The sequence below is a fragment of the Diadema setosum genome, chromosome 19, assembly GCF_964275005.1.
Source record: "Diadema setosum chromosome 19, eeDiaSeto1, whole genome shotgun sequence".
Classification (NCBI taxonomy): Eukaryota; Metazoa; Echinodermata; class Echinoidea; order Diadematoida; family Diadematidae; genus Diadema; species Diadema setosum.
The window spans coordinates 31,581,197-31,704,380 of record NC_092703.1 but is presented as its reverse complement, the minus strand read 5'-3'; the positions used below and the strand labels follow the sequence as shown (position 1 = coordinate 31,704,380).

Genomic DNA, 123,184 nt, shown 5'->3' with positions numbered 1-123,184 from the left:
TATACAAAATATGAACAATATTCTATTAAAATCGTTTCTAAAATAACTCGTTTACAGTTATGGTTTATTGAGAGAATTAGTGATATCACCTATGATCATCACCTATGATCATGGCTTTTTCGCAAATCTTTTTAAGGTAGGATGTTTCGTGATACAACTGAACTATTAATAATATGCTTCAAATGCGATAACTCAAACATTTTTGTTTTGTTTTTTTGTTTAATCACTGCTCCCAATGGTAAACAGTGGTTTAAGATGCTGGCACAGGACAAAATTATCGAGGGATCTCTAGTTGAGAGGTAAAAAAAAAAGAAAAAAAAAGAAGGAAAGTTAGTTCCTACCATTCATTCTTGGAATGCTGGCGTCGCACAATTATACGAAAAAAAAAAAAAAAACGAAACGAAAAACCTTCTGTTTCTCTATGAGCTGCTCACTATTAAATGTGCATTACCAACATTTAATTCTCGACCTCTAACATATTTCATATCAATGCAAGGTGTTAATCTAATGAAACTTAATCTCATAAGTCTCTTTCTTACTTTTGTGGATGGAAATGCCCTCTGCAATGTCAAAGAAATTGTTTGCTGAGCAAGAGTCGAGATCTAAAAAATAAACAGTTACCCGTTTCTGCCGTGTTGGACAAGTAGCCCTCTGTAATTCTTGCTATTAGGAACACCCCCCCCCCCAAAAAAAAGTATTTTTTCTTTGTTGTGTTTTCATGCACATTTTGTTGGCCTAAGTGTTTATTTTTTTAAATCTGTAATTGCTGGTACATATTGTACATTTAAGAATCTACTCTTTAATTGAATCATCCATGTTTACATCAAATACCTAAAGTGAGAAATACTTCTGAATAATCAACTTCAGTATTTTGTTCTTCTTTTCCCACATGTTAATAATAGCACTGTTTATCTATATATAACAATACAGATATTCCTGATAAGTGTTAAAGGGATAGTCAGACCAAGAGAAATAAGCCAAACATAACTTTCATAAACTGTTTTTCCCAAACTCAACAATTTTATTTCCTTGCAATCCCTTAAGCACGTGTATGTGTAAGTACGGTGGTAACATACATGACGTTGCATAAAACACACTGGCAAGATTTACCACATCAGTATGAACAGGTGAACATCAACAAAAGACATAACTAAGAATAATTAGAATGATAAAAATACATACAACAGTATAACATACATTTTACAACAAATATCAGAAGATTTCCTTCTGATGACATTGGATTGTCGTGACGGATGCTTGCACTGTGTTCCTTTCATAGAAAAAAAAGACAGAAAAATAATCAACAGAAATATATTACTAACTGTACAAGACAACAAACCGTAATCATTTGCAGACATATTTCAAAACTAAGCAATCATACACTAGGGTAAAAAAGCTCACTTACTTTTCTCCTTTATATACTGCCAGTGTTCAAGCAGTCCTTTCTAAATATATAGATATATTTATATATTTTCATTTATATTCATATATTATATACCAAAATAACAATTGTACAAACACATTCATATTTATAACAAAGAATCCAAGATGTACCAATTCCCTTTAGTTTTGGTTTTGCAAATATTACACATGATATTATGCATGAGTCTGTCCTCTTAAGATAATACTACTGGAAACTGTGACAAAAATAACTGAAAATGTAAAAAAAAGGTGGTAAAATTGTTTTGTCTTCTTACTAAAAAAAAAAGAAGCTAGGCACACAAATGCAAGAAAGTATGCAAAGCCATTGGAAGCAAAGCATTTATCTATTTCATAATTCCCCATCACCATTTCAAAGTCTGTTCAGTTAAAAGAGAAGGGTAAAATACTAACAAGAATTTGTATCTACTTGATTAAAAAAAACAACACAGTCTTTGCAGTACCAAATTCCATGATGAGGATTTAGGCAACTAATTGTAGTATATACTGTAATGGTAATCTGATAACCATGTTAGGATGTGAGTGTGTCTATATCAGAATCATGGCGAGATAGTTTTGGAGTAGTGCAATACATTTATTGAATTAAGATAATGAATATATGGCTTTGAAATTGTTAATAATAATATGGCTTTAAGTCAACACCACCACCTGAAGGTCAATGAAGCTGCTTTAAAAAAAAAATGTGTGCAATTATAAAGAACAGTCTTACTTCTCAGCACCATAAATGTGTGTGTGTGTGTGGGGGGGGGGGGGGGATGGGTCATGTTCACTGTTTTAATGAATATTGTTATTTGTAAGAAATTATCTATTTTTTGGAGGGGGGCGGGGCAACTTTTGCATCACATACTGTAGTTTCATAGCAGAGGATTATCACCTGAAGAATACATACATTTAAATAAATTATTTCTTCAAAAAGGAGAGAAAAATGATGCAGCAGCTGACAAGTTGAGACTCCTTCTTTGATTTTCTATGGTGATGCAGTCATCGCCATGACAACAGGCATTTAATCCAAACAGAGGCTTAGTGCATACACTTGTCTCTAATCTTAATATGCGATGATACTTGGCTGCTCATAAGTGATGTACAGTGTATTATGCCCCCTCATCCCTTAAGAAGTAAACATGTCAAAAAGAAAACATTTGTTATGATGACAGGCTAGAAAGTATTCTTATCTTCAAACATTTCTTTTCTTATTTTCCTGAGCTTACATTTTCGTCACAATTCAAAGGCAACTGATATTTCCTTCAGCAGACCACGACACCATATTACCAAAACAACTTTGTTTTGATAGCGAATCTACAAAACAGCAAGAAAATGCAAATCTATAGGAATGGGGGAGTGAGGTTGTGTGAAGTTTGCCTTTGTTAGAAAATCATGCCGTACAAGAGGGAAATGATGACTGGAGTGTTTTTTCCACATTTGTGCAAAAAGGAAGTAAAAATAGAATTCATGGATACTAATGGAACTGGAATGTCTACATTTAGTCATCAAAAAAGCAAATAGAGACACATTAAGTCATGACTCATGCGTTTTGTCATGAACCAAACTGAAAAAGGATCCAAATTACAAGAGAAACTCAACTCATACACCGATCAACCAAAGTGCTGTCCAATCAATGCAATACTGCCTTTTTTGCCCCAAAATCCAACTGGACCTCGAGGACACTCTCAGACCAATGGGGAGGGATGATCATTTGTCTTCTCATTAAACTATGATGGTAAATTCTTGCACGATTTTCCCAGAGGGTATCACAGTAACATGCAGATGAAAAATTACTACGAGTTGTACAAGTTCATTCACTTTTGGGTCGTTTAAAGAATATTGTGCATACTACTTGACCTCTGTCATTCCATGCAATGTCTGTTTGTCAGTCTGACTGTTGGTTGGCCTCCATCTCTCTCTCGTTGTTTATATTCAGAGCTTGATATTAATGATGGCCCAGAGGCCCAGGGCCACTGAAAAATTGAGTTATGGCCACAAAATTTCCAAACAGGTTATCTTTAAGTGGCTCAATTGGGCAGCTACAATTCAAATTGAATTCTTGTATTTCCCCTTATTTTTGGGCCACTACATTTCATATTCAAAGATTTTAGCGGCCCTATTATTAATGGGCCAACACAGGAAAAGTTAATGTTGGGACCTGATATATATATATATATATATGAAGAGTTTGATCACAAAACGGTTTAAGTGTCATTTTCAAACTTTTTAAAGTAAGTCCACCATCAAGTGGAGCAGAATAAAACCTTTCCAGTGATAACTCACTTGTTTCATAACAAGGAATATTCTTGTAGTTATGATAAAAAAATCCCATATTTTTCTTATAATTATCTTTGTTTTTTATTACCTTTAATAAAAAATATCGCAAGTTCACAAGAATGGAATTATCTCGTTTTGCAATCGAACTCTGCAATATTATCGTATTAACACCCTCATCTGATTTTGCCTAATACGTCAACAAGAAGAAGAGAAGACTTTTGTAAAAGTCTATACACCTGTCATATTCTCACTACTGATTAACGCACTCCCACATCTCCACCAGACTGCAATAAATCTATATAATTGGATGGATGGAATTATGGGTCGAGGAAGATGGAAACGCAGTCAGAACAACCTCCCGTGATTGGTTCCTTATCATGCTACATTCTGACAAAAATAATGGATTATTTTCATCATAAAAACCTTTCACCTCACATCTTCAATATAAATCTGGAAATATAGCAATGACAAAGAGAAACACAGAGATGGATAATGAAGGAAATAAAAAGTGTTACATGTTTAGAAGGCTGCATTGGCTTTACACGTCTTCAGAGGTATACAACAAAAGTATTTGCAAAATAAAAGCTTTACCAATGAAGTCTGTCTTTCAGATGACGAGGGGGAATACCACATGTTTTTAATGAAGAGCACACCACACATACAAAAGGAAAAGGGGCATTTCTTACTTGTATAATCGAGAAGAAAACACATAACAGATACTGAAAATGAATCTGACTGGTATATTATGTCACTGCGCCTGAGAGATATTTCAGTATCTGTTCATCCATTTGAAGGGTTCTTTAATGTGTTAAGTAGTCTTGAAGTTTTACTGCAGCAACACTAAACCCATTGCATCATGCACTATCCCCAAATAACACTTAATAACCCTTTCAGTGCCAAAACTTTGGACAGTGTGTACAATGCTATGGGGTTTTCTGTGCCAATTGGCACTCAAAGCAAATCAAAAGGGTTAAATCTGGTATACCAAGAATAAATCAATGCTGCAATAGTCAACTGGACAAGACTCCTTGAGTATTTCATGCAAACAATCTTCTTTTTGAAGAGCACTATGTGAAACTTATTTCTGTCAACTTCACTCTAAATACAGGATCTGGATCAGTGGAAAACTGTATGCTACTTCAACAATCTATTTAGTCACATGATGGGTTCTGATTACATATTCATTACAATGTTTTCGGTTGACCTTTAACTCTACCATCTGAAGTTCTGACATAATGTCCACATTTTGTTTAATATGAGGAAGCACCAAGTGTAATGCATGACTGTATCTGATACATGTTAATTGCAGCACTGTTTGCATAGTATGCAATGAATTTCCCTCACCAAGACAAAATTCTGGCCACCCTTTCATCTGCAATGGAGGGACTCCTATTCAACATGTCTGCACAAAGAGCACGGCACACACCATACAAATACAGGGTAGTTTAAAACTCACAGGTGGGGATAAAATGTTTCAAGCTGTGCCGGCAAAATAGTTTTATGATATGACACACATAGGATAGATTTCTTCCACATCACATTACCTTACATCCTCCACAAGACATGTTTTATTCTTCACATTTTGAGAAACCAATCTGAAATCTGGAACATGCAACAAGTAAGTTCATCCTGCTCATCATTGGTTGTATCCTAGAGGCTAACAAAGCACCCCGTTTCTGCTATTATGTGCAACTATTTTGAAACTCATGCTTTTGATGAGAACTTTTGACAAAGACGCGACAACACACGCGGAGACTCTTCAACAAAAACTCGGATAACCACCAAAGCAGGGGACTTAACAACAAGACATCCACACTCTTGTGATTTAAGTAGAGAACAGGAGAAGGAAACAAAAAAACACGATCACATTTCCCCAGTGTAAAGATCGTCATCGTAAGTGTCATCATCACAATCATCATAATCATCATCATCATTCATCCTTGTCGCCATGACGACCGACTGACTGGCGAATCACTGGCAGAACAAGGTGTCGTAGTTTTCTATCATGATCTCCACACTCTTCCTCTGGAAGTGTAACATGTAGAGGTCATCGATGGCTGGCTGGTTGGACGGAGGTCGCATGAGCGTCGGGCCAAAAACAATGCCCATGTTCTCTACGTTCATCTTGTTGTCTTCGTGCAACTCCACCACTCTGCAAAATAACAAAAAATATATGACACGGGAGCTATGAGAAGATTTTCATTCTCTTCGAGAAGTGAAAACAAATAATACTGGCTAAAAACATTTACAGCAAATCTAGCTACTCTTCTACGTAAAATGGCATTGTCATTAATTGTGCCGTCTGCCTACAAAAGCTATTCACCCCCTCCAAAGACCTATGCAGAAAGTTGAGTGTTACATCTCATCATTAACAATAGACTCAGATATCCTACGCCATATGAAGAAGTATCACATTGATCCTTACTACGACTTCTTCCCCGATTGCTGCAAACATCTGGAATAAGCTAATTGTCGATGAGCAGAGATTACCTAATTCCTTTATCTTGATCTTTATGTGTGCATAAGCAAGCACAGATGCTTATTTCCATTCTTCCCAACCCATTGCAAGGACGAGGCCAGTGCTTACGATTGGTACATTTAGTCTGCTGCCCTCTATAAACATAATATGTGTCATCCTTACCACCCCCCCCCCCCAATCACGACTCCTCCCCTGTTTGCACAGAAGTGGAACTACATGTACATGGAAAGCATGAGTTTGCTTATAACAGGCAATTTTATCCCCAATGCACACGAGTAAAATCTGTCATTTCGTTTAGTCCCGTGTGACAAATCTCCGGCATTTGTACCATTCATACTGTACACAAGATTGTCGACAAATATTGAGCTTTGTGTTGAAATTGCTTTTGATTTATACTACAAACATTTTCCAAAGACATTTGCCCAAGTATACTCGGAACTCATCCTCGACTGGTAAATGACTGAAACAATATGCTGCCCTCTGGCGCCATTTTCTTTGCATGTGCATGCTCTACACACAACTGTAAATGCAGAAATTTTTGTGGTACATTAATATCTCGCTACTTCTGGCCAGCGCGAATTGTAAAATCCACAGAATATCCTCCTAATTTTCTCTGCACATTCTGAATGGGTTGACAATTACGCATCACGAATTCAAGAACCAGCGAATATGTTTTTGAGCCCGCTCAGCGCAAAAAAATAATCACGCGATAAATATCGACGTTTGCAGAATTCCGCTGGTGTGGTGAAACTGAAGAGAACATACCTCGTGAAGTGAGCAAGGAGAAGCTTTAGCGTGTGGTAGTGAGCGGGGAATGACGTGTACAGCTCTTCTAAGGCGACACAGATGGCCTCAAGCTTTCCAGTCGGACTCTGGATTTCTGTACGGCAAAAAGAGAAGTTTCAAAAAAAACATGAAAGAGATATAAAGTTAATGAGGATCCTCACTCTCTCGTTTAAACCCTACTGATATTTTTTTTTTCTCAATATTTTCTATTTGCTAGTCATTTGTCTATAAATGATATGGAAATGGAGAGTCATTGTTATGCTGTAACAAATTCTCATACAGCATAGAAGATGTATTGTCGGCAAAGCAGCTAATAATCGTCAGTGAGTTTGTTTCCATTTGAATCAATTTTAAGCACAATTCAGACTTTATGCTAAACCTACTGGAAGTCATGCTAATGACATACATCAAAAGATTCCTTCATTGCTATTGTGCATTTTAACGTGGATCCTCACCAATATCACATGCCCCCACACTACATCCACATCATTATTATTCATGGAGTATGCTTCTGTTTATTCACAGATATCAATGGATTTGAAAATCAGGGATTAAATGTGTTGACTGCTTGTCTGAAAGGTCAGATTTTAATTTGCCTCAAGGAGAATAAGAGGAGTTAATGTTATATCTGAAGCAATGAGTCAATGGGTTAAACTTAAAGGGATGGTACAGGATTGGTGGAGATAAGAATTGGGCTTTTAACTTTTTGCGAGATACCAAGAAAACACTTATGAAATAGTACAGAGCATACCATTTTAAGAGGAATTCAAAGTTTATTTGATGAAAATCGGGTTTGGAATGACTGAAACATCCAAAAACAAAGTAAAACAAAGCAATCGTAATAAAATGTGGGTCCCACGCTTTATTAGAATCGCTCTGTTTTGGATATCTGAGCCATTTCAAAACCAATTTTCACCAAATAAATGTTGAATTCCTCATGGAATTACATGCTCTTTCATATTTCATGAGAGGTTTCTCATTATCTCATCAAAAAATGTTAGAAATGTTAGGTCTCAACCAAAACTATACGATCCCTGTAACTAGCAATAAGACCGATTTTTTTTTTCTCTCTCTCTTATCTCAATGATTTTCCAACCTTCACCTTCTCCTCTTCTTCCTCTTCTCTGGTTCATCTTTCTCCTCCCACCGACTTTTGAACCCTCTACCTGATTCTCACTCTATTCTTTTTTACAAATCTCCCTTGTCTCCCATTCTCCTGTCTCCACTAGTACATCTTCAACTTCCAGCTCACCGCTGCCCCTCCACTGTCACCATTTGCCTTACACTCTCCCCATGTCATCACTTCCCTCCTCCACTCTTCTCTTACTAGGGTATTCTTTCGCCAAACAACAGTCCTTTCACAGACTAAATACACATGGAGTTACTGCATACTGTAAAACGAGGAATGTTCGCGTGCATTTTAATTTTGCGAATTTCGCGATTGGCGACATTCGCGAAATTAAAATGCACGCGAAAGTTCTTGCCTGCACTATATGCATTGTATGTCACGAAAATTTCGTGCTGCGAGAAAGGCCGTCGGCTCCAATTCACGAAATTTTCATGCCGCGAATATATCGTGTTTTACAGTACCTCTCATTCTTAAAGGGATGATAAAGTTTCAGTGGAGATGAGGCTTCAGGTTTCTAGTGGGTTTTTATGTTTACTTTTAGAGATAATGAGAAACCTCTTATGAAATATAGATGAGCATATAATTCTAAGAGGAATTCAAAGTTTATTTGATGAAAATTGGTTTTGAAATGGCTGAGATATTCAAAATTAAGCAATCCTAATAAATGGCAGAACCCATTTTTTATCAGGATCGCTTTGCTTTACTTTGTTTTTGGATATCCCAGCCATTTCAAAACTGATTTTCATCAAATAAACTTTGAATTCCTTTTAGAATTGTATGCTCTTAAACATTTCATAAAAGTAGTTTCCAATTATCTCACAAAAAGTTAAAAGCTGAACCTTCACCTCATCAATACTATACCATCCCATACCAGTCCACATTTGAGAGTATCACCCACTGCACTTACTTATCGCTGCCATGAATGATGTGTACATCTTGAAGGGTACAAGGGGAATGGGCAGCTCTCTGAGGTACAGCTTCAGCGCCCCCGTGATCGCGTTGACGTCCGGGAATTCCCTCATTCCGATCCGCGCCACGATCCCATCTGGTGTGTTGGAAAATGGTTTAAATTTATTACTCACAATGTATGGTATGCTCCATGGAGAATCCAACATTCAAGAAATTCAGCAACATTATCAGGATTTACCAAGAAATGCTCTACATTAGAGAATATAGGTTAACAGTATTGCTACTGTGATTGGTTATAGTCTTGATTTGGGTAATGATGACGATTGCTTTTCCTTTCCTTCCAACTCTCATTATTATTATGATCTTGATGGTTAGGATAATGATAACAGTCATATTCATTTTTGTTACTACTAACGCTATAACTGAAACATCATCTCCAACAGCATTTTCATTATTCATCATTATCATTATCATCATCATGAATAGAACAATGTAGTTGCTCTATCAATATGGTTTATGCCCAAGAATGCACAAAAGTGATCAAGACAAAAAAAAGAAAGAAAAAGGAGTAGATAAAGATATGAAGGGATACTATAGATATGCTCTCTCTCCTATGCTACAGTTCATGGAAAGCAGAAAGTTCTCTACATTATAACCTTCGACCTTTCAATCTGGGAATGTGAACAGGGTTTAGAAAATCACATGCAGAGGCATGATCACATGACCCTGGAATGTCTTCAATAGGCACAGGAATATACAGACATACAGATGATGATTCATTCAAGCGTATGGCACACTGTGCCTGGTTGATACCATTTTTGCTGACTATTGCTGGTCACCTGGGGCGAACCACAAGGGGTCGTTATCATTCGCCTGTTTTCTTGTGTGGGTGGGTATGAGGGGACCACTTCACCGGGTTGGCACCCTGCTCTTTGCGATGAATAAATGAAGTGCGATCTTTTACGTGCGCGTGTCATGGCTAACACACACACGGGACCTCCATTTAATGTCCTATCCGAGGGACAGAGTGTTTTGCCTCTTACTAGAGGGGACGGAGTGCTTACACACAACATTGCTCAGTGAGACTCGGGACTCGAACCCAGTGCTCTTGGATGCGAAGGTAGACTCGCTACCGACTGAGCCATATCCCCGCCCTTGCCTCCAAAGTAGCTGGATTACAGGTGCACGCCACAACGCCCGGCCTCAGATGATGATGGCCGAACAAGGAAGATGATGCTCACCTTTGTCGAATCGCTGCTTGATGAGCTCAACATCATCCTGCATTCCTGGTATCCGGTACAGACCTTCTGCACGCAACCCTAGAACGAGGGGGAAAAAGATTGCATAAATAGGAAGGGATCATCAAAGTTTGAAGCACATTGGATTAAACTGAAATCTAATCCTGCCTTTTTGTGTGCCAATTAGCAGACAGATTTGAGAGAGGGTTATAGGCCTTGGATTGGGGGGGGGGGCATGAACAGACAAACTTCATTTCGATACTTTTGTGTCATGTTCCCCTTAACAAATTTTGAACGACTCATTACAAAGTAACTACCTTGGGCAACTACTCTGTATTTCTGTTCACAATCTTTATAGTTTGCACCATTTCTGCTCAATGAAGAAATTCCTTTTTTCCCCCACACATCTCAATGATACCCACCACACAAGTTGTTTTCATTCTAGGTCTCTTGATGTATCAATATGCCAGTGGAACATCGCTGGAGGAAGACATTGATAAGACACTATGGAATAGTCGAGCACTCCCTGCAACCCATAAAATGTCAACAACTCTATCTTAATGTGATTTTTTCACTTTTAGTTTTGTTCTTGTTAAATCTTTCTGAGAGTGAAAAGAGATTATATTGTAATGATGAGCTTCAAATCTATCCTGGTATGATTACAATCATCATTCCATGTGAAGCTCTGTGTGCCTGTCTCCTTGGCAAATCCTTCTGTGACCATTTTTTCTTCTTCTTCTTAAGGGATACTGATCAACACCCCAAGGTTGGGACCAACAACACAGGGGATGCACAGATGTTGACTGCACAGAGAGAAAAGTTAGAAGTCAATTGCTTTGCTCTTTTATGCTGTGGAGAGCTGCTGATTTTGAAAGTATCTTTGTTTTTAATGTTTGTGACTGCCGATGGCACTGTGTATCACTCTGTGATGGTCATTGGTTTGAAGGAGTTCTTGTAACAGTTAGTTTGGGTACCTCTGCTTTCGATCTCCTCCAGACATCGTTCGACCACCAGTGAGGTGTTGGCACTGTGAGCGATGGCCAGGGTGGTGAGGTCAACGCCGTAAACTCGCTTGATCAGCCGCATGTCCGGCGTGCAGTCCCTGGGGACACGCTTTGAGCACTGCTTGTGTGTACTCAGACCGCAGTCTGTATGCAAAGGTGGTGGAAAGTCACAAAGGTTTATCCTCACTTGATTATGATAATGGAAAGGCTGCCGATATTTGCACATTGAAATTCAGAGGATTCTATACAAGTTCCTGGCAGATGCTTGTGTGTACACATATGCTATGTACCTCAATAGTGGAAAATAATCTCAAACCAAGGAGGCGTTAAGGACATTAAGAGAAATAATTCTATTTTTTTTTATTTATTTTTTTTTTTATATTAAAGTTTTCAGGAACCCTCATGCTGAACATAGGAAACTTGGCAAATCTGTTTACAGTGAGCATTGGCTAAGTAAGATAGCAGGCTCCATCAGTTGACAATCACAAGGGATTGACTGGGTAATAATAACTTTAGTCCCACACATACATAATGGAGGATCTTGTTCCTAACATTAACCTAGCCGGGGCAATTAATGACAGTAAATCATATAGAACTAGAAATGTCGCTATGGCGACTGGTATGCCTCCGCCATAATGCATGATTCTCCTAATAGGTCTATAGTACATGTGGACAATGTGTGATTACATTTTCACAAAATTGGCAAAATATTAAAATGACATGTTTGTCACAAATGTATCGAATGTTCACCTTCCTTGACCTATGTTTAATTGGATGAATAGGAGAGCATGTATTTAGGGATTTAAGAACTTTGACTTGACTTTGACCCTTTCATAAGTTTACACACTTATGTAATTTTCAAGGTATGGAGAAAAAGTGCAATTTCTGTATTGAACATTAAATTGTTATCATTTTCATCTGGCCTTTGATTCATAAGAGAATCACTGTCAGGCAGAACATACACAAATATGTACTGTTTCAAGACAACTTGAGAAACTTCCCAGATATGGAGAAAGAAGTAAGTTCAGCACTTTTACTTGATCTTTGACCTTTTGACCTTTGACCTTCTTAGCAAAAATAAAAAAATCCCAGAGAATCTCTAGTGGGTTATACATGCATACATCAAATTAAAAAAAAAAATAATCCTGCTGGCATTGCATAAATATAAGGAAAATAGTAAAATTTTGAAGTATTGCCCTTGACCTTTGACCCCTGACCTTTGACCCCATGAACCCCAAATTCAATAGATAACCACTGCCAGTCAGTACATGCATATATACTTTGTTCCATAAAAATACCTTGAACAATTTCCAAGATACAGAGAAAAAAGTGAAATTTTAACATTTTAATTGACCATTTGACTTTTGACCTTTTGACCTCATGACCCCAAACTTTCACCAGAGAATCTTAATCGGGTAATACATGCATACACTAAGTTTCAAGAAAATATCTTCAGGCATTGCATAGATATGAGGGAAATAGTGAAATTTTAAGCATTTGACCTTGACCTTTTGACCTTTGACCTTGAGCATGTGCACCCAAAAGTTGATAGGCACAACTTCATCCCCTAATACACATACAATGTACATGCAAAGTTTCATTAGGATACCTCAAAAGGTTTTGATAGTTACCCTGTCCACAAAATTCATTACGGACGGATGGAAGGACGGACGGAAGGACGGACGGAAGGACGGACGGAAGGACGGACGGAAGGACGGACGGACGGACAACCCAAAAACATAATGCCTCCGGCACCACTTCGTGGCGGAGGCATAAACATTGGTACTTAAAGTGAGCTGCTGCAGTGCGGTGCATATGGGAATGTACAGGTGACTGTGCATTCTTGTCAACCAAATTAATATCAGCCATTCTTGCACCGTTTATATGTAAAGTACCACTTTCTGCCTGACTGAGTTCAGAGGTCATTGCAGACCAATGCTAACTGTGAGCTGGCCTATTTAATAGTCAGTGCTGAAACAGACAAATATGATCTACTGTAAAAGTGGATATTTTCGCACGACATTTTTTTTTGCGCTCAACTGCGTAAGAAGAGTTTCACAGGCTTTTAATTGTGCGGAATCAAGACATCAACTAATAATAAGTAATGGAACATACATTGTATGACAAGCAAAAATATTCGCACGCTTTTATTTTCGCGCTATTTTCTGGTTGAGTAAAATGCATGAAAATTTCAACAATGTGATATTTTCCACTTTTACAGTACTCCTTTTGATCTATTTTGTACTAACCTGTGCACTTTACACCCTGACTTTTCAGTCCCCAGAGGAAGTTACCGCAGAACATACACCAGTTGAGGCCAACAAACGTGTGAATCTGTCAAAAACAAATGAAAATGCAGAGTTATTATTTATCCAATGTTGGCACTCAAATTCCAATCACAGTTGGAACTGCCATGACAAGATTGCCAAAGTGTTACAAGCCTGAGCTCATAACTACACATGACAGGAGTGTGACCTTTTTTTTTTGAGTAGCAAAACCTGTACATTTTAAAACATAATACCATCCCTCAACTATAATTGTAATTGAAATATCAGATCAAAAGGACCTCTGATGACATACTGGGTAGTTCCCAACAGACTGCGATACACATATTGTTTTGATTATCAAAAATAGCACAAACCGATCATTTTCTCACTTGACATAACTTCCAGGCCACAATGCTGCACTGAAAGATTTAAAAGTACTTTTTATCAGATTGGTTCAGGAAAATCTCAATCAGAAATTTCTGTATCCTGGGGCACTTGAGGCTAAATTGAAATGTGAATTCTCTCTTTCTTTATCAGAGCAAGCCAAAGAGGTGGAGCCAGATGAAACATGGACACAATAATCTTGGCTTTGTATAGATCATGACCTCGAAGTGACATGCGGGTAATGACAGATGACATAGTTCTGAAAGGCAAAACGGAAACTCCCCTACTCCCAGCTGATTTTTAACGAGACACACACTTTTAATTTCACCATTTTTGGCATGTTCATGACACATTTACATCACATCTTCCACAATTGATCTATTTTCTCCCCCCCCAAAAAAACAAAAAACAAAACAAAACAATATATATGATTCACTCTATACATATTCCTTTTTCCCAGCATTGGATGCCGACGGCTCTGTGCTATGAATCTGAATCATACGGTGAAGTTTCTTTATATTCTCAAGTCATCACAAATTGATGTTAAATATTTGTTCACTGATCTTGCGAGATAAGGACAGGAAATGTTTGTTGACAATGAAGGAACAAAGAGCCGACTACTTATAAATTTGAATGAGTCTGTCTATATAGCTTCAATATCAATTTCCTGCACATTAATTGATACTCCATCAGCAAAGACTGACATGTAAAATCGAGATATACCCAGATGAAATTTACGGAGAGCAAGGTGCAGACGTTTGAGCTTTGCAGTGAGAATGTCAAGAGCCCTGTGCATAAGGTATGGAATCCTCCAATTATAACTGACAATCAAAAGTGTTGGGTTATTTGATGAGGAACTTCTTGTCTTAATATCATAAAAATTTCATCTCCACATATACTTCGCACAAATATCTCTGTCACACCGTGCTACATACATATTTCTTTTGAATCCAAGTTAAAGTTTCATAAGTCTTGGCTACTCTACTTCTCTGACCCATTGAATACTAGTCCCGAGTTTACTCGGACAGGTGTCCATGAGAAATGTGTGTTATAGCAAAATCAGTCCATCCTCAACGGGTTAACAATATAATCCTTGTGGTGACAAAACTTCTCAGGACATTTTCCCATGCAGTGTGCAACATTCAGCCTCTCGTTTATTAGATAAGATACCCTTGGTAATCCTCACATCCTTAACAGACAGTGCAGATGGTTCCCATTTTAAAAGCTATGATTTAAACAGCTGAAATACAATCCGGGACTACATAGAGCATGAGCTGCTCTGATTTTGGTCGGTTGGCTGCTTTCGAGAGGGATGTATTCACCTTGAATGAATGGTCCTTCTCCACCGGAACATGACAGTGGGATCCATGTAGTGGAAGTCTGTCATTCCTTGCATCAAACTGGATAAAATCGAGTAAAAAAAGGAAACATGTAAAAATTAACTGCTACATCTTTAATGACACCACCACAACAATCAAAACTTTTAAACCCGGGAATTATCATCAAAGTTTGCGTGAAATCATTTAACAAGAATATCGAACACATAAAAGATAACTTGCAGGATGCTGGCAAAGATACCTGTTTCATGACAGCATGGCCCATATCAAACCTTAACATTATCTAATTGTTTCCAGAAATTATCAAACTGAAAATGAACTATAAAACAAAGAAGATTCTTGTAGAAGTAATGAATGATAGTAAAACTGTAGTCAATTTGAAATAATAGATATGAGTTTTCTTTAATTTCTGTCCTCTGCACAAATGAAATTTGTACGGTCGCAACTGCTGATCTACATTTTAAAACAATATGTCGGATAAAAGGAACCAGCAGGAATCAAACCTGTCATCTACTCCTTTCCCGGCAGTGATGCTACCACCAGGCTATCCCTGGTTGCCGGCAGTGATTCAATAAACTTGGAACAAATACCCCAGCTCTGAAATTCCGACATGGTTATGCTACGTAGATGACAGGTCCAATTCCTGCTGGCTCCTTTTTTCCGACATGTTCATTAAAATGTAGCTCAGAGCAGTCTTCCAAATTTCATTTGTGCAGAGGGCAGAGAAATTGAGGAAAACGCATACCTCATATCTTTGTCTCTCTGCTTTAAAATCCTTTGCTTTCATTTAATATGCCTTGTCCTCCTTGAACTAGTCAAAATCTAGCGAGTGTGCTTGTTTTGCAGCAGATGAAAAAGGTAAAATATGCCAAAAGTACACAGAATTTTGAGACAGAAAACAACAGATTTTGATAGCAGAAACCCTCATCTTTTGATTAAAGTAATTTTGAAACTCAGCATGACACTAATAAACATGAATTTAGGGCACAAATGCAGACACTTTTGTACATTTTGGGAACCTGGTATATCAGGTTCCTGTCTACCAGCTGATACTATGGGAACCTGGGGGTGTTTCATAAATCTGTTCTTAAAGTTATGAACGTCTTAAGAACGACTGGTGATCAGTTCTTGTGCTGAATTATTGAAATTCTGATAAGTATAGCACATCAGAAATGACTACCAGTCATTCTAAAGTCATTTGTAACTTTAAGAACAGCTTTATGAAACACCCCCTGGTATAACAGGTTTCTGTCTGTGAGTTGACGCTCCGGGAACCTGATATATAAGGTTCCAGTAAGGAATGGGTTAAGAGTGGAACATGCAGGAATGTGTCCATCATCTCCCTACCACTGTGAAATGAGATGGAATCTCTGGGGGTGAAGTGGAAGGCATGCTGGACAGGCTCCCGTTGCTTGAGCCTTTGGTCCGGAGGAAATCACCCTTGAAGGTGGCCTGCTTGGAGTATTTGTCGTAGATCGGCTCGTCAAATTCGATCCTGCCGATGTAGTCCGCCGCTTTGGTCTCCACGTACATCGTGATCAGCCCGTCGGCGACGAGGTCGTGAACTGTGTCAAAGCGCTTGTCGGCAACGTAGTGCTGGCCATCAAAGTACAGTCGGAAGTTTTTCGTAGCACCAAGCAACCTGTAGGATGCAAATAGACAAAGAAGGTATTATATGTACTGTAAGTACATGTATCTCCTCGTTCATGGGTGCAAAGCCTTCTCTAAAAGGAATTCAACTTTGAATCAAAATGATAACATGCTCCTACTTTCCACAAATCTCGTTATACTTTTCACAAAGTAGTTATTTTGCACAGAATGGGGGGACGTTAAAGTGAAATTTTCTTACTTCAGCTTGAAATGATGCTAAGCCTGAAATCAATACCATATTAGTAAATTAACTGTAGCAACACAATCACTGCACAAATTGTCATCATTCTGGCGTATGACAATGGCCGTTTAAATGAGAGAAATCAAATGGACAAATAAGAATCTCGCCAACATTTTCTCCCTCTGCACACAGAGACACCACAGAGACACAAATTAGTATTTGCTGTTTTGATTTGATATTGATGTAAACTGATGGATATTGACAAAACTATCAGAACAGAGGTCTAGCCCGCGATGTAAGGTTTGAACTCTTGATCACATAACATGTCCTCTTGTCAGTTAAAATGTTCCATGACTATCTAAATCCATTTTCTCTTCATTTTTTTCTTTCTTCTTTTTTTTTCTTCAAAAGACCGAGGATTTGCTTGTCATGGAAAGAGGCGAGGTGGAGTCGAGGCAACCTCATCCTGGACTCATCCCCTTCTTCCCGAGGCAAAGACTGCCAGACAAGTCCCGCCTTATGCCAACGTTTCCTACCCTAATACCGAGAGGTTGATCCTCCCTCCACCAAATCCTTGTCATTGCCATGGAAACAAGACCCTGCTGCCAAAGAAACCACAGTTCTTGATGCAAGCCAGATTGATGCACGCTTTCCTGTCCTCTTTTCTGTATTTTCAAATTTTCTACGCTGCTGACAGTCTTTGGTAGTGTGATACATTCATGTTATGGTTTCTATCTTTACTTTTGAAAGATATCTTCCTGTACTATATATCTTTCCTTCTATGCTTTTATAATGTCTTTTTCACAATATAATTTCTTATGCAATTGTGTCTTTTGGCTGTGAGACATGAGCACCTTCATAAAATATGATTTATCTCCCATCGTGTTCATCATCTTCTTGCCCATAAGCTAACAAATTCTATTCAACATTTTGTCTTTGATTTCCGTTTGATGCAAACGTTACTTTCTTCAAATTCAGTTTCTTTTGAATTCATTGTACTGATACAAGCAAATAATTTCAGTATTTTAAGAATCCATATAAACCCATGTTCATATAATCCATACTGCTACTTTTAAAAAAAATTGTCACATTCTGCAAGTTTTGTAAATTATATCTAATTTCATCTGTTTTCCAACCATAAAAATGATTGAGTTTACCTTTACAACTATTGATCATTCAAAAACAAAACAAAATACTTGTTTTTCATTTTTCAAAGGGACACATTCACAACCCAAAGTATACTGTAGCTACAACCCACACAAGGCTAAAACAAATTAATACCCTAGATCTTTTTTCTTCACACTAATTTAGGATTGAGTCCTTCTGACAGACAAGCGCAAGAGAGCGCAAGAAGTCGACAACGTGTTTTTTTGCAGCGTCATTTCGGTGACTGCAGACCGCAAAGGTGTTGACAGGCTCTGATTTCTCCCAAGGGTGGGATACTCCGTTTACACACAAAGCAAACTGTATACTTTTCACTGGCAAACCAGTCATGGCAACAGGTGATATTTTTGTCTCCCCACCAGGTTTACAGCCCTGACTACTATTTCCAACGAGACAAACTGACAACGGAGAATCAAACTGCGGGAGAAATAAGATTACTTTAATAGCTCGGGCCTCAAATAATATAATCTCTTTTTATTTGATCATTGTCCTATTAAATATGGAAGCTTTGAAGGCTAGAGGGCCAGGTTATGTTGCAATCTTCCAAAAAAAAAAAAGGAAAAAATTGTTGCAATCAATGGCTTTAAGAGGTGAGAGGAAGGACCAATTTGAAAAACGCCAACTTTGCTGGAAGTTTTGATTATTTTTGTCTGCCCGCTCTGAGACGGGAGTGTCATTATTAGCAGGAACCTTTCTGTGCCATGTCACTTGATTTATGATCTGTTGTTACAACGTCTTGAAATTTGGGCACGTGCAGGGGGAAGGATGGGACCCAGGTACCCTTCAGTCTCTCTGCCTCCCCCTCCCCCCTTTCTATGTGACATCAAAATTATGATGTGTTTAATACCACATGCAACTTTAAACCTCTAGCTTATGACACAGACTTCATATGGCAAGTCCCAATTTGGTACGGGAAGACATTCATGATGAAAAGTTTTGTTATAAATCAGATTTAACTCTCTGTAAAGCTTTCCTTTCTCTCTCAATTGACTATAAATTTTTTTAAAGATACGTTGAATTTTTAACTACACTTAAAAAAAGACAGCACCAACATGGCATCTCTTTCTTTTGCTAGTGTCAGTGTCAGTGTCAGGTGTCATTGTCATTGTCAGTGTCAGTGTCATGTGTCGGTTGTTATTACAATTACTATTACCTCTTTTCATAAATAGGCACTCACCAAAAATTACAAGCGATGAGATAACTCTATCACTGCATCCTTAAATTCCGAGGCAATGTTTTGATAAATAATACTTAACTGCCATTAAAAAACAAAAACAAAAAAGCAAAAAACAAAACAAAACAAAACAAAATTGCAGCATAAAAGTGTTCACAACTTACACTCATAAAACTTATAACCATGACTGTCTGCTGGTATATCTCTGATTTGCAAAGTTGCTGCAAAGATGGGATTGGCTACAGGTATGCAGAATCAGTGCATTCTCTCTAAGTCATATCGAATACGGGTTATCTAAGATGACCAAAGGGAATGTGCCACCGGCCAGTGCCTTTGGACTGGATGCTGAAAATGATCCCCAGCGGCCATCAGTTTTGTGGAGGAAGAGATGAAATCCCACATGACCATCAATTACGAAAAATGAAAAAGATCCAATTCACAGACGAGGGCATCAGTTGTGCAAAGGAAAAGATGAAATCAGCATCAAAGCAGAGTCCAGAGTTTGCTGGAGGCTACGAGTCATTTCCCTAATTTCTCCCTCTTGAGATGAGTAATGGTTTCACAAGATTTTAACCCAAAATGAGGCAGCACTTATTTAGATTTTAACTCGATAACTCTAAAAGATATCTGCATCTAAATCTATCTGCTTGGCACTTTACTCGGAAGTAGAGCAGTGGTCTGTGCTATTGGTGGGAGCACTGTGGCACAGTGGATAGCAGTCTGGACTCTTGAATGTGAGATTCAGGGTTCAAATGTGTGTATTTGGACAAGACATTAATGCTGCATCACTCTTAAATGTCCTATTTACCTTTGGGAGCAGTGATTAAAAAAATGTTCAAGATATCACATTTGATGCATATGTGTAGGTCTGTTGTACTACAAAACATCCTACCATATAAAATTTTTGCAATAAAGCCTAAAATATAAGGTGCTATCAGTGTTTTTTTCAATATACCGTAACTGTAGATGGTTTAGTCTGGAAGCTTTTTTATTGTAACTATTGTTCACATTTTGTATATTCAACAATACTTAATAGCATCGATTTTATTGATTCAAATTTTTACAGTAGTTGTTTCTATCCCTAACTCTTATTTTAGAACTATTTTAAAGCACTAATGCTAGGTTTTTGTTTCACCTGCAAATGGTATATTATGCCTTTAACCCAGGTGAATAAACTGATGTCTGGTAATGTTTGGGTATATGAAGAATGACAGGGCCCTCAATGGCCAACTGTACTTACACTGAAGAGGTTACCCTGGATGAAGAACATCTATATTCATAATAAAGATTTTGCTTAAACTTGACCACCAATACAGATGAAAGAAAAGAGTGAAAAATTATAAAATTGCAATGAAATACCAAGGAGCTATTACACACATAGCTCCTTGGAAATACTAAAAAATGTAAAGAACTATCTCTCATAACTGCTCTAAACAGCTTCAAAAAAAAAAAAAAAAAAGACTTTATCAAGCACTGGAAATGTTTTCCTCTCAAAAGGGATATATCATCTACTGACAGCCAGGAAGACTTATCACAATTTTTTTTTTCTTTTTTTTTTCGGGGGGGGGGGGGGGGGGGAGTATTGAGCTATTGGTATCACTGTGTAAAGCTCAATCTCCTCTACATTATATTATGATGTCAATTTTAAATCATTTTCATTTTCAGTAAAAGGTTGAAAACAAAAACCACAAGGGTGCTTTTTTATCCATTATTTGGAATAATGCTTACAAGTTCACTAACTTTTGATTAAATAAACTTTTTATTTCATAAAAATTCTTTGTTTTGTTTTTAGTTACACTCAAAGCTTAGAATGCGATAGCGCCCTTCTGGTTCACAGCTAATGATATTCCCAATGTTCATGATAATTTGTGTTCGGAACATTCGTAAATATTTGGTATTTCAGCCTTGTTAAGAGACTACACTACATCTTCTGTGGCACACATGACAGCAATGTGTACCTGAGATGATAACGCTCCCCGGGAACGGCAATCGCGATCGCGGGCAAGCGCCGCATCCATTTGATTAGGAAGCACTCAATTATCAGCGCACTTCGCAAAACGAAAGCCTCAGCACATCGGCCAGATTACGATCGCTGACTTTCATGTTGCGTTCTGTGCCTCCTCCCGTTATTGGCAGGTAAGGAGCTGAGGTGGAGTGAGAATTAACAGATGACACCTTTTAGCCTCCAAAACAGACTGATTAACCCTGGAGTTTGCACAGAGAGATCTAGTGTTTGAGGTCATACCATGGAGGGGGGAAAATCTTCCACAAATAGAAGGTCTAAAGGAATTCAAGTTGATTTCATATTCCAGACTAGATTTCACGATGAGGATTATAACATATTTAGTGCCTGATCCATCTCAAGAAAATGACAAATAGCCCAATATAAAGAACAGGATTTTTTTTTTTTTTTTTTTTTTGGACAGAGAGAGAGAGAGAGAGAATGACTCTCACACACTATCATAACCATAGACAGAACATAGCTAAACTGGTGATTACTGAATCTTTTTTTCAAATTTGTTTTTCTCCATAACTTATCAATACACTGATAGAATAAGATTAATCAGCTGTAACACAAAGCGAGGTAAAATGGAAAGGATTCACGTTTCAGCTGCAAGATCTGCTTGCTTTCGTCTGGCAAAGATGATCAATACATTCTTGATACTTTTACACACACACACACACACACAAAGAAACAAAATGCCAACATAATAAAAGCAAACATTAAAAAAAGTTTGCAGAGAGATATCTATCACACCAAGACACTTTACCCCATCAAAGAAATATACAAAGTTGGTACATCACCAGGACTTCATCTATGCGTATTTACTGGACTAACACTCATCCGTACATTCAAGAATACAAAAGATGTGGAAGAAGACAGCTATCGATTGATCAGAATGATTTGCAGATTGTTGCATGATGGGATACGCAGAGTGCGAGTGACGACAACAGGATACATCTCTCGACAGAAAGGGCTCGGGAAATGGGGGAGAACTTAACCCATTCATTCAACACTTGCTCGATGACAAGGTGTAAACTGTGACTTCCAAATTGACTGGATTACACAGCAGCATACAGATTAGCTGGTACAGATTTTTATATCCCCCATCCCCCCATACAAGACAGTACCATGAAGCTCCTTCCGTCCCATTTTATTCTTTTATTGCCTTTTTTTTTTGGTCTCAATAGCTCCATCAACTTAAACTGATTATCCACCAACTGCTCTTTATTGCTGCTTAATGGTACTTTCCTGTACTTAAATGAGATATTCAGAGTATCAAATTGCGGCAATTCTATGAAAAAGTGCTTTGTCAATTTACACACTCATCATTTGTACATCATCTCTATTGCTGATTCCCATTCTTGAAGCAGGATTAGCATTTTTTTTAAAATAAATCCATTACTGATTATTGATCACAAATCCTGGTCTTACTAATCCCAAGATGCAAAAATATGTGCCATTTACAGACACTATTACAATCTGGTTTACAAAGATACCACTTCCTTTAATCTATGAGTATGTGGGACAAAGTATTTCTGGTTTGTGACCAAAATTGTAATGTAATATTTTAATTGTGATACTGTAATAATGGTGAAATTGTAATACAATACTTTAATGAATGTGTCTCATCTACATTTTTCCTACTCATATTATTATGTGACGTTTCCTTTTAAAGGGACTGTACAGTTCTGGTTGAGGTGGGGATTCATGTTTTGAACATTCCTAAGTGAGATAATGAGAAACCTCTTATGAAATATGAAAGAGCATGTAATTTTAAGAAGGATTCAATGTTTATTTGATGAAAATTGGTTTTCAAATGGCCGAGATATCCAAAAAAGTGATAATAATATAAGGTGACAGGCCACGCCTTTTATGAGGATCTCTTTGTTTCACGTTGTTTTTGGATATCTCAGCCATTTCAAAACCGATTTTTATCAAATAAACTTTTGATACCCCTTAGAATTGCATGCTCTTTGACATCTCATAGAGTGGTTTCTGAATACCTCGCAAAACGTTAAAAGCTAAATCCTCACCTCAACCAGAACTGTACACACCCTTTCAAAAAACGGAAAAAAGAACTGGGTTTGTGAGTCTTTTCATGTAATTTCTCGGGCCCTCTGTTGAATGTTCTTTAATTTCTGGTAATTTGACACTCTCAGGGGGGAATGAGATTCACTGATCTGAGGTTAACTCACAGGAAACTTCTTGTACACAATGTCAATAGCATTTCGAGCGGGTGGACCTGAAAGGGTTAAACAGAATCTCTGCAGTGTTCATCACAGAATGACACTAATCTCATGCTGAACGCAAATCCCGAGGCTCCTTGTATAACATCGAGACTGTCTATTCGGCAATAGCTTGGCTCTAGTCCCAGTGTTTATCGCACAAAATCAATGCCAATCTCATCAACTGGTGTCACACGAGCTTGAAGAAAATCAAACACTTCCTGTATTTACGAGTGAGAAGAGCGCAAACAGCGTGTGCCGTCTGTTGGATGCAGAAGCCTGTGACATTAATGAGATTTCGCAAAATTCTGATGCCTGCAAATCATGCTTTATGTCACACTTATATGAAAAGCAATTTTTCTAGCAGCCGGACAGCCCCACATCATTTCCTGTTGACTATGCCAACCTTGACTGGCATATCTTCAGTTAAGCATTCAAATTCAAAAGCATGATATAATACTTTTTGATAAACAGTCCCAATAGAAAATATAAGCGACATCACACAATACATTTATTAAATGATATACTTTAGTGAGGTTCACTGATAAGTACCAAAGGTAAACAGGTTACTAGCCAAGGAAAGGGAAAAGATACTGAGTTGTACAATTCTTTCTTGCTACTCAATCTGATGCCAAATCATTTGTGAAGCAATGGTACAACACCCCTCCCTCCCCCCTCCCCCCCCCCAAAAAAAAAAATAACTTAAAGCACAATTCTCTTCAAAGTAGTTTTTTTACTTGCAAGATTTTTTACTCTGATAATACTAGAGCAAGGGGGGAACTCTGAACTCAACTACGAATGCATTTGCGTGTCTGCATTTCTAGGACTTCATTATAATTGTCTTCAGATGGTAATGGGGATGTGATGCCACTTACTAAAAGATCAGAGTGTTCAAAATTTGGTTAGTATTTGCAATATTTTGTCTATGAAGGAATCACAGAATTAGTCTTCCCTATCAAACATGCTTTCATTTTTTTTTTGTAAACTATTGTGAACAGACTTCTGTTTAAGTGAGTGAAAATTTGGAATTTACAGAAATTCCAATCGTGACATCCTCAGAATGGGATTTGAAAAATCTTCCAGATACATTAGTGCATCAAAACAGTAAAAATCATGAGATTATATCTTAATCAGTATCCTTGAAAACAGCATGCCTTTAGAGCAGACAAACAATCAATCATGCTACTGAACAAGCCATTTCATGCAAGGAATTTCTCATTAATCCTATTCCTAAGTTAAACTTGATGAATTAATGCTCAAGAGCTCTAAAGATTGTAAGCCAGATTAATCAGGACGGCTTGTTACAGCTTGCAGATTTCTTTCTTTTCCGAGATCAAATGATTGGAGTGACCTCACAGCCTCTGAAGAGGCACCCTTGCTATTCACAAAGCGGATCTCCGCAAACTGCACTCCTGACCATTCCACAGCTGCTCTATTGCATTAGCACGATTCCTCACTATTGCCCACTCCCCCTTTCCCCTTTAAATTAAAACTTTAAAGAATCGATGCTAAAAGTGTTGCTCAGCGACCACAGATAGATGGGCACCCACTCATCCATCCCTCTCTTTTCGGCCAACACCACTTACCACGAGGGACAGGTTTTTCTCCGAGATAATTCTGCGGAATTCGGTATCACGAGCGATGCATCGATTCCTGTCGAAGGCTGTTGTAAGCAACCGGGGATTAATCGGCGCAGCTGCCGCGGAGCCATCAACGATTGAGCCATGCGTGTTGGGATTAATAACGGCATGACTTGTAAGACGATAGAGCCAACTGCTTGCTTATCAACATCGATAACGGCAAATTACGTATCTCTCATGATGATATAAGGCAAACACGGGATTACACCATAATACTCAATTTCATTTATATCTTCAGCAAAGGATCTTCTAATCCAGACTATGCTACAGTGCATTTAACCCCCCTGCACTCATCAGACTTTAAGTCCATTGAAAGTGTGTGTATTAATCATGAGATACTGCAGTCATGGAGTCCTAAGGGTTAACTCAACTGCCATACAAGTACAAGAGCATCAGGTGGTTAGTGTTCAGTGTGTCAAACTAGTAGGAATCCTCCATGTTAATCCTAAATCTTTGAAGTGTTTATGCTAAGGAAAGGTTAGTTATCCGCTTATCAAATCAATATTTTGTGTTATAAATAGAAGTCTTATATCACACCTATGCTTAATAAAAGCTCAGTTGGGGGAAAAGCTGGGGTTTTTCTTCAAATTCTTCACTCTCAACAACATATGGCAAAACATAGTGTTTGCAGACTCGAAAGCTGTATCATGAAACTTGCCATACACATGTGCACATTTCATCATCACTCTTTCTTTTTACAGGCGTGATAAGTAAATTAATGTTTCCTTAACATCTTATCCTTAAATGGCTTGTATTAATGTGTTCATCAACATGAAGTCACATCAAATCTCCATGTCAAAGTTGTCACTGACACGCACATTACTCGGCTCCCGCACTTGAGTTCCTAATGATGAGGCTACTGTAAATGTTTCTGTGGCAGCTGCTGAGGGGAGGGGATTGAGTGTGGGCGTAACAAATTGACCCTCGTCATGAGTAATTGGGATGATCCTTGGCCGCCAGGCGGGGGTGAGATCGGTCAAGCAGTTAAGCAGGGTTATTAATGCGAGGAGGAAGCCAGATAACAACAATCCTTCGCACTACGATCCGAGCTATCGCTGTTTACCATCGCAGCAGATTTGAGAATACTGTTGTTGATAGCCAGCAAACATGCGGCTACTTTTATACTGGAAACATCTTGGGACATCCAACCAAACGATGGAAAATCACTCCTATGAAATCACTGTTTGTTTATACTGGATGACTTTCCCCAATTCACTCCAAAACTCCACCATGGCTTGACTGTACTGGAAGAGTATGTACTGTTACAGCACTGGTGCCTAAAAATGTCTAGGTTGAAAGTACTCAATCTCTTTCAAGTACAGTCAAACCTGTCTTAGAGACTACCTGTCTATAGTGGCCACCTGTCATATACGACCACCAAAAACAATTCCCTCTGAGAGAAAAAGCATGTTACAAAACCTGTCTATCATGATGGCCACTTTATTTCTCCCTTGGGTGGTGGCTGTAGACAGGTTTGACTGTATACAGTGAACAATGAACGTGATATACTGATATGAAGACTCCATCTGAGTTGATTCACTGATTAAAGCAAGATCAAACTCGCTAAACATACTTCCCTTTCTCCTTCTCTTCTCATTCCAGGGATATTGTGGCTTGTTAAAAAATCGGAAATCAAGATTTTCAGGTGATTTTGATGCACGGAAAAAGCAAAATGTGTATAGACTTGAGAAAAACAAATCTGAAATCCAATTTAAATCTACAGAATACCATGCCTGTCATTCCCTCGAATGAACCATGAGGAGGGAAGCCTTCTGACCTTTGACCTACGCCACATGAACGGGGCAGACTCATGTCGCGGCCCTCCCGCCGTGCACGATGCCTGAACTTTTGGGTTCAAGTTCCTGGCAGATGCATTAGCCTTGTCCAGCAATCATGTCCCCAAGTAATGACATTTATCATCTCATTAGGGTAACAAGGGAGGTGCTGTGAGGATCCACGCAAATCAAATAGTCTTCTCGCCACAGTCACAAACATTCTGCCTCAGCAAAGGTCGTAAGTTTCTTTGTTTGTTCATGGTACAGAAAAGGCAGATATCTGGTGGCTTGCTGGAAATAATTCCTTTTCCATTTGTAGGAAAATCCACCCAATGCTCTCAAAGTATTGAGCATTTTCATTTAAAATAAAAGTACAATCTATTCTTTATTCTTCATTTTCTTTAATGCCACAAAGAGTTTTAAGCCAGATGAAATTTATCAAAAGTAAAACAGGATGTGCTATTATCACCTCTTGGTATTAATAAGGAAAATTTACATGTACAAATCTATGTAGCTTGGTAGTCCTGTAATGAGCAAGTAATCCGTCATTTTGCAACCTTTTCACATTTCAATCAAATCACTTTTCCCCATCCTTAGTCTATATGTGACTGTTAGAATGATTATGATGAAAAGAACATTTGTGACTGAGAGCTAGACTATGTACACACTATCACAACAGGTATTTTAGCATGGGGTCTACTGCCAGACAGTTACAACATGAGAAGCATTGTACAACTGTGATTTCAAAGGTCAATTGGAACCAATGTCAACCGAGCTGGATATTAATTCAGAAACCATTGTCTGGAAAAAATGTCATAAAAAACGACAAACAACTGTTTTCTCTACTTGTAAATTTGATGATGTATGTGGAATGGTGATGCACAATACTATGGGGGAAAAAAAAAACAGCTAAGAAATCTCAGATGTCACTCAGAAGATGTCCCATGAACCTTACAGAGAGTCAAAGAAATCCTACAACTAAATTTCAGACTGCCACACTTTGAAAGTAAGACACAATTCAGTGCTAACATTATGAATTACGAAATATCTAATCTTCGGATGGTGATGATGATGATGATGGTAACTTAGCAATGCCGATGATGACAGTACTGATGATAATGGGAAGACAGAGAAGAAAAATAAAAGAACACACTGTCAGTGTCTTTACAGGTATACTTCCAGACATCTGTGCCAACAGGCCGGTCCTGTACTTTATTCAGCTTTTATGCATACTTTGTTCACAAAAGTTGCCTTAACAACCACAGAGCTTGCTGGAACTTTGCCCTACCTAGCAACAACTGAGTGAACTCCCGCTTATGGAACTCAGTGGGAGCATGAACCTAATAAACATGGACTGTTCACTGCAGTCTTTCTTTGCTGTAATGATCATCACCGACACCTGATTATGTGCATCTTATTGAGTACATTCAGGTGTCTGGACAATAACGATTGTGTAATCATGTGTCATCACTAACAAAAGGATCGTTTCCCTCATTTCAGTCTTGTTTCGCTGATGTGCCTTTTTTTCAGACGGAAATGTCTTTGAATAAATACAGGTGATGAGGAGCAGCAAACCTGAGATCATGACAAATTTTGTGTCAAAAGATGGGTAATTGTTGATTCGCACATTTTCGCACATGCATAAGGCCTTGCCTAATGGCAAGATATACCTGTTCTTTACCATTACCGTCTCTTTTTGCCCTGGAATAAGCTGGAGAAAAGTGAAATATTGAGATCACAAATGACAATCATTCTGTCAAAATGTTAGCTTTCTTTGAAAAACTGCCTCCTTCTCCCAAGCAAAATTGTTTGAGGTATGATTTCCTAACATACACCACAACTGCACATTCATTTTACTTGATTTTTGTGAGTTATTTTCTTCTGCGCATATAGTTTTAGATTTCTCGAATCTCCGTCTTGTTCTTCTCCCGGCTTGCTGGCGGCGACGATCATGGGATCAAAGCAGTGAAACATGATAAAAATGTCTTTGTGGCACTTTTGAGATGTACGGGTGCATAAATTAATTAACGATTGAATGTCCATGTGTATTAGGTCCATGGTAGGAGGGAACAGGTGAATGAAATGCTTCCTTATTAGGCTGCAGGAAAAGAAACATCCACAACTTGTAATTTATTACAGAAAAGGTCTATTGGTGAAGAGAGCACTCCAGCTGACACTCGCATCAGCAAATAAAGCAGAGAAAGAATCCATCAGTATCTGCTGGAAGAGTGGTATATCAAAAGTTTTGCATTTGTAGATATGAAGTGCCTTATTGGTGGATCAGATTCTAGATTGCATGCAGGTAACCACTTCTGTACTTGCACTTTGAAGGGAACTTCAAGATAAACTCTCCCCTCGCACTCATACGTATAAGGATATCTTTTATTAGACACCTGTCACCGTTGAGACGACATAATTTCTTATGAAATAGTTTTCAGCTGCAGCTGAGCCACAAACAAGGTGGGAAGCAGCGTTCAGCTGCCAGTGCTCATCTTCCCCCGATTCCTCAAACGGTGCGACGCAACGCTCACAAGACGCGGACAACCGCCGCACATCGGTCTTCAATTTACGACGGCTGTGCATCTGGAGCAGCGACAGATGTCGGACACATTGCAGCCAGCAGAAGATAATGCACACTCACACCCACGGTTCCTATTAGACCACCTAGCGTACAAATTGACGTTGGTCCCCCGTGTATTAACGTTCCACCAATTTGTGAATGAAGTCACACTTCGTTAAGGCAAAAGAGGATGAAGAGATTATTGGTGATTACGACGATCGCTGCATTTACAACAGATAGCGGTGCTCATCACAATGTTTTTGTCCACAATGAATCTGGCACCCCACCAAGATATACTGGACAATGTTGCCAGTTTTGAGAAAAGAAAGGAATAGAATTTGAAAGGTACTAAAAAGTCCTGTTAGATGTTCTTTGAAAAGAAAACAGTCACTGGCTATTAGCCAGCGACTGCTTAAAGTATGCTCGCAATCATATCAAAAGCACCATCTGTACAATGGAGCCCAAAGTGAGAACTTCTTTTTAGTACAAAAGTATATAGGTTCTTGATGCCATGTTGTAAGGGTAATGCTTACCAAACAAAGTATACACCATTTTATCTTGATGCAAACCAAAGATGTCACACATTCAAAAAAAAAAAAAATCAAAGGAAATCTAAGAGATACTCTTCTTCTCTCACAGCTGGATTTGTTTCGTTTTTTTTTTTCCAGTGATTCATATCCACTTTTTCATAACAGTACCCCTTTTTCTGTAATTCAACACATCACCAAATGATGAATTTGAAGAGATTGCATGAAAACTGTGAGGTTTTGCAAAGTGTGGTTCACCAGCTGTAAGTGATGGGAAAGGATTGTTGATATAGGTCTTCCTGAGTGAGCTTTAAAAGGGGAACAAACACCGATGAAAGAGAAAGAGAGAGGACATGACGAGGGCCGGAAGACAGGACATGGGAGGGGCAAGGGTGTTTGCCGTTACCTCAGCCCGAGGGTGTAGCTTCCGCGAGCCCGCTGACTCTCCCTGACCAAGTAGCTGCCTTCCCCTCCATTGGTGAGCAGGCGGTCGGCTTCCTCGCGCGAGATCGCCCCGTGGAACCTGTTGGGGAAGAAGAGGGAATCATCGCCAAGGTTACAGAGGACAGCAAAGCATCGCTGGTCTCTTTCATGGATTTGGAGATTAGGGGCGAGGAAGTAATAGATTTTGGAATGTGGTCAGCTACTAATTAGCCAGTAAATCGTAGGATTTAGCTCAGATGTATGGAATAACAGGCTCATTGCAAAGAAATCAAAAACCTGCGGCGGCTTATTAGCGACAGGATTCCAACCTGTTCCACCTTAGTTCACAGATTAATTGCAGGAATAGGACAAAGTGGTAAAAGAGGAAGAAACCAATATAGTACAGACTTTTACAGTAGGTTACAAGTACATTATATGGCTCAATGATATCATTTGAATGTGGGATTTGGTTTCTTTTATGAGATTCACACAAACACAGTGATTTTTTCTAAGTATTGGACGAAGATGTGTAAGAACTTTGGTCAGTAAAAATGGCAACTGGCCATGCAAGTATCAATATAAAATAACAATAATAATCACATAAAATGTTGCTCTTAGCAATGCAGAGGATGTTGTCTACTTTGTATTGCTATTCTTTCTTTATGATTTCATAAAGCATATTCTTAACTCATTCTTTGTTTTCCAATATAATCTTGCTTGAAATGTCAAACATTTTAACTTGTACACTAACAGCAAAGTAATACTAAAAATAATCAAATCAGGTGAAATAAAGATGCTTTCAGTTAACATCACTAAATGACAACAAGATTGATCACAGAGAGAATATAAGTGGAATAATGTCTGAAGAATGAAAGTGAGACATAACTAAGGTAAAGTTTCAATTACTCATTCTTCTCTCATTGTCTTCAGCAAACAAACAACAATTCTTTGATTTTTGATGGCATGCGCCACCTTAAAGACCCAGTAGCCTGTGGAGAGAATGATGATCCAATTGAATTGATTTTCATTTGCTGCCCACCGGGTACATTCGAAAAATGCAAATAGCGTAGGCCTGCTAGAATAGAATCACCCCTCAGCGAAAACGTGCCTCAAAGCGTACGCTCATCATCGCTAAATGTTCAACTCCATGCAAGATTCTTCGGCTGTAAATGCACTTACAGAGAGATCAGCCATAAAGTTGTACACAATTCATTACGGGGATACTCACATTTGTCCGAGTAAGGCCAGCCTTCCCACACCATGGTATCCCTACACTACCTCGGGGGTGTTTCATAAAGCTGTTCTTCAAGTTATGAACGACTTAGAGCGACTGGTGATCAGTTCTTGTGCTGAATTATTGAAATTCTGATAAGTATAGCACATCAGAACTGATCACCAGTCGTTCTAAAGCCGTTTGTAACTTTAAGAACAGCTTTACGAAACACCCCCAGGTCTTTAATGGCATATTTCCTTTCTGCTATATTCTCTTTAACCTCCATCCATTCTTCAAGCACTATGGGGTAATGACATTGAGGTAGTGTGGTCTCTGGTACAATGGCAATTACATCCTTGTTTGCTCACCTAATAACCTGTAATCTCCAAAACCACAGCCAATTAGTGGGGGAAAGGTGACCATTTGCTATAATCAGTTTATATTAATGCTTGCCCAATCTAGCATGTAATATCTTTCACCTGGTATGAACTCACTCTTTGTCGTGTTGGGACCCTCATTTGTACTCTAATACTATATGTCATTTAAAGGGATCGTACAGTTTTGGTTGAGGCCTAATTTCAGGTTTCTAACATTTTTTTTTGGTGAAATAATGAGAAACCTCTTATGAAATATGAAAGAGCATGTAATTCTACAAGGAATTTAACGTTTATTTGATGAAAATTGGTTTTGAAATGGCTGAGATATCCAAAAAAGAGCGACTCTAATAAAGTGTGGGACCCACACTTTATTACGATCGCTTTGTTTTACTTTGTTATTGGATGTTTCAGTCATTCCAAACCCCGATTTAAATAAACTTTGAATTCCTCTTAAAATGGCATGCTCTGTATTATATCATAAGTGTCTTCTTGGTATCTCGCAAAAAGTTAAAAGCCCAATTCTCATCTCCACCAATACTGTACCATCCCTTTAAGGCTGTGCTTCTCAAGAAGTGGGCCATAAAGCTCTTGCAGAAGGGCCATGATGTTGGCCCAAAATGAAATAAAAATGATTTGTAATTGTATTCCATCTAACTGGGCCTCAAAAAACTTTGTAGGAGCCAAAGTGGGCCTCAGGTTAAAAAAAAAAATGCTTGAGAAGCACGGATTTAAGGCACACTAGGCCCATGATTAATTTCTTTCAAAATTAATGCAGTTTCAGACACTGACCCTACAGCTGAGAGATTTATCAAATATTGAACTAACCAAAGCTACAAAGTATTTCTTGCGTACGTAGAATTGGTTTTTGTCGTCACTCATCTCAATCATGAATGATTTTTGATAATTTAGTTTCACAGAATTGAAATCATTTTGATTTTAGCTGTCTACCACTTACATCCAATACTCTATTGAACTATATAATTTGTAAAATTTCAGAACAAAGAAACAGAGTATTCAAAGCAAACAAACAAACAAACAAAAAACAAGGCCTTTCGAATCATGTTTCTTGGGTTGTTACATTTGTCACCTCTATTGCGAGTTGAGAGGGAGGCCTTGTCACTGAGCAGCTCCACTGCGCAATTCGACTTGAGGAATGGAGATGTGTAGTTGGCAGTGGTTGGCGTGGGCAGGTCTGAGTTATAAATGCATTTCAAAACAACTTTGCATACATCATCTCCACAGAAATGCGTCTCTGGCTGAAATGCATTTGAGATTGCACTTTTTTCGGCATTTCAGAAAGGCGTTTTTAACCCCATAATCAAAACAACTTTGCGTTTATCATCTGCCCAAATCTCCCTAAAAGTTATGCCAGAAGTGAGTTGATTAACGCACGCTTAGTACAATGTATGATTAAACCCCAGAATGCCATCATATTGCCCCATGGCGAGATAATAATTTCACATAGAATCAATGATGTATGCATGAGAATACTGTTATTGTTGAAGATTCAACAATTCGCGGGTGGTGATGTTGTCTTGGAGAGCGGAAGCTCCGGGGTAAGGGGGGCAGAAGGGTGTGATTCCTCAACAAGTTTGGTGGAAATTACCCCCTTCTGGTCACTAAGTGGCTCTTGTCGAGCGGATATTGGAGGAGGAGATAGACCACTGACTGTTGGGCGGCAGTTTATGACTTCTCATAAAATACCAAATTATATTCCATCCATTACTTGAAGCTTGTGTGAGATATAGAGAGAGAAAGAGAGGGAGACTCGCACACACACATACACACACACACACACACACACACACACACACACACACACACGCATAAAACTGCATGTATGCCACTTAATTATCACAAATGTTTGTCTATGTTCAGTGTCTTTAGTGCTGGGTATAATACACTTAGCAAACAGACAAAACATTTCCTCTGGTACCAACTGCACCCTAACTGCTACTGTAAAACGAGGAATGTTTGCGTACATTTTAATTTCGAGATTTTCGCGAGCGCCACGATTCGCGAAATTAAAATGCACACGAAAGTTCTTGTCTACACAATATGCATAGAACGCCAGTGGCAATTTGCGAAAATTTCATGCCACAAAAAAAGGCCGCCGGCTCCAATTCGCGAAAATTTCATGCCGCGAATATATCATGTTTTACAGTAATTTAGAATGAACACCTTGTGTTGTTTGTTTGTTTGTTTGTTTGTCTGTTTGTCTGGGTTTTTTTTTTTTTTTGGGGGGGGGGGAGGAAGAATTTCTTGAAGTACGAAGTATTATCCATCATGCACATGCTCTCAAAATCACATAGATTGAAGATGGCGAACTTATGTTAAGATATTAATTCACATACCAGATCTTCACACAATTTGACAGAATAAAAATCATGATATAACAGTGATCCCTTTTTCCACCATTAGTACATTCCTGCTTTTAATAGATAAAATCCTTAAAAATGTCATTAACCCGTTGATGACGAGTCCCGAGTATACTCGGGCTGGTGTCTCTGGGAAATGTGTGTTGTAGCAAAATCAGTCAGTCCTCAACGGGTTAATACTTTTAGTGCAGTGGCATATCTTGAAAGAACAATGTGATGGTCACAGTGTTCACCAAATCTCCACATTTCCTAAACATATATCACTGCAAACTTTATAAATAAATACTTACTCTTTTCCATAGTGAGGTGGGCCATAGACAGGAAGAGTTATACATGGAATCAGCTTCGGCTTGGGAGCTTCCAGTTGAAGATGATATACTGTCAAAGGGTAAAACAGAGAGAAGAAAAATGGAAGAAATAAAATACTGTTACCATTCATAAGTGAACATTAGATAAGTGCATTTGTACCAGTGAAACATGTCTCATAATGTTGGGTCTGTTTCTTTTTCTGCCACGTCAAAGGGACACATGAACATAATGGTGGTATGTAGGCTGTTATTGCAAGCCTAACCAATTTCTGCGATTGGAAAGTAAATGGTTATGAAATGGCTATTTAGTCCATTGAGGACGAACTAATTTTGCCCCCCCCCCCCAAAAAAAAAAAAAAAAAAAACAACCCAAAAACATGCATTTCCTATAGACACCTGCCCCAGTATAATCATGACCAGTCTTCAATGGATTACAGTTAAAATGCATACACAAAACTGGTCACTGATCATGTGTATAGATACTTCATGTCCCAAGATACATTTCATTGAACACATACCATAGTACTTTTTAACATATTGATGCATAGACTAGGTACTGCAGAACCTGGAATGGGTGGGGCTCAAGCAAAATAATCTGGAATGAACTGAGGTAATATGTGTCGGAGTAGCAGAAGTTATTACTATACTTTTTCCACTAAAAATAAAAAGTTTCTAAAATGTTTGACAAAACAGATTATTCAAAAAATTCTACAATTACTGCTTTGAACTTGTGCCTTTTTTTCAAAATGTATTGTAAATGGGAAATGCACATTTAGGGAATTTTATTGCATCCATCAATTTTTGCTCACACAGTATAAAAGAAATACCTAAAAATATAAATTTCTATTTCGCAGAAAAAAAGAAAGAGTTTCTTGTCCTAATTTTGATAAAAAAAGAGTATTTCTTGTCCTAATTTTGAGTGATGAGAAAAAAAACCCACAGCTTTTTGTATTATAATTGCACAAGCAAATAACTGTACATTATAAAACAACATTTCCTCTACGAGGTCTTCCTGAGGTAAAACTTGAAATTAAAAATAAAATAAAAAATCTTTTGACAAATACCAGTGATATTATTTGTATTACCAAACAAGCTTTGGGATTAACTTTCAAGCAGCACACTCCCAGTTCAAATCCTTCCTCGCTACTTTGAGAACCAATTTGAATTTCCATATTTATCAGAGTTTGCCGTTTTTAATTCATGAGAGAGCATTAACAAAGAAATGGTGTGGGGCTGACACCCTCTTTGTCATGCCAGATAACACATTGTAAACTAGATGAAACTGAGAAATATCAAAACTGTCAATGCCATGCCCTTTCTTTTAATCACTTTGATAGCGGTATCAAAAATACTGTGGGCATTGAATCTTCTCTTCACAAAATATGTGAACTCTGCATGACATTGAGGCTATATATTACAGTGCATGTAAACATGGCACTTAACCCGCTGAAGACTAGTCCCGAGTATATTCAGGCATAAATCCAGGATGAGAAATGAATGTTATAGAAAAATCAGCTCGTCCTCAACGGGTTAAAGAGTTAACTTGCTAATTCCTGAAGCTGAAGGGCTAGAGTTCAAAGAACTTGGGAGTACCAACTCCTCGGATGTTTAGCCATAACAGTTAACTGTTACTACAAGCCTCCAGGGAAACTCAAACTTATCATCCAGCGAGGGAAACCCTCCGCCTATTAATCTGGCGCTACCACGGGGGCTCGTCGGCCGCGCACTCGTTACGACCGAGCGGCAAAGAAAAATACCCGCCGAGGATGTGGCGTAATTGGGGGTGCCGTTCCGCGCAGCGGCGCGGGGCCACGGCGTCACAACAGGAACGTTGGCGAGAGAAAGAAAACAGTTCAAGCCGTATCAATAAATGCTTGCCGTATATTATTACTTCTCCAAGCTGTGTCAGATAGTGAAACGATGTGGCGATGACAGAACTACTCCTCATAACCTACAGGGTGTAGTATTAGGTAACCAAAGACTACAGGCACCCAAAGAGAGACAAATGCACCACCGGTTCATGAAGTTCAAGAAGATGGAAAATGAAAATAAAAAAATTTTCTCACAGTGACAATGAGAGCTTTGCAATTTTACTGTCAGCTGCAAGAGAACGCGGCATTTCTACTTCACCCATTCTGAAAATTATAAAATGATAATGATTATCGAATTCTATCAATCATACAGAAAATTAATTTGGAACATTTGTGGAGAATAGAATTGGGCATTATTCACCAAAAACAGGTGTAGGAAGCATTAGTTCATCTTTTCATCTGTGGAATCTTATTTTGTTATTCTTTGAAGGAGTGAAAGGTTTCAAGTTTGTATGTATCATTGTAATGATCATCCATTGTGGATCAAATTCATTATATTTTGTTGTGTTCCCAATAACCATACTATAACTGACTTAAATAGCATACCAAACCTTTCATTCTTTGGTCTAAATACTTTAACCTATGTTTGCTGTTTATCAATTTTTGATAATAGTTATAATGATGAGTAATATTCATAAGCTATGCAGCATACAAATGAATAATGATAAATGATACATTGAAAAAAATATTCACATCTGCAAAATATATCACTTTTAGCCACATTTATGAAAGATGAATACATAACACTAATTTGATAGCAATTGATGTGTAACCAACACAATATTCATTTGATTTGTAATATCAAAGAAAAAAGGTATAACTGTGGAATAATTCATCTTTAAGAATATCACTGTGATGTGGTAAGGTGTTTTAACCCATTGAGGATGGACTGATTTTGCTACAACATGCATTTCCCATAGGCACCTGCCCAAATATACTCGGGACTTGTCCTCAACGGGTTAATAGAATCAGTCCCATTGTCCAATTTACTTCATCCAGGCTCTCTGCAAGAATACAGAATATAACAGTGGAAATTCAAGTTTATCATTTTCAGTTTAGAGAATCGGCCATTTTCATCTCTTAAGAAATATCAATTCTAAACAAATTATCATAACTATGGACTTACAGTTAGATTTGAAGTCCTAAGGAAGGAAAAAAATCCTAAGATACTACAAAACTAGAAGTGCATGACAGCAGCATAACAAGAGCCTCAAATCAGTAAGGAATACATTCTGCTATAACACTGCCTGTAATATATCACAGATGTTACAATTCATTATAAACCCTGAATGACAGAACAAATGTATCTTTGTTAAGTACAAATGCAAGATATTTAAGATACTGTCTCCTGCTGTTTTGACTCTGGGAATCAAACAAAAGAATTTGTTAATATGCTGTTTCAACCTATCATGTCACTATAGCAACTTTCTCTCTGAGGAAAAGCTCCTTCTTTTCTGTCCTGTACTAAAACAGGAGCATATCAACAAGGAAACAACCTCGAAAAGTTGATTCTGGATTAGAGTGGTCAATGCACTGCAAGCACAGCATCATGAAACAGCTGCTGTGTTTCAAAACTGATACTGATTTGAACTACTGTGACTCTATGACAGTAATACCCCCTTTTCATCTGGTTTACACAAATGCTCACAACAAAGACGGCATTACTAAATTTTTTACTACATGTAAAAAACTGTTGATCTACCCAAGTGGACATTCCCAAGAGTGACAAGGGTAAATTCTTTAACCCTCTACTGACTGTTACTTAAACAATACTACTGACATCCCAAGAAAATGCGGTTGCTAGCGGCAATGATTGACTTAAATGAAACTAATACCCCTGTGGGCAGGAGGCAGTAGGAGTAAGGGGGCAATAGTATCATCCTCCCCTAATCTGAAGGGAGCCAAGCGAGTGGCAGACCTGTCAGCACCCTCCTTCCATCCATGGCTGCCTAGAGAGCTGGCCCAGCCAAAAGGGGTGCAATTCTTTACCCCTGTAGCTTCTCTATCTCTCTCCCTGCCCCCTTCTCTCCTACTCCTATCCACGCACGCTTCCAGTCAGCCAGGGCCTCAGCCACCGGGCAAGCCGGATTAATGCCTGCCGATATCTTTCCCCGACACTCCCGCGAGGAAAGGACTCGTGTTTCCATGCTGAACGGCAAAATGACATCACCCAGTGCATCAGAGTGCACATAAAGCTCTCGCCCAAAGATCAAGAGGGGATGAAGCTGTAAACGGGCTTGAAAACATTCCACATCTTACTAAGATTGACCTGTCCTTGTCACGGAATATCAATCCCTTCAGAAAGCAACATGCAAATTCTTCCTGTATGATCAAGTTTTTCTTGCACCCACACAGATAAAATGACTTGATTTCACATAAATGCACAATACTGAGCCTTCACATCTACTCAGTTTTTAGTGTCACATTATTTAAAATTCCGAGGCACAGAGCTGGAAAAAATCACAAAGCTTGACAACAAATCCATTACATTTCACTATGTTGATTGTTGGCCAAGGTTGCAGAAATACAGCTTCAGATAAAAGGATTATTGAGCTGCACATGCACAGAACTACCCACAACAATAAACACTAATAGATATAGAATGTGAGCAAATCGCACCTGAATCATAAACAGCATTCATTTTTTTTTAAAGCATATCAGACAAAGGTATTTAGTTACAACGGAATATCCAATAAGAAGTCACATATCTTTCTCTTTATTCTGAGAGTCAAATACACCTTTCTTCTACGTTTACAGTCAAATTGAAAAATTTGACATTGTAGTGAAGTTACCAACACTAAGAAGCAGTTCAATAAAATATGATATTGTCCTATTCTCTGTATGAAACAACTACTATCCAACAATCTGCACTGAATTAGATCAATAAATACTGTAGTTGTTCAATGATATCAGTCCGATTGTAGAAACATTAACATTAAAAAAAAAATGTGTTCTTTTCTGGAAATCACTGCTCTTAAGACAAAGATTTTAAGGACAAATTTGTATGCTGTTCAGTACCCTGGGAATTTTTTTTTTTTTTTTTAGATAGTGGATTACTATATACTGGACTTTAGTTGTATCCCTCGAGATATCATCAGAAATCATGAAGAGGTAAGCCATTCTCCATCACAAATGCAAGATTTCTTAAAAAAAAAAATAGAATGCTTCTCTCGAAACAATATTGAAACATCATTGATAAGTACAGTAAAGGGAATATGATATAATAAAGCAAATTTCCATTGTTACTGCAAGATTTCTTTTTAAGAAACATGGAATGTTTCTGTCAAAGCAACAGTGAAACATGATCATCAATAAGTATGCAAAGTAGGAAAACAAATATAGTAACACTTTCAGGGCAAAGACAATGAACAGTTAATGTGCCTTCATTGTGCTAGATGAAAATATTCTGTTTTAAACTATTCACACAGTCAAAACTGAAATGACAGAATGAACTGGGTGTTATGTCACTAATTATAACAGAAGTTTAAGGAATAGTCAAAAAGGTCATGCACCAATCTTACATTTCTGCTTCAATTGGTTCCTCTTCTCAGTCATTGACAGGAAGTCCTTGACTTCTTGCAAGTAACTGAGGGTGTTGCTACGGAAACGAGGCACATTGGTATCAAAGTCTTCCACCGGTGGAGGTGCGCTGTAGGCTGGACTGGGCGGCTGGTAGAAGGGAGGTGGGCTCGACGGAGGCTCATAGGAAGGTGGGTCAATCAGGAGCTGGGATACCCTCGGCTGAGTGTTGACCATACTCCAGAGAGGGGGTGGCGGGATGAAGGGCACTTGTGGAGAAAAGGTGTTCAGGCTCTCGTAGAGCTTGGCTTTCTCTGAGTCCAGCGGGATGATGAGAGGACCATCATGGTCATCCTCATTGTCAAATGGAAGCTTTTCCTTCTCTGGCTCCTCCTGGATGATGTATGGCGAGTTATCGAGGAAAGATGTCTCAATCATGACCGGTCTTGGGGGATTTTTCCTCTGGGGTGCTACGGGTCGATCCTGGTTGGGATTTGGGTTCTTTTGCAAGGAAGCGGCAGTTTTGTTTTGATAACGTAGTGGACGCTGCGAACGGGTGATGTCCAGCAGGTCAGTAAATTTGAACGTGGGTGGCGTGATCACTGGTGGCTTTACTTCAGGAGAAGTGAGTTCAATAGCTGCAATTTTTTCCTCCCAGTCTTCCTTCTCTGACTGGTTTTCCAGGACTCTGTTGTCGATCTGTCTGTTGCATGGCAACCTGCATCTATTCAAATCAGTCTGCTCACACTCTTTGTTCTTTCCTGCATTTACAGTTGCATCCACCCTCTGTACTTCAATTGGCTTGTTCTCCTTTGAATCCAAGAAGCTAGAAGGCGGTTTGACCTCTGCTTGTGTCAGCTCTGGCAAGTAAGATTGTTGAGACAAAAAGGCAAGGATGTCCCCAAAGTCGGCAACTTTTGGGAAATACTTTGGCAGTGCCTCGCCTGAGGGTTTGAGGGGCTGGTCACGCCTGGACAATAACTTAATACCCTGACAAGCAGGTAATGAATTTGCAACATCCTTCTTATTACTAGCGTCACCACTCGTGAGCTGCCGCTGTGACCGCAGGGTCGCGATCGACACGCACGTCGGATGAACCATCTCGGCTTCTCCTCGCGGTACGGCCACTGATCAAGCACCGAGGGATGAATCGGTGATGGCTGATCTAATTTGCCCGGTGCTCCAACTGCTAGATGCTCGACAAGGGGAGAGTTGAGAATGGCAATGACATACTCTGCATTAGCTGGGGTGCGACCGTCGCTCCAATGCCAGCAGCGACCAGCAGTCATGGGGTTCTACCAGCAGTCACTCCTCTCTTCTTTTTGTGTCACTCTTGGTAGGGATTGCCTCCACTGCAGTCTACACCATTAGTTTAATTCTCTTAGACACGGTGCTGAATGCAAAAGCATCAGCACAAAATATTGCACAAAGTCTGCAATTTCTTATGCGTGCATCAACCACATAAATTCACACTATTCCATGTAATTTCGTAAATTCCAGCCTGGACCAACCTCTGCCACACAGCAGACCAAACAAATGAACTGCCAAAAGATTGATAATTAGTTCTTATATGTTGCAAGTCTGCTAATCAAGACTATGGTGCCACTTAGCAGTTAGGACTGGCTTTCCTTTCAATCCAGGGTGCAACCTCAGGGATCAACTCAGAAGTGGAGACACCTCACCAGCCGCGACAACACACTTGTTCTCCCAGACTCTCATTTCGGAAAGGCTGTCATTACTCGATAGAGGAAATGATACAGAAAGAGGGCGCCCCCTTGCTGTCATATCACACATCGATCACCCCAATACCCTTTATAATGCCTACATTTGTAACAAGAAAAATTCACACCAAGAAATATGTCAGCTTTTGATAATATGTTGGCTTTTGATGTATCAATATTAATGGACAGACATACAGAATGATCAAGTCAAATCTACAGACAGACTAAAAAAACACAGACAGACCTGCAGGCAATTTATAAACTTATGGATAATCAGATTCACATACTAGTACACACACAACAAGAATAGATAGAATGCCTAAAGTTCTTGCACATATCTAACTTTTTGCTAAGTGCACTAATATTAACTATTCATTTTGTTTTCTGGGTTTTTTTGGTTTTTTTTTTAGTATATGCAACAGTACAAATGTTTTGTTAGAATATGAACTTGATTATTAACAAGTGTGATTCTATAACCAGCACAATTCATTCTTGTTAGTTCTTCCGTCCCCATTTCAGTCTCACCACTGTATGATATACAAAGAATTCATTCTTCTTGAAAAGCTTTTCTTTTTTAAATCTAAAAGAGCAGTTTACAGAGTGTAGAAAATATGAATATATTCTGATATCATACTAATGAAAAAAAACCTTTTAGAATACTTCAGGGGTTTCTTGATTTCTCTATTATTTCAATCTTTAATTTTTACTTTCTATTGAAATAGAATATGAGCAGGAAGAAAAAATCTTAGAATCTGAACCTAGAAAGGAAAATAAGAGCTCATTATAGAATAAGACTGCCATAAAGATTGTATACATATCACATCAAGTTGTGGAAATTCTGGAAAGGGTGTGTAAAATTGATAGGATGATATTCTTACAAATACTTTAGGAGAAAATGTATGGAAACTCCAGGGTTTCTCTTCTGTTACAATTCTAAACTGTTCCAATGTTTGGGTTGAAACATATAATGTGCCATTATTTCGAAGCATGGATTGTGCAGATGAAATTTAGTGGACATTGGGTAAGGCTGCCAGAAAAAAAAAAAATCTGGCATAAACATTGAACAGGAGTTTCAGTAAAGAAAAGGGGCTGATTTCTACATCCACATTAATGGAAATGAAAACAATTATTCTAGACTAATCAAATCATTTAAAAACTGCAGCATTGGATGCAAGCATAACACACATGTATGTAAATGAGTCCCATAAACTGTTCAGACATGAACGTAACAGTACAAAGAGCTTTACCCATAACAAGCAATTTTACTTGTGGATCAAAAGACGATAATCAATCACTTTGTACTGATTTTGTTTTTGTGTTTTTTTTTCACACTCATTCCTATAATCTAGCAAGATGTTCAGGCTGAGACAATAGTACCACCTGTTTAAATATCTTTTCAATTGCAATACATCTAATGCAGCAACTTAAAATGATATTACTGTCACAATAGCAAGTACAGAGGAGCATTTGAGCTGATCCCTGACACAGACAAATCACCCCTGCCTGGCTTACAGATGCACAGCATCTCTCATTGGACAAAAGCTTGTCCACATGCAGCCAATCAGGCGGGGGCAAATAAGCGGACTACTCCACTCCCATGGGGGAACAACAGGAAATCTCTGCCACAACTCTGGCAGGAAAGAACAATTTCGCAGACTAACGTCACAAACTGTGTGCGGCAACTTGCATGTCCAATCATCTTTTCTCGCTCCTTCTGAGGGAACCCAGCCCTCTCGCCTCCTGACGACCATTACATGAGAACTAATTGTAGCTCAACTTTTCCCCCCCCTCCCGTTTGTTTCCCCCTCTCTGCTCATAGATAATAATGATACTATACATGTGTTATGGCTGCCACACCCTTGCCTCATAGTGTGAGGGCAACATTTGTTTTTGTCACTCCTAATGTCCAGCCCAAAAAACTTGGGGGGGGGGGGGGGGCTGCAGTCCTGAGGTGAATTGGGATGTGGAACCTATGAGATCATCACTCTTTTTTCATTGTGTTTTTGTCATTTTTGTTGTGTTTTTGCTAGGGTTCCTTTTTTTCTAGAGCATTTCTTCCCCCTCACCCAACTTTAGGGTAAGCGTCCATCTGGGAGGGTGCGGGGAAATTTCGTGAATGAGCGGAACATGAGTAACTGGAAGGCTTTCTGGCACAGCGCGGTGCAGGATACCGATAAGCCACACCGCTGATCACAGAAACTCACAAAAGGGAAGGAAAAATCTTGGGTAAACCCGTAATCAGCCACATCCAATATCTGAATGAGAGGACCCCAACAATCACCGACCACTGTTTCGATGCGATTTCGTTTTGTTTGCAGTGCAACAAAACAGCGTCGTGGTTAAATATATATGTCCCATATAATCGAGCGTGAGGAAACGAGAGTTAAGCAAGCAAACGTAGAGAGAGTTAAAACAGGGAAATTGCCTCAAATTTATCCTAGTTACAATGACATTGGTCAAGTATTGACTCACTGCCAGTTTATTCTCTGATATTCTTGAAACACTTTTTGATAAATTGCATTCACCCCCTAAACCACAAAAGAGGTATGCCTCCAACCAACCCCATCCCTGGCACAAACAAAAGAAGAAATCTCCTGACAATACAATAACATGCAAAATCATTTTCTCAGTTTTTTTTTTTTTTCTTGATGTGCAATGCATATAAGAGTTTAAAACAGATAAATACCACTTTTAAATTCTTTAAAGTAAGTAATCATGAAATGTAAAAGAAAAATTGAATGATACACTAGAGTTGCATAACAAAAACAAAAAGACTTTATTAGAATTATCACAAAAATTGTAATAATTTTCTTTGTTTTTCAGCAGCTTCAATCACAAATATCTCACATAGATAAAAATGAATCTGTTTTCTTTTTCTTTTATAATCTTCATATTATGACTGCGTATAAAAGTTTCAAAACCTCGATGAATTCCTTCCTTTTTGTTCGGGGAGGGGTGGGAACTTTCCTATAACTCTCTGTCTTCACCTCACCTTAAAGGCATAATTTACCTTTTGCAGATGAAACAAAAACCCAGCTTTGCTGCTTCAAAATAGTTCTTAAATGTGCATAAGGGAAAGAAACAACCAATGTAAAAATTTGAAGCAGTATAATCAATGTTACGTACTGTTAGATATACGAAATGTGATCAATAGTTCTAATAAAATTGTTTCTAGACTAAACCGTCTACAGTTATGGTTTAATGAGAAACACGGGGATATCTCCCTATATTTTAGGTTTTATTGCAAAATTTTTATATCATAGGATGTTTTGTGATACAACTGACCTACATATATGCATCAAATGTGATAATTTGAAAATTTTTAAAATCACTGTTCCCAAAGGTAAACTGTACCTTTAAAATTCTTGCGCACACAGTTGGCTTTAATGGAATGAACATCTTGACAGAAGGAGTGAGATAAAGAAAGGGAGGGGAGAGGAGGGGGGGGGGGGGGGGAGGGTTAGGAGGTGATGGGGGAAAAACCCAAGGTGAGTAGCTCCATCTCTCATCAGCCTCTACCCAGCTTTCTCTGCCTGTCCGTTGATTAGTGTAAAGGAAAGAGATAGGTCAAAACAGGTCTTTCACCCCGTGGGCTAATGGACAATTAATTCAAATAGGAAGGGAGAGCAATACTTTGGCAATGGCCCTTTCTTTTCCTTTTTCTTTCTCCCTACATTCCTGTCTCTCTCTCTCTCTCTCTCCCTCCTTCCCTCGCTCTCTCCCTCTCTTTCTCTGTTATCCCATTATGGTTTGAAGTCCCTAATACCGAGTGGTCACATATTTGTCACCTACTGCAAAACCAGAAATTTTTTGCGAGCCTGAAACTTTTGCAAATTTTGCAAGGAGGCCAAGATTTGCAAGAGTAAATTCTGCTAGACAAAGTTTTTGTCTATACAAAGTAGTATACAAGTAATTTTTTCTTGATTGGCAATTCGCAAAAGTTTCATGTAGCGAAAAAGGCCGTCAGCTCCAATTCATGAAAATTTCATTCCATGAATGTCTCTGGTTTCACAATGATTGTAGCAAATGTTAAAGATGGACTCACATGAATGGAGTTCTAAGTATCCTACTAGTTATAGGCCATGATATAGGCATACTTGAAAACCCAGTTATCAACTAACATTTTTTTTATCTACATGTATTTCTTTGTTTTATCATCACTAGATTTGTTGTTTCATTTTGCTTTTTAACTGCATTTGCATTCAAAACAATATGAAATGCATATGAAATGTAAGAATCTACAACTTTCATATTCAGTATCATTGTTCTTAATCATCAGTACCCATCAACTAAAATCATTATACAACAACAACAAAACCAAAGAGATAACAACAAAACCAAAGAGATATCTGAAATTTCACAGTGCTAAAGGAATAGCACTGGCACTGGTACAATTTAGGTTGTTCGAGATAAACATGTCCGTTCTCCGTATAACTTCACGCCTATAAATTCGGGAACCTACAGTTTTTACAAGCATCATTGCTTTTATGTAGGCCCCATCATATTTCTGACATTGATTTGTGATATCCTCAGATGATAATGACCATTTATATTTGTGTGTAATGTTTGTTTGTCTTTTTTTTTAAACATAAGATATGGTTGTATATATTTTGTACTTTTGTTTTATTGTCAATCATTTTGTAATCCCATCACTGAGAAAGTGGAAATATGAAATAAACTTGAAACTTGAATATGTTTTGGCAACAGAAGTTATGACATGGAGAAAATTGCTGTAATTACATGAAGAAGACAAATCTGACATCCTTGACTATATGTACAATATGTAAGTGTGTATATCTCACATTTTATTACATCCATATGATTAGATTTTGATTTTATTTGTGTGGGTTTCCTGGTAACAGATTATCTAATACCTCTTTACTGCTTTGGATTTTAGCAAATGTTCCGACATAGGATTTTAGAATGAACAGAATGTTTCAGTTCTTCACATGGCTGTATCAATAGCTCTTAAAAAATCTATATCAAATGGTAGCACATTTAACAGGGTTAAATCATATAATCAAGATGGATTCAATAATTTCCTGGGTAGATGCACTGAGATTTATCTCAATCCATGACAGTCAAAGTTAAGACTTTGTCGCTATATGCCAGCTACAAAGAAACCCCAAGATGTACTATTTTGAAAGAAGAAAAGTAGTTCTTGCCCCCTTTTCATATGTAAGCATTGATCATCCATTGTAGAGGCATAAAAAAAGTGATGCAGAAGAAAAGCTTGGGGAGGAAGATTAGTTGCCATGGTGATTGATAATCAGGCGTGAAAGCCATGGCCCAGTTTCTTATCCCAGTAAAGGAAGGCGGTATATGCTTGACTTGCTCCGGTGGATCAGTTTCTGAACCTCCTCTAGATGTGGCAGACACAATCGTATCCAAGAAAGACACCACTTCCTCCCCCTCTCTCTCTACATTTCCTCCTTTCTTTTGCTCCATTTTCCGTCTCTCTGTCTATCTATCTATCCATCTGTCTGTCTATCTATCTACTGTATCTGTCTCTCTGTTTGTCTATCTATCTATCCATCCATCTATCTATCTATCTGTCTGTCTATCTATCTATCCATCCATCTATCTATCTACCTGTCTCTGTTTGTCTATCTATCTATCCATCCATCTTTCTATCTATCTGTCTGTCTGTCTATATATCTGTCTGTCTATCTGTCTGTCTGTCTATCTATCTATCTATCCATCCATCTATCTATCTACCTGTCTCTGTTTGTCTATCTATCTATCCATCCATCTTTCAATCTATCTGTCTGTCTATCTGTCTGTCTATCTGTCTGTCTACCTATCTATCTGTCTATCTATCTATCTGTCTATCAATTTTTCTATCTGTCTATCTAAGAAATATGGTATTGAAGTGGGAGTTGTGCATCTACTTGAATTAGATTGAATTTGAATTTGAAAAATTATTCATTTTATGTGACTGCTGAGGAAGCAATAAATGCTCCTAAGCAAGAGTACTGGGCCCTGTTTCATAAAGTTGTTTGCAAAGTTACGCATGACTTAACGAATGACTGGAATATGAAGTGGCAATATGTGTGCCCATTTTTTCCCCTTATGTTTTAACAAAGTATGACTGTATGTCAATATTTCATCTACACTTGGGCAACAATACACTTTCAACTAAAAATGTGTGTTAAGATATAATAATAATCATTATCATCTGCAAATTTCAACTTTGGCTATTGAAATTAACATTGATTAGGAGACCCACATGGCCTGCCATATTTAAGTCATCTGTAAAGTTGTGTGAACCTTATGAACAGCTTAATGAAACAGGTCCCAGGAGACAGACAGGGTTTAGTCCTTTATAAAGGACTATGCAATGAGGATAACATCCCTTGCCTGTGGGAATGCCAGGAGCTGCTGCTACAGGGAATTGAACCAGAGATTTGTAGTCTCATAGTCTGTGGTTCACTGGTCTACAACAGGGCTGCTGACCTTGATTACAAGACTAAAAAATACTGATGCCAAATAAAAAAAAAAACAAACCAAACAAACAAACAAACAAACAACAACAACATAGTTCAATGGCTAAAATCATGATGGTTTTAAAAATTAAGTACTAGTATATACACGGTACATATAAACCATGCCAAATCACATTAGGAAAAAAGTTTTTTATTAATAAAAGATAATGAAAATGAAACATACTAAACACACTAAAAACATTTTATTTTGCAGCTCTGCTTGCTCAATCAAGTATTTCAGGTCTCAATTTGAGCCCATGCACACAACTGCACAAGGGAAACAACCTATCCTGCAATAAGATTAAGATATATCTGTGGGGAATAGTAATATACATTATATTTTCTTATCTAGGTCGAGGACCAATTTTGTTCAATACTTTACAAGAAGAGGGCCAGTAACCAAACATGTACAGAAAAAAACTCTTCGACCTGTATAAAACCTCTACAAATTCACACTAGTAAAAAAAATATAAATATGATACTAATCATCATTATCAGAGATTTCAATACAAGGGAGATTTTGTGTCAGTTGTCCCAACACGTTTCTCATCACAAGATCAGAAACAGTATCAGCTCAATCCACATCTACGGCAAAAACCCACATTGGTTAGGCTGTGCAGCTCTATCCTTGCCACTGTGAGCTGGTCGACTATCAAGGGCTGGAGATAGAACTGGGACAAGAGATATTGAGATAGACCGTTGCTGGGTCCTGGCAAGCAAGCGTTTAAATTTACCAACACCAGATCAGGATGCGATTGACGTCATCTGCGGAGTCATCTCAACTTTTCCTCGGTCAGAGTGATATTTACAAGAATTTGATCAAATCCACATAATCTTTCTGGAATAATCCCCATTCTAATCATATGATCAGTTGCCCAAGGTTCTTTTGTTTGTTGCAGCAAGTTTTGTATAACTTCATAAAAGTCATACCTCCAACTAGGGCAAGCAATCATACAATTCCAAAGAAAGGTATAAGAAGCTAATTCTAGCACTTTGTTTTCTGCAAATAGATACAATTCCAAACAAAACAGAGTTAAAGCTACAATGATGCTATCAAAGGGTGATGTGAATACATTCTTCATCACTTGAAAAGTTTAGTGTGTGATAATTCAATGTCCATTTAACTTGATAATCCTAACTGCAAACACTACGTAAGAAGGTGGGTGTCGCATAAATCCACATAATCATCTAGGAGCATATTATGTCATTCCTTTATCAATTTCACATGAACGTGACTCAAAACAAGAAGCTGATTTATGTGCAAGGACGGGAAGGGGGGGTTGAATTTTTGTCATGTGACTGCATTCAAAGCTGTTTATCTGCAGATGATCAACAACAAAAATCGTGCAGAAAATCTCATATCCTCTCTCCCATAAAGAGAAAAGGAGGGAGAAAAATAATCACCTGAGGGCGCAAAGGTGCATGCAAGGCACCCGTACACCGTCACAGGATCGCGTAAATACCGACCTGGACTTGGTAGCTTCCTATCTTAGGCCCCCAAGGCGCAGTTCAAGGGAGCCGAGGTTTTGCACTAATTAGACGACTCATTTGTGTGGGCCAGCGTCTTATGATTTAAGGGGTTTGAGGGAACTTTTAAAGGGGATATGAGAGGGGGGGGGGAATTCTTTCTTCGGTCAAGACTGACCCATTTCAGTTTTAATCCCTATGATTTATCATTCACAGCAGCCCAGACAATGGGCTAAAGAACCCTTAGTGTGTATTTTTAGCTGAACATCACCATTGTATATATAATCTTCATGATTTATGGGTTGAAAGTGCCACAAAACCACAGTCAATCCTTGGAATTGTACAAGGCACTACAAAAGAACAAAAATGTTTGGTGTTTGCATCATATCGTCGGTTGAGAATGATAAGGGCGTTAAGTTGCCTCTAAACCCATAGTGTTCGGGACAACTTAATGCCCTTGTCATTCTAAACAGACGATATGAAATTACTTAAAAACCACAGATTTGAGTAAATTTTCCGCAAGGATTTTTCTTCAGATCTTTCATGTAGGAGCCATTATCAGACAGGCTAATTCTATCAAAGTTGTTACATAACAATTCTGGATCTTCCGGAATCTTCTTTGACGCAGAGAAGACTTAAACATACAAAATTTTGATCATTGATGTTAACCCCCTAATTGCTCCGACCCTGTGAGCTCACAGCCCCCAGCTGTGCTGGAGGAAGGCACATTACTAATGAGTAGCTTTGATGATGACGACGGGTTTCATACTGACCAAAGAACTCATTTGCAAATGAATTTGGAAATAAGTTTTATGCTGACAGCATCTTTTTTTCTGAGTCTGAAAGAAAATTTGAATTGTATTCTATCAGCCAGTTGAGGTCCGAAGTGTTTTGCAATATAATTGCAAAAACTCAAACAGCAGCAGCACTATTTAGTTTCAGTAACAATGTGTCAACGATGCTGTGCCAGTGCACAGCACATGCTGTATTTGATCAAACACAAAAGACATGGTATGCAATCTTTATCTCAAAACTAAGATAGCTTTGTAGATTTTCTTACCAACTGTCACATCTTGGGAAAAGAAATATCAAAGTTGTAAGCTTTCAAAATGCATTTCTATTGTGAAGTGACAATGTTTAAGTCATGACAGGTGGAAAATTAGATTAGATTACTGCATAATACGCTCTGCCCGTGCCTGCTGCACAGTAAATATATATTACCAGCAGTGCACAAGTGAACTCGATCCATAGTGTAACCACGCTACTGCACCTCCACATGTTGCACATGGGTGCATAAGATTACCTCATATTTTTGCACGTAGCATACAGCCAGTGTTTACTGATGCGACAACTAGCAACTAAATGTTTACATTTATATGCCATCCATGGAATTGTACCTGATTCTTGGTGTTTGTTTCAGTCTGAACAGTTTGACCTCAAAGGCATGATTGAGGAGAAGTTAAAGGAGAAGTTCACCTTCATTAACATAAGGATTGAGAGAATGCAGCAATATTAGTAAAACACATCAGTGAAAGTTTGAGGAAAATCGGACAATCCGTTCAAAAGTTATGAATTTTTGAAGTTTTTGTGCAGTCACCACTGGATGAGAAGACTACTGCAGTGTATGATGTCACATGTGTACAACAATATAAGGAAAATATAAAGAGAATTTCACAAAATTTCATCTTTTGAAAAAAGTACACATTCCCTTGACTAGTTACTGACATATGTTACGGGTAATATTATTCCCATTGCCTTTAGAAAGAGGCAAGTCAAGTGCTCTTTTGTTATGCGAAAAAAAAGTGAAAATATGTTGAATTTTCTTTACATTTTCTTAATATACTGTTGTACTCATATGACATCACGAGCCTTAGTAGTCTCCTAATCCAGCGGTTCCAACACAAAAATTTTAAAAATTCATAACTTTTGCATCGATTGTCCAATTTTCCTCAAACTTTCACTGAAGTGTTCTACTAATATTGTTGCATTCTCTCAAACCTTATGTTTATGAAGGTGAACTTGTCCTTTAAGCTTGACCTTGTATTCACTTCCACTTCAGAGGCTTGTCAGTGTCTGAATACTTTGTAAATCTAAACGTGATTAGCCACATAGTACAGAAACGTGATTGCAAACAAGAAATCATTTCAGTCTGAAACCCCTCGGTAATATCATGCGAGTTCAACAAACCTACTGATGTGTTAAATAACAATAGATACTGTGATATAACACACATTGGAATGAGGATGATATAATCCCTATTTACCAAGAGTTAATTTCTGGGATGAAAAAGCATGTCATCAGATATGGCCATCAGTGAACCAACCTCAGCTACAGTTGAGATGATCCTGGTTTTGTAATGTACCGAACTGATATGGTAAGCACCAACATTTTTTACGACAAAGATGTTTTATGGATGAGGAGATTAAATAACATTTTCTTGACTTGTTAATCTAACAACTGACATGTAGCAGACATCCAAAACCATCCAATCTTAGAGATTTTGTTTCCCCTGCAAATTCAATTTCTTCCACCATTCATTCAAACAAATACAAAATTGTTGAATCTATTCAGCCCTAGTTAATTAAAAAATTCCCCCATTCTGCCCTGCAAATCCCTTACACCAGGAACATGCAGTTTCACATTTGTTCATATTTTTATGTGAATTGCCACAAACGTTTGTAGCTGAAGCTGATAGGATTACACAACGCCAAGCTGGCGCAGACATACTTATCTCAGCTATCACTCGTTTCAATAAATGAATAATGTCTGTACATTTCATCAATGCATTGGTAACTCTGCATTGAAGTGATTCTGGTGAAAACACAGTACCGCACTGCGGATAAGCCTTTACATAAAGTGGTATGCATTAAAGAAGCATTTTGTGCCACACAATGTAAAGTAGGTGGCGGAGTGTTCACATGTTAAATTCACCAGTCAGCAGCAATTCATCATAAAAATGAGAAGTTATTCTGTCTGTGTCTCTGATAAAGGGAAGTTGTGGGGTTCACTTTTGAGAATTGAGTGCAGTTGTGTTTCCTCTTGCTGTTAAATTAACTGTTGTATATAAAGTAAGATTGCAAGTTCAATCTGTAAGATAATAGAAATGCCTACATTGGTTCTTATTCAAGTATGGCTCCTTCTTTTTCACTTAGTCTCTCATAGCAAACATCATCACATATGGGTACCTCTTTCATATGAAGTAACTGCAAAAGGGGAAAAAAGCAATCTAAAATTATATGCATCTTGATTTTTTACACATATATTATGTTCAACATCCAATCCAGTGATGTTCTTTTGCTGCTTTATGTCACATGGAACTTACTACCCTTCAAAAGGCCACAAGTTTCTTATCTGTCCATCCTACCCCTGGCAGAAGGATGTTTGCTTGAACTATGACCCCCTCTTCCCAAACACACTCTAGTTTGCACTGACACCTTTGGCAAATATTCATTTTCAAATAGCTTCATGTAATATTGACCATATCAAACGAAATCATTTTTGAAAAATGGTGATGGATTTACAAAAGTATTTACTTTGAATATTTTGGACTTGCATTGTCTGTCAAAATTTGAGTTAGTTCACCCTTGCTGCCTACACTTGCAGCAGTAAAGAATTTATGGCCAAATTTTCATTGAGAACACCAAAACATAGTAAGCCAAGAGACTACAAACATCTATCTTTGTGACAGTCTTCCCCCTCATTCTCAGCCATATATTTGTACTTACGTCAGAGCACTTATTATCTGGTTTATCATGATACTTATTTTGCTCCTTTCCTGGCTAGAATTTCAAAGAACAAATTTTGCCAAAGAAAACTGACTGAGATCCCACCTAAAATCTACAAAGTATCTCTTCTCTAAAAAAAAACTTTGGCTGGAGCAAAATTAGGCAAGCACAAAATGACATTGCAAGAAAGCGGGATGAAAAAAAAAATGGCTGCCAAGATTTCCTCTGACTTTGAACATTCATCTCCCATGCACTTACGGAGGGGAGGGGGATGTATTAAAGGTCCTGTTTATTTTTGGGAGCAGTGATTTAAAAAATGATCAAGATATCACATTTGATGCATATGTGTAGGTCTGTTGTATCACAAAACATCCTACCATATCAAATTTTCCCAATAAAGCCTAAAATATAAGGAGATATCACTATTATTTTTCAATAAACCACAATTGTAGACAGTTTGCAACTGATTGACAAATTGCCCCACATCGACGTAAATAAGCACTGAATTGATCAGTGTTTTAGTAGTAGCCATGACAAAAAATCATGGGCGTACATACTCGAGCAGGATTCGAACCTACGACCTCCTGATCACCGGACAGGCGTCATCTCCACTAGACCACCGAGCTTTCGCCCGACAGCAAGTTTTGGTTCTAATCCTTATAGCATGCAGCGGGTACTGCTTTGTTATTCAAATTCATGAAATTCTTCCGTCGAGATGTTTTCATTGCAACTGATTGACAAATTGCCCCACATCGACGTAAATAAGCACTGAGTATGTACGCCCATGATTTTTTATCATGGCTACTACTAAAACACTGATCAATTCAGTGCTTATTTACGTCGATGTGGGGCAATTTGTCAATCAGTTGCAATGAAAACATCTCGACGGAAGAATTTCATGAATTTGAATGTAGACAGTTTAGTCTGGAAACATTTTTATCATACCTATTGTTCATATTTTGTGTATTTAACAATACTTAACATCAATTACACATATTCAATTTTTTACAGTGGTTGTTTCTATCCCTAACTCACATTTTAGAAGTATTTTAGAGTGCTATTGCTAGGTTTTTGCTTCATCTGCAAATGGTAAATTATGCCTTTAAACATTATGCATGTGGCAAAGTCTGGGATTGTAGAGAAAGAAGCTGCTGCAGTATACAGGCAGACAAGGAGAGATTTGCAGAGTTTAGAATCTCACATTTCAGTGAAACAAGATATGGTATTAGCTCTGGGCTTGCCCCAGCCATCCTGAACACAGTTCCACGTCTGATTGGATTTCCTTTCTACGTCTCCTTGCATCGAAAACTTTTGATATCTCCAACAAGCTCTCTATTTTCTGACAGAATTCTATGAATTGTCATCTTTTGAAGAGGGTGGGGGAACTTAGGGGTAAGAAATTTCATAAACCTGCATTGTCATGTCTGGCTATTTCAAAAGAAGAGCAAAGTGCATCAGGCCTCGAATTAACCGACGGCCACCGACGGCCATGGCCGTCGGTGCCCCTCTCGTTGGCCGCAATGCCTTTGGTTTTTTGATCAAAGTTACGGCCAAAAAAAATGTGCCCTTTTTCTTGGGGCCGTGGTGCCCTTTTAGAATGAAAGTTATTATTTATGACGTATGATATGCCCTTTCTCAAAGTCTCTTTAATAAGCTTGAGCAACTTTCCTGATCTCAAATATCATACCTTCAGTTCACTCGCGTCCTGATATATCTGATTCAAACTCTTATCTTTCCGTGATACGAAACGACGTGTACGTACATCCCCCATGTATGCCCGACCGGCTTTTACCGTCCCAACTGCCTCCGCAGCGCAGCGGCCGCGAGTATGTACTAGCTAGGCAGCGCATATTCAGATAGAGTAGTGAACACCAAGTTCACCAAGAAAAAAGAAAAATCCCACGATGCCAAGATGTGCCAGACTGGGGAATGGGGAGGGGTGGAGAGAGAGAGACCAATCAACAGAAGAAACCGCGCGTACTGGCGCATTCTTGGAGGTCATGAACTGTCTGTCACAGACTAATCATAGCAATCTACACGCGCACGCAAATTCCTTTGCCTTGTGGTTTTGCCAGCCAGCTGTCGGAATGTGCTTTGAAGTTTCATGGCAGCCTAGCTGGCCTGAAAGGGTGTCGAGTTTCAATCAATACCTACTGTTGTTTTATTCCTGTTTTAAAAAAATGTCGTTTCACCTGATAGAAAGGCGGAGATCGGGAATGTGTTACAGCTGTATAGGGAAGAGGTTTTTGTTGTGTGTGTGAGTGTGTGTGTGTGTGTGTGTTGTTTGTTTTTCTTGGTTTGTTTTTCTTCTTTCATTTTTCATAAACACCAAACATGCCCTTTCCAATGTGGCCTTGGTGCCCCTCTGACTGACTTAAGTGCCCTGGCCTCTTGGAAAAAGTGCCCTTTTCTAAATGGCCGTGCCCCTCCAAAATCCTATTTCGAGGCCTGGTGCATATTTAAAGTAAAAGTCAAGGGGGGGGGGGAATGGACAAAGAGGAGCGGGAGGAGGAGCAGGAGGAGGAGGAGGAGGAGGAGGAGGAGGGGAGGAGAAGGGGAGGGGTGGGATTGAGATGGAGAAGGGTGGAAAGGGGGGAGGGAAAGAATGAAATTGTGGTCAAGGATTCTGAGGGCAACATCCTCAGTTCATGTTTAAGAGCCCCAAAAGATTTATTACCCACAACCCACGTGGAATGGGGACTGGCTGGCCAGATCTGTCAGGTTTGGTTAGACACAAAAAGTTAATGGAGCTGTCAAAACTGCGCTTCTGTCTTCCTTCTTTATTCAAAGCTTATGTCTGCACTGCTGGAGTGTTAAAGGTCAAATAAAATCTCAAAAACACAACTTCGTATAGCCAGATCTTTGAAACGTCACAACAATCTAACTATGGAGGTCATGTCACGATAGAAATTAATGATGATAATAATGATGACGATGATGAGGACGATGATAATAATGATAATAATAATAATAATAATAATAATAATAATAATAATAATAATAATAATAATAATAATGATAATGATGACGATGATAATAATGATAATAATAATAATAATAATAACAATAATAATGATAATACTAATAATAATGACAATAATAATAATAATAATAATAATAATAATAATAATGATAATAATAATTATAATCATCATCATCATGGAATAACACATATCAATAGTTTATAATAAAGGTTTCAAAATTTCTCCCTTCTTCAACCTATATGGGAACGAGATAAAACTAGCTTGCTCCATGCTGAGCCAACATCTTCTGATAAAAGTTTGTGAGCATTTAGAAAGGCTTGTCACATCAAGTGGTAACAACTTCCATGTTACGCTACCGATATATATTACATAATGTGACTGACATCACAGTTGATGGGATGAAATGGCTCAAAACCATGCACAATCAGCGGAATGAAACCCATTTTTAAACAATAACATTATTGCACACCATTCACTTAGTCATTGATATCCAACAGTGTTGCTTCTCATAAAAACCTTATGAATCTTGAATGATATTAACTTTGCTATGCATCTATATTTTAATAAAATGGGCTTTAGAATCTCTGTAATCTGACTGGCCGATTATCATGCACTGATTTTAACTGATCCACACTGAGCCATACATCTGGTAAAATCTGAACGCAAGGCTCAAGCCTTGTACATAGAGTGTTGTAGGTGTACTGGACGCATGATGAGGAAAAAAGTTGAATTTCATGAATTTACGGGACCATTGATGCACAGGTCTATTTTATGGATCGGTGAGAATTGGATGCTCTTGTTTAACTTTGGAAACAGTCTAAAATCCACTTGCTGGGCTCATGGGTTTAAGCAATTCCAAAGTTCAACTCCCAATTCTCACTAATTAACTCTGTCCTGTGCATCATTTGTATAATGACAATACAGGTGACAAGTAAGAGTGAAAGCATTACAAAATCATGAAATACTAATTTTCAGATTTTGGTAATTCAAACTTCTTACAAAAGAAGACTCCAATAACACATATGCTATCCACCTCCATGTCTAAAAACCTATTTCAGAAACAGAATGTTGGCTACCCAGGAAAAAAAAATTTCAAGATATCAAGTGAGTATGAGATTATGCATGTAAACATGACTTATCGATATTTAAAGAATAAAATACTGGTTCCAAATTCACGAAGGTCATAAAATTTCAAATTATAAAACAATTTGAAACTTTTACATTTGGCTTCTAAGTAGCAAAAAATAATACTTTAGATTCTGAATCAAACTTGTTAATTAAAAGTAACATGTTAGTTCATGCTTCATGACAGCTAATAAATTTTGAATAACAAAACAATTTGAAACTTTTGAATTCAGCCTATAAATAGCACAGATGTGAAACTTAAGATTTTGAACATGATTTTTTAATTTTCCAGCCAATATATCTGATTTGCAGTCTTGCTGGCTTCAATATCTGAAACTCCAGTATGATAACATGCCGCTATGTTTCTCCAGATATAAATGAAAAATGAATGAATGAATGAATAAATAAATGAATAAATAAAATAAATGAATAAATAAATGAATAGATAGATAAATAAATAAATTCATCTATATATGATTATAACTACACTAAACAAACATTCATAAAAATAAAAACAAAAAATCAGTGCATCCTTGGATATCCTCTGGTTATCTTCATGCTACATCCGTTTTCCCTTATCTTCCAAACACCTTGAAGCATTTCCACGAGTGTTTCGAATCTGCTGAATGAGGAAGTGGCTAACTGTTTTGCATCACGGATATATTGAGTTTGTACACAAACATAACAAATATATACTGATGATCTAATTGAACATTTCATTTCATTTCATTTCAATTTCATCTTAGGCAAGATTTTGCCGAGTGTTACGTAACTGTAACAGTTACATTTCACAGAACAGAGCTCGATGCTCTCTGGAGACTCAGTTTTCTGATTTTATGAGGTCACGAGGGAAAATGGAGAGAAAATAAACAGAAAAAGGACATAAATAACACGAAGAGAGCTAGGAATATCAACTACTGACATAAAGAAGCAATACACGACAAAGAAAGAGATAGAAAGCTGTTATGGAGAGAGTATAATACACAACGAGCAGAGACAATGTCCAAAAAGTACAATTATTGCATAACAAAATGAAAGCCAGAAGACAGAGAAATGGGAAAGGAAACACATAAATCTTAATAAAAGTAAAGACAGAGATGTTTTAAAGAAATAATGACCATCAAATGAATGGAAAAAATACAAGAAAGAAAAAGAGAGAGAGAGATAAAGTAGTAATGAGAGACGGACAGAGCGGGATTATGGGGGAAATTAGAGCACGGAGCCGGGCAACATTAACTTTCGGACTAATGAGGAAGTTGTAGCCAGGGGCTGGCATGGCATTAATGTGGGCTAATTGTGGGCAGAGACGGGGAGAGATTCGACGACGAGTGATACGAGATGCTTCCCATGAAGCTATCCTTTCCTGGATTATCTTGTCGGAGACTGGGGCGCTGCAGAATTTAGACCTTACTCACATTTGTCTCTGATGTTCTCCTCTGCTCTTTCCTTCCAAAATGAAACAGAGGAGTAAAAAAGGGGTATTAGGAAGTTTGTTTGGGGCTTTTTTTTTACCCCATCAAATTCCTGTCATAGAGTGTTAGCTAATTTGACTTCTTTCCTGAATTGGCGGGTACAATGTCATCGCTCCTAAAATGAAATTAAGCTACAAGTGTGCCTCAGGACAGAGTCTTAAATCACTTTGCATAAACATTTTCATGAGAGGACCACTCAACAGGTGAAGTGCTACACACCGGCTATATGTCTCTTTTATGACATGTATCACTCCGTCGGATGTAAATCATACTCGCATCATGATGCAAGACTATTTAAGCATTTTCCTGGTATACATACAATGGTAGTATTCACAGCTGCCAGGCTGTTTTGAGGGATGGTGCACTCAAGAAAAGGGGAAACTGGTTTTCATCCTTTCACTGTGCTCATGGTTGCAGTCTAATGAATGTGTGAATTGAGAGCCAGGTGGGTATGTTACTTATGAATTAACAATAATTTCTTTGGAAGATGTGACATGGCAATTGAGGGAATACAGCAAGAGGAAGACAAGAAAAAGAAGAGGATATCACGAGATAATGATGATGATGATTGATAAGAAGAAAAGGAAGAAGACAACACAGGAGCACGAGAAGAAAAAAACAGAGAAGGATAGAAGGAAGCTGATGTGGAAAAAGAAAAGAAGTGGAAGAAAAGATAAAGAATGGTAAGAGAAATGGGAAAAGAAGAAGACATCAAACGCAAGCTCATTATCAGTCTGGAAGGATTCTGGTGGCACGATCTTGAGATGCAAGAAAAATACCTGACAACTCCGCTTCGCGCTAAAACCCTTCTCCCCAAAAATAGCTGGGCGGATTGTGTTTGTCTTCGCAGACAAATTCCTGTGACTAGAATCGATGACAGAGGGTGATCACTCACTTTCCTACACAAACCGATGTCATTAATTAGTACTCTCAATCCGCAGCTTGGCTGAATTTGCTGACTTAACCGTCAATGACAGACACCGTACATGAATCCCAAACCTTTCAAAAACACCATTTGGAATGACGATGTAATTTTTTTTTCAGCATCTGCTTTTAAAGGAGCATATCATGTCTTACTATGGAAGTCAAAGATTGTGCTTCAATGATGAAATTAAATTCAAGTTTACAGAGAAAGAGAGAAGACATTTTTCTGGTACACAACTAGCTGTCAATTCTGGAGATCAAATGCCATATATTTACTCTTCCTATTTTTGCTAATTCGGCCCAGTCTGTGAAAGATTGTTCAACAGCTGACCCGAGCATATCGACTCTCTCAAGAACCGATATAAAGCAAATACCAGGTTATGCAATAAAATCAACTTAACACACAATTTCATTAATTTGAATTACCAGGTTAGGTTAGCATTTTTTTACTGTGTTTGTTTGATTATTACAATCATTCATGATTATGGTTATTATTATCATTGGTACAATTCTTTATCATCATCATATTCATATCTTTAATATTACCAATATTGTTGACATTATTATCTATATCATCATCATCATCATCATCATCATCATCATCATCATCATTATTATTATTATCATTATCATAATCATCGTTAATATCATTCCTTCATGATCAATCATGAAGTAATAGTGAATATCATTTTATATTGAGAGTATTACTGCACCTACAAACATCGTTTGTACGTGTAGGCCCTATATGCATGTGTTAAACACCAGTGCCATGGTAGTGAAATGATTTTCAGTTCACATAAATTTTGCCTTTGTATACAAAGGCATTTTGCTTTTACATATTAATGTATCAAGTGAAAATATTGAAAAATAAATATACGTAATTTATGGTATGTCATCACTTTGGCTGCAAAAGAGTGAACAACTTTGTGGCAACTTTGTCCAACATCTTCCAATGGCTTGAAAGCATCTCTTACCACACACGTCTGTGGGTGACCAAAGGCAATTAATAACATGAAGAATATCTACATCAACACCTCCCCAACACGCAGAGATAGAATGAGATGGGGGGCGGGTGACGGACGCAAGAAGTCAGTGACACGGAGGTTACGGTTTGTCCATAGCGACCCTAACCGCCTCCAGCGATGGAAAAGCTAGTCAAAATCTCGCCCGGGGCAAACCACGCGCTAAAGGACACGCAATGGCCTGAATCCTGCCTGCCGCAAAACTTCCCCTCCTATCCCATGATCCTCTCTGATGACTACCTCTACTTTATTTTCGCCCTCAATATAATCTCTTTTTTAAAAAATCTTTGCGTATGTGTGTAACCTGCATGTGTGTGCATCAATGTGAACATTTACTCATGTCTGTCTCTATTTTGTCTTGTTTCCCTATGTATACATCTCCCTTCTCTTCCCCTCTTTATCTGTCACACACACACACACACACACACACACACACACACACACACACATACTACACACTTAACATTTACATAAACATAGTCTATATTCATATATCTGTGTATCATTTCTTCTCTCTCTCTAAGTTGGTTACAAATGCAGATGAATATATAATTCCTCTTGTACACTTCCATCCCTCCCCTTCTCTTGTTTTATTTCTATTTCTCTCAACACATCTAGTGACTTTATAGTTCTCCTTCTCCCTTTCTCCAAACTCTATTTAAATCACTTTTTAAACATTTCAAATCCTGGTGAGCTTTGTTTTACACGAATACTTCACTTTTACAGTTAATTTTCATTTAATCATAATTCTCGCATGCTTCTTGGAATTTCAGACACATTCATTCTTAATAATCCTTCGATACATCAATCACTAATGTTTACTTCTACTCTGCCCTAAAGAAACCTCTCTGCTCTATTTTTCATGTTAAAAAAAAAAAAAAAATGAGTGAGGGAGGTGCCATGATATACTTGTTTGTCATCAGCATAGATTAGGGAAGATTGTTGGAGAGAAATTGAGCAGAGTTTTGGGAGCAAATATGAGACCCGCGGGTCTGGTAATTAGCTTGTTTGTCGGTGTAGGGCTCTCTTCTCAAGTAGTTGAAAATAACTTGAAATGCTTCCGCTACGGCATTGTTCAAATTTGACAAATAGTCCTAAAGCATTCACGACTTTACGTTCAAATTCTCTAAAATGTTTAGGCAAAGAGCATTAGAGAAATATTTTCACATAGTATGACATGATTAAGATTGCAAATCAAAAGCTTTAATAGAAAATACAGAGCAGTAAGAGCCCTACACACATCTGAAATGTGTATCAAACCTACTCTATGTACATATGCCATCTAAATCATGTCATAAAGAAGGGCTTTAGAAGTTCTTACACCTCAGCTTTTCTACTTTTACCATGCCCAGTGATTCTTGGAACATCACCAGGACACTGTACAGTTCACAGTCTTCATTTCTTAGGGGGGGGGGGGGAGGTGGGTATGGAAGACAGCAGAAAATTTCCAGGAAAAATCTGAAGACCTGGTGGAAGATGACAATGATTCAAATTGACTTGAATTACCAACGAGTTCACATCACATGATACGACCCTGTCCCAGGGCTGACCACTCTGTAATTGGACAGGACGCTGGAGCTCTGCGACAATTAGAGCAAAGTTTGATGCTGCCATCAGTGGACAAGCGAGGGCAGCATAACACCTGTCTGAGTTTCTCTCCAGACTGCCGGTGACTGGGATGGATCCGAAGAAGTGTTGAGATAGGAGTGGATGTAAGGAAGGGCACGGTAATGAAATAGACACTATTCAGGGGACAAAGGGGGTTAACAGCAAATTATAGATGTTCACCTGTTTCACTGGCTCTGTTCTCAAACTTGTTGGTGTCAAAATCAATTTTCTGTTGAATAAGAATCATTACATGCACATCTTGACTCTATTTAAAGTACAATTTTACCCATTCTTGCTTTTGAGTATTCCATACTTCAGCTAACTGTTAGATCACTACTTTGATTTTTTTTTTTTTTTATATATGGAGGTACCTTAAATACATCAGGACTTTTGAATTTACTTGCTTTTTTCTTATTTGCTCTTTTTTCTCTAAATCTATACCCTCTCTGTATGTTCATGATCTACCCTTATTATTACTTACTTATGTACTTTGACATATCCCTTTGATTCACTGTACCACTTTGATAATAATTCTCCTTTTACATGTTTCCTATTTCTTTGATCATGATTACACTGTCTGTAAGTCTGCCTTTAAAAATCATTGAATCAGTCAACATGCTTGTCTGCCATTACGTCTGTCTGTCTCTTACTCTCTGTTTGTCTGTCTGTCTGTGCTCCAAACACTCAGCAACATTAATGGCATACATTTTTCTTTCAGAGCTGCATGTAGAACCTGTAAAATAGGGCATCTACTAAAGCATCTCATGTGCCACATACAGAAAATTGAGGGTGCACGCACATTAATCCTGAGTTAGCACATGGCTGTAAGACTTGTGAATCTAATTATAATGTTTTACTTGCCAGTGACTGGAAATTCTCTATAAGCAGAGCAACTATGAGTAACAAAGTCATGCACAGGGTTAATTCTTTATTCTGCCATTATTTATTTCTTTTTTTCTTGCCCTAGTCCTTTTCAGCTGTCCATTAACTCTAGATATGTCAGTCTGGAGTGGACCATAGTTCCTCCTGACAGGACAAATTGATGACGAATTCTCTCTACGATGGAAGGAGTGGAGTGTGGTTCCGTGGGTGTTCGAGGTACTGATGAGTGACGCCAGGTGGGCTACAGATTCAATTTTTTTTCCTTTAGTTCCTCCTCATGCCATATATAACTGAGTTTCGAAATTTTTCATAAAGCAGCATTAAATACAGCACCGCATTTCTACCAAGACACAGTAACGAAAATGCATTCTTTTCTCTTATCTCTTCAATCTTTTTTTTTTCATTAATTATTCTTGCAATCATTTTACATGATTTTGTCTGATAAGCAATGGAAAAAAAATTGTTTCCAATGGGTTATACCTTGACGCTCAAACACAGGAAGAGTGAGAATTATATATGAGAGACAGAGAAATTGGTAACATCAATGATATTAACACCACTTATAATGTCACTGACAGCAACTGTAACACTGTAAAAGTAGAAACATTTGAAGAGTTTGTTTGCAAAAACCGATAAGTCCATTATATTTGCCAAATGGAGATATTTGCGATTAAAGGTCAAGAAAAATAAAGAGGATAATAAGAAAATTTTTGCTTCTTTTGACCATAACTTCAAAAAAGTACCTTTATATGTAGTGACCAATATATCATTTTAAAGGTATTATTTTGTACTTTATGACAGAGACCGTACTTCAAGATCTTCAAAAATGGACTTATCTGTTTTTGCGAACAAACTCTTCATTTGCAAATTAGAGAGACGGCCTTTAATATTAATGCCATGGAACTTTTTGTGAATTGCCACTGGCATCCAGTGCATTGTGTAGTCAAGCACTTTTGTGTGCATTTTAGGGGAAATGGATGAAGATACTAGAATCCAGAAGACTCGCATGAAAAAAAAAAAGAAGAAGATATCTGTATAGCTTTCAGAGCTTAGACCAGTGTAAATAAGATCATCTCTTTCTGCAACTGGCTCGACTGATGCACGGAGGGAGATATTGTGTGGCAGCAACAATTGGCTGCCGCATGTCTGCAAATGGATGTGGAGAATAGCTGTCTTTAAAGGGTCATAATAAACTCCAGACTTTGTCATTTCCATTGGCAACCTGTTTCTTTACCAATGCAATTGACATTCATGATGCACAAAGATGTCATGCTATGGAAGCAACAGATGACTGCCAAAAGTCTGCATATGGGTGATGAGAACAACTGCCTTTGAACAGCCAGAATATTAGTCCAGACTTTCTCATCACCACTGGCAACCTGTCTCGTTACCATGGCGATGGCAAGTTAAGGATGGTGGCCCTGAGAGGGTGAAGTCTGTTTCCAAGTGACCCAGACCAGAGCTACTCCGCCCAGTTTCCTCCCCCAGCCTAGTATTCACTTCCTGCCATTTTTATTTGTTTGTTTGTTTTAAGTTTACTTTCATATTATACTTTGGCAACCATAAACACAAGTAATGCAACTTCATAAAGAACCAGCAGGCATTTACAAACATGAACAAACTAAACAACCCATACATCTACTACAGACAAGCATGGAAGCGAACAAAAATAATCTTCATTTCCACAGAAGAGAAAAAGAAAACAAGCTAAGTTTTCAGTAGAGATATGATATCAAGAATTCATCGAGCAGATAAGAGATAAACATATGAAATATACCAAGGGATTTTGCAAAAACCCTGTTTATTAGCAAATTTTCCAATAATAAAAAAGAATGGGATTAATCTTAACAGAAGTGGACTTGAGAGCGATATCAGGTAGATTAAGAGCAGCAATAACAGGAAGATGTGGAAGAAAATAAAAGCATTCAAAAATGAGAGGACAACATTATGCAATTCCAGTTGTGGACACTCTGAGAGTTGTACACATGAAGAAACACAGTGACTCACAAAACAACAGAATGTCACACATGTCCAACAATGCCATATCTTCCAGGACCACATCCAGGGAGAAGAATTATCATCGTCCCCGTCTTGTCGGGAAAAATTACAATTTAAATATCTTTATTTTCATTACAAATGTGAACTGCAGATCACAGTGGAAAGAAATGACCTCGTAACTGTATAACTGGTATTTCTCACATGCAAATAAAAGGTGATTACACAATAACAAAAACACATGAGAGAGAGGGTTAGAGAGAAATAGAACCAGAGGGCAAGTTTACAAGCTGATATTACCTACAAGACATCAATGTGAGTGGCAGACAATATCCTCCACGGATGACAACACAAAAGAAAATGAATAAAATTATGATCTGATGAACGAGTCGACAATCTGATTACTGAACAATGGAAGAGATCACAGCCCCCTGAGGATGTAGAGGAATGCTAATCACGTTGCCAGAGCTTATGATTCTAATTTGGAGCTCGTGTTGGGAGAAACCGATCACAATCTCACACTTCCCTACACAGAAATGTCATGAAAGGGTAACTAGCGGAGGAGGTAAGTTTGAAAATTAATTCCTACGTCCCGACAGCTGGCTGCAATAAGGATGCTTCGGGGAATTGGGACCGTTCGATCTTTTACTTGGAAGACTAATAATTATTGATATGTATTATGAGCATTGCTGATATTCGTAATGTATAAAAAGTTCATTTTAAAAACTTCCAGCATTCATACCTAAATGAGATAATCGGACACAAATGCATCTGATGTGGATAAAACATTTCTAGGAAGCATACAACAATGGTCACCTGTGTTTAGGATATACATTGTATACATGTATAACTGAATTGACTAAAAGTAAAGAATATGTGTTTTCATGAAAGGAGGTATTCTAGTTAGCTGGGCACATGTGTGAAGAGTTATTGTTTTAAAATCAACTATGGAGTTTTTTCAAAAGTCAACATTATAATCATAAGCACAGTACTTGTCCAAATGGGCAACCAACTGAGAAATTTTCTTTTGAATGTTTGATGGACATATTTATCAATCAAATATTTGGGGTTTTTTACAATTGAATTGCGGATGGCAAAAAAAAAAAATGTACGTAACACACATAAAGAAATTATAACTTCTAAGGGCAGGGTTTATCAAAAAAGGAGGATGAGTCACGATGCTGAGAAAATAAAAAGCAAAAAGAGAAGAATAATGGTTATGACTATTGTGTGGCATTCCATAAGCTCCTCCTATCGGTCATTTAGGTCACATGACCAGCATATCATTCGTTTCATTTGTTTTCAATTGATTTTTTATTTTCTGCCAGCCATCACCTCCAGCACTTAATGTAAAACCAGAAGTGTTCATGTTCATAAAACTTTCGTGAATTTCACTAGGAGCCAAGATTCACAAAAGTAAAATGCATGCGAAAGTTTTTGTCTACAAAACACATTGAATATCAGTCACCAATATGTGAAAGTTTCATGTCAAAAAAAAAGGCAGTTGGCTCCAATTTAAGAAAGTTTTTAAAAAGGATGCAAATATTTCTGAATTTACAGTTATTAGTTCATTATTTTGAATTCTGTATATGTACAAAAGATAAATAAAACTTACTTACACATTCCTCTGCTTTGCACTACTCCTTTTCAAACAAGCAAAAAACACCAAAACAAAAATCACGCAAACACAAACACAAGGTTACTTTCCCTTGAATTCATTTCCAGGAATCCACCATTCTATGCTTGGAGGATGTATGACAACATATTTGACATTCCGCACATACATTCTTGGTATGTATCTTGATGTTTATCTACACCAGATATCAAAACCTCTGTATCTGATGTCCCTGTCAAGGAACCAGATTACTATTTTGAGAAGCCCATGGGATATTGAGTTCAATAACTTATTCCCCTTTCACACTTAATGCAGCTGTCATTTGTATGACGCACCTCTTGACCCCCGGGAAATGTGCGTCATGGTCGCGTCAAGTACCACCAATTTGATGACGCGTGGTGCCGTCACGGGAGCAAAATGTCCGTCACAATACTGACCCATTATGTGCGTCATAGTCGGTCATTTAACCAGAGTGTGTCAAAAGGTTCGTTAATGGGACCGTCATGTAATTTTGCGAGGCTTCTTGCATGGGGCATGGTATCCCTCCGTAACAGAATAAAACAAACTCGCGATCGCGAGTCGGCCGAATTCACCGGCTCCTGGAAACGCGAAAATGACACAATTTTCAATCAGTTTTATTATAACATACTGATACTCACTTCATTCTCGTATGTCTTCTTTTTCTATCTGATGTCAGACTAAAGGTCTTTTCAGAAAGTTTGAGTACAAATTTGCTCCAAAACCACACTACCAAACACGATTTGTGATTAAAATCATCACATACAGCCCGCGGCATCGCGAAGCTCGCTATCCTTCAATTGCATTCACTGTAGTGTAGCATCGACCGTCGACCGTGGAACCTGCAGCAAAACCACGTGCGTGATGTCGACCATGTGGTACATGTATACAAACAGTACACGCGTACATACGTATACAGAAGGCGAGGCATGGCAGAGGCCAGGCCCCAAAACACATACAAACGATTATGGAACTAACATTACTGAGAGTCTATTAAAACCTGCATTAACTTAAAATAGTAAATTCTATTTAAACACTAGCCATATAAACCATGTACCTAATGCAGCTGTCATTTGTATGACACACCTCTTGACCCCCGGGAAATGTGCGTCATGGTCGCGTCAAGTACCACCAATTTGATGACGCGTGGTGCCGTCACGGGAGCAAAATGTCCGTCACAATACTGACCCATTATGTGCGTCATAGTCGGTCATTTAACCAGAGTGTGTCAAAAGGTTCGTTAATGGGACCGTCATGTAATTTTGCGAGGCTTCTTGCATGGGGCATGGTATCCCTCCGTAACAGAATAAAACAAACTCGCGATCGCGAGTCGGCCGAATTCACCGGCTCCTGGAAACGCGAAAATGACACAATTTTCAATCAGTTTTATTATAACATACTGATACTCACTTCATTCTCGTATGTCTTCTTTTTCTATCTGATGTCAGACTAAAGGTCTTTTCAGAAAGTTTGAGTACAAATTTGCTCCAAAACCACACTACCAAACACGATTTGTGATTAAAATCATCACATACAGCCCGCGGCATCGCGAAGCTCGCTATCCTTCAATCGCATTCACTGTAGTGTAGCATCGACCGTCGACCGTGGAACCTGCAGCAAAACCACGTGCGTGATGTCGACCATGTGGTACATGTATACATACAGTACACGCGTACATACGTATACAGAAGGCGAGGCATGGCAGAGGCCAGGCCCCAAAACACATACAAACGATTATGGAACTAACATTACTGAGAGTCTATTAAAACCTGCATTAACTTAAAATAGTAAATTCTATTTAAACACTAGCCATATAAACCATGTACCTAATGCAGCTGTCATTTGTATGACGCACCTCTTGACCCCCGGGAAATGTGCGTCATGGTCGCGTCAAGTACCACCAATTTGATGACGCGTGGTGCCGTCACGGGAGCAAAATGTCCGTCACAATACTGACCCATTATGTGCGTCATAGTCGGTCATTTAACCAGAGTGTGTCAAAAGGTTCGTTAATGGGACCGTCATGTAATTTTGCGAGGCTTCTTGCATGGGGCATGGTATCCCTCCGTAACGGAATAAAACAAACTCGCGATCGCGAGTCGGCCGAATTCACCGGCTCCTGGAAACGCGAAAATGACACAATTTTCAATCAGTTTTATTATTGATACTCACTTCATTCTCGTATGTCTTCTTTTTCTATCTGATGTCAGACTAAAGGTCTTTTCAGAAAGTTTGAGTACAAATTTGCTCCAAAACCACACTACCAAACACGATTTGTGATTAAAATCATCACATACAGCCCGCGGCATCGCGAAGCTCGCTATCCTTCAATCGCATTCACTGTAGTGTAGCATCGACCGTCGACCGTGGAACCTGCAGCAAAACCACGTGCGTGATGTCGACCATGTGGTACATGTATACATACAGTACACGCGTACATACGTACATGTATACAGAAGGCGAGGCATGGCAGAGGCCAGGCCCCAAAACACATACAAACGATTATGGAACTAACATTACTGAGAGTCTATTAAAACCTGCATTAACTTAAAATAGTAAATTCTATTTAAACACTAGCCATATAAACCATGTACAAAGGTATATACCTAACTTGGGTTTAATAAGGTTCGTGTTTAAATAGGCAGGGGCTTCAATCAAGCTGTTTTCGAAACGGGGAAGGGGAGGCGGAAGGTTACGGAAAAAATTACTGTGGCCAGGCCGTAGTTTCGCGAAACTAGATAGTTTGCCATAGCAACGTGTATATCAAAACACGCGTTTCTATGGGATGTCCATGAACTAGGGAACGGTTTAGAGAAATTCGAAGTCATTCGAGGTTGAAGTGGTTTTTTCCTACGCATTTTTTTTTTTGTTGTTGTTGTTGTTCATATCTAAAAAAATCGATTTCTTAATTTTTTTCAACTGGTATTTGGGAGTCTTGTAATATATTTAAAATGTTGATAGAAGTCTCTGAATATATTCAGAAAGTACGCCTAGGCGCCTACTGTTTGGATAAACGGTAAACATGCAGTCTACGTTCGATACGAAGAAATCATTACGTCTTTCACGAGGAAAAACATACAAAACAAACAAAAAACACCTACAAACGAATGTTGATAGCCAAAACTTTGATAAGTAATAAGCAGTTATCATGAGCGTGAACTGAAATTAATTGTCATGATTTTGTTGTCTAACCAGGTGATGACTGCATCTCATTGAACCTACTCGTAGTGAATTTCTCTGGGCATACGAGACCTTTTAAGTATTTCTGGCTCAGTTGCATTTTTAATTGACTGATTAATCGATCTTTTTTTTTTTGTTCAGGGAACATAAGATATTCGATCAAGTACATTATATTCGACTGTTTGATGTTTCCTACTATGCGCCAAAAGAAAGGCTATAGAATCACGATATCTTTGCAATGATTCCTTTAATTCAACTAATGAGCTGGTTCTTCGATCGATATTTCCATGATATTTACACGCTGTTTATTCCAGTGCGCGCATTCTTCCGTCTGGCACGCACCTGGGTGTGGCACCTGCTTTTGTGGAAATTTCCACAAGGGGAGAGGGGTGGGGTGTCAAGTTTCTTCGAGCCGAAGAGACTGCATGTAAAACAATCTCTTCGCTCTAATTTATTGTCATTCGTGCTTTCCCCTTATTCTTTGCTGATATTGAACATTTACATTTAACTTTACGAAGGTTGGTAGCACGTGGTTCTATTTTGTTGTGAGGTGTATGTAATTTCTTTTTTTTATCATTCTTGGAAAGGAAAAGAAGAGTAAGGGGGAAAGAAGAATAAGAGGGAAAGTAAAATGGAACGAACGGCACGTACGCTCAGCATTCACAGTAAGCCGTCTTTTTACACCAGCATAGTTATCATCATCACCATCAGACATCACTCAGACCATTTTAGCCTTTTCCTATCAACATTAAGAAAAATAAATAACAAATACAAAATATCAACACCTCCCAACAACACAAATATTTAGAAAAGACAACACACGGCACACTACAGCGGCTGGTATCAAACTTCGTCGCTTCGATTCGAAAAAAGTATTGCAGCAAAGCAGAGAAATCGCCGTTACGAAAATAGCAGTGCGAGACACTTGAAAGAATTACGTCAAATACTTCAAAGTATAAAGGGAACGGATAAAGTGATATAAAATGGAAGAAATCGTACCAAACGATGTGTGAGAAACGACAGTGGAGAACGGTAAGTTTAGTAGTAGGCTTAGGCCCTAGCAACAGTTTACAGCACCGAAAGCTACGCGAAAATAAGGTGAAAATAAATACACATTGGAAACTCGGTATTGCGACAAGATCCTTAGGATCAAGTCAATAAACGATACAAAACAAAGGAAATCAATTCATTTTGACCGGAAAATAGTTTGTTATAAGTATTCTGTTGTATGAGATCTCCTTTGATAGGCCGAGAAATACATCGAGCTTCCACGATACTCGGGAAAGACAGTCCGAACGCTTTTCACCTGCACATACTGCAGTGCACATCAATACACGAACAGAAACTCACCTCTTCCTTGCAGAAAAATTATGCAATAACGTTACAAAAAACACACACAACACTCTAAAAATAATTTCATACTTGGGAGGCAAGGGACAAGCGGATGAAGAAGAAGAGAAAAAGAAGCATGCAGACATTGCACAACAGAACGCTTCTACCCCGATTCGAATCGAAACAGGGTACTGGAGTGTAGTGGCAGCTGGCTACAGTGTGCAGCTAAGCTACTATACTAACGCTCCCCAGCCGCCCACACAATCATGGGGATACAGTACCACGGCGATCGAAGTAAACATCCAGGGTCCGTAGGCGACAGGGATTCACGCGGGCGAAGTTCCATTCGGTGTACACAGTTCGCAGGCAGCGAATTGCGTGAGCGCACACAGAGCTCTGCAGCATTCCAGTCTGGCACGTACTGCGAATAACATGTGCGTCAAGGGTCAGTCATTTTCACGAAGAGGTGCGTCACCATTTTGACTGGTTAATGCGTCAATGTCTCATAGAGGTGGGTCACTTTTTGTGACGGAGGGTACGTCATGGTACCTAAAAGGTATGACGCACATTGGTACTTTGACGCACCTATCCCGGGGGTCAAGAGGTGCGTCATACAAATGACAGCTGCATAATCTTCCCCTTTTCTACTGGACTTTCAAATGTCTATGGGTTCACCCCAAAGACTTCCTCCACTTGAATATCTTTCCATCAATCAATTTAAATTGGAATATTACCGAAACAATTATAAAATTTGAACAAAAGTTTTTCTCCTCACGCCAAAGGTAACCCAAATTGTTGAATGAATATTCAATAGAAGACTCGTGTCTGAAAAGCTTTTCCATTGAATATCATTAGCCGTGGTCACACTGGCAAAAGATCGCGATCTTTAAGATCCCGATGTCTTGCTGGTGTGAACGCAAACTTCCCACGAAAAATGTCTTGCAAAACTTTCCAATCAAACTAGGGATATTCTCCCCTCCCCCCTCCCCCTGCCAATACAAACTTCTTGATCTTTTGCCAGTGTGAATGGTGAAAGCTAGAAACTGAAACTTTGCAAAGTTTGTCACCTGACCAGTCCACCACATGTTTGCTGGCAGTGCCTACGAAACGCGCTGCCATTGTGATGTACACGTGTTCATTGTTACATCATAATCACTAGCAATCAGACTGTGTACTCTTTCTTCTTCTTTGCGCACAGGCACTACTGACTCCATGTGGATCGAGAAGTTTGGCCGGCAGTGTGGAGAGATGACCAAAGATCACAATGACTTCATGATCTTAAACTTCTCGGTCTTTTGCCCGTGTGTCCGCGGCTTTTGAAACAGCAATGATAAGAATTTGGGCAAACATGTTCAAAATGTAGAAAAGTTCATGAGAGGTGGGTAACTCATGGTTTACAATGCTCTGGCAGACTGTGACATTTGATGATAATGATAGCGGACATGTACAGTATAGGAAAAAGTTCAACATGACTCTTCAAAGATCTGAAAGTAATTCATTGTGGTGAGTCGAGGGCACTTCAAGAGTCCCATCCTAGTTTAAACTCCTGGATTATTTTGTGCATTAAATGTCACTACACTTTCAGGTCTTCTTTTCAGAATAGTTTATAGCTCTGCACAATAAACTAAGCTCTTACACCTCCTGGAAGACAAGGGAAAGTTAAAGGGGAAATCCAGTCCAAATCATAAGTTAGTGTGATCAAAAGAGTAAATTCTTACGAGTTCAACAATAACATTTTGGATGAAATTGGATGAAATATAAGGAAGTTATGACATTTTGAAGTTTTTGCTAATTTCTGCAGACCAGTTCTTGTACAGTGGATATGAATATGCAAATGAGTGACCTGACCATGTCGTAACGTCACAATTTTCCATTGATCGTGTACAAAAAATGATGAATATTCAATGTTTCTGTCATTGAAGTCTGTAACATGATGTTATTCCTGGTTGAATAACTTCATAATGGTGATCAGTTAGATATCAGGATTTCAGCCTCAAGCATAATTATGCTTGAGTGAAAAACTGGAAATTTCAAAATGTTTGTTCAAACTATATGGCAAGTTGTGAGGGGATGACAGGCTCACTTTTCCATTTGCGTATTCATATTGACCGTTCAAGAACCGTTTCCTGAAAAATTAGCAAATCTTCAAAATGTCATAACTTCCTTATTTTTTACCTGATTTCGATCAAAATTTTACTGTTGAACTCGTAGTATTTCACTCTTTCTTATCAGAATTACTTATATTTGGACTGGATTTCCCCTTTAACAGTAGCTGATGAAGGTTGAAGGATCATCAATTATTCTTTGTTCAAGGCACATACAAGAAGTAGTATGGGAGATAATAAGACAGCAACTTTGAACAGCATGCAGGACACACTGTTGATTGCATTCTAATATCAAAATTGTAATAACAATTCCTCTAGATTTTTGAGCAATTTTCCTCCACACTTTCACTGATCCGTTTCTCTCATATTATTTATATTTCCTTTAAAAAAATACTGTTTATTTTCAGTAAATTCCTTGTGTGTGTTTTTTTTTTTTTTTTGAGGATCAAGCACTTATCCCACAAGAATCAAGCTCCTTTAAAATGGGAAGCATTACCGATGTACCATGAAGTGCATTTTGAGTGGATTGCATTAGGCCAAGTAAAAAAAGAAACCAGTTTCTCGTCCTCGCGCGCATCGATTTTGGCCGCCGCATCGATTTTTTTACTATTTACTATTTTCAAAATGGCGCTGAAAATACCAAGAAATTCATAATTCTCGTCCCAGCCCGCTCCCGCATCGAATTTCAGTTGCCGCATCGACTTTTTTTATATTTACTATTTTTTTGGCCGCCGAAAAAAAATATCAACAATAATTCACCTACCAATCGTGATTTCTCATTTCTAAATACGCCTTGCGTCCTCTACTTAGTACAGCTGTAGCTTCTGTAGTGCGTATAGACAACGCATGCATTTCACACTGCGAGCTCGGCAAGAAGGATGACCCACAAAGCAGTCGAACTGTAGTGGGATGGGCGCCGGCGCGCGGGCCTGGGCTATGATATAGCGCACTCGGTACGTCGTGAACGCGATAGTGGCAACATTTTTTTGCGAACAATCGCTGATATTCCACGCATATTTCGCACATTGTTCTTATTTTTCCCCGTTTCTCATATTTTAAGCGGATGAATTGTACTGTACAAATGCTTGTGAGGATTGTATCGAGTTTGTATGTACACTGTATACATTTTCATGTCATTGTGACCATGTGCATGAGTGTGCAGTGTCGGAAGGTACGGTGCCAGTGCATGTGATATGCAGTGGCCGTGCCGGGTATGCGTGTCTTGTAGCTGTCAGGGTCCCTATCCCCCTGGTCTGTCAGTTGTCTGCACGCACGCATGAACACATTCGAATGTGTAAGGCCCAAACACTCTGCTCTGTAACGTTGCATCTGACGGCAATGTATTCTATTTTGAAGAGAAAATGAATGCGCTTTTCCAGCAAATGTAGAATTATTAAATGGGTGTATCTACAAAATAAATAACTTTTCCACGGATTCTGGTTTGTCTTGTATTTCTGCGGGATACTATTCGTTACGATGTAAATTCATGGACACGGCCGTGAGTCGTATCACCTGTAGTGTGATTGAATCATTCATCATCCAAATGATGAGTGATTATCAAATGTCTTTTTAGAACATGAAGAAACATCTTTAAATGTTTAATGCTATAATACCAAATCAGTATCATTTTGACATCCATCTGCAATTGTGATGTACCAACCAGTTTCCAGTTCAATGTGCTACAATTGTGCTGTGAATAGATGCAGATAGGCCTACAGCGCAGCTGTGTGGACACAAAAAGTCACAAACACCAACGATAAATAAAGCAGCGTTTTGAATATCATGGAATTTATTTCAGTCGTACATTTGTTGATAGAGTGTTTTATACCTGTTTCAATTAATAGCACAATACATCAGAATTGCAAGTACACTGGTATCAGAAATGCCATTACAACACTAGATACCAGTATTAAGATGGTCATTTTCCCTTGACATCTGTAGTGGAAAGGAACAGCAAATGTATTTCTGCATGCATGAAGTTTCATTTCAAGTATGGTACATAATATCTATTTGTTTGAAAATGCACAGAGTGCTGGCAAGACATACACTTGGGACCTGGTCTCTCATAGCACAGCTACCAGAGTGATATTTCATTTCATAAATTGGATATAGAAAGTAGTAAAGCCCTCTCTCGTTACCTTTCTCAGAATTACCGGACGAAAAACACATATTACTTTCATTTTGACAATCCTCGAAAAAATAGTAAGATATCAAATAGTAAGGACCTCCCTCATCGCCTTGCTCAAAAAACCCGGACGAGAAACTACTTTCTTTTTTTACTTGGCCTTAGTCTTCAGGAAAAGACAAGTGTTCTTTTTAAATTTACACTTTACACATTATTTTTCACCATGGGATCATCTCTATTTACAGGCTACCATGATATTCATTCTCGATTCTAAAGAAAAGCCCTCAGAATGAGTTACAATCCATAATTCAAAAGATCACACACACACGCACACTCAAAGTGCTTCGAAAGATTCATTCCATTACCAAGTCTGAAACATCAAGACTACACTGACCGACATGAACAGATAAAAAGAAGAAGAAAAAAAAACAAACAAACACAGCTCTAAGCTATTCCCATGGTTACCACGCTTGGCTGATATGCGATTGACTATAGAGTACAGCATTGTGCACTATCTGACTCCTGCATTTTTCCTCTAGGCAGGTTCAAGGGTTTTTCCCCCCTCGCATCACATGGTCGCACAGCAAAGTCGGCGATGTTTGGATTTGAATCGAAGCGTGATGCCACGCACTTGAGGCACGCGTCACGTTCCGACCGTAAAGCGGTTCTGTTTCCGTCGTCGCCTTCCCACTTTTTGTATGTCTCCTTCTAAAATCAGGTGATATTTAACCCATTTCGTACAGGAGCCTGGTGGCATTTCAGAATTCAGTACGGAATGGGTTACATTCTTCCCCTCTTAGAGGCTAGTGGATTTTCATAGCACGGTGGCTCCTCCACCATTCCAGAATTCAGATCCAGATTGTATCAGGATCTGTCCTGAAAAGTTGATTAATTTCATTACTTTTCTTTTTCCCTTTCAGGCTCAGGATTGAATCATTTGAATAGCCCTCTACAAGTCTTCAACTTACTGGGCGTCATCATAGGTAATTTCTAAGATTAGTTTGTTGAAACTACTCAAAGAGCTGGTCCACACCCATGTTGTATCAACTTGTGAAAATTATATCTTTCCCCCCAATTACTTTAAGGTCCTACAGAAGGCATGGTTTTGCAAAGTTCCTCAATTAATGCATATAAATATCCACATGGATGACAGTCAGTCCCACATGGACACATCTGTGTATGCAATCTGCAACACATGCTGGTCTATCACAAATCAAAAGTGCATCCACTTTGTCCCACAACACAGGAAGGGATAAGGAATTGCTTTCCTTACTACAGCATCAATACAGATGGATTTCTTGGCAGTATTTCTACAAAACAAAGTTCACTGTAAAGAGTGCCATATCATATGTCTGTGACTTGAAATTTCCAGACATGTAGCACAATGAATAAAATGCTATGGGGGTTTTAAATCCCAAGAAAGCTAATAGGACAGCTTCCTTTGTTTCCTTCCTGCCCTTACAAAAAATGGGGAAAAAAAGGATTCTGAATATGATCCTTAAAGGGGCTGTAAGCTACATGACATTTCTCAACAAAAGATTAGAAAAAACTCAACACCCAAACAGTTAAATAAAAAAGAATAAGAAAAGTTCCACTTCTAACGCTGTTTAGTGTCTATGCTCATTAGGGAGCTTTAGATTTTGACGCGCGGACGTTTGAGACGATGAGTGCGCTGGACGTTCTCCTCCCCCCTGCGCCGTGCTGAAAAATAGCTTGAGATTACGCTGGGACGCAACGTATAAAAAGCAAAATGGCACCCCCATATGATCGGTGCATGAAGTAGTTCTCTACGTTGCAAACTGTGCGGACGTAAAAATAGCCCAGTACGCTTAGTGAAAAACTCAGGCGACGCAAGCTAAAAATAGATCGACTTGACGCGCGCTTCTGCGCATGCTCAGAACATTTTTTTTTTTTCCTCTGAACGTCCCCGTCGTGAAAATCTAAAGCTCTGTATTATGTAAGGAGGAAGAAAAAGAGTTTGGATTGCTGAGGATACTCTACTTTTGAACAATTGTTTCACAATGTAAACTATTTATAACCATGCCATTATCACAAACTCCATGGTATATTGTATATCGGTACCCCCATTTCAAAGACTCATCAAAATCTTTAAACTACTTGTAAGTTGAGGGCTGCCTTAAAATACTGTAAAGTGTCACTAGCATTGACAAAAATGAGGAAGGAAAATGTGGGATTTGAAACTGAAACTGTACTGAGAGAAATTAAATCCAAGTATGTACAGTGCAGCTTATGATATCTTTATTCATATTTGAGTGGTAATTTCTTTGTTAACATTTGCAAAATTAACAAAATGTTTCAGTGCTTACTTATCTTTCCTTGGGCATGAAAGCAATTTTGTCTAATGACAAATACTTGTTTACATTATACACTTCTGATTCTTACACTTGGACACAGATATAGAGTCAAGTAACATGAAATCTGTGTGTGACATGTTTGTGATAGATTCAGCTTTAATTGGAAAACCACTGAAATTTTGTGAGTGACTGTGAATTTTTGACTCAACACAGGGGCTCTCCATTGCTCAATCAGTTGGAGCACCGGTCTAGCACTCCAGAGGTCTTCGTATACCTTGATATGGGAGTCTCGTTTTCTTTGCTCATTTTCATTCAAAAATTAATCTGAATATTTTGCAGAACATTGAAAAAGTCATATGAAAAGTTTTCAACATCCATGGAAGACCAGTTATCCAGACTTTTGGTAACAAATTATAAATACTGCCTTCTTGTGCAGCAAATTTAAACCAAGGCAGATTATTCCCTGCTGAGGCTATGCCCAAATGAGAAGAGTTAAAAACTACAGAAGGACAGAAAAAAATAAGTCATTCGCTCAAAATTTATGGCAAGGAGATAAAAATCTAGCCTGCTTAATTCAAAACATCTCTTGCACAGGAGTCTGACAAATTATTCAACTCTTATTTTGATCAGATAAACCAAGACTACATCCCCATCAGGGCAGTGGGATTTCCTTGTCGTCTAAGAGCTCTGCACCAAATCATAAATTTTCTCAAAGTTTGTTATAAAATTACGAATAGGCTAGTGGAAATATCACAGAATATTTTTTCTCCTTATTCTAAGCAGAGAGTCATAGACAGCCATGAATAAGATATGCTATTGAAATATATCTGCATGTATGCTGATTGAAACATTTTATCCATACGCAGTAATGATTAAACAACTTCTTCACATCTATCTACAGCAGCAGAAGCAGCAGCAGACAACTTGCTTCCATGCTGACTCCTGCTCACTTAGCAACAGTGTGTAATTGCATGCTGGTAGACAAACTCAGACAGGAGCAGCGAACTGCATTCCCTCTGTACCATAACAGGTATCAGGACTCAGAAAGATACACCTTTCTAGAACTAAATTGTGGGAGTTAATTCATTTATTCCACAAAATTTGTATATGTTACAGAAACTGGTTTATTTCTATTTCTTTTTCTGTAACATTGAGCACGGTGTTGCCCTTATCATTGTTTTGCTCAATGAAATCTAATCACATTGTGCACCAATTTAAAAGAAAAGAAAAGAAAAGAAAGAGATCAATCAAAGAGTTGGGATTTCAAAAACTTCCAGTTGGCCCTGAATGAATAAAACACCCTGCCTTGGAACTGATGAAGCTTTGTCTCTCTCCCCTTTGGAGGATTGACCAGAGATTAACATCTCCATTAGATAACAAATTTGCAACAGAAAGTGGTGGCACATTTGTTGTATAAACAAATGCTTTCCTAAGAATTGCAACATGTAATGTCTCACCAAAAAAGAAAGTCCAGTCAGTCAAAGACAAGTATACTCAGTGTTGTGCTGAGATATGAATGCATTAGAACAAAAGAAAATATATATTTGATGCATTTTATGTTTTTTCTATCTCCTATTAACAATCAGAAAGTCTTCAAATATAGTATGCATTTATGTAAGCTGAGCTTCGAAAAGCACGGACGGATATTTCTGTATTGTGAGGACTATCAACAGTAGTAACACAGGCTTGCAGGGAGCAGTAAAGGCATATTGGATTATAGTCAAAGTTGCACTGAACAGGAGTTCTGATTAATTTCAATACACCAGCAATTATTGTGCTATTTTGCAGTGTGACACACCCTAATCCAAAATCTTACTATTGAGCAAGACTCTTCCATTTGGGCAGTTGACATCAAAAATTGAAATAGTGCAATAGAATACTGTAAAACGAGGAATGTTCACGTGCATTTTAATTTCGCGAATTTCGCAAGTACCAAGATTTGCGAAATTAAAATGCACGCGAGAGTTCTTGGCTACACTATATGCATTTAATGCTAGTGGCAATTTGCAAAAATTTCATGCCATGAAAAAGGCCGTCAGCTCCAATTCATTAAAATTTCATGCCATGAATATATCATGTTTTACAGTAATGTGTGTGTTCTTCACATGGCTAACTGGCGCATGTTCTCACACAGCATCGACACAGAAACACATTGGTGCCAAAGTCATACTGTCACAGCTAGCCTGATGCATATCCTGTCAATTTGGGTAGTGTGGCACCACCAAAATTATCGCAAATCTTTCTAGAGTAGATCCATAACATGCTACTCTGCCAGTGTAGTTTGTACCACCTCACGATAAATGACGCCTGAAAAAGTTTAACCCTAAAAAGTACAGGTGACTGCGACGACTTTTTCCCTTCTGCAGTTGAAGTGGAGACAGAGAATATGGATGACCTGCGTTCAATGCAGCACTGGGTTGGGGAACATGAAAGGGGAGTGGGCGGATTAACTGGGGCTAGGCGTGGAAATTCGGGAATGCATGTTACCGGTATGTGCACTTGCATCATGACATAGCACTTGTTCGGGGACGACCAAAATTTGGCGGAGAGCGCTGACTTTGCTCAGATAACGAGAGGTGTGAGATTGAAGACGGGATTAAACGGGGTGCAAGTCTCTTGGGAGGGGGGAGGGAAGGACTGATGAAATTTGTCATGATATAGACAAAGTGATACTTTATAAAGGAACAAAACAAAAATGCTTGTAACTAGTTGAGGACAGACTGATTTTGCTACAACATGCATTTCCCACAGACACTTGCCTGAGTATACTCAGGACTTATCCTCAATGGGTTAATTAATAAGCTTTATACAATATTGAAGGACAGAATTACAAAAGCTCACCTTCTTATTCCCTTTGTCATATATGATCATCTTTCTATAATCATCACATTTTTCAAAAATGACATTACTGGTAGAAGCATGAGAAATGATAAACTTGAACTGAATCAATTTGAATTTGATACCTGCTGGGAGTGATGGTAAGTTGTTTTCTTTTTACAAGTAACTTAATGCAACATAAAATCAATGAAAATGCAAAGGAGATCAACTGCTGATAAACTAGAGGTTCCTAAAAAGAAAAAAAAAGAGACACAAACATTCAGTCAAAGAAAGATAGAGTAAGTGTTGCTGCGATCAACAAAGTTTATGTAACTATTATACCCTTTGCTTCAATATCAGAAAACAACCGACAACCATGCCTTTCATTTCCCATGGGTGCTTTGAGCAAGGTTGACAAAGTTTCTGCTGTTAGGAGCCCCAGGAATACTGGAGGATGCGGATGTGTTCGAAAATTTTCGACGATCAATCTTCTGGAAAAGATCCTCCCGAAGATACACGATCCATGATGTTAATGCTATTCATTTTTAAAAGTCGCCTCGTTCACGCTCTTCCTTCTTCTACTGCCAGTCCTTCCTCTCCCGATGTTCGGAAAGTTTGATGGTCCGATCACATGAAATTTACGCAGCGATGAAACCATTTGTTATTGATCTAAAAGTGCTCCCGACATGAAAATTTACCCTTGTCATTATTCCAACCTGCCTCACCTGACAATTTATCAAACTGTCGCTCGTCTCGCGGGATCCACGGGAGGCAATCGCTAGAAACAAAAGGCAGCCCGGGAGGAGATGCTATCTGCGATCAGATTTCATCTTGGAGCCTGACAAATCAAATTACCTGATACACTTCATAATAAACCTCTCGCCACTCAGCAAAGGGCACACTGCAATCTGGGGATATGGGGGGGGGGGGGGGGTGGGGGGGAACTGTTACCTTTGCTAGCTTCCAGAGCAGTTTTTGCTTGCAAGTTAATCATGACTCAACTTTCCCCTTTTCCTCCCTCCCCCCCCCCCTCTCCCAAACTACCCAATATCAGAAAGACAATACCAGACCCTCTGAAAATACCTAACTCATTTTTCCGCTTTGCTATTGCAGCAAGGAAAGAAAACGGAACAAAACAAATATGAGGTTTGAAATGACGGTGCCTGCGAGTTCATTTCGCAAAGAAAGAAAAAAAAAAGCTCATATTTTCAGTAGCTCCTGTTCCATTATCATTCTTGCCCCCCCCCCCCATCATTTTTTTTTTCTCTGATGAAAGCCCAAGAAAAGATATACCAGTTGAGTCATGATGTAAGGATCCCCCGGGCTTGGGGGTGATTGTTGGATGTGTTTGGAGAATCAGAAGGAAGAGAAGGAGGGGGAGGAGGAGGAAGAGAAGGAGGAGGAGGAGGAGGAGGAGGAGGAAGAGGAGGAGGACAAGGAGGAGGAGAGATGAATTTGGGAAGGAAACATTTGTTGAAATATTATTTGCTATTTCCATCTGGGCAGAGGAGTGTGACTATATTACCCTTCAGACAAGCATCTGAGCCAAAGATGTTTACCACACACACAAACACACATATTGCATTAAACATGGCCATCTTGCACCATCAAAAAAAAAAAGCGGGGGGGGGGGGGGGGGGGGGAGAGAGAGTGGTCCTCACTACAGGATGGGTTGCCATGCCAACTGATTTCATTCGTCTCCTAACTACTCATCATAACTTCAGTTGATTACACCAACACGAGTAAATACTTGCAGGAAGAAACTATTAGGTTTGTTTGCTTGTTTGCTTGTTTTTTACAGCTTACATTCTGTTGTTAAAAAGTGACAAAATTAACATTATTTGACAGAAATAGGACATTCGATGGTGGATTGGTAGTAGTGGCTACCATCTTGACTGGAAGCATTATATGATGACTTTGCTCAAAAACTTTCTAGCATGGAATAGGGTCACACATATTGGTGCTAACGAAATCAGATTTCATTCAAAAGCCCCTCTACATATAACCATGGAATCCCCTAGAGTTGTTGAACATTGATTTTCTGATATTGGGGTTTCATGTTCTCTACACTAAAAGCTTTCAAGAGACATTAAAATTCATCCCACTTTCTTTCTAAATGCTTAATACAAAAAAAAAAACCAAAAAAGCTGGCAATATATATACACACATCTTTTAGAAAATCTGTTTTGAAATTTAGATGAAGAAAAATGTAGCTGAGTAGGTATTTAACAAATCAAGGAAAATTGATGCTTTTTGCAAACCAAAAAAATATCTCATTTAAGAATATTCTCTCACTAACTTAGAACAGAAAATATGACAACATCTATAGATATTTCAATATTTAAGAATTTGAATAAGATAACAATTCAAAAATTATCGAAATCCTTACTTTTTAAAGAAGAATCATTTTACTTTGTATGTTTCTCAATCATTTTTGTGACTGCATAAGGTTTGGTTCACATCTAAAGATGGCATGTAATAACATTTAGTACTAAAAGATATGAATCATATTCTTTGAATATCTATTAAAATTCATTTCTTTTAAAAAGTATTTCTTGTTTTTTTTTTAGGTCATCAGCAATTGACCACAGACTGAAGTATCCTAATTCATCACTTGACAGCTCTAACATGACCATAAATGTTACATATCAACATTACTTTGACCTAAATTACCACACATAGAAACAAGGAACTATTCTTTATTTTCTCTTCTCACAAACATCCTAACTATGATCTAAAATGATGGATACTAGGTAAGGGGTCATCGACAAACTATAATAACACTCAAAACTCTTCCATGTTTACTCTTCTGGATCTAATGACATGATGAAACAGTATGATGACACTTCCTAAAACCTGTCTATAGCGGCCACCTGTCCATAACGGCCTCTCTTTTTTGTCTCCCTTGGGAGAGAGGTTTGACTTTATATTTCATTTGTCATCCTCATTTTATCTACATATCAACCAAAGTAAATATAGGGCTTTTTACACTTGTAAATTTTTGCTTAGTCCCGTACCAACGGTGGGGCTAAGGGGGGCCTTAGCCCCACCGTTGGTACGGGACTATCCGTATCCCACTTTCTGCATACACTCGTTTTTGCCAAAGTGGGCTAGCCCCACCGATAGTCCGGTACTATCTGGCCCTGCAAAATAGCAGGGTTAGCACCGCAATTGCGGTGCCAAGCAAGTGAGTGTAAACAGAACGAAAAAATAATCCTGGGCTAAGCGACGGAGACGAAGTCTGACCCTCACTGACCAATCAGAAACGAGGTAATCAAGTGCTGCCGGTTCGTGCGTGTACGTGTACAGTACACAGCGTAATCATGAATATTCATGTGGTTTGGAAAGTCCGGGGCTAAGAAATACAAGTGTAAAAAGGTCAGTTTTCTCCTTAGCCGCGGACAAGAGATAGTACGGGACTAATTGGCGAGTGTAAAAAGCTGAAAAAATTGGTACGGGACTAACGATAGTCCTGGGTCAGAGAAAGTCCGGGATTAAGAAACACAAGTGTAAAAGGGCCTATGTGAATTAGGACCCCTGTAGCACTTACAGTGTAGGTGACACTGAGGTTAAGATAAGTAGAGGGCCCCTTTCCCATTGACATTTGATGTACACTCATGAGTTAAGTCAGCTGTGAGTTTTCATGTGTGAATGGGGATTGGCTGGGGGTGGGGAATCCGAGATATATCTTGTGATTCATTTCTCTCGATACACAGCCACGAGGTACTGGCCAGCCCCTCCTGAATCAAACAAAATACCTGAAACCAAGAGTAATCAAGTTTAATGGCTCGGTATACATCCTGAACAATGCCTCGTGCCCCGTGTCACAACAATTGCCCGATACGTGGGCGCAATCAGTTCAGATAATGTCATGAACCATTTGCTTACATCACATGTGGGGTAATTATGTCTGACACATACACACATGCTATCCTTCACGCCCGTCCAGAGTCTTCATGCATTGCTTGTGATTAGACTCTGTTGTATTTCTTTGATCTGCTTCCTTTGCTTCGTCATATCTACCAATCGCCACGGAAACTGCATCCACTTTCATGAGAGTGGCTGGGGGGGGGGGGGGGGGGGAGGGGCTTCTTATACACACTGGAGAGTTTTACTCGGTCTAGAATATCCCAATCAACCAGTAGCTGTGAGGACATGTTGACAAACTTTGACAGACAGTAGGGGGCGCTATTGTCAAGGGACCTGTACAAATTTGTGTGAGATTTTGATCAATGAAGGGGGAGTTAATCACCACCACCACCACCCAGGGGGGTTGTGGAGAGGGGGTCTGGGGGTAGTGTCGGAAGGCCATAATCACTTGAAGAGGACGAGGTGGCGGGACAGACTACCTGTGCTCTCAACTTGAAAAGTGGATGTCAAAAAATGGTGGCCTGATCACATTTAGTTATCAGATATAAAGAGACAATCTCAGAAATGATTCACTGCAAAATGCCACAGCTGACAGCAAGGGAAAGCCACAATCTCCTTGTGAACAACCTTAAATGATGATGTGGTGGAGATTTTGATCAATGTCACTGCCAGATCCTCCTGTTGTCCATTACAACACATTTCTCTGATAACGGTTGTCATGGGCAACACAGTCTTGCCTCTGGGCATCCAATGAGATGTCTGGATGATGATGCAGTGACAAGATAAGTCTTCTCATCCCCTGATGGCATTATGATCTTTATGAACGCTTTCAGCTCCATAAGTTATGGTAGTGTTGGGAATGTCAAAGAGCCTATTGCTTCATTTCTTTTCCCAATAAGACTTGACTGTATGGATTAGATTAGTTCTGACAATGATTTGGCATAAATTTAGGTGTTCTGTGCCACAATATGCAGAAGACATCTTGATGATGATGTGAGTAAAATCCATAAAGAGCTCTATTAAGTTAAACCCACGAAAGGATGATGCCCCAACAAACCCACAAAAGGATGATGCCCCAACAAACCCACAAAAGGATGATGCCCCAACAGCATACGCTATTATTAAGATCATCATAGTGGCATGATTTGCACAGACAGATATCACACAGGACATAATTATGATAATCTTGGCTAACACTCTCAAATGCACCATGTTCCAGCCATCCTACACATTCCTGTATCGACCACTGCCCACCCCTTCCCACGAGCAAGTAAATGTATTCAAATTTAGAACCTCTCAATTGCTGCAAACACTTTTGTTACTAATGTTTCATGTTATCCACAGTCTCATCCAGTAGGTCCTTGCCAAATAGAAAATGCTGACGAGATGCAGTTTTGCCATGGGATCATGAAACACGGCTAGACAAATAAATCCCTCCGCTTTAGCCTTTTCTTTGTCTGTGACTGGATTTAGCATGGGGTTCTGTCTGCGTCTGTGTCACATGAATTTGGAAATTAGATTGAAAAGGATTTAATAGATGTAGGCAAACATGTATTTGCTAAATATACATGCATAGGAATATATTAAATATACAAATACTTATATATTCAAATACATAAACAGTACATTTAATAGCAATTTATGACCCACTGATGACGTATCCTGACGAGTCTCTGACATTAAAGCCAATAATCCATCAAAATATGATGAAAAGCATCAAATTAAATTGCAGTTCAAAAAAAAATGAAATATGGGAAGCTTTGTTTAAATACTTCTTGTCTGAAATATGAAGTATAAAAGTGCTTTGAAAAAAAAACAACTTGATTTTATTGAAGCATGTTTCAATTACATGCATATTTTGAATGAGTAATTATATGGCCATCAGATGAAAGTTTACAATTTGGAAATTATAGAAGATACTTAATTAAAGGCAATTAATGTTCCTTTCAAAAATTATCTATACACACACTGACACAGAACTACGCATTCTACTATCACAAAAGCTGTTTGTGTCGCAGACACTACTAGCTGCCAAAGTCGTCAGGAAAAACAAGGATATAATTTGCCAAAGTTTTGTTTTCGTCACATGGCCCGCATCCGAGAGATTAATAACTGCATATTGCTTATCTCGTAACATCAGGCTACTTCCTTGCAGACCTTCTAACTCTCCTGATCAGCCTCCGCTCAGAGTTTAGAAGCTTTATCCACTCTTTGCATCTAGGATGCATCCCAAAGAGATCCCTTGGAAATTGTTGTTGGAGCATGTTATTCTTAGCCAATGCATGTACCCACATTATTTGACAACCAAAGGATTATCAAAGACAATTTCTTGATAGCACCTCCCGGCAGAATCCAAGTTTCGGAATGACTCATTACAGCATGCCTCATGTAATGAAACAATGAAATTTCCCTTTAGGCTGTTTAAAGAGCGCTTGTTTATCTATTCCATGACAGACATAATATATATATATATATATATATATATATATATATATATATATATATATATATATATATATATATATATATATATATATATGTATATTTATATATATATATATATATATATATATATATATATATATATATATATATATATATATATATGTAAACCCCAGCACAAATATTAGACTAATCCAACAAGATATAAGGTATACGGTGACTTTACTTTATCATTTCATGAAAGGAAAGTCCTTTAAGATGTTGTATGTGGTTACATTCAAAGAAATGATACAGCAAAATGTAATGCTAAAATTCCATGACATTTACAACTGGGTATGAATAATTTTTGTCACAGCTAAAAATAACTCTATCTGGGACAATTTGAAAACAGGTCTGCAATTATTGCAAAATTCAATACTTGCCGTTACAACAGTGACTGCCAGGACGTGATCATTAAGCTGTCAGCGTTTGAGTTATTGCTGGATTTAGTGTTTTTATTGCAACTTATGGCAATAGAAAGCATCATTATGAAATAGCCCTCTCACGTTCGATAAATTATGCCTTCAACATCTCAAAGACACAAGGAGCCTTTAATTCTTTCCCAAATCTCTCATGCAAACAAATTTTACTTTCAAAACACAGAATAGGAATCAAAGTGTCGCTCTCTTTCATTATCTCAGCATTAGAGCACGCCTACTTCTATTTTATATCATTTGACAATGAATCACCTGAGAATTCCTACTGCAGTGCTTTTCATTAGACTTCCTTTTTACTATTAGATCATCAATATTTTCAGATTTTCTTAAAACAGTTGTTCTGTTGCTTCTGCATGACATTTGTTTGGATTTTTTTCGGGGGGCATATGACAGGATTATTGCAGGTGTTTTTCTCTGTTAAACAAACAGAAAACTCCTTCCAAGACCAAATTGAAAGAAGCCTTACTTCACAATGATTTTACTCTTAACCCTAAAAAGACTGGGGGGGGGGGGGCTTTTTAGGCCCCCCCCCCCTCGACATTCTTTGTGATAAATCTGGAACGTAAAAATTTCATGCCGCAACGTTTTATGACTATTTTCTTTTAAGTCTTGCACAACTTTTGAGACCAAATTTGCGATACCCGGGTACACGATTCTGAAGTTACACAATATTTTGTAAGTGCATGTCAGACCAGAAATCACCAGAAATTGCTCAAAAACGTGATTTCCTGTACAAATCCAATGCAAATTCTGTTTCTGACCAAAATTCATAAATTATCATTATTTTTACTTTTACTGATCAAAATCAATTAATTTCATGTTGTTTATGATCGAAATAGTGTCGCCGATGATTTCCATCGAAAAAAACAATAAAAAACAAAAAATTGAAAACAGAGAAATACATAAGAAATTTTAAAAACAATAAAATACATAGGAAAAAATTTTTGATACCGCCGTTTTTTTGACGTACATTTGATAAGAATCCTACAGAGAGTACCTAAACTAAAAATCAGCAGTTTTGGACCTTTGATTACAGATTTACAGCCACTTTTTAAAATTCATGCATACATTAGCATAATTAATTTATTAAAAATAATTTTGAATATTTGTGAAATAATTACCTGTTCAATTTTGTAGATTACCTTGTGGGTGACGCGCGTGCCAATTTTCCTTGCAATCACGCGGTCAATGGCCAAGATCTTGGGGGGGGGGGGGCCCAATGAGCCCCCCCAGTCTTACGAGGCATCAAAATAGCCTAGTCTTTTTAGGGTTAACATATCCAGAACTAAGAGTGATATTTCAGGGAATAACAAGCACACAAAGAATCTCTCCATTTTCTTTGAATGTTATGAGTATACATCTGTATTTGAGAACAATCACTTGAGTGACTTGTTGAAGGAAAGAAAATAAAATCAATCAATATTCACAATATTCTGAACTTTACTAGGAATCCACATTCTAATTCCCTGCTGAAGTGTCTGGCATATTTTTTCCTGTTTCAATTCGCTGTTGTCATTCTAATAGCTCAGCACAAGGAGAAGCAGCCCAGACTGTTTGCATGATGGTGTTTTGAGCAAAATTGTCATTGATCCTCTGAAATCGGCACCATCATCCCGGGTTTAACAATTCATGGAAGCCAGCAATTGCAGCAGCAGGTTGTCCACACTGGTGGGATCTCTTTTCAAACATCTGGACAGCGGGCTCAGCTATCTCACACAACAAGGGCCATTCACACCAACAGTGAAAAACTGACAACATTCAGGGAAAATTTCCAAGCAGTTGTGCCTTAAGCTGTCTAAAAAGTGACTAGAAAGACTGCAGCCTGTGGTGTATTTTTCTAACTTGCTGTAAAGTTCCCTAGGATGATTTGCAATGACAAAGCTAGGCTCCAAAGTTATGAAATTTGTCTTGTGGCTACCACTTGGTCCCTCTCTGCAGCAACACATGAAACATGCAGCAAGCCACCCAAGCAACTGCTGTGTTACAGTCATATTGGCATACAGCAGACTGTTGAGCTAATTGCGCATGCCCATCACTGTTTAAAATACAAAACAAAAAACAAAAAATTTTCTAGTGTGGAAACTCCGTGATTTTTCATTGTAGTGTGAATAGAAACACCAAACATCACAATGGTAACTCCTAATGAGAATGGGTCTATGAACTGCGTTCACACATGTCCTTCAAACATGCTGCTCCGGTTTCCAACATTTTTTATGATGATTTTTTTGAAATAATGAAAACCTCCTATGAAATATGAAAGAGCATAATTTATAGCATTTCAGAGCATTATAAATAAAAGGTGGGACCCAACCTTTTATTAGAATTGCTTTGTTTTAGGTTGTTTTTTAATATTGCAGTTATTTCAAAACTGATTTTCATTAGCCTTTAACCTTTCGTTTAGCTTTTCGCAAATAAACTTGGAATTCCTCTCAGAATTGTAGGCTTTAACATTTCTGAAATTGATTTCTCAATATATTAAAAAAAAAATTAAAGGCTGAATTCTCACCTAAACCAATACTATACCATCCCTTTAACTACTGAACTTGTCATGAAGTCAATCTAAAGTATAATGGAATACACTTTTATTTATTTCTTCGGTCTCTTTAGATTTTAAGGGAAAGTGTTTGGAGACTGTTCTTCTGCAAGTCTGTGCAGACAAAAATTCTACAAAAATATCAACAAAATGTTGAAAATAGAAAGAGAAAGGCAAGTACAATGATCACAACTACTGTATAATAAGACTAATAGACATGATTCATTAATCATATTCTTTTAGCATTCCCATAGCACCTATAAAATTGTCTAATAAGGAGAAGTGATGCAAAACAAAAAACAAAAAATGTGATTGATTTCTTATTTACTACTGGTATGACAGGAAAAGATTTGTTTCACTTTCTGAATGTATGCAACTGCTACTGCCTGCACACTTAATAACAGTCATTGAAATTACACTCCAGTCAGACCGCAACGCTGCTGTTAATGAGCTCAAATCAAAAATTTATCGTACGCGCAGGTTTTTGCGCATGTCTTTCTCAGCATCCGAGATTTTGCGAGATAATTCAGAGACAAAGTGCATGGTCTACGAGATTCACTTATTGACGACATGAAGATCTACTATCCTTGACTAATTGACATGGTTTGTGAATATTTGAAATAAATCACACCTTTTGATGCTTACATTATACAAAATGAGCTTATGATACCATTATTCATATCTCTGCATTATATCGATATTTTCCAAACGACCCTGAGACAAATTAGAACAAGGCTTTCTATTTATTGCCAACCCGACCCGTTCATAGGTTGAATCAACATATGAATGATGGTCAACGTTTTAGATATACTTGTTATAATAGCACAGTAAGAACTGAATTGGTCCCTCGCTTAGAAACCAACGAAAATTGAAAGTCTCGTCGAGTAAAAATCATAGTGTGGCAATTTGAGATACATGAATGATCATGCGCTCCTAAGGTATCATTAGATAAATTACTCAGCGATGTATACAGTGGATTAATAAGGAATAATTATCCTAATACCAAATAGAGAACCCCAAAGAACTCATATGCGCAAACTTAGTGCTAGATCTTTTATTATTGATTTGTATCGCTACTCTATCTAGTTGTGCAAACAAAGTTCAAGCCAAAGTTGAGCTGTCGATCAGAGTGGAGTGTTGTTCTTGTTGTTTACGTGGAGATCTTGTCGCAGCTGCAGTTGCCTGAACCTGAGCGCGTATACATACATTGTGCGCGCGCACACACACACACCATAGGGTCCTACACTTTCATCTACACACAGTGTATTACTGTTATGCAGAGTACACGTTTACTGTCATTCCGCGAGGTTCGTTCAACTCTCCACTCAGAGGGAATTAACCAATCAGAAACGCGTATTCGCCGCAAACTGAAATCTCGTCAAAAATTAACGGTACAACGCAATGATTTATTCGCCAACCTGACCCGTTCATAGGATCAGTCCACATAAAGTCATTATGTTTTCATAGAATGATATTTCCTCTCATTTTATACCTCTTCCATTTTGGTCCACCTTAATTTCGTTGGTATAGTGTACCCCTTAAGAAAAATGAAAAATATGCAAATTTTGTGTTTTATAATTTCCTTGTTCAGTATATTTTATATGTCATAACCTTTTAAGTGGTCGAATTTCATCAAAGTACAACTCTTCAGCTTTTCATCGATGTATAAATCATGAAGATTGATAATGTTGTTTAGATTTACAGAGACTCTAAAAATGTGGTCTCCCAGCTCATTACGTAATTCATGTCCGCGAGGTCCATGCATACGCGTACAATAAATGCTAAGGCTTTTCAGGACGTTGCGGTCTGACTGCACTCAGTCCAGGAAAAGCTGATTGTGTAACTTAGACGGTATACATTTTGAGTATGTTTGGGGTGGGAAATGGGGTAGTGCAGTCCATATATTTGAATATATACTAGCTGATTTGAAATACAGTAAACTTTGCTGGAAATCAAAAGAGAAAATGAGACACATATTGCATTTAAAGGCATTATTTACCATTTGCAGATGAAACAAATACCCAGCTTCAGTGATTTGAAATAGTTCTAAAAATGCAAGTTAAGCGATAAAAACAACCAGTGTAAAAAAAAATAATAATCAATACAATCAATGTTAAGTACTGTTAAATATACAAAATGTGAACAATAGTTATAATGAAATTGTTTCCAGACTAAACCATCTACAGTTATGGTTTAGTGAGGAAAAAATAGTGATATCTCCTTATATTTTAGGATTTGTTGCAACATTTTTACATGGTAGGATGTTATGTGATACAACTGACCTACACATACGCATCAAATATGATAACTCAAATATTTTTTAAATCACTGATCCCAATGGTAAACAATACCTTTAAGATCATTGTAGAATAGAGCAGAACACGAATTATCCCCCGTTAAAACTCCATTTTAAATGTTCTGGCCTGAAAGTGCGCCTGTGAGTGCATCTGCAAGGGGGCGCCTCTTGGAGTGACCACAGGGGAATTAGGCTCTCTCTCAATTATTGGCTCAGGATCGTCACCAGGGGGCGCCAGAGTAAATACAGCGGGTCTTCTCCAGCCCCTGCTCTCCAAAATTACTCATCATCGACTCAAGCGAAGCGGACAAATTTGTATTCCCCATTCAGATGCTTTTTTTCAATCATGCGCAGATTTCCCGAACTCTCTCCCTTTTTCTCCTCCGAAAATCAATTACCTTGTATGCTTGGTAACGCATCACCTGTTATAATGACATGATTAGGATAAATGTCCTTTTAATGCCATAAATGTAAGACATCCTCACTCTTATTAATTTTCTTTTTCAGTTCACATGCATCGCCATATTCATAAAATGTTTTCATGTGTGAACATGTCATAAGAATGCTCCCCTGTCAATAATACAGTTTGTAAAATTTCAAAAATGTTTGCTTATAATGCTGTTCGACATGTTCTACATCCTGTTCATGTGGTGCTGTGGAGTTTCAGCATACACAATAAATACTACAAGATATCTCAATAAATCCATCTTTCAAAATCATGTAGGAGTAAATTGCAAGCAGTGTGCGACGACGAATGTGAAGACCCACATGCATTATCTTCCCATATACTTGGGAATAATGAAAGTATTTTTACAAGAGCCGTATCACCGAAACAAAGCCCCAGTCTGTACAAGCATATTAGCATTCATGGAAAATTACACCAGTCCGAATATAGAGTACTCATGCTGGCATGGATGAACACTATATACATGTCACATTAATGTCTTGTTCCTAGGTATGATGTGTGTGAAATTTGCGCATATTTGACTCATTGGCAGGGAAAGGGTTAAAGATTAAAGGGATGGTAGGGCCTACAGTATTGGTATAGAGATGAGAATTGGGCTTTTAACTTTTTGCGAGATACCAAGAAAACACTTATGAAATTGTACAGAGCATACCCTTTTAAGAGGAATTCAAAGTTTATTTGATGAAAATCGGGTTTGGAATGACTGAAACATCCAAAAACAAAGTAAAACAAAGTGATCGTCATAAAGTGTGGGTCCCACACTTTATTAGAATTGCTCTTTTTTTGATATCTCAGCCATTTCAAAACCAATTTTCATCAAATAAACGTTGAATTCCTCATAGAATTACATGCTCTTTCATATTTCATAAGAGGTTTCTCATTATATTACAAAAAAAAATGTTAGAAACCTGAAATTAGGTCTCAACCAAAACTGTACAATCCCTTTAAACCCAAGCCTAATACTAAGAAATACTCAAATCACTTTTCTTTTCCCTGTGTGGTGTTGGCACAATCAGAGGTATACTTTCAAAACCAGCATGTTCACATTGATAGCTCATGAAAACCAAGAATTAATCATGTCTTCAGCATCCACTTCTGATAAAAAGTACTCGTATTTCTAAGTATATCATAGTATTCACATTTACGAGTCAATATCAAGGAATTCATTAGAATTGTATGCGGGCATGTCACATTAATCTAATCTCAAAAGAACATGTCATCAACTGCTCATGAGGTTTCAATGAGGTGAATGATTTTATATGGATGTGCCACTGTATCCAAGCTTCAGTTCCAGAGATTCACTCGATGCACACACATCACCTAGTAAAGTTCTGCTTGCAACTGTTTATCTTTCATCAGTTTTATTCCATGGCATGTGTAAATTTTTCCCATATATGATCCAGAGCTAATATGCCATAAAAAGGGGGTTGGAAAAGGCAATATAGTACTGTATGTACTGTAAATGCAGAAAATTTTGCAGTACATCAATTTTTGTGTGTTTCGCACTACTCCTATCTAATGCGAATTCCAAAACCCGCAAAAATATCTTCACAATTTTCTCTGCACATTGTGAATGGATTGAAAATTGCACAGTGTGAATTCAACAACCCGCGTATATGTTTTTGAGCTGCTCATCGCAAAAAATTGATCACGCGAAAATATCAATGTTTACAGTATGCATAGAACGTTTAATAGTGACTCTTGTACAAACCGGTACAAAAAATGTGATCTATTATAAAGTCTACAATAATTTAATGATTAAAGTGCTATCGTGCAATTATATGGCATGTTGAAGTTGACTTATTTAAGCAAAATCAAACAGAATGGTTGAAGTTTCATAGAAATTGAACTAAAATGAAGAAGCTTATGAATTTCAGATTATTGTGTTTTCATGGTAATTCACTATTGATCACAGCCACTCATGCCAGTATGGATGCTAACCTTATAAATAGCATTGTAATATTCTGAGGGTTAAAAAAAAACATATTTTGGTAGAAAAACAGTTTTTACCTTTCCTGCAATAGACATGCATAGTAAAAACAAAATAAACAAAACAGTATTTTTCATGAAACCTGCAGTATTTGGGGGGAAAAACATAACTCAATACTGCAAAAATAGCAACAGCTGGCATCTCTGCAGTATCATAGCAGAGGTAATGTTGTTCTCATTGAACTAAAAAAATCTCCCACTGGTTCTTGCATGATTGATAAAATTGTAATATCATAAAGTCATTTTGCCTGATATTTCAGCAACTACAACCCTTTATTTCTCCCTGAATGTAATCACTGATGTGCTATCATCTTCTGAATCTTTTTTTTTTTTTTCGCCAAGGATGCAAGATTTCATCATCATGAGAACGTATTGAACTTTGAAATTTCATAATATTGATACTTTTGACTTGATTTCAATGAAGCCTCCAACACTGTGTTTCATTTTGCTCTTCGCTGAGCCAATTTGATCAAGTTTGTAATGACATACCATGTGTGAAATTTCCATCTCGCAAATAATATCGTGAGCAACGGTGCTAAGGAACTCTACAGACACCTCGACAAGTTTATTAATTTGATAGATGCAAATTCAAACATTACTTTTGCACTCTGTCTACAGCTTGTTGTCTCTTCAAATTCAAGTGGGTAAATTGCACTGGAAACCACATTCAGGTTTCACATGTTCATACACACATACACACCTACACACATACTCCAAACATACCATAACCTTGTGTTTGAAGCTATGAAAAAATAAAATGCAGAAGTTAAAGGAGACCTCCAGACGATTTTCAGACTTTTACATAAATTATGGACAATTATGAATTAGTTATACTAGGCGTTTTCACATCAGCCTGATAAAAATCCAAGCTCAAGATATTTTTCGCGATTGCGAATTAGAGCGCTATTTCATTTCTTATTCACATCAGCCCGAAGAGATTTAGCCCGCATTTTTTTCAAGCTAATTTGACAGCTGAGTATGTGCAAACAGCATCAGTAATGTGTGTGCCCTCTCAAAAACTCCTCATGATTTGTGTGCAGTTTGCCTCGATCGATCGGGTCACACACGCTAGGCATGATGGGATGCATCACGCTAATTTCTCGAGTCGTTTTCACATTATCAAATAGCGCGCTACTATCCCACTATTTCAGAAATTTCCCGAGTTGGACTCGAGAAATTTTCTCGATCAGAGCGATAACAATTAGCGTGCTAATTTGTGTTCACATTAATGAATAGCGCGCTGTTTCGTGATTGGGTTAATTTCCCAAGTCAGAAAATAGCGCGCTATTTTGAAACATTGGGCTGATGTGAAAGCGCCTACTGAGTACAGAGTTTCAAAATTTGTAGTCATTTGGATGAGGAATGAGAATGTTTTCAACATTTATAACAAATCACAATGAACAAGGATGATGCTATAACAGCCTCACTACAAGAATGCATTAGTAGGAGCTCAAGGAAGCAGAGCAAAAGAAGGAAGCATGCATAAATTTTACACAGGTGAACTTGTTAAGCACATGGTATCGTAATGGTATTCCATTGCTATATTTCTGAAATATGTGAGGCTCCTATGTCATCAACACTGTTAAGTGTAATTTGTTTCAGGTTTTTAGAATATTGATTTCTTTGCTCAATTACCACAATAAATTCAACAAATCTATACATGGAACTGTAGATTTATGTACCCCATGATGTGAAATTATGAAAATCGTCTGGAATGCCCCTTTAAGGGTATGGGAATTTTCCCTTTAAGACTCCGGGGCTGATTTCATGGGAGGGCCGTGGATCTCATGCTGAGGGATGATCAAGGTTTCAACTGACGTACGACATCAGAATATGAAATGTAATTTCACGCATTGTGACCCTGTTCTGAAATTAAATGCAAATCACTTGAGGATGACTCAAAATTTTTTTTTTTTCTTCACTTGGTTCTCTGCCATGATTCTAAACCCTGGACCGATCAATCCCTCCCCTAACCTGAATTCGCTCTCGACTTACACACAGCCATTGTGCTTTGATTCAGCCAATAGACCAATTACCGACAATAGTCATGGATTCTTTGGTTCCATTCAATAATCTGAATGAATCACTAGCTTTATCCTCCATTTTGATTTTTATCTGGGGCAAAGAGTACAATGTGACTTCTCGTGCAAAACGCAATGAAGTCAACTGCACTGTCGCACACGTGTAGAGTTTGCAACATTTGCATGTTCAGCTCAGTTCAGCTCAGTGCAATCTGATTCTATTTCTGCCCTTTTCCATGAAAATCATACATGAATCAACAGTACATGCATTTTGAAAAAAAAGAGTATAATTTAATCAAAGTATTATGATCAAGATAATAATTAAAGCATTTTAACATACACAATTACAGCAATCGCGATATACTGTCTCTTTTTGACACTTTTTATTTTCGAAAACAGGGTAGAGCTACAGAAATCATCTGCTTGGTCCTCTGTAATATTACAGAATTTGTTCTTTACTTGTTGGAGGTAAGACCAAACATATGCCAGATCCTCAGTTGTTTAAAGCATCCCTCTTTCTTGTCATGAAAAAAAAAAAAAAAACATTAAAAGGAGTCACAACTAGATTTTTGATAAAGCCAGATTTTTTCCTCCTATGTAATAATATGAAACACAATGAGTGTAAACAACAAAGTGCAAGGTTTTTGCTGTCTAAAATCTGCTTGCTTGGTGTACTTCTGGCCATTATTAAATACTGTAATTTGTGTAAAGCAAGAAATATCAACAGCATGAAATTTTTGCGAATTGGAGCCAATGGCCTTTTTCGCGGCATAAGATTTATGCGAATCACCAATGGCATTTAATGCATATAGCGACAAGAACTTTCATATAATGTGCATTTTAATTTCATGAATCTTAGCTCTCATGAAATTTGTGAAATTAAAATGAATGTGAAAATTTCTGGTTTTACAGTAAACATTTTCATTATCAAAGATCTCCAGTATTTTAGATAAACCATGATTTTACAACTTTTTAAACAGCATTTTTAAAAACACATTTATACACACATTTTCCCTTACATTGGAAAATGAATTGTTCTGATTTTCACAGCAATAACTGCTTTTATGCAGACAACCACAGGACCTATGGCTTTTAAAGTTCCCTCCACAAGACTAGGCAATGGGGATAAAGTGCCTCACTACAGTGCCAATGGCTGCTGTCAAGGGACTTGAACCAGGGACCTTGTGATTGAGAGTCTGTGGTCTTACCCACTGCACCACAACAGTTCCTTCACCCTTTCTGTACCAGGTACTTTGGACAGTGTGTGTGTGTTATACAATGCTATGGGATTTTCTGTGGCAATTGGCACTCACAGTGTGCAAAGGGTTAAGTATGAGAAAGCTTTAAAATAGAGAACTTGACTGTAGACCTAAAAGATATAATTCTTCTCATTCCCAACAAATTACACAAACCAACTCTACACATAAAAAAGGTACTTGGCATGGTGACATGACATTTGCTCTCAGAACAATTGCTCTAGTCTTATTTTCTCCAAGGACTTATGGTTAGGGTTACAGTTGTGATCAGGGTTTCAGCTTTGGTTTGATATGAGGATTAGGATTAGGGTTGGGGTTATGTTTGTGGGTAGGTTTTATATTTGGCTTAACGTGCAGATACTGTATTTACATGGGAGCAATTGTCGCTGGAACAAATGTCAAGGAACCACTTAGCATGTACGCACACACACACAGATATTACAACATGAAAAGCAACACATAATTCATTTTAGTTGAAGTTTTGAAGTTCTAATAGATTATGCATCTGCAGAAAAGTACAGGTGGAGTACACTGCTATCAAAATGCAATAAACAATCAGGAAATTCACACAAAATCTCTTTCATTGCTGTTGTTGTTGCTGTTTTTTTTTTAATTAGGTAAAGCTTGACGTGAAAAAACAAGGATCATCTATGGTAATGCATTCACCCATATGAATGGAGATGGACAGGCAACTTTGCCTGGAGAGCATGAACAAGCCACTACGGAGCAATTCAAATGGTTCTACTGTCCTACTTTTGATGACTAAGACCTGTTGCATATATGATATATGTCACATTCCTCAGAGAAATACCATTTGAATATAATAGCTGCAGGCTAATGAAGTAAATGCCACAAAAGCTCTGTGATTATGAAGGCCTCGATTCCTTATTTTCTCCCCTTCTTGCATTTATGGAAAGCTACGGCAAAAGTACATATTGTAGACTGGCATACATGTAGACATTTTTTTATTACGCTGCCACTTTTATACACGATCAATCTTCTGCTATGCTTAGGCGAAGCAGAATTTTTCCTTAAAGAAAATAATGATTATAATACATGCTGATTCACAGAATGCAGAAATATTTGTCAAGTTCTCCTCATGAAAGGCCAATGTCTCAGTCAAATCTATTGTGTTGATAAGGGTCTCATTCACCTATATAGATGAATCTGACTTTAGAGCACTGAAACTTTTGCCCGCCATAACTGGGGGGGGGGGGGGGAAGGGGGCTTCAAAAAAAAAATTCAATGGGTTATGCAATGAGCCAGGTGCATTGCTATGTCAGTGCATTAATTATCTTTTGTTAGGCATACGAGAAGCCCTCCAGTTAGAAAATACCATACGAAGCAGTATACAAACCAAATTGGTCTCTACCTAGAGATACAATGAAATGTTTGTATATGTACAAACATCGTCTATCATATTTTTCTTTTGCGTACTCTTGTTTATATTGGATGAAAAGATCGTCTATTCTGTCATGATTTCATTTGTACATGTGGAAAAATAAAAGGAAAAGGAACTGGAACTGAAACTGAAAGCTTGAGGAAATCAGCTGATTTTATTTTAAAGTTATGAATAGGGAAAGTCTGTTTGTTGTTTGTTTTTCTTTCATGTCCTGATTAAAAGAATTTTTCAATGGTCTCTCTACATTCATGGAATTACCCATGCTATGATTGGAGAAACTTCTACTTTCAGTGCAAACTAAAACAGCAGTGATATTATTACAAGTAGTGTGGCAAAATCATCACATCACATTTCATTTGAAATCAATTCACTTCATCAGGCCATTTCTCCACTTCGACATGGACAAGGGTCAAAGAACCCTGGTGTTATGAGAGATACCCCCACTGGGGTGGGGGAACCAACTTCACATCTTTGCAAATTAATTATACTTCTGCAGAAACCATTATCACAGAAAATGATTGGCGCTGCCGTATTCATTACTGGCAATACAAGCACACTACCATCAGGGGCCAAGCAACCCATTTCTCAATCATACTAAAATTACACTTCACATTCAGAGCTTGATGCAGCTCACTCTGCATTTAATCGTATCAATGGCAAAAAAGAATGAAAAATTGACATAAAACTGATTTTGGCACCACGCACTATTATAAATGCTGTCAACTCTTAAAGGTGCAATCTAGAAATAGATTCACACATATAACTTTGCTGGACTGCAGAGAGCAGATATTCAAGAGTAAGAGGGTACACATGTATGATTTTTCTGTAAATAATCTGCCAAATTCGCTTTCGAATCGTGACTTCCTTCCTCGTTTTGAACAATCAAACTACATGATGCAATAATTAGTCTGGAGAGCTAAAAAGCAAATTTGCAGAAAAAAAAAAAAGAATCCGTTGTGTTTCTACACCCATAGTGGGGCTTTTGTACACCAGACTTGATATGACATGAAGACCAGAACACACACTGTACACTTGACAAATCAAACAGAATCTAGGGGCTTTAACCAAACAGTGCAATTTCTCATTGACATATAGAGGGAGGTAGTGTGACATAAAATGCAAAGCAGGATGTACTGATACCAAACACTGACATCTTACGCCAAGTTTTTTCTTTCATCTCATTGAGTATTCTATCAAAACCGTGACAACTTTCATGTGACTACTAAAATGATGTATTATATACCAGTGGAACATCAGTAATCTTATCCAGCAAGTATGCACGTGCCATATTTATCTGAGTCTTTAGTTGCAAGGTCTATGGAGAGACACATTTTTGTCACGTTGTCCATCTTGAAATGTTTGCAATATCCTGATGAATCCTAGTCATTGTAAGGAGGGTTAACTACAGCCCAGTTTTAACAAAAGGTGGGTCTTCATCAGCTTGAGCTTGAAGAATAGTGTGCTATTTCTGATCCAAAGAATTGCCCAATCAGAAAATAGCCCGCTAATTTCACGAAGAAAAACGAAATAGCACGCTATTCTGATCGGTTTGCAGAATAGCCAGCTAATTCACAAAATAGCATGCTAATCTCAACACATCTTCATCAGCTCGAGCTTAAACATCGGGTTTATCGATATACCACACGCTTGTTCATCTAAAGTGCGCATGTGCCAGCATCGGCCTTAAACCTGACCATGCTTGAAGCTCGAGCTAAAGCCTTTCAAACCAGAGTTACAGCACCAACATCTGGGCTATCTTTTTTTTTTTACCCTGCCTCTTAAAAAGGTCCCTGCAGTGTTGCTCGTGTAATTACATCAACATTACCCCGACAAACCAAATCTAACAGTTTTACCAGTGTGGACATAAAAATCTCACTAAATAGTGCATATTTCATAAGAGGTTTCTCATTATCTCACAAACAAACATGCACACAAATACACACAGAAAGTTTGAAACCTGCAGCCACATCTAAACCAAAACTGTACCATCCCTTTAAAAAGAAAAAGAATGGTTTTGTTCCTCTGGAAATCCTCAACAACACAAATGATAGTTTTGAATTCGGGCACAACTAACTTTGTCAAGTGAAGAAAAAAAAATCTCACTAAACAACATGGTCTTCCACACCTTCAGAAAGGATGTTCCTTTACATTCCCCCTTCTTACCCCCCCCCCCCCCCCCATGATAGTTGGCTAGACATCAATATTACCTTTTGCTGAACCCCAAAAGCCCTTGTGTTTCTTAACCCCGTACTTTCTCTGACCCAGGACTATCGTTAGTCCCGTATCAATTTTTTCAGCTTTTTACACTCGCCAATTAGTCCCGTACTAAGCTCTTGTCCGGGGCTAAGGAGAAAATTGACCTTTTTACACTCATATTTCTTAGTCTGGTACTTTCCAAACCACATGAATATTCATGATTACGCTGTGTACTGTACACGTACACGCACGCACCGGCAGCACTTGATTACGTCATTTCTGATTGGTCAGTGAGGGTCGGACTTCGTCTCCATCGCTTAGCCCAGGATTATTTTTTCGTTCTGTTTACACTCACTTGCTTGACACCGCAATTGCGGTGCTAACCCTGCTCTTTTGCAGGGCCAGATAGTACGGGATTATCGGTGGGGCTAGCCCACTTTGGCAAAAACGAGTGTAAACAGAAAGTGGGCTAAGGATAGTCCCGTACCAACGGTGGGGCTAAGGCCCCCCTTAGCCCCACCGTTGGTACGGGACTAAGCAAAAATTTACAAGTGTAAAAAGCCCTAAAGAGATTTAAGGTCAAATGATAATGGTCAATTTCAAAACCATAGAATTACATCTTCAGACAACAATGCCTCCTTTTTAACCCTTCCTTTCCCCTCCTCATTTTCTTTCCAGACAATGCAAAGTGCTTCCTGTATCTCATGGGCTTTCGGTGAACTCCTAAGCATCCGAAGGTCAACAAAAGAGCAACTTGCATTCCGTGGTCAGGACACCAACTCTGTCTGCATCTTTTCCTCTCCTGGTCTCTTTCTCTGCCTCATGCTCCACATCATCTCCTGCTGCATTTCTCATCACGCCTCGAAAGATACGCTCTCCTTCGTTATCATCACAGGGTTCTATAGTGTTACAACCAAAATCAAATTAATCTATCAGCCCCCCTCCCCCATCCCCCCCCCCCATACCTTTATTCAGGCTGTTCTGGGGGGCAATCATAGCGTTACTTCATAATCATCGCTCGTGTAATCACTTTTGCGTGGTAAAGTGAATACAGAGATGTTGGTAATACAGTTTGTATTCTGGAGCAGTGTAGAAAATCCAGTGTAAAGCAACATCACACCAAATCACATTGGTTGCCAAGCAACCACCTAAAAGATGAGGAATAAAGCAGTTCTCCTCCTGTAGATATTATAAAGGACAACTTGTATTATATAGAGAGAGAGTTGCTTGGCAAAAAGAGAGAAATATCACACCTTTCTGAAAGAAAATTATGTTAGCTGTGTACCTTTTTTTTTTCTGCCGGGTTATAATTACACATTTCATTTATCACATTTTTCCTTTACAACATCACTTGTCCCTCTCAATTGCTTACTACTCTGAGCATTTAACTCAGCAGAGTGTAATTATACTTTTTAGCTCAATGGAGAAATGACAATGAAATTCTCCAACATGATGCCACATAATTACCACCAGTTTGTGTGTGTGTCGGGGGGGGGGGGGGAGATGGAGAAAAAGAGTAAATAACGGTAGAGCACCAAAGCAATCAGCGTAATGCAAATTTGAGGCCCAAAAAGAGGCAATTATCGCAGTCCGCTTGCATCTAACGGTCAGCGAGCGCTCTCCGCTAATTAATCACACTTCAGTGACCCACGGCTGGGATTCAGATTTAATCAAACGGCGGGCAGTCGTGACCCAGACACCCCATCGACAGCCCCACAAAGAATAGGCCAAGGCACCTCACTGCCCGCAGCATTACTGGCTAGGAGTGACCAGCAGCATCATCATTGCCGATAAGTGACCAGTAGCCATAGGTTAGGGTCGAGCCAATGGAAGATTGCAAATCATCTTCGGGTGTCATCATTCAAAGCTAGCTATTTTCTAACTGGCCCATTTGGTTTGAGCACAGCAATCACGACCCGCATTGTATGACGAATTGTCAGCCAGTTTCGACCTCATAAAATGATCTGACTTTTATGAGCAACCATTAAATCCAATCAGATACCTGGCTATTAAAGTTTTCCAAACAAAATGAATAAACTGTGGTAAGAATGAAGGATATCAAATCTTCTAATTCAATTAGTTATAATGTTTCTTTCAGCTGACAGAGTATGAACTTTGAGATAAAACCTCCATTTACAGTAACAGTAGCATTTAGGGAAACTTAAAAAAAAGTGTAATGGTCTGGCAGCTCTGTCAGAAAGTTGGCAGCAAAAGTGTTTTTACATAAATAGGCATTCATGACACCCATGTGTACTATTATGCACATGATTGCCACACACATTGCCATGTTTCATATCATCAGATATAACTGGGTGCCCACCCCCTTCCCTAAAGAAAAAGAAAAAGAAAACAAAACAAAACAAAAAGACAGTTACATGTGTTTCCCTCTGTTCTGGTGTCACTGTTTCATCGAATTCATTCATGTTGGCAGAAAAGTGGCCAAGCTGGAGCAAGAAGCTCGATAACACAATGAAAAACTGACCACAGGAAGCAAAATACAATGCAGGTGACCTCTGGCTGCATGTTACCCACAACTGGATATTATCCACGAGGTTTTTAACATGCTGCAGTCAAACCTGTCTATATCGGTCACCCAAGGGAGACAAAAAAGTGTCTGTTGTAGACAGGTGGCCGCTATAGACAGGGTCATTAACATGGCTTTTCTCTTGGGGTATTGTGTTTAGTGGTCGCATACGGCAGGTGGCCGCTATAGGTGGTAGTCACTATAGACAGGTTTGACTTGTATTTCTATTTGGGAAGTTTAAAGTGACCACACTGCAGCACCTGAGCACTGAACTGACCACCAAGACATGTTTGAGGAGTCTTTGGTCAGTGCAAAAGTCACAAACACCAACCCAACACAGTCAGTGGTCAGTTGTCAGAGTCCACTCTTGACCACTCCTGAAAGGTTTGATGTGAAACGTCATTCCACAAATATTCCTTCCTGGTGGATTCTGAGCAATTCCCTGAGATCAACTATTCCACAAAGTAGTTTTAAAATGAATAGGTAAAGTCAATCTCACAACAAATATTACCAAAGACTATACATATGTATGGCACCAATGACTTACAATCTCAGTAATGGTAACTACAAAGATATGTGCATGACACGTGTGTAATGTTTCTCTTTCCAGAATGCCAGGATATTTATTTATTTATTTATTTTTTTTTTTTTGGGGGGGGGGGGGGGATCTACAATTAGCATGGAGAAACCTGCTGAAATGACACATTTGGTTCTCAAGTGGAGATATATTTTTACAGATGTGCCAGAATTTTGATGTTGTTGCTTCCTGATCTAGCAGTCACAACATCCCCTATATTTCAAAAAGTGGCATACAAGTCTCATCTCTCACATTTAAGTGAAACTCCAAGTAACATCACACCATAAGCAAAATGTGCATAATCATATGCAAATTAGAGACAAGGTAAATATATGAATATATCACAAGTCTCCTAATGATACAATAGATACATTACGAAGGTGATTTCTTCCTGAATGATTCGACAACCATAAAAAGATATAAAGAGAATTCTACAAAATTTCAATCTTTATGAAAAGTACATTCTTTTGACTTGCTACTGGTGTATACATGCTAATAAAAAGGGTACTAGAATATCATTCTCCCTGCCTTCATGAAGAGGTTTTACAGTCAATCTGCCTCAAACTTCGCTGATGTATGCATTACTAGTATTTTTGCATTCACTGAATTAGGGGTAAATTCCCCTGTAATGATGGTAATAATCACCATGAAGATGACTAGCCAATATGAAGCAAATCACCAGTTGTGTACCATGTACAGTATATTACAAAGCACCAACAGGAATAACAGTTAGTGGGACTAATAATACTCGCTCTGTCAATTCATCTTCCCAGGTACGCACGGATATTGACAAGTATCTCCACTGAATATATGCACTGATGCATGGTTGTGGTTCACAGCAAAGCTATTTGACATTTCCTGAAATCAGATACTCTGTGACCAGTGCCACGCTCTGATTCCTGGGGCTTTATAAAATAAAAACATAAACAATCAAGCGTGACAGCGGATGAAGGCAAAAGGTCTTCACCGCTGCACCTCTGACAAACAGAAACATGTCATCCACAAACAAGTCAATATGGCTATTCAGTAGTAAAGCAAACACCGTAAGTGGTTCAACAGGCACACTCAAAATGAGAAATTTGGAACAAATAACGCCCAAATGGGTAGGAAGCACCCGATATATTCCACATTTGGCAATCCTACACCTACAAAATGGTCATAATGCACAATACAATCATTACAACGTGGCATTAAAGCCTCTTTAATGTCAATTTGTCACCCCCGCCAACTGAGCCGATATTCCCACGTTCCACTTATGGCATGGAACCAGGAAATAGAGTCGGTAGAGATTCCTTTGTTGCTCCTAAAATAAGCCTGATGCTTGGAGCACCAATAGCTGATCCCATTATTTCGTATTATCAGCTGCGTCATTCAACATGAGGAAATGAACTCTATATTATGATGATTCTCTGCATGTATTGTAACTGCACAAGTGGATAATATTATTCCTCAGTGCATGTACTGGGATATTAACTCTTTGAAGACTAGTCTCGAGTATACTCGATCGAGTGTACTTGGGCAGGTGTCTATGGGATATGCCTGTTATAGCAAAATCAGCCTGTCCTTTTAAAACCAGGATAAGTTGAAATTTCAAGATTATGAAACATATCATATTTGAAATACTATGAATTTTCATGCCATATAAACATTTTAATCACATACCATTATTTGTATGGGTGATCCTATTATTAGGGTTCACAAATCATCTCCATTCGAAAATGTCAATAAAGACAGAACGGATGGTTGATCATGTACATGTACATCTAAAGAAACAGGAGAGAAATAAAAATGCATTTCTGAATCACGTTTACAATTGACTTCCGCATAAAGGGCCTAACAGTGTGAAATCACTTCCAGGCAATTCCATCACCTCAATTCCTATGGATCTGTTTAAAACACACTTGTGACTCTTCTCATTATTTTGTCACTTGTTGCCTAATCACAGGTTTCATTCTGTTTTCTGAACATTCATATGATTAAAGCTGTTACTAGAATACAATTTGCATCTTGCCCCTTGAGCACCTTTGAGTGGATATGTTGCGCATTATAAATGTCTGTATCATTATCATTATTATCATTATTATTATTAGTAGTATTAGTATTAGTACTATTATTACTATTAATATTATTAATTTCATTATACTTTTATATTATTATTATTATTATTATTATTATTATCACTATCATTATCATTATTATTATCTTGAAAGTGTCAACTCATGTGTTTCGCAGAGTACACATTTTAGACATTTGAAGAGCATTGAACAGTGCATTGAACAAACAGGCAATGAGGCTGTATGTAATGCAACGCAGTGATCTGTAAGTGGGTGCATGCGGCAATGCTGTCGATGGAGATTTGCTCGAGACCGCCTTGCCAAAATACTGCACATAATCAGAGTACATCCACGCTTGATAAGATCTGCATTTCAAATTGATTTCAAAGGTTGAAGGTTTTTTCCTTCCACTTCTTCCTCCCTATTCTCTTCTTCTCCTTTTCTCTCCTTCATCCATCTCTCTCTCTCTCTCTGTTTGTCAGTCTGTCTGTAGGTCTGTAGGTCTGTCTCTCTCTCTCCCTTTCACTGATTCAGAATAGCGTTTCTAAATCCATCCACAAAAGTGACCACAGACATGGCTCAAACACACAGGACTAAATGGCAACAAACAGGATTAAACTTGCCTGTAATTGAATCGCAGCCGCCGCAGCAAGCCCTGGTCAATAAACAGCTAAATACCAATATTAGCTATGGCACATTCCAGTGAAAATTCATTTCATGGGTGAGGGAGGTATTCAAAGTGCAAGGGGAATATTAATTTCAGCCATTCAGTATTGTATTGCTGCCTGTCAAGTTCAATCTCAGGTTACTACGACAACTGTATGACCTTTGACATTATTTAAAGACAAGAAATTGTGTGTCATTACATAGTTTCAATCTACATGTAATAGGAATGTATAGCATAGATGACAATGGAAAGTCTATGATGACCAGTATAAATATGTGCTAGTCACCTTTAGAGGTTTACTTTGCAGTTTGCAGTTTGAATGTTATTACATTTATACTTTTTCTAACTAGTGTCACCTAATTACATATGTATACTGATATTTTTTTTATTTATTTCATTTTTTTTTGGGGGGGGGAGAAGCTGGCTTTACTGCCTTCATGCTTGAATTTGCACATTTCTAATGGAATCTCTAATTCGTCTCTAGTTGAAATGAAATATATCCTCATTGCAATTTTGCTGAAGGAAACACTTAAAAAAACAAGAACACTAGCACATACAAGTGTATATGGGTATGTGAGGGGTACTGTTTGTTCAATTGTTTGCTTTATCTAAATTTGTCCTTGGATTTCTTTACAGAGTAACTAGTGTTACATATCAATATATGCTAGAGCCAAAATCTTTCTTCATAAGCCTCACTCTATTCTACATTTGTTAGCACATTATATCGCTTCCTTTTGTTCTGTTAAGAAAGAAAGCTAAGGCCAAATTTAAGAATTTTATTCACTTCTCTGAAAACACTATTCAGGCTTTTGTTATACAAATACAATTTTTTTTGTTGTATTTCCTTGTTTCACTTCAATAAATTTAGCGTGCAAAGACACACAAAAAAAAATGTCACAAGCAATGCACAAAAAATGGAATTCGACACATGCCGATGCATCAAATAGACGCTGATTGTGCACTAATTCAATTTCATTGAATTCACCCCTTGATACTCACTGTCAACTGTGATTTCACTAAAAGATAAGAGTACAATTTGTGTATGTCATTTACGGCATTTAGTCACTCATAATACAGTCACTCTTCTACACTCACTATGTGAAAATTTTGCAGTCGCTCTTGCCTGAATCTGAAACGCGCCTGAGTTTGATTAACTAGATGGTAATTTCTGATTCATCTAATATTCATATAAATTGTCTCAGCCTATTCATGCAGGACTGCACACAAACATCAATCAACCCCTAAAACCAATGTGTCAGGCGAACTGTCTCGACACACTGAGCACAGCAGTAAGTCACGCTCATGAATTTTCAGTAAATCATCATCAAATATGACATGGCTGCATATCAATGCTGGGCATACTTCCTTGAATATGTTCACGCCATACCAGGGTTTATTTTGGCCGGCTTGAGTAGACCTAGCAGGGCACAACTTCAGACAAAACCACAATAGTTGTGTCTGCATCAACAAATGAGTAAGGCGTAAATGACTTCCTACTTGCGTACATAGACAGGTAGTACCCACTTAATCAGAGTGCGATTAGCTTGGTTAGTAACATCCTACAACTGATAATCATTAACCCGCTGAAGACTGGTCTCAAGTATACTTGGGCAGGTGTCTATGGGAAACGTGTGTTACAGCAATATCAGCCTGTCCTAAATGGGTTAATAGCCACATGTAGCATAGTACCACATATCATAAGCTAATAAGAATAATCACTTGAACTATCAAAGATAAGAAAAATCCAAGATTGAAACTAAAATTGTGTCCGATACTCACAGTGCGACTTCCAGTGGTACTCTGGTTCAATATCTGCAATCAGAAAACAAACAGGAAAAACAATTAAATCATGCGCCAAATCTATCAATATTAGGTTTCAGTTTGGTAATCGATTCTGAAATTAATTTCACAAAAAGATTTGTTACTTTACAAAAAAGAAACATTGACACAATGAACCATGATTATTTCAATGGATGAAATAAATTTTTATGGAATTATCTTTATATTTTCCTTATATTGTTGTCCACACATGATGTCATAAACTCAAGTAGTCTCCCTATCCAGTGGTTCCAACACCAAAATTTTAAAAGTCATATCTTTTGCATCGATTGTCTGATTTTCCTCAAACTTTCACTGATGTGCTCTACATATGTTGCTGCTTTCACTCGATCCATATTTCTCTTTGGGTTTTGGTTTCCTTTAAGAAACAAATATCCATAAAACATGGATACGCTAGCACCCTGGCCTACTTCCAGAAGGGTACTTCGGAATTCACTTGACACAAAGTTTTTAAATCTGGGCAGGGAAAGAATCAGACAGCATGTCTGGTCAACTTCCCTGAGAAGCAGGGACATACAGTTCAAATATGTTATGTTCGTGTCTATCTAAGGAAAAGTCCCAGTGCGTCAGATGACAATCCTTTGGTTTGATAAAACTTTTACTTCATAATTGCTCGATGGTTTTTTTACACTAAGAACATTTGCTTACAAAACCCGTTTGTGCCATACAATACCTGCTACGAATAAAAAAACAAACAAAACAGATTTCAAAAGAAATGGGCTAACTCTGTGTAACAATGTTTCACTGGATACACATATCCTGTGCAGTTTTGAGATACATTAAATTAATCTACTCCTGTAGTCCAAATATTGAGGAACATGTCTGATTTAGGTTCATGTGACTGACTTTAATTCACTTGTGTATTTTTATCTAGTATAGCATATGAAATACAAATTAGGCAACATTGTGAATGATACTAGATAAACACAATGAAAAGAATCTATTGCAGGTCTTCATGTTCAAAAAATAAAAACATGTCATATCAAAAAGTGAAATATCCAGCAAAATAATAATAATGATAATAATGATAATGATAATAACAATAATACTAATAATACTACTAATAATAAAAATACACATGGCAGTTTAATAGACACTTCATCATTTGTTTGGTAGGAATAATATAACGGAAATCAACAGGAAAATACAGTCACTACTGATGGCAGCAATAGGAAGTATCAAAATATTCTGTTTCTTTTTTTTTTTCTTCTTTTTTTTTTTTTTTTTTCTTCTTTTTTTTTTTTTGCTACCATAGGCCCACCAGTTTCCTGACAGGAACTCAGCCACAAGCCATTTTCATGTCAGACAACTGGATTGATGTTTTCGCAGGGCATATCATATGCAACGAGGTTCTATTTTTGTTCAACCACGTTCTTCTCCCACTTTTTATTTTTATTATTCTTTTTTGTATTTTGAGGGTTGTTTTTTTTTTGCACTAGCAAAGTCTTCTATTTCTCTCTCCTATCTACCATCAGTCTTTCATTCCAATTTATTCTCTTCTTCTCTTCAGCCTTCATTCTATCTTTCCCCTTCTCCCCATATTCCTTCTTTTCTTCTCCAAATCCTTCTTTAAACATTTTTACTTCCTGTAGTTTCCTTCTCCTTCTCTTACTCTCATCTTCAAAGGTACTTTTCTCATCAACAGGTGTTTAAAGTAATAGATATGATATTAAGTGTAAGAATCTTTCATTCTGCACATGGAGCATGGAGCATTTTGTGTCTAATCATACTCTCCCCTCTAGTAAAGAGGCAAAACACACTGTCCCTTGGATAGGACATAAAATGGAGGTCCCATGTGTGAGAGAGTCACAACTCATGCACGTAAAAGACCCCGCTTCATTTATTCATCGCTATGAACAGGGCTTTGAAACCAGTGATCGAAGTGGTCCCACCTTATGCATCCAACTGGACCCCATGGAAGAACAGCTATTGCAGCTGAATATGGGCTATCCAGCCATCTTCTCAGATGGAAATGAAACAACAACAATGCCATAGAAGTGGATGCAGAGGGGTATATAACCTCTTTAAGATGACTATCTTAAAATTCCACTGCTATTTCATCGGATAGCCTAGCCTTTGGGTATATGACAAGTCACAGCCAGTGCATGTTTCATGAACACAAGCTGACGTCCACACCACACCGACTCTCCAAAATGTAAAATTTTCCCCTCAAACGCCTGAAGAACTGAACCCGAATCTGAGGGGCTCCTCCCCTTTCTCTCCATTGCCATGGCGACGTGCGCATATATACGTGTACGGCAGGCAAAGTTTGCAGTATACGGCAACCGAGTCATGTGCAGACACATCACACACACACATGGCCAAGGTAAGTTTCACAACATTAAACCTGTTGTCATCTGCTCACACCCAAAACAGGATCGCGTAGAGCAGGAATATCACTTGAACGGCCGTGAGCATCAGCCCATAATGTTGAGAGAGTCCCGTACCTTGGTTCTCATATATACACTTCTGCATTTGAGGGTGTGGCAAGTTGCAAAACATCTTTTTTTTTTCTTACGACTGACTATCAATCTTTATTCTTTGACCATTATGAACAGCAATTTGATGGCTGATTCACATGATTGAGAATACATGGAATTTTGCTTCATACCATAGCAAATTTTCTTGGAGTAGTGACTAGTAAACCAGCATGAATATGGTGGCTTTGATCATTTCATCATCTTGCTGAGAACAAACAGAAGCAAGTAAAAAGCAACATCCGATAGAGCAAAATATATGCACCATGTGGTCATAAACATAAACCCCCATGTTTGATAATGGTGCTGTACCTGAGCATTATGGTTATAAGGATAGCTGGCACAGAGCTTTGAAATGTGCAGACATAAATATGGATGCAATTTCAACATCTAGATCTGACTTAGTCTTCCCTCAAGCCTGACACTGCATAAAGTATTTGCACAACTTTATTTTTTCAATGCAATTGATATCAATTTGATACATATACATGTACATATGCATGATATACCTCCAAACTTTGAAAAGTGTTCCCATTTTGGTTCCAATAACTTAAATAAGCTAAACGTGTTAAGGTATTTAGAGGACGTTCACTGCCGTAATGCAAAGCGCCATGTTTAAAAGCATGTGTGTAGGGCTCAGCCGGATCACATTTCATCTGGGATTGCCTACTGCAACTACAGGTAAAGCTCTCCCCTTCCTGATGGGTTACTGAGTGTTTCACGAGTCCATCGTATAGCTGAGTGGATGCATTTCAAATCCATGACATATTTTGCCTACACTACAAAAAGATTGGTGTTAGATTTCAACACCTGTGGTGTTAAATCTAACAACAATCTTTTTGCAGTGTTGTGTTATATCTAACACCGATATTTTTGCAGTGTAGACTTTGCATGCTGAATCTACTGCAATTCTTGGCAGACATGAGTTTCAATGACATGAAATTCATCCAATTTTTTGTTTTGGGTTGTTGATGTTGTTGTTGTTGTTGTTTTTAACTACATAGTATAACCAGCACAGGTTACATTGTCATTCTCAATTATTTTTTTTTCTTTTTATTAAAGAGGAAACATTTAACATGAAATGCAAGTTGAAGTCATATCACATGTAATAAGCCACTGCAAAAGGTGGACAATTTCTTCTCTACAGTAGATGTGAAATATGTCAAGAAAGTGTCATGGCCTAGAAAGTAGATATGAAATATCTCAAGAAAGTGTCATGGTCTAGTGGTAGAGGTACAGCTGTTAGGATGAGGTGGTCAAGGGTTCAAGTCCTGTTGTGCATGATTGTATAATTTCAAAGGCACTCCACTTCAATCCAGTGTATGAAGGGACACTCAGTAGGATGTTGAAGTACTGTAAAATATGATATTTTCACGGCATGAAATTTTCGCGAATTGGAGCCAACAGCCTTTTTTGTGGCTTGAAATTTTCGCGAATTGAAGCCGACGGCCTTTTTCGCGGCTTGAAATTTTCTTGAGTTGTCTCTAACATCCAATGCGTGTAGTGTACATATGTAGACAAGAACTTTCATGTGCATTTTAATTTTGCGAATCTTGGCTCTCGCAAAATTTGTGAAATCAAAGTGCATGCGAACATTCCTCGTTTTACAGCATCCCATCATGATAGGATTCGGCTAGTGTGTGTACCGAAAAGCAGTTTCTGGACTGACATGTTTCCATGGAATCACAGAATAAAGTGCATGACAAATACTGGTTTGATTCCAGCAACTGGGGAAGGGTACTAGAAATGATACCCAGAACTTTGAATACCAGACCACAGTTGAAAGACAGTGAACAAACATCATCCATCATTATTTAAAAGCAGCTTCCACACAAAATGTTTGAGGAAAGCATTGATATCTTGCTGCTCTATACCTCAAGAGCATTCCAATTCATACTCCCAAGGGCAGACTAACATTATTATAGCCTTGTATCATAAAAGGTGCTCGAGATCGTCCACTCTCGCACAAAGTATTGTGTCAACTATTCCCATTGAGATGCCTGTCTTTGATTCAGAGACAAATATTAGTCAACTCAAGTTTTTTTGAGTGGACAATGGATTTGGGGACAAATACCACTTATTTGTTTTGCTTTGTTTTGTTTGGTTTGGTTCAGTTTTTTTTTTTTTTTTTTTAAAAGGTCAATGAGTACTCATATGGCAATCCACAGATGGTGACGCACTCTGCAAATCACAAAGATTTATGAATGGCATTCCACAGATGACACAACATTTTTGATTTCATGTAATATTCGTTATGACCTGATGAATGTTCCAATCCCAAGTCAGCCCTTGATAAGCGAGTCCAGGCCTACATTAGTAGAGCAAGAAATAGCATGGCCTCTTTTCCAGAATATGGACACACAATGATAGCTTAGTCTTGGCCTGTAATTTTTACCTTTAAACTAAAGAGATGGTATCGTTTTGGTCGCGACGGGGGTTTTGGTTTCCAGCTTTTTTGAGTGTGTTACAATGTACATGTGAGACAATGAGAAACCTCTTATGAAGCCTCTTATGACATATGAAAGAGCATACGATTCATTGGTTTTGATATGGCCGAGATATCCAAAAACAAGAGGTCCTAATAAAAGATGGGACCCACCTTTTTTGTGTTTTTACTTTATTTTTGGATATCTCAGCCATTTCAAAACTGATTTTCATCAAATAAACTTTAAATTCCTCTTAGAATTGTATGCTTTTTAATATTTTGTAAGTAATTTCTAATAAATTATCTTGTAAAGAGTAAAAATCTGAGTCCCTCATCTCCATCAAAACTATACCATCCCTTTAATGCCATACTTTCATATTCAGCAAATGCTCACACTGAAAGGCAGCCCTTTCATATCATGTGACTAAGAAGTGAAAGGAGTGCACATAATGAATATAATATTATATGCTCTCTATTATATCCCAGTTATGTGCTTATTCTGTGTGAGGGTTTCCTGTGTGAAATATGCATACATATGTGAATGTACAATGCACGTCTTACTCACACACTTACATCACACACACACACGCACCAATTTGTAATCCCTCGCAAAACAGCTCAGTTTTATAGCACCTTTGATGGCCATATTCTATGGAATGGTATAATCTGTATCACTCTACTACTCATTTGATTTCCCAGAAAGATTTCAGTTAACAATATCTAGGACAAACCTACAGGTATTCCTCCATTTTTTTGTAGGGCCACAGGGGACAGGCAGTCCCAGTGAAATTGTATTCATTTAATACATAAAATCCAGTTTTTCCCCCTTGCTATTAAGAGTACACTGCTATTTTTGATGGTACAATAAAACAACATCAACAACAGCAATGATGCTATTAGTGGTATTGTGTTATGGATGAGGCTGATGAAAATTATATCAACATTCAGTAGCAGTAGTAGTTGTAGCATCACGAAGAACTACACTGAATGACAATGGATGACATGATTTTATGAAACCTGCAATGAGGTAACAATAATGAAGATTATGATGATGGTAGTGGTTCCATCATCAGCCTCATAGCTATTGTGCTTATAACCTCCATCGTGTAAATCATTCCATTTGAACAGGCAGTATAGCATGCAGGAAAGCACTCGGTTGACTCACGAGTTAAAAATGTTATCTCTATTCCCAACTATCAGATTCTACAGTACAATGTGCAATGTGTGTAACAGCTAATTGCCACAGTGACAGTTTCTCCAGATACGACACGACTCACGAATACAGCCGGCCCGACTAGCTGTATGCTCTTTGCACGGAGATGTCGGCTTCGTGCAGCATTTTCCATCCGTGCCAGGTGAAACTACCTCTATCACAGTGTCAATGGAACAATTGATCATTCCGAAATGCCATTGAGGTATATACACAATGGGAGCAACAGTGATTAATCGGCAGTCACTTTAAAGGGTGTGTACCGTTCAGGTTTAGGTGAGGATTTAGCTTTTTAACGTTTTGCGAGAAATTCAGAAACCACTCTATGAAATGTCAAAGAGCATGCAATTTTAAGGGGTATCAAAAGTTTACATGATGAAAATCGTTTTGAAATGGCAGATATCCAAAAACGAGGTGAAATAAAGAGATCCTAATAAAAGGTATGGCCTGTAGTCTTTTATTATTATCACTTTTTTGGATATCTCAGCCATTTGAAAACCAATTTTCATCAAATAAACGTTGAATCCTTCTTAAAATTGCATGCTCTTTCATATTTTATTAGAGGTTTCTCATTATCTCACTTAGGAATGTTCAAAACATGAATCGCCATCTCAACCAGTACTGTACAGTCCCCTTAAAGCACCAGTACAATTTCAGAGAAGCAGTACAATAAGGGGAAAGATAAAGAGATATTTCCCATTATACATACACCCCCCCCCCCAAAAAAAAAACAACTTTTTTTTTCCAATCTCCATGCTCAATTAAACTATAGGAAATTGAATGACAGACCATTACTCAAGATTACTAATTTTTGTGAAGTGATAAATGTCACTTGCATGATACATTACACACCAAACATACATGGTACAACTCAAAATTATTCAAACTCAAGCCGTGGCATTACCTGGATCGGTAATCAACTCCAATCACAGCTAGATATTTTCTACATCTAATCCACACCTTCACTTGACTACAATGCGGAAAGTAGGTTTAATAATAATTTATGAGCAATTAGTGCTTCTGGGAGTGTAGCTGTACATGCAACATACAGATGACAAAAGAGGCTTGGTGAGCAATGCATTTTGTATGTGTGTCAAATGTTAATGCTAGTGAGCAGGTGCATGCATCATAGAGTTAAACTTGGTGAAGTACTGGAAACTGATAAACTTTCTTGGTCTAGATCTCATTTAGTACTTTTCTGATAGGCTACAGGTTGGGGTTGTGTTGGGTAGGGGGGGGGGGGGGAATTCCCACAATTGACCGTCCGTAACTAGGGCAGCACTTGCAGAAACTTATATGGCTCGCCATATATGCCCAATAATTGTGAAAAACTTAATTTATCGCCGACAAACTATATCGGTCCATAAAACTTAGTTTTTTCAAGAAAGACTCTGTTTTGTTTGTTGTTGGGTTTTTTGGGGGATATATAAGACAAAACTACAGTTCAGGGGGAGAAAGCTGAATTTCAAACAGGAGGTTTACATCTTACAGTGGGAGACACACAGCTAGAGTAAGAAAAATTCAAACTCAAGCGGAAGAGAACAAGATTTAAACAAAACAAGGAAAAGTAGAAATTACGCGGTGCGTAAAATATGTCCCCGCCGGAAGTAGCATTTAGTAGCAAAATGTACAATATCGGTAAAAAATCAAGGTCAAAGGTCAAAGAAGTCAAAGGTCAAAATTCTGTGTAGAAGTTTTGAAGCCGTCACCTAGTGCCATCACAAAAAGCAAACGGAATCAAAATCGGGTTAGAAATGGCGAAGGAGTAGCATTTTGTAGCCAATGTACAATATAGGTAAAAAATCAAGGTCAAAGGTCAAAATTCTGTGTAGAAGTTTTGAAGCCCTCACCTAGTGCCATCACATAAAGCAAACGGAATCGAAATCGGGTTAGAAATGGCGAAGGAGTAGCATTTTGTAGCAAAATGTACAATATAGGTCAAAAAATCAAGGTCAAAGGTCAAAGAAGTCAAAGGTCAAAATTCTGTGTAGAAGTTTTGAAGCCCTCACCTAGTGCCATCACATAAAGCAAACGGAATCGAAATCGGGTTAGAAATGGCGAAGGAGTAGCATTTTGTAGCAAAATGTACAATACAGGTCAAAAATCAAGGTCAAAGGTCAAAGAAGTCAAAGGTCAAAATTCTGTGTAGAAGTTTTGAAGCCCTCACCTAGTGCCATCATATAAAGCAAACAGAATCGAAATCGGGTTAGAAATGGTGAAGGAGTAGCATTTTGTAGCAAAATGTACAATATAGGTCAAAGGTCAAGGTCAAAGGTCACGACTGAAATTCTGTGTAGAACTTTCAAAGCTCCCATGTAGTGCTATCATATAAAGCAAACAGAATCAAAATTGGCTCATAAATGACAGAGAAGTAGCAAATTGAAGATTTTGATCACACACGGACGCACACACGGACGGACACACACACGTACGGAGCCCGTTTCATAGTCCCCTGTTTGAACTCGTTCGGCGGGGACAAAAAAATAGCCTCAAAGCAAGAGAGTTGGAGTCTCGTTTTTATTTCTTTTTTTAATTTTCATCTTTTTAAATTTTTTATTTCTCCTGGGTAGGACAGGCACAAGCCTTCTCTTTTCCAGTCTGTACAATGTGTATGTCGATGTATATGTCTGTCTTTCTGTTTCCTATCTATGTGTCTGTTTGTACTTCATGTGTTATGACTACCTGTCTGTCTGATATGTCCGTCTTTCTGTCTGCCTCTGTTGATATGGTCAGTATGTCTGTCTGTGTTTTGTCTACCTCTGTGTCTGTCTGTCTGTCCGTCTGTGTGTGTGTGTGTGTGTGTATGTATGTCTGGTAAGTATGTGTGGATTGATTGATGTGTGGATTGATTGAGGGTATACAAACAGTCTAAGCTTCCTCCACAGGATAGCTGTGCACAGTCAATCACTTTACCACTGTACAGTCACAGACAATACCACTTGTATAGCAAATATAAATAATGACTTTGACTCTCTATTTAAAGTAAGGGCAACAGGAAGTTGGGGCGTGGCAGAGGTCAGGGGTCATCCTTTGTAAGCATCCCTTCCTTGAATCCAGCTAAAGATAATGTTTAGTCTTGAGCTCCAGACCCAACCAACTTCACAATCAAATATACTAAATAATAATAATTCATTTTATTTTTAATACTCACATGGAACAGAAAAGATGGATTTTCTGTACGTGTATTTAACAAGACCTTCTTAGATCTGTTTCTAGAACTTATGTATTTTACATGTCTGGCTTTAATGTTGGTGCTTTGTTACTGTCGGCAAAGACGTTGCTTTGTTCAATCGCTTTACTATAACCCTCGGTAACATCAGATCCTTGCATTTCAGCCATTCATGACTTGCCCAGCTTGCCAGCCCTAGCAGCCTATTGGGAATGATTTCCATTTTCCAAACGACAGACATGGCCTGACATGTTCAGCAGGGATTTTTCTCCCTCACACTAACAAGGCCACAATATATTATTTGATCTGCCTCCGCCACGGGGACGTACGTGTTGGGAAAAAAGATCGGGGTGCTCCCCGCATGCTGCTTCGCACACTCGGCTGCAAATGCGGGGTGACATTTCGCCCCCACGTTTTAATAATGAAGGACTGTGGCGCAAAGGCATTCCTCCTCACACGTGGAGACCAATCAGCTGACTTATCAGATCTGGATGACAATGTCAAGTTTCGTCCTGCTTCTCCTCTTCCTCCTCCTCCTCCTCCTCTTCTTCTCCCTCTTCCTCCTCCTCTTCTTCTTCTACTTCTTCTCCTTCATCATCATTTTCTTCCTCCTCCTCTTCCTCCTCCTCCTCCTCTTCTTCTTCTTCCTCTTCTTCTTATTCTTCTTATTGTACTACTTCTTCATCTTCATCTTCTTCTTCCTCCTCCTCTTCTTATTCTTCTTATTGTACTATTTCTTCATCTTCATCTTCTTCCTCCTCCTCTTATTCTTCTTACTGTACTACTTCTTCATCTTCATCCTCATCCTCTTCTTATTCTTCTTCTTCCTCCTCTCCCTCTTCTTCTTTTTCCTCTTCCTCTTCTTCTTCTTCTTTCCCTCCTTCCTCTAGATCCCCTTCATTCCACTCATCATACTGGCATCATCAGATGCTTCAATTATCCCATCCATCTTGCAGAATTTGGCTTCCATCGTCTAAAAACTCTGTGTCTGATATATATTGTAATCTTCCAATGCCTTCTGACTGCCGTGCAGTGAGAAGCAAGATTTTAGAATGATGTTTCTGGCTTACATGGAAACATGACTGTCCAGCTCAAAGCCCATAAAAGGTAGTCCAATATAAATTTCTACTTTTCTACCTAACATAAGAAAGAAAGCTCTAAGCTTTAAATGATGAAACTTGTTAAAATTGGACCATCCTGGCCCAATGAAGAAGTTATTGAAATAAGAGGGAATAGGAGGTGCAGTTAACATTGACAAAAAATATATGGTATAAAGAATGCTAATACCTCAATTTCTGTTTTGTTTTAAGCTGCCAAATTCTTACAATACATAGAGAACACTGTAAATTACTCTCTCAGGCATCAAAGACAAACTTTCAGAATTTGAATTGGTAAAACCCAAGTGACATATTTTGGTCCATTACAAAGAATCCTAATACAGGAAGAAGAAGACCCACACACAGGAAGAATAACAATTTAAGAAACATACAAAGGATGTTTCTAAATACAATTGTAGTGAAACAGAGTAAAGTCAGTTATATAGGCAGAACTGAAATATGGTATTTATATTATATCAGATGGCTATGAACAGGACACCAGGGAATATTGCACGAGTCAGGGCATATATTGCACAAATCAAAGATGAATGCAATATTGTCCCTAACGAGTGCAATATTCCCTGGTATTCCACGAATTAATGCCATCCAATGTAATTATCATCATCTAATCATTATGTAGAGAAAGCATAAACTGCACAAAAGTACCGTACTTCTACTTGTCTTTGAAGCTGACTCGGCATTAAAAAAGGAGTAGGCCCTCCACAACTGCGTATGAAGCAACTAGCAAGATGTTTGCTCGCTTGTGAATTGTAACAAGATTTTGCACACTAGTAGCAAGTGTTCGTGCACTAAAATGAGTAATGATGTTAATATGTTGTAAGCTCATAGAATGCAAATCCACTCTCTTCCTTCATAGCAGGAAGGCAGTGATACTTGACTACAGCTTTAATAGCGAAACAAAATCAAAAGCTGCACATTGTGAAATTCTATACATCCATAGCACATCATAGATCGGCCTTACACAAGGAACTTGGCCTTTATAATTTTGGCTCTGACATTTGGAGTGGAAAGCGAATGAGATATTACGAAAGTCATGCAGACATTTTAATGTTAGGAGCATTTTAATGTCACATCATAAATGGGCAATGCAATGCGTTCTCAATGTCATTACATTGACTGTGCTTTGCCTATACCACATGATATTATATTTCTACACTATGACTAAACTCCATATAATATGTCTTTAGAATAGATGATTTGCCTAAGCACAAACTGCATCTCCAAATCTTTACCACATTCTCATTAATCCTGCATGCACATACTAATGTACATTCTACAACAAAAACAGGATAAATGTACCGTGCTTGCTTCATATGTAGTTTCAAAATCATGTTTTGTTTCTGCTTTTGTATACATGATGTATAAGGAGCATTTTGCATTATGAAATGGCAGGGTCATGTCGTCAACATGGTTGGGCTTTGTACCCATAATGCCATGCATATGATACTCATACAGGTCATGATTTTGTCATATGTCCAATTTTACCTAAAGTTTCACTGATCTCTTGTTATTCTTACACTGCTTACGAGTTTGAAAAGATTATTGCACTGGAGTATTAAATTTTCCTTAAACAGCAAATGGGGGTGAGTAATTCTCACTCAATTCTTCATGTTCTATCATCACCATTCTCATCAAGAGATAAGAATATTAAAGGACTTGAGAGACTACACCAAAGAAAAAATATGATATTTGAATCATGATTCCTGTGGAAACGAAAGTCACTCAAATTACCATTTTTTTGGACGTGTGTCTGCTAGAATCATGACTTAGAATCACAGTCACTAATTCAAATTCTACTCCTGAGGAGAATTCTAGAAAAAACAACAACAACAACAACAACACTCAAATCACAGGAGGGATTCCGTTTGTATGGCTTGACCTCTCGAACTTGGTTTGGGAGGAGGATCATACGCGACCTTCCAAAAAGCTTCCTTTTGCGGATAAACCGCCACCACACATGTATAAATAGATTGTGTGGTAGGTTGATGCATATCTGGCACTGCATTCTGGAAATCAAACTTTTGAGTGACATGGCACAAAGAAATAGGTCGCACCTCCTTTTGAGCATTCACACTCAAATCAAGGTGTATGATCGAGGCTCCTGGTGTACAAGTGTATGGTCCTTAATCATTCTAATAACGAATTACAATCAGCACAATTCTAATCTTCATTCCAACAGTGATGTTTCTCCTGTGTGTATTGTAACCGTGCTGAATTCATAACATCTCGGCTTTGACGTGACTGATAGGGTTGCCTCTTGGCAACTGAAGTTTCCAATATTTACTCAAATTTGTCGTCTTCCTGTAAAAGGAAACGCTGTGCTTCCCTACGGAGACTGTTAAATGTGGCATTATACTTGCTGGCAAGCAGCTGTATTGTGCATACTGCACAGAAAACATCTACTGCAGCTCAAAGAAAAAATGACTAGAGCTTTGGGATATCACAGGAGCAGAATCCACTCTCCTTTCACCAAGAAGACATCACTTCACCTTTGTGTGTAAACTGTAGTTTGCAACTAAACATCTAATGAAGGTCTAAAAGATTTAAAGATAATATAAAGTTTTGGTATTACCTCAAAAGTTTCCCTGAATGTCCTTGTCTTAGTTTGTGTTTCAGGTTAAAGTACCTTTCATATAACTAACACTGTGAGACTTACTCGCCCCAAAGTGCTCTCATGTCTTAGTAATCATGCAATAATGGTTTCGTACCAGAGCCGCCGCCGTACGGCGGCGGCGCGGTAGTACACGTATTGTGCGAATATCACTGCGACCAGCAGCGTGCAGCCCCATACGCATACTGTGTAGCTAACTGCGACCAGCAGCCCCATACGCATAGCTAAATGGGGCTTCGCATTGTAGTTTACAGGATCATGACAGATTTAGTATCGCGGGTAAATATCAACTTAAAATCCAAAAATTTCTTCAATTTAAAGACTTACCAGTTAAGTTGAAGTATTGAAAACAGGCTTTGGGCAACGTTTGGTTTTGCCAATAGTCCCTTTTCTGTTCGAATTGATGACTGAATGTGACTCGGTCGAG

The 123,184-nt window shown here is 38.2% G+C and overlaps 1 protein-coding gene across 1 annotated transcript; it reads right to left on the bottom strand.

Moving 5' to 3' along the window:
* Nucleotides 1-3,864: 3,864 nt before the first annotated feature.
* Nucleotides 3,865-41,323, bottom strand: LOC140242427 (N-chimaerin-like). The gene is made up of 11 exons (XM_072322164.1): nt 40,225-41,323; nt 34,815-34,902; nt 30,540-30,656; nt 16,580-16,874; nt 15,218-15,295; nt 13,494-13,578; nt 11,215-11,388; nt 10,244-10,321; nt 9,001-9,138; nt 6,944-7,058; nt 3,865-5,851 (listed from the first exon to the last, which is right to left on the bottom strand). Exons 1-11 carry the CDS (start codon nt 41,321-41,323, stop codon nt 5,671-5,673), a joined length of 2,448 nt encoding a protein of 815 aa, XP_072178265.1. The 3' UTR covers nt 3,865-5,670.
* Nucleotides 41,324-123,184: the final 81,861 nt, after the last annotated feature.

What these genes read in the sequence shown, in the direction of transcription:
- LOC140242427 (XM_072322164.1), bottom strand. Translation starts at nt 41,323, where the DNA reads ATGGTTCATCCGACGTGCGTGTCGATCGCGACCCTGCGGTCACAGCGG. An exon ending in GGAGGAGATCGAAAGCAGAG is followed by an intron (nt 10,322 to 11,214) that starts GTACCCAAACTA and finishes CCCTCGTTCTAG; the next exon opens with GGTTGCGTGCAGAAGGTCTG. An exon ending in ATCATTCATGGCAGCGATAA is followed by an intron (nt 7,059 to 9,000) that starts GTAAGTGCAGTG and finishes TTTGCCGTACAG; the next exon opens with AAATCCAGAGTCCGACTGGA.